The sequence below is a fragment of the Delphinus delphis genome, chromosome 1 (genome assembly GCF_949987515.2).
Source record: "Delphinus delphis chromosome 1, mDelDel1.2, whole genome shotgun sequence".
Lineage (NCBI taxonomy): Eukaryota > Metazoa > Chordata > Mammalia > Artiodactyla > Delphinidae > Delphinus > Delphinus delphis.
Genome location: NC_082683.1, coordinates 28,724,302 through 28,832,860, shown reverse-complemented (window position 1 = coordinate 28,832,860; position 108,559 = coordinate 28,724,302). Strand labels below are relative to the sequence as shown.

The 108,559-nt window shown below is 43.7% G+C and overlaps 3 protein-coding genes across 9 annotated transcripts; 1 reads left to right on the top strand and 2 right to left on the bottom strand.

Annotated features, from left to right (window-relative positions):
- The first annotated feature begins 3,895 nt into the window (after positions 1 to 3,895).
- Positions 3,896 to 5,561, top strand: EVA1B (eva-1 homolog B). Its single transcript, XM_060003758.1, has 3 exons — positions 3,896 to 4,079; positions 4,488 to 4,585; positions 4,868 to 5,561. The coding sequence occupies exons 2-3, from the start codon at positions 4,519 to 4,521 to the stop codon at positions 5,278 to 5,280; spliced, it is 480 nt and encodes a 159-aa protein (XP_059859741.1). The 5' UTR covers positions 3,896 to 4,079; positions 4,488 to 4,518; the 3' UTR covers positions 5,281 to 5,561.
- A 642-nt stretch (positions 5,562 to 6,203) lies between these two features.
- SH3D21 (SH3 domain containing 21) lies at positions 6,204 to 25,349 on the bottom strand. 5 transcript variants are annotated; one of them, XM_060019380.1, is made up of 16 exons: positions 25,112 to 25,349; positions 24,364 to 24,521; positions 24,041 to 24,268; positions 23,835 to 23,952; positions 23,493 to 23,585; positions 23,261 to 23,316; positions 23,114 to 23,159; positions 22,864 to 22,964; positions 22,659 to 22,745; positions 22,452 to 22,494; positions 8,134 to 8,227; positions 7,987 to 8,039; positions 7,774 to 7,868; positions 6,747 to 7,624; positions 6,602 to 6,665; positions 6,204 to 6,517 (listed from the first exon to the last, which is right to left on the bottom strand). In XM_060019380.1, exons 2-16 carry the CDS (start codon positions 24,517 to 24,519, stop codon positions 6,446 to 6,448), a joined length of 2,184 nt encoding a protein of 727 aa, XP_059875363.1. In that variant the 5' UTR covers positions 24,520 to 24,521; positions 25,112 to 25,349; the 3' UTR covers positions 6,204 to 6,445. The 5 variants fall into 5 exon arrangements, with proteins under 5 accessions (XP_059875363.1, XP_059875382.1, XP_059875353.1 ...); XM_060019399.1 differs by having other exon boundaries at positions 24,205 to 24,268; XM_060019370.1 differs by lacking the exon at positions 25,112 to 25,349 and having other exon boundaries at positions 24,364 to 24,679.
- A 633-nt stretch (positions 25,350 to 25,982) lies between these two features.
- THRAP3 (thyroid hormone receptor associated protein 3) lies at positions 25,983 to 102,746 on the bottom strand. Of its 3 annotated transcripts, none has more exons than XM_060019335.1 (12): positions 102,648 to 102,746; positions 71,977 to 72,085; positions 46,012 to 46,179; positions 40,798 to 41,703; positions 38,550 to 39,263; positions 37,436 to 37,608; positions 36,591 to 36,702; positions 34,903 to 34,987; positions 32,581 to 32,768; positions 29,962 to 30,157; positions 29,348 to 29,491; positions 25,983 to 27,559 (listed from the first exon to the last, which is right to left on the bottom strand). In XM_060019335.1, the coding sequence occupies exons 3-12, from the start codon at positions 46,146 to 46,148 to the stop codon at positions 27,338 to 27,340; spliced, it is 2,877 nt and encodes a 958-aa protein (XP_059875318.1). In that variant the 5' UTR covers positions 46,149 to 46,179; positions 71,977 to 72,085; positions 102,648 to 102,746; the 3' UTR covers positions 25,983 to 27,337. The 3 variants fall into 3 exon arrangements, with proteins under 3 accessions (XP_059875318.1, XP_059875339.1, XP_059875329.1); XM_060019356.1 differs by having other exon boundaries at positions 72,026 to 72,085; XM_060019346.1 differs by lacking the exon at positions 102,648 to 102,746 and adding an exon at positions 102,028 to 102,612.
- Positions 102,747 to 108,559: the final 5,813 nt, after the last annotated feature.

Below are 108,559 nucleotides of genomic sequence, written 5' to 3'. Positions count from 1 at the left end.
GCACAGGTTCAATCCCTGGTCAGGGAACTAAGATACCGCATGCCTCACGGCGCAGCCACAAATAAAAAAGGAAAGAAAGAAAATATCGTGAAAAGGCAGCTTTGGGTCTGACAGGATGGAGAACCATGGCCTAGAGCTGCCCAGTGGAAGACTGTTAGGGAACGTGGCTCTGAAGTTCAAATCCAGGCCCTCCCATTTACATCCATGTGACTGCACACAGGCTACTTGACCTCTCTGAGCCTCACTTTCCTCCTCTGTAAAACGGGAGTCATGCCACAAACTACACAGGGTTCGTGGGAGGATCTGAAGTGTTGAGACGAGCACGGCGTTTAGCCAAGTGCCAGGTACCTAGAGGATACTCTGTATCCGTAACCGTCATTTACTCGTTCCGCAGACTTTCACAGCGCCTCTTCCCAGCAGCTGTCCCAGGTGCTGAGGGGGCATTCAGAGGACTTCGCAGGTCTTAGGAGGCCTTGAGTGAGTCCCCTTCCTCCTCCACCCAAGACCTAGGCAGCCCCTGACCTCCAGGTGGGGTGAGGCCCCAGTGTCAGGAGCAGAGCAGCCAGGGCCAGCCCCAACCTGGGCCACTGGGGAAGGGGGCAGAGTGAGGCTTTGCCTTGAGCCCTGAATGTGCCAGGCCTCCCGAGGGCCCTCCCAGAGACTCTGGATCTCTCAGCCTTCTGACCACCCATTAATACCTGTCTTTCCTGTATGTCATCTTAGGAACACTCTGCACCTCCCAAGGTGACAAATCTTTAGTCACACAGGCAGACAGGAAGAGAGAAAGGCAACCAACAAATGGGCAGGTGGGCAGGCAGCAGGTCAGCCACAGGCCGACAGACAAGGAGGAAATCAGCAGGTGGACAGGTGGGACGCAAGCCAGGCAGGCAGGTGACATATATGCAGAGAGATCCCAGCCAGCATGACCAGAAAGCAGGTGGCTGGGCAGACCTACAGACAGGCTGGTGGGCAGGCAGAGGCAGACAGAAAAGCAGATAGGCTGGTGGCCAGGAGGGCATGGGGATGGGGGTTGATGAGGGGGGATGGCCCACATGGACCAAAGGCTTCAGGCCCTCTCCCAGGGCCTCGAGGAGCAGCCCCCAGCTTCTTTGAACCCTCCAGGGCAAGGCTGCCACTTCTCCCACCTGGCCTGGCCTGGCTTGGCCACGTGCATCCCCCTGGAGAAGGCAGCCCTCTGGGTAGCTCTCTCTGAGGGACCAGCAACCATCTCAAGCCCCACCCTGCTCCAACACAGCCATCTGCTTCACCAGGGCTGAGTCACACCTGACCCACTCCAAACACACGAGTCACATGCCAACCCAAACACAGGCACACCCTTGTCCATAAGTAGCGATACCCAGAGATCTGCATAGCACAGATGCGCGGAAACAGCTTAACACAAACACATCCAATATCTTAGAGCCCCTACTCAGAGAGGCATGCACGTGGACCCGCACGGAGACACAGGTATCTGCCATACAAACCGACGCACAGCATCCTCACACTCAGGGTCAGTTATCCACGCGCGGCCGCCGCACACACTATATCCATGTGGACGGGCAGGCATCCAACATGTCAGTGCAACCCATGGAAACCCACAGCCAGTGGTCAGATTCCAGCCTCAGCTTCCCCTTGCAGTCCTGGCCAGGTCTTCCTCTCACCTCCCCGGTCTCTCCCGGCTGACGCCTCCTGCAGGAGACCTGCAGTACAGCATCCAGAACTCTCTTCTCTCCTGTCCCCTGGGTGACCTCAGCCACTCCCCGGTGTTCAGTCCACCTTGTGTTGAGGACTCGCAAACACACTCCCAAGGCCAGACTCCTCCGGACTGCGCCTGCGTGTCTGACGGCTCCACCCAGATACTTATGGACCTCTCAAATCTAACCACCTGAAGTGAAACTTGGATCCCTAAATCCTGCGCCCCACCTGACTTTTCCTCAGGTGCTCAGGCCCAATACCAAGCAGCTGTCCTACATTCCTGCTTCCCTCACATCCTCATGCAATCCAGGGAGTCCTGCTGCCACTCCCTTCAGAATCTCAGCCTGGCTCACCTCCTCCACTGGCCATCCTGGTCTAAGCCCTCGGCCACTGCTGGCCTGGATGGCTGCCAGCCTGCTCACTGTTCTCCCCGCTTCCATTCTTCCCCTGAGGCCCCATCCTACCCTGAGCCCCCAGGGGGACTTCTCCGAAGTGCATCACAGAACCATGACGCTGTCCTGATGGAAACTCTCCAGGGGCCCCAAGCACACTTGCGATAACATCCAAGCTCCTCCGCAGGCGCACCGGCCCCTTCACAGTCACCCCATCACCCGTCCCTGTGCCTCGCTGCCCCTGGGAGAGGTGCCCCCAGACGCTCCTACCTCAGGGCCCTCGGCCTCTTTCCTGCCCTGACGCTCTCCTCCGGATCCTGGCACAGCTGCCCGCTCTTCTGGATTCAAGCCTCTGCCCCGTGTCACCTGTGAGAGCTGCCCCAGGTGTTCCTCATCACCCTTCCCCACTCCATCGCCCTCTGAGCACTTAGGAGCACCCAAGACCATCTTCTTCCCGTACTGTCTCTCCGCCTTAGCGTCAGTTCCAAGAGGGCAAACATTTGTGTCTGTTCTGTTTACAGCTGAACCCCATTACCAGGAAGTGCTAAGCAGACCAGTTAGCATTTGTTGACTAGTGGCCGAATGGATTTATACACAGACATACCCACCCCACAAAAATGCTCAAGCAGATACAACACGAAGATAGACACACAAATATACGAATATGGGTAGAAACACCTCCACACATGCTCACAAAACAGACTAAACAGTCACAGAGACATCAAGAGTCCCTTCCCCTCCCCGTGGGAGTCATCCTAGTTGCTTCCCTAACCAGATCTGCCCTCTGCTTGAACCCAGTCTCAGGACTGGGAGTGGGGGGTCTCCAGCCTGGACAGAGAAGGGGGTCACTGGCCCACAGGCCTCAGGCTGTGCCTTCAGCTATGTCTGCAATTTCCTCTCCCCCTTCCTTCCCTCCTCCTCTCTAAGGCTCCTGCCAAGAAGGCCTCCCCCTCACCCCATCCCAGCGCAGGAAGGGGGGCCCAAAAGCGGGGGCCTGGGAGTCTGGGCAGGAAGAAGACCCGGCTGCATGCTGATCACACACACACTGCAGGCACAAGCCCTGAGCCTGCGTGGAGATGCGTGCACGTGCACCAGCAGGTTTAGCCCAGAACCAAACACACCTCTGCCCCGGTGCAGAAGAGCACAGGGGCCAGCGGAGGCCCCAGGCTCGGTTCTGCAAGGCTGGCCTGGGCCTGGCTTGAAGCCAGAGTCCAACATTCATTAACCCTGCGTGACCAGAGCTGGGCCAGCTGGCCACACTCACTGCCTGGGCCCTGGGAGGAGGGGATGAGAGCCCCGGCCCTAGATTGTGGCTGAGGGTCTGGGGGAGGGTTGGAATCTGAGCTAGGGAAAGGGGCAGTCTTCCCTGGGTGAGGGGGCCTCCTGGGAGGAAGAGCAAGGTTTAGGGAAGGGGTTAAGAGCCCATGGTCAGAGAACAGTGGATTCAAATCCTGACCGTCTGGGTTAAGTTATTCAATCCCTCTGTGACTCAGTTGACTCATCTGTCAAGTGGGGATAATGGTCCCCACGTTATAGGGTTGTTAGGATTAAATGAAAAAATATTGTAAAGGATCTAACACTGCCTGGCACCTAGGGAGAACTCCATCCTCATTATTATTGTTGTTATTAGCAGCCTGGGGGCGGGTTCCTGCAACCGGCCTCCCCAGCGGTTTCCTGTCGGGGAGCAGACGGCCCCTCAGGCCTCGGCCCCACCCCACCCCTCCTCCCTGCAGCCCTCCTCTCCCCTTCCTCTCCCGGCCCTTTTCCTCCCCGCCTCCCCCGCCCCGCCCCGCCCAGTCCCTCCTCTTTCCTCGGAGGAAACTTTCCGCCGGCTGGTCCATCGGCCCTTGTCCGGCCCGCGCTGCCGCGGCCTGGGATCCGAGCCGGGCGGGCAGGTGACCGGGACCGGACGGGGCGGGAGCGGCCGGGCCCCGGGTGTCTGCGGCCGCCGGACGCGCCGGGGCCGGGCAGCGGGGAAGCGGGGCGCTGACGGTGAGTGAGCCCGGGCCTCCGGGCCCGGGGGTCCCCGCCGGGCGGGCGGGATGGGAGCGGGAGGCGGCTTCCCTTCCCGGAGCCCGCCCAGGGAGTAAGGAAGGCGCCCGCGTCTCTCTCCTCCATCCCGATTCCCGGACGGCGAAAGCGGGCCTCGTTTGGGGAACCCACCAGGGGACGGAGCCTCCTGCGGCTCACTCCCCCGACCCTCAGGTGTTGGGGCGTCTGCGCCCAGAGGAAGGGTCCCCCAGCCAGGGCCCAGGTCGGCAACGAAGTTAGGAAGCCGCTCTCTCCAGGGTGGAGCCTGGCTGGGGCTGCCCTTCCAGGGAGCAGAGCTGCCCCGAGGAGAAAGCGGGGTCAGGGTCGGCTCCAGAGGGGGAGAAGGGTCTGACCTTGCTGACCTCGCAGGCTGACAGGGGAGCTGCTCCCCCAGAGAAGCATGGATGCCCCCCGAAGGGACATGGAGTTGCTCAGCAACAGCCTGGCGGCCTACGCACACATCCGCGGTGAGGGCAGACCCCGGGACCTGGACCCCTCCCTGCCTCCTCAGGCCCCACTCCACCCCTTCCCTCCCCTCCTCCACGCCCCTGCCACTGTAACCACCCTCAACCAGTCACTTACTCCCAAACCGCCCCCCACTCCCCCGACTTCCCGATGGCGGCTACCTAAGGTCCCTCAAATAGAGGGTACTGTCCTTGCCCCCCAAACTTAGAACCTGGAGTCTTTTAGAGATGGGATGACTCCCACGCGCCAGGCCCCCTCCGTGACTTCTGCCCTCTGACCCCCAGCTAACCCCGAGAGCTTCGGCCTCTACTTCGTGCTGGGTGTCTGCTTTGGCCTGCTGCTCACCCTGTGCCTACTAGTCATCAGCATCTCCTGTGCACCCCGCCCGCGGCCCCGAGGGCCCACTCCGCGCCGGGACCCCCGCAGCAGCACCCTGGAGGCCGAGGACGACGACGACGACGACGATGAGGATACGGTGACTCGGCCGGGCCCCGAGGTGTCCACGGAGCCCGACGGGCCCCTGAGCGTCAACGTCTTCACTTCGGCGGAGGAGCTGGAGCGGGCGCAGCGGCTAGAGGAGCGGGAACGGATCCTGCGGGAGATCTGGCGCACTGGACAGCCAGACCTGCTGGGCACCGGCACGCTGGGGCCCAGCCCCACGGGCACGGGCACCCTGGGCCGCATGCACTATTACTGACCGGCCCCCAGAGCGTACTGGATATGCACAGGGGCTTCGAGCTGCCCCAGGACCTTTGGACTGCCCCTGCCCACGGTGCTATGGAGGCCCCGCCCCCACGGCTCCCCTGGTGCTGTTGGGCCTGGATTCCCGTCCCCTGGGAGACACCCTTCCCCCGTCCAGCCAGAAGGCCCTGGGGGTAGGGCAGGACGCAGGGTCCCCATCCCCTCTCTGGGGGACGGTTAAGAGGTGACGTGACCAATGAAAGCTGCATTCTCAGTGACTCAGTCTCCCTCTGTTATCCTTCCCCCAATGACTCCCAAGCTCTTGCCATGCAGGGGGCCCCAGGGCTGAGACCCCTTTACCAGGCTGACCACCTCCTTCCACCCACCCGACGCCTCAGCACACATGCTTGCGTTCAGTTCACACATGGCAAAAACACACTCCTGCACCCACACTCCACCGCCTCACCACAGGCGCACACACAAAAATCAACCGCATTCCTTACAACTGCATTCCTTACCGTCAAACGCCCGGGTACACGTTGCCCCTGTCCCTACAAATGCCCTCGTTTTCTGCATCATTGCAATCACACACACACACACGCGCGCGCGCACGCACACAAGGCCTCGGAACCCTAACCTTGACGCTCAGGCGCTATTAGGCCCAATGTAACCTGGGGTGCCTGAGCTGGCCTGTGGAGTTCGTGTGTCACTGCGTTCCAGAGCGGACAGTGAAGGCAACTGGGAGGGTTCCGGGCTGGAGAGCCCTCCCCTGGCGCACAGCTGGATTCTGGAATCCGGCCCCCGGGCAGAGGCCCGACCCCTCCTGGGCCCCTCCTGCCGGCCATTTCTCCAGCGCGGGGACTAGCGTCCGAAGGAGACACCCTCCCCCCTCGCCATCCGGTGGATAAAAATAGCCATGCGCAGGCCTTGGGAACGGTAATGGAAGCCACATGTTGGCCAGATGTGCCCAGGAGCGGCTGCCAGGAAAGCGGAGGGACGGGAGCGCAGAACGCCAGCCCCGCCCCGCCGCGCAGACCCCGCCCCGCAGGGACCAGGGAGGCGTGGCGCGCGTACACGGCAGAGTTTACTTTCTTGCGTTTCCCAAAATCGTGTGCAAGGACGTGGGTGGCCGGAGCCCGACTTCGCTCCAGGTCCCGCCGTAGTCCCTCCCGGGCCCACCCTCAGTGCGTCTGCGTCTGCGCGTGGATGGAGCCCAGGTTCCGGGACTCCTGGGTCCTCCGTGTCATCTGAACCTAGTGGAGAGAGGGCGTCTGGGGAGTGCCAGCCACCCACCCCCACCCCACCCCCGCCCCGCAGGGGACCCGCACCCCGCCCACCTCCAGCAACACGCGCTTCTCTCTCTCGCTCTTCAGCTCCTCCCAGATGTCAGTCAGCTTCTTTCTGCGGACGCGAGACCGAGGGGAAGGGGTGGGCCGGGCAGGCCTAGAGCCCGCACCCCTCTCCTCACCCCTCCCCACTTACTCCAGCTGCACCCCCATCAGCTCCAGCGACCTCCTTAAAGCCTCCACCTCGTCCTTTATCCTCATCATGTCGTCTCTGTCACTTTTGCTATCTGTGAGATTTTGCGGGGCCGAGGGGTGGAGGGTGGGAGTCATTTGGGGCTCTGGAGTCAGCACGATAGGATGTGGATTCTTCTGAGCAGGGGATACCTCTTCGGGGGACACCTCCTCTTTGGGGGTAGCCTCATCCTTCGCTGGTGCCTCCTCCAGGAGAGTGGTAGCCTCTTCCTGGAGATGGGCCTTCTCAAGGGCAGGCGTAGACCCTGACTTGGACTCGGACTCGGACTGGAGAGGGGAGCTGTCCCTCTTATCCAGGGGACGTTTCACCGTGCAGAGGGGATGCTCCTCTGGCATGTGAACCTCCTCTTGGGATTGAGCCCCACTGGCCCCAAGAGACCTGGCGTTTAGCAGGGCTTCCTCCGGAGAGAAGTGATGGAACTGAGTGTTGTCTCGGGTGGAGGCCTCTTCAGAGAGCACCTGTTTGGTGGTCAAGACCTTTCCTAGGGTGTGGGCCTCGTCCCCAGGAGGGGCCATCTTTGGGACTTCTGGGACCGGGACCTCATGCACAGAAAAGACCCTGTCTGGTCTGGGGGCTTTGTCCTCCAGCGTTGAGGTCTCCTCTAGGATAGGGACCTTATCTGAAGTTAGGCATTCCTCTGGAGTGGGGGCCTTATCTGGAGACAAGGTCTTCTCCGGGCTGCGGGCATTGTCCAGAGATGAGGTCTTCTCTGGGCTGCCGGCCTTATCCGGAGATGGGGTCTTCTCTAGGCTGGGGGTCTTGTCCAGAGTTGGGGTTTTATTCACACGAGGGGCCTTTGTAAGGCTGCTCTGCTCTTCGCCCTGTGGGGATGGGGGTGAGGTCGCAGCCGAGGGCTGGGTACCTGGACAGTTTGAGTCTGGTTCCCCTTGGCCTGGGATCCTTCACACCACACCCCTGAGAACCAGACTCTGCCCAAGATCCCCACTCTCCCATGTCTTAGGCCTCTCACCTGACCGGCTGCAGAGTGCTGCTGTGAAGCCTGGGTTTGGGCTCGCTTTCTGCCACTCTGGCCTGGACACCCACTGAGGAAACTGCTGCTGGAGCCTGTGAGAGCAGACCCTCAGGGGCCCGGGCCTACTTGGACCCCAAGCCTCTCCCCATCTCTGTCCCTCAGCACAACACCCCAGGCCTCACCCCACTGCAGGGAGGCATCGACACTTACTGCAGTTTCGGGAAGGGCGCTTCTGACTGTCTCCACTGGGTGTCCAAGATGGCCTGAAACATTTCTCCATCAGAACCGGGGATGGGGGCAGGGAGCAGCATTTCTTCTGTACCCTCCTCTTTCCCCCTCCGCCACCCTGCTCCTTACTTGGCTTCGCTTGGCCCAGTCGGGGCTGTCACCAGCTTCTGGACCGTAGGGAGGGCTGTTCTGGGCATCATCTTCTTGGGTTCCTTAATAGGAGCTGGGAGGGGAGAGGGGAGTGGGGCATTTGTGCACTCATCCATTCACCTAAGAGTCACTGTGCTGTGCACAGGGGACTAGTGACAGGAGATGAATTATATTGGACCCTGCCTCCTGGGAGCTCTGGGGACATTGACCATGGGAGCACCCCAAAGAGTCCTCAGGGAAGGCTTCGTGGGGAGATGGCTCCGAATCCTGCCGGTTTTTAATCCGTGCTTTTCAAAGACCTGTACTCGGCTCAGTGCCCATGGCTGGTTCAGACGCTTCTCCTTCCTGGACCAAGGCAACATCCTTCCCCCTTCCAGTCCACACTCCCTTCTGTCTTCTCTATCACATCTACTCCCTAAGAGATCTCACCCAGTCTTACGGGTTTTATTATCATCAATAAGCCAACAACTCCTAAATTTTCATCTCTAGCCCCTTCCTCTTCTCTGAACTCCAGACTCATACCCGACAGCCCTCTCAATATTTCCACTTAACTTAGCATCACACACTTACCATAGCCAGAACTAAACTCTTGCTTCCCAACCTCCTTGCCCTCAGAATCTGCCCCTCTCCCACTGCTCCCCATCTCGCCCACTCACTCAGACGACAAAGTGAGGAGTCCTCCCTGACGCCTTTATTTCCGTATGCTGCACATGCAAACCATCAGTAAGTCCTGTGTGCTCTAAACACATCCTGAATCCAGCCACTCATCCCCACCTCCACCACTAAGCACTCTAGATTGAGTCACACCGTCTTCACTAGGACTGTCGCAGCAGCCTCCCACCTGGGCTTGGGCTGCACCCACCCTGCTTACGGTGTGCTCTCCCCACAGCAGCCAGAATGAGCTCATGTTCTACTGGGGAAGCAGACGTAAACAAAAGGAGTAAACTGTGTAGTGTGTTAGGGATTTATTAGTAGTACAGAGGACGAATAAGCAGGGGAATGTATGATTTTAAATGAGACGGTCCTGAGAAGGCGACATCAGAGTGAGCATCTGAAGGCAGTCACGCAAGTGCCATTCATATCCACGGACACAGGAACAGCTACTCTGGCACACGCACACATGCTGAAATTGACTTGCACACACACTATCACACACAGATACAAACAAAATCCCCTGACTGTGGGTCGCAGTGGGCGAGAGCATGGATCCTATAGCCAGACAGCAGACTTGGAATTCCTGCTCTATTACTCACCGGTTGTGTGAGAACTTGGTTGGTAATTTAACCTTTCTGTGCCCTCATGTCCTCATCCATTAAACATGGATAACAAGAATACACACAGGGCTGTTGTGAGGTTTGAGTGACTTAATCCACGTGAGGTGCTTAGCGTCTGCCATATAGTCAAAGCTCAGCAAATGTTAACTTTGACTCCTGCTTCTTGTAGTGTGGCTGGTCAGGTGCTCTGTGGGGGCCTCCCGCTAGAGAGCAATTATATCCTGCTTAGAATACAATTTTAAGGCACTGTTGGACATAAAAGAGGTAGGAGAAGCCCACAAAAAAGGGAGGAACTGGGGCCAGAAAGGAAGTGAGAGGGCAGCACGACTTTGCGGCTACAGAGCCTGGGGCCAGTGATGAGGAGCAGGTGCCCCATGTTCTGCTCCTTTGGCTCATCACAGGCCCAGAGCTCGGTAGCCAGACAGCAGCGAGAGCCTTGCACCACCTTCTTCCAGACGGCGGAAGTGGTCTCCGGTGGTTGGTGCCCTCTGGCTACTAGCAGAAGTAAAAGCGAGTCCTCGCCGGAAGAAGTTTTCCCCTACAGAGGTGTACAGAACTCCCCCACACTGAGATCATACACAAAGATCCTAAAACACACGAGAGGGCAGGCCACTGAGAGCAGGAGTCAGCAGACGCAACACACAGCAGATACTGGAAGTGTCAGGAAAAGAACACAGCATAGCTACATAGAGTATATTTGAAGAAATAAAGGATGAGCATGCAACAAAAGGACCGTTAGGAATAAACAGGAAGATTTTGCAGGGAAAAAAAAAAAAGAATTCTGTACTACTAGAGATGATAAATAGCATATATGAAATAAAATGCAATGTGTAGGTTAAACGGCAGATTAAACCTAGATAAAAATCTAGAGAGAGAATTAGTAAACTAGAAGTAGAATGAGACAAGGAGTGAAAATTTGAAAGCAATGTTCAAAGGAAGAGGTAATAGAAGCAGGGTTTGACTATGGCCGAGTGAGGTAGGTGGTGGTTAAATACTCTGTCCACACAGCAACTATAAAGCTGGATAAAAATGGCAGAACAACCATTTCAGTGCTTGGATACTGACCAAAGACATAAAATAATTGGAGAAGCACTTGTGCTTGACAGCGTTCTTGCCTGCTCCCATCCCTCCCCCACCCCCTACTGCCTTGGTCCATGTGGATGTTCTCCAGGGTGGGATAGGTGGAGGATGAACAGCTTTACTGCCATGGTTGAAGAGAACTCAATCAATATGGGGTGCAGGGCTTCCCTGGTGGCGCAGTGGTTGAGAGTCTGCCTGCCAGTGCAGGGGACACGGGTTCAGGCCCTGGTCTGGGAGGATCCCACATGCCGCGGAGCAACTGGGCCCGTGAGCCATGGCCGCTGAGCCTGCGCGTCTGGAGCTTGTGTTCTGCAACACGAGAGGCCGCGACAAGGAGAGGCGAACGCACCGCGATGAAGAGTGGCCCCCACTCGCCACAACTAGAGAAAGCCCCCACACAGAAATGAAGACCCAGCACAGCCTAAATAAATAAATAAATTTATAAAAAAGAAAGGCTTCCTCGTCAGTCCTTTACACGTGTGTATGAATAAGCATCAAATCAACAGTTTAATCTCTCAGGACCATTTGCATTAAAAATATATATATATGGGGTGCAACCTTGGATTTGGCATTGGTTTCATTGATATGACACCAAAAGCACAAGCAACCAAAGAAAAAATAGGGCAGTGGGACTTCATCAAAATTTTAAACTTTTGTGCACAAAGGACAGCATCAAGAAAGTGAAAAGACAACCCAAAGAATGGGGGAAAATATTAGCAAATCATACATATGATAAGGGCCTTTTATCTAGAAAATATAAAGAACTCCAACAACTCAACAGTAAAAAGTCAACCCAATTAAAAAATGGGCAAAGGACTCAGATAGATTTTTTCAACATCATTAGCTATCAAAGAAATGCAAAGCAAAACCACAATGAGGTAGCATTTCATACCCACTAGGATGGTTACAATCAAAAGACAGATAATAACAAGTACTGGTGTGAATGTGGAGAAACTGGAGCCCTCATACACTGTTGGTGGGAATATAAAATGGTGCAACCACTTTGGAAAACAGTCTGCCAGTTCTTCCCAAAGTTAAACCAGAGTTATCATATCACCTAGCAATTCCTTTCATAGGTATATACCCAAGAGAAATGGAAACACGTCCACATAAAATCTTGTACACTAATAAAGTTCATAGCCAAAAAGTAGAAACAATCCAAATATCCATCAACAAATGAATGGAAAAAGTGATACAATAGAATATTACTGGGCAATAAAAAGGAATGAAGTACAACACATACTACAAAATGGTTAAACCCTGAAAACATTATTTGACGTGAAGGAAGCCCATTAAGAAGACCATATATTGTATTATATCATGTATATGAAATGTAGGCAGATCTATCAAGACAAAGTAGATTAGTGGTTGTCTTGGGATGAGGAGGGGAGAATGGGGAGACTGGTGGGGTAATGGCTAAAGAGTACAGTGGGTGATGAAAACATTCTAAAATTGATTGTGGTGGTGTTGCACAACTATGACTCTACTAAACACCACCGGATTGTACATTTAAATGAGTGAATTGTATGGTATGTCAATATATCTCAATAAAGCTGTTCACCCCCATTCCCCAAAAAAGATGGCAGGCCAGATTTGGCCCACAGACCATAATTTGCTAACTCTTAACCTAAACACCCCAATAAAAGGCAGAGATTGTCAAATTGAATTTAAAAAGCAAGATCCAGCTATATACTGTGGACAACGGATTCAAAGACACAAATAGGTTGACAGTAAAAGACTGGAGAAAGATATATCACATAAATAGTAACTATAATAATAACCATCTATTAATATCAGACAAAACAAACTTCAAGATGAGAAAAATTACTGAAGACAAAGAGGGAGAGGTTATAATGATAAACAGGTAAGTACATCAGGAAGGGATAACAATGACAAATATACATGCGCCTAACAACAAAGCCTCAAAATATATAAAGCAAACACTGACAGGATTGAAAGGAGAAATAATTCAAAAATAATAGTTGGAGATTTTGTTCAGGAGAAAGGTTAAGATTTTGAATTTAGACTTGTTAAGTTAAATATACATGGCAAATTTCAAGAGCAACCACTAAAATAATAACAATAAAGTGTACTAATTCTAAATTAATGAAAAAAGTGAAATAAGAAAAAAAGGAGAAAATAAACATTTAAAAATAGTAAAATAATTATGATTAATATAGTCTAAACTCATCAATTTATCACCAAAGAAAAAGACTGACAAACTAGAGTAAAAAAACAAAGGTGAGAGGGCAGACAGCAGAAGCAAGAAGAACTACAATCCTGCAGCCTGTGGAACAAAAACCACATTCACAGAAAGATAGACAAGATGAAAAGGCAGAGGGCTATGTACCAGATGAAGGAACAAGATAAAACCCCAGAAAAACAACTAAATGAAGTGGAGATAGGCAACCTTCCAGAAAAAGAATTCAGAATAGTGATAGTGAAGATGATCCAGGACCTCGGAAAAAGAATGGAGGCAAAGATCGAGAAGATGCAAGAAACGTTTAACAAAGACCTAGAAGAATAAAAGAACAAACAAACAGAGATGAACAATACAATAACTGAAATGAAAACCACACTAGAAGGAATCAATAGCAGAATAACTGAGGCAGAAGAATGGATAAGTGACCTGGAAGAAAGAATGGTGGAATTCACTGCTGTGGAACAGAATAAAGAAAAAAGAATGAAAAGAAATGAAGACAGCCTAAGAGACCTCTAGGACAACATTAAATGCAACAACATTCACATTATAGGGGTCCCAGAAGGAGAAGAGACAGAGAAAGGACCCAAGAAAATATTTGAAGAGATTACAGTTGAAAACTTCCTTAACGTGGGAAAGGAAATAGCCACCCAAGTCAAGGAAGCACAGCGAGTCCCAAACAGGAGAAACCCAAGGAGAAACACGCCAAGACACATAGTAATCAAATTGGCAAAAATTAAAGACAAAGAAAAATTATTGAAAGCAGCAAGGGAAAAATGACAAATAACATACAAGGGAACTCCCATAAGGTTAACAGCTGATTTCTCAGCAGAAACTCTACAAGCCAGAAGGGAGTGGCATGATATACTTAAAGTGATGAAAGGAAAGAACCTACAACCAAGATTACTCTACCCGGCAAGGATTTCATTCAGATTCGATGGAGAAATCAAAAGCTTTACAGACAAGCAAAAGCTAAGAGAATTCAGCACCACCAAACCAGCTCTACAACAAATGCTAAAGGAACTTCTCTAAGTGGGAAACACAAGAGAAGAAAAGGACCTACAAAAACAAACCCAAAATAATTAAGAAAATGGTCATAGAAACATACATATCGATAATTACCTTAAACGTGAATGGATTAAATGCTCCAACCAAAAGACAAAGGCTCACTGAATGGATACAAAAACAAGACCCATATATATGCTGTCTACAAGAGACCCACTTCAGACCTAGGGACACATACAGAATGAAAGTGAGGGGATGTAAGAAGATATTCCATGCAAATGGAAAACAAAAGAAAGCTGGAGTAGCAATACTCATATCAGATAAAATAGACTTTAAAATAAAGAATGTTACAAGAGACAAGGAAGGACACTACATAATGATCAAGGGATCAATCCAAGAAGAAGACATAACAATTATAAATATATATGCACCCAACATAGGAGCACCTCAATACATAAGGCAACTGCTAACAGCTATAAAAGAGGAAATCAATAGTACACAATAATAGTGGGGAACTTTAACACCTCACTTACACCAATGGACAGATCATCCAAAATGAAAATAAATAAGGAAACAGAAGCTTTAAATGACACAATAGACCAGATAGATTTAAGTGATATTTATAGGACATTCCATCCAAAAACAGCAGATTACACTTTCTTCTCAAGTGCACATGGAACATTCTCCAGGATAGATCACATCTTGGGTCACAAAGCAAGCCTCTGTAAATTTAAGAAAATTGAAATCATGTCAAGCATCTTTCCTGACCACAACGCTATGAGATTAGAAATGGATTACAGGAAAAAAAACATAGGGCTTCCCTGGTGGCTCAGTGGTTGAGAATCCACCTGCCAATGCAGGGGACACGGGTTCGAGCCCCGCTCAGGGAAGATCCCACATGCCGCAGAGCAACTAAGCCCAAGCACCACAACTACTCAGCCCGCACACCACAACTAGTGAAGACTGTGCACCTAGAGCCTGTGCTCCACAACAAGAGAAGCCACCACAATGGGAGACCCGTTCGCCGCAACTAGAGAAAGCCTGTGTGCAGCAATAAAGACCCGACGCAGCCATAAATAAAATAAATAAATTTAAAAAAAACACACAAAAGACACAAACACATGGAGGCTAAACAATACATTACTAAATAACCAAGAGATCACTGAAGAAATCAAAGAGGAAATAAAAAAATACCTAGAGACAAATGACAATGAAAACATGACAATCCAAAACCTATGGGATGCAGCAAAAGCAGTTCTAAGAGGCAAGTTTATAGCTATACAAGCCTACCTCAAGAAACAAGAAAAATCTCAAATAAACAATCTAACCTTACACCTAAAGTAACTAGAGGAAGAAGAACAAACAAAATCCAAAGTTAGCAGAGGGAAAGAAATCATAAAGATCAAGCAGAAATAAATGAAATAGAAACAAAGAAAACAATAGCAAAGATGAATAAAACTAAAAGCTGGTTCTCTGAGAAGGTAAACAAAATTGATAAACCATTAGTCAGACTCATCAAGAAAAAGAGGGAGACGACTCAAATCAATAAAATTAGAAATGAAAAAGGAGAAGTTACAACAGACACCGCAGAAATACAAAGCCTCCTAAGAGACTACTACAAGCAACTCTAGGCCAATAAAATGGACAACCTGGAAGAAATGGACAAATACTTAGAAATGTATAACCTTCCAAGACTGAACCAGGAAGAAATAGAAAATATGAACAGACCAATCACAAGTAATGAAATTGAAACTGTGAATAAAAATCTTCCAACAAACAAAAGTCCAGGACTAGATGGCTTCACAGGCGAATTCTATCTAATATTTAGAGAAGAGCTAACACCCAGCCTTCTCAAACTCTTCCAAAAAATTGCAGAGGAAGGAACACTCCCAAACTCATTCTACGAGGCCACCACCACCCTGATACCAAAACCAGACAAAGATACTACAAAAAAAGAAAATTACAGGGCTTCCCTGGTGGCGCAGTGGTTGAGAGTCCGCCTGCCGATGCAGGGGACACGGGTTCGTGTCCCGGTCCGGGAAGATCCCACATGCCGCGGAGCTGCTGGGCCTGTGAGCCATGGCCGCTAAGCCTGCGCGTCCAGAGCCTGTGCTCCGCAATGGGAGAGGCCACAGCAGTGAGAGCCCCGCGTACCACAAAAAAAAAAAAAAAAAAGGAAAAGAAAATTACAGACCAATATCACTGATGAATATAGATTCAAAAATCCTCAACAAAATACTAGCAAACAGAATCCAACAACACATTAAAAGGATCATACACCATGATCAAGTGGGATTTATCCCAGGGATGCAAGAATTCTTCAACGTACACAAATCAATGTGATACACCATATTAACAAATTGAAGAATAAAAACCATATGATCATCTGAATAGATGCAGAAAAAGCTTTTGACAAAATTCAACACCCATTTATGATAAAAACTCTCCAGAAAGTGGGCATAGAGGGAACCTACCTCAACATAATAAAGGCCATATATGACAAACCCACAGCAAACATTTCTCAATGGTGAAAAACTGAAAGCATTTCCTCTAAGACCAGGAAGAAGACAAGGATGTCCATTCTCACCACTATTATTCAACACAGTTTTGGAAGTCCTAGCCACGGCAATCAGAGAAGAAAAAGAAATAAAAGGAATACAAATTGGAAAAGAAGAAAACTGTCACTGTTTGCAGATGACATGATACTATACATAGAGAATTCTAAAAATGCCACCAGAAAACTACTAGAGCTAATCAATGAATTTGGTAAAGTAGCAGGATACAAAATTAATGCACAGAAATCTCTGGCATTCCTATACACTAATGATGAAAAATCTGAACGAGAAATTAAGGAAACACTCCCATTTACCATTGCAACAAAAAGAATAAAATACCTAGGAATAAACCTACCTAGGGAGACAAAAGACCTGTATGCAGAAAACTATAAGACACTGATGAAAGAAATTAAAGATGATACCAACAGATGAAGAAATATACCATGTTCTTGGATTGGAAGAATCAATATTGTGAAAATGCCTATACTACCCAAAGCAATCCACAGATTCAATGCAATCCCTATCAAATTACCAATGGCATTTTTTATGGAACTAGAACAAAAAGTCTTAAAATTTGTATGGAGACACAAAAGACCCCGAATAGCCAAAGCAGTCTTGAGGGGGAAAAATGGAGCTGGAGGAATCAGACTCCCTGACTTCAGACTGTACTACAGAGCTACAGTAATCAAGACAATACGGTACTGGCACAAAAACAGAAATATAGATCAGTGGAACAGGATAGAAAGCCCAGAGATAAACCCACAAACCTATGGTCAAGTAATCTACGACAAAGGAGGCAAGGATATACAATGGAGAAAAGACAGTCTCTTCAATAAGTGGTGCTGGGAAAACTGGACAGCTACATGTAAAAGAAGGAAATTAGAACACTCCCTAACACCGTACACAAAAATAAACTCAAAATGGATTAGAGACCTAAATGTAAGACCGGACACTATAAAACTCTTAGAGGAAAACATAGGAACAACATTCTTTGACAGAAATCGCAGCAAGATCTTTTTTGATCCACTTCCTAGAGTAATGGAAATAAAAACAAAAATAAACAAATGGGGCCTAATGAAACTTCAAAGCTTTGCACAGCAAAGGAAATGAAAAACAAGACGAAAAGACAACCCTCAGAATGGGAGAAAATATTTGCAAATGGATCAATGGACAAAGGATTATCTCCAAAATATATAAACAGCTCATGCAGCTCAATATTAAAGAAACAAACAACCCAATCCAAAAATGGGCAGAAGACCTAAATAGACATTTCTCCAAAGAAGACATACAGATGGCCGAGAAGCACATGAAAAGCTGCTTAACATCACTAATTATTAGAGAAATGCAAATCAAAACTACAATGAGGTAACACCTCACACCAGTTACAAGGGGAATCATCAGAAAATCCACAAACAACAAATGCTAGAGAGGGTGTGGAGTAAAGGGAACCCTCTTGCACTGTTGGTGGGAATGTAAGTTGATACAGCCACTATGGAGAACAGTATGGAGGTTCCTTAAAAAAACTAAAAATAGAATTACCATATGATCCAGCAATCCCACTACTGGGCATATACCCAGAGAAAACCATAATTCAAAAAGACACATGCACCCCAATGTTCACTGCAGCACTATTTACAATAGCCAGGTCATGGAAGCAACCTAAATGCCCATCAACAGATGAATGGATAAAGATGTGACACATATATACAATGGCTTATTACTCAGCCATAAAAAGGAGCGAAATTGGGTCATTTGTAGAGACATGGATGCATCTAGAGACTGTCATACAGAGTGAAGTAAGTCAGAAAGAGAAATACAAATGTATATTAACGCATATTTGTGGAATCTAGAAAAATGGTACAGATGAACCGGTTTGCAAGGCAGAGAAAGAGACACAGATGTAGAAAACAAACGTATGGACACCAAGGGGGGAAAGGAGGGGGTGGGATGAATTGGGAGAATGGGATTAACATATATACACTAATATGTATAAAATAGAGAACTAATGAGAACCTGCTGTATAGCACAGGGAACTCTAGTTCACTTTGCTGTACAGTAGAAACTAACACAACATTGTAAAACAACTATACCCCAATTAAAAATATATATATATATATTAAAAACACTATGCACTTTAAAAAAAAAAGAGAGAAAGAGAGAGAGAGAAAGAGAGAGGAAAAGAGAGAGGGAGAGAGGGAGGGAAGGGAGGGAGGGAGGGAGGGAGGAAGAATTTTAGCCAGAAGCCAGACTTGCTTATAACTATAAAGAAATTGAAGTAGTTTAAAATCTTCCCATAATGGAAGAAAAGAGGACCAGATGAATGTACAAGTAAGTTTTACCAGCTTTCAAGGAAAGATGATCCCCATCTTATGTAAGATCTAAAAGATATTTTAAAAACAAAAAAACATATTCCTTAACTCATTCATGGGGCCAGTATAATACTGATAATCAGATGAGGACAGTAAAAACAAATGCAAAAATCTGAAGGAAAAGAAAAAAAACTGGGAAGGTATCCCAACAGTATATGAAAAAATAATAAACCATGACCAATTTGAATTTATCCCAGGAATACAAGGGTGGCTTAATATTAGAAAATTCTACAAATATCTTTATTACATTGACAGATTAAAGAAGAAAACCTATATAATAATTTCAAAAGATTCATATAAACAATTTGAGAAAATTCGACACCCATTCTTTTTTTTTTGCGGTACGCGGCCCTCTCACTGTTGTGGCCTCTCCCATTGCAGAACACAGGCTCTGGACGCGCAGGCTCAGCGGCCATGGCTCATGGCCCAGCCGCTCCGCAGCATGTGGGATTTTCCCGGACCGGGGCATGAACCTGTGTCCCCTGCATTGACAGGCGGACTCTCAACCACTGCGCCACCAGGGAAGCCCTTGACACCCATTCTTGATAAAATTTCTAAGCAAAAGAAACAGAAAGACCTTCCTTAACCAGACAAAAATATACCTACAAAAGATCTAAGCAAACATCATTGTTAAAGGGAAAAAGTTTGAAGCATTCCATTTAAAATCAGGAGCATGGTAATGATGTTCAGCATCACTATTTCTATTCAATATTGTATTGCGATCCTAGCCACTAGAGTAAAACAAGAAAATGAAATTAAAAGATATAAGATGTGGAAAGGAGAGAGCCAAACTGTCATTACTCACAGATTAAATGACTGTCTTCATAGAAAACCTATTAAGGATTTACAGATAAATTACTGAAATTATCAGCACCATGGGTGGCTATAAAATCAATATACAAAAATCAGTGCATTTCTATAGTCCTGTAAAAATAATAAAAAGGATATCTAATTTTTAAAATGACACAATAAAACTACATGCAGAAATAATAAATGGTGCTAGAACAAGTGACTGTCCATATGGAAAAAAGTATAATTAGATCACTCATTAAAATCAATGCTGCATAGATAAAAGCATTTAAAAATGAAAAGCAACACTTTAAAAGTTTTAAAGAAAATATAAATCGACTGTTTTTCTGAATTTGGGGCAGGAAGGATTACTTAAACAAGAAAAAACCTGCTAACTATTAAAGATAAGATTGATATGTTTGCATTAAAATTAACTCCTAGATAAATATTGTATGTTATCACTTATATGTGCTTATCACTTATATGTAGGATCTAAAAAACAAAACAAACAAATGAATATAACAAAATAGAAACAGACTCAGAGACATAGAGAACAAACTAGTGGTTACCTGTGGGGAGAGGGAAGCGGGTGGGGCAAGATAGGGGTAGGGGATTAAAAGGTGCAAACTACTCTGTGTAAAATAATTAATGGGAATTCCCTGGCAGTCCAGTGGTTAGGACTTGGTGCTTTCACTGCCATGGTCCTGGGTTCAATCCCTGGTCAGGGATCCCACATAAAAATAAATTTTAAAAAATAAACAAACAAATAAATAAGCTACATGGTGGGAATATAAGTTGGTACAACCACTATGGAGGACAGTATGGAGGTTCCTTAAAAAACTAAAAATAGAACTACCATATATTCCACCAATCCCACTCCTGGGCATATATCTGGATAAAACCATAATTCAAAAAGACACCTGCACCCCAATGTTCACTGCAGCACTATTTACAATAGCCAGGACATGGAGACAACCTAAATGTCCATCGACAGAGGAACAGATAGAGAAGATGTGGTACATATATACAATGGAATATTACTCAGCCATAAAAAAGAATGAAATAATGCCATTTGCAGCAACATGGGTGGACCTAGAGATTATCACACTAAATGAAGTAAGTCAAACAGAGAAAGACAAATATCATATGGTATCACTCATATGTGGAATCTAATTTTTTCAAATGATATATAAATAAATAAATAAGCTACAAGGATTTATTGTACAGCACAGAGAATATAGCCAATATTCTGCAATAACTTTAAATGGAGTATAAGCTGTAAAAATTTTGAATCACTATGTTGTACACCTGAAACTAATATAATATTGTAAATCAACTATACTTCAAAAATTTTTTTTTAATTTAGAACTCCTATTCATCAAAAACCTCATTAAAAAAAAGAAGAAAAGCCACAAACTGAAAGTATCTATAACATGTATAACACGTAATTCAGAATATATAAAGAACTTCAACAATTATTACTAACCAGGGAAATACAAATGAAGTCCACAATGAGATGCTATTTTGTGCTAGATTCACGAAAATAATGAAATCTGGTAATACCAAGTGTTGAAGAGGATTTGGATCAGTTTGATCTCTTATATACCAATGGTGTAGTGGTAAAAGTGTACAATCCCTTTGGAAACCAATGTGACTTGACCTCATAAAAGCTGAACATTTACATACCCTACACTCTAGCAGTGCCACTCCTGGGACTATATCCTAGAGAAACATTATAACTGCACACTGGAAGACAGGCACATGATAGTGTCTATGGCAGCACTATTTGTAATAGTAAATACTAGAGCCCTGCTGCTTCTGGTTCCAGCCTTGCAACCTCATCACAGCCCTCCTAGCCCCTCTTGTCTTTACTACTCAGCTCCTGCAACAGGAGTCCTGCTGCCAGAGGCTGGGCAAGTCCCTGAAAACACACACCATATCCAGAGAGCAGCTCCCAGGGGACTGAAGGCTTGAGGCAGACCTGGGGCCAGCAGTGGCTACTGGTTTATATTGGAAAGATAAAGGAGATTTTCTGTTTCCTGTTTTATAAATGTACATTTTTCACTTGGTATCTTATCAAATGTTTGTGTTTAAAACATATTAAACATCTAGTATTGCCGTTTTCTACTTGGCTCTAGCAAACAACAATAAATGAATTAAAAAATAAAATAAAAATAAAAACTAGAAACAACGAAAATGTCCAATATCAGGAATAGACCAGATACATAATTTGCGTTCAGTCTCACAAGGAATAGTATACAGCAGAGAAAAAGAAATGAACTGCATCTACACACAACATGGATGAATCTTAGAAACATAATGTTGATTGGAAACAGCAAGTCCCAGAAGACCATAAACATATGATGCCATTTTTATAGACCTCGAAAACAAACAAAAATAAATTAGGCACATACCAAATTGAGTACCTTTAAAAACTCAAGGGAATTATTCAAAATTCAGGGTAGTGGTTAGGGTTACCTTTGATGTGGGGGAAGTAGCAGAAGGGAAAGAGAGGAGCACACAAACCACTAGCAATTTCTAGTTCTTGGGTTTGGGTGACAGACCATGGGCACTCATTATTAAGTTTGAAAACACATATATTATGTATAGTTTTTGATTACATGAAATATTACATTAAAACATAAATTAAAGACACATCCCACGAATACAGTGATGCATAAACAGAACTATTCACTGACACACTTAATAGATACATGAACACACAGTCTCAAAGACCCAGATACACTGATCCATACATTTCCTTACAAAATGAAACAAACCTAAACACATTCATTCATGAGAATGACAACCACATTCTCTGGAGAGAAGAACAGGAACATACTAACACACACAAAGTGACACATTCCTAACACTGACCACATACACTCCTACCAGTCCCATGGGGAGGTACCTCCTAAGAGGGTGTACTGGACCACTGGGAAACTATGGGTGTTTATGAGCAACTGGACTGGTGGATCGTCTCCCAGAGATCACCCCCCCAATCCCAGGCTTCCCGGGCACCCACCTGATTCCCGGGATACCACTTTCCGTGGGACCAGCTTCTTGATCTATGCAGAAAAGAAGTGTCAGAATCTGAAGAGGAGCCCTCACATTTCTAGGTCCACCCTCATTTGTGGGTGGCCCTCCAGCTGTGTCCCGTGAGAGCCACAACCCCCAACTTTGTCCAGCGTAGCCTGCCCCTTGCCACCTGAGTGCCTGGCTTCATACTCACCGGGGGTGGTGGGAGCACAAAGTTATCTGGGAAAAGTCCTCTTCTGCCTTGAGACTCTCCTTCCCACCAGCCCTTATCCTCTGTGGTCTGGGAGAGCAAGATGCCGTGGGGAGGTGAGCCAGATCCCCACGCTCCTTCCTTCCCCAAGCCCACCCTTCTCAACACCCCCGTCCCTGTGCCCTCCCCTGCCCTGTGCCTTTCACACCTTCCTCAGTACTTTCACCTCGTCCCCCCTCCGCAGCGCCAACTCATCTGGAGCCTCGGGATGGTAGTCAAACAGGACCCTGTAGGTCTCAGGGTGGGAGACTGAAGGGAGGTCAGTTCACTGAAGCCAAACCCCCTCCCCAAACCATTCATCGGCTCCCTCCTCCATCAGTCTAGCTGGGTTCCCCCTCCCCCCAAGTCAGAGTGGCTTGGGGAGGAGGATTTGAAGGACCCTTTGGCTGGGTGCTCACCTGTCCGCAGGTAGTCTGGAGGGCTGTCATAGGTCAGGCTGCTCAGCTAGTGGGGGAAGGGCGAGGAACAAGCTGAGCCCCCCAACACCCCCGCCCCTCCCAGCCAAGAGGAACTCACCACCTCTTTGCCCACTCCACCCAATTTACCTTGGGAGCCCGCTGGGGACCAAGGCTGATTGAAGGCATGTCTGGGTTACCAAGGCCTGGTGGGGGATAGTGAGGTTAGGGGCGGGTGCTAATTCAGTTTAGGTCATGAGAGAGGTCAAAAGGGTGATGGGGCAAGATGTGTGGATCACACGTTCAGGCCACTGGGGAGGGTCACTGAAGATTGTAGAGTCTGGTCACAGGGGTTCACGGGGTCACAGGGTCCAGGTCTCACTTGGGGGCCCACTGTCCAGCAACTCCACAAAGTTGGATGGGAGGGCTCCCAGCTGCCCGTTCTTCTTCCCCAGCCACCAGCCGTCCTCAATCTGGGGAGAGGGGAGGACGAAGGGGCATCTGGTTCTGCCCCAAGGGGCTCCCTAGGCATCTTAAACCCTGGTTCACCCCCCTCTCCCGATTCTGCCCGATGACCCCTCTCCTCCCTTGCTCCCCCACTTTCCCATTTCTGTGCCCCTCATCAGTCCCATCATCCACACCCTCACTGCACCCATGTTCCCTCATCCGGAGACATACTCCATCATCTCCCCCCAAACCCTCTCATCATCTCATCCCCTCATCTCCTTTATCACTTCCACAATCTCCCCAGCTTGCAGCTTCAGCTCGTCAGCCTGCTCCGGGCTGTAGCTGAAGTTCACTTTGCACCATCTTTGGCGGCCCGGAGATTCGACCTGGGTGACCTGGGGTCGGACGAGAGGGAGGTCGCTGGAGCCTCGAGCCCCAGTCCTCTGAGGGGGGCAGGGGCGGGCCGCGAGCGCCCCCTTGTACCTCCAGGCCCCGCCCCAGGGCGGAGCATTGTACTCGAGAACCAATCACGGGACGCACAGAGGCCACGCAGTCCCGCCCAGAGCCGCGCCCGTCTCGGCGAGCTGGAAAGACCTGGTGTGGGGGTGGGGGGGCTGCGCACACTCGCCCACCGCCCTGGCTCTCACCTCGGCGGCGCGCACAACGCGGTTTCGGCGCCTCCCCCGAGCCGCGGAGAGTCTCAGGGATCTCCTACGAATGAGCGCACGGGCAGGGGGGCTCTCAGCTCCCGGGGGCGCGCGCTGAGAGCCACCCCACCCCCCGCCCGACCTCCGGCCCGGCCTCACCTGCACCAGGCACTCGGGGAAGAGGCCACAACGGCCCCCCAGCTCTCCACGCAGCCAGCCCCGTGCGGGCCCATTGCACACCTGCCGGACCACGTCCCCGTGCGCCAGGCTCAGCTCGTCCTTTTTCTGCGCGCTGTATCCGGCCAGGACCAGCATCTCTGCGGGCGGAGGATGGCGCTGGCACGCGGCTCAGAAGACCCCATTCAGGGCCGACTGGCCATGGCGCGAGTCCCAGGCCCCGTGTGGACAGCGGGAGAGCGGGGTGGTGGTGTAGGCTTTTATCGCTATTTCCACGCAGTTGCATAGAAGAGCTACCCCAAACCCTCTGCACATATCATGGCTTCCGGGGCGCCTTCCGGAGCCGAGCAAGAAGGATGGTGCAGTCGCGTTCGCAGCCAATACTGGGTCCAGGTAGGGTGGGACAAGCAGCGAGATTGTGAAGCCAAGGAGGCGGAGACGCGAGCCGATAGGTCGGGCTCCAGGTGCAAGGAGTGCGTATGGGAGAGGGGGCGGCCCAGTTCGGCAGGTTCGGTCCCCAGACCAGGAGTGAGGACTCCGGGATCTCTGGCCAGTGCTGGGGTCACAGCTCCCCGACATGATCTTGTCTGCCTAGCCACCTAAGTTTCAGTCTAGCCACCTTCCCTCTTTCTCCCAGCCTTGGCCCTGAGGCTCCCACCCACCATTACTGGCCTACCCTCTACGGGCTGACAAGCTTTTGGCTGCAGGGGAGGTGGGAAGAGGCACATACCAGCAGGCAGCAAACGCTCTCGGGCGGGTCCTGGGTGGACGGGGTGGTTGCTCTGTGCGCACAAAACTATTGCTGCTTTCCCTGGGAGGCATATTCCTCCCTGGACCCCCTTCAAGGGAAGAGGAAGCGCACAGAAACCCTTTCTTCAGGCCAAGGGGGCCTCATTTGGTTTCAGAAAACATGCCCGGATTTTCCCAGGGAGAAGACAGGAGGAAGGGAACTTCAGGAGCTTGCAAGGCTCCTGCTCTCCTGCAACCAAGGCCAACGCTGGCAAAGGCTGAAGGTTACTGCCAGTCCCACGTGGGCTAGGTTAACTTTCAGGTAATCTTCCTGCTTAGTGGCGAACGTAGAAAGCCGAACCTGAGCCCTGCAACCACTTCATCTGTTGCTACCCCGGGTTAATGGAGACTCTTCACTGCAACATGGAGCCCACTTTTGTGCTGCATTGAACAGCAGCTGGAGTGACTTAAGTAGCTTTATGAAAAGATATTTTTCAAAAAATCTGTGAGCCTCAAGAAAAAAAGAAAGCCAAGCCTGTTATCCACACCCCTTGACCCCTGCCCCACCACTTTGGAAGCCAAAGTCCTTGCTTACGACACCAGAGTGAAAAAATCTCGTTCTCCTAGGGTGTCCAAGGTACAGGATATGAAGCAAAATCACTGGAAAGGGAAAGAGGAGCTATTACCCAACGCAGGATTGGCTGAGGTCCTCCTAGAACAACCAAATGTGGGGCTGGAGAGGATGGAGCTGAGCAACAGTCTGGGCCCAGCCCCCCCAGACACCTGGTTTTTCAGGTTCCCTGAAGCTGCTATGGGAGACACCCCCCCAACACACACACTCAGGGTGACAATGACCAGAGCCCATTTACATCTGCCACTTCATTTATTTTTTTATTTGCAGGAGGAGTTGAAACAAATTTTAAGGGTATTTTCATTTTTTTTTTCCCTAAACATGAATCATTCAAGTAAAACCAACTTAACTATAGAAATGTAGCAAAGTAAGGGGAAAGTAGCATAACAACCCAAGAGGCAAAGGTTGGAGGGGGGGAAGAGGTGGGTGCAGTCCGCATATAACATATGCATAAATGCCATATGATTCACCTGCTCAGGACCGCCTCCCCAGAAGGCAAGCACAAGGACCCATTTTAAGAGGATGTTTTCCCCCCAAATATCTGAGAATGTTTCAACTTAAAGCTTAAGGTTAAAAAAAGAAAAAGGAAAAGAAAAAAACAAAACAAAAAACCCCCACAAACCACCCAGCCATAACCACCTTCCTTAATCGATCATAGGAGTTTCTTTTCATTTTATAAAAAGATTAATAAAAAATATTGAAAAAATTATTTTCTCATCTTATATTTGTAAAGATAATAGAAGTCAGAAGTTTCTTAGAAAACAGACCAGAAACTGCCACATCCAGTTTCCACCCCTGTTGCTGAGAGGATCAGCACGACTAGAAAGTTTGGGATACTGGAGCTGCTGGTGGAGAAGGGGAAGCCCAGCCCAGAAGAAATCAGAAAATATTGGGGGGGAGGGGAGGTGCGCACATGGGGTGTGGTTAGGAACAACACCATGTGATACATGGCTGCGCAGAAAAGGGGAACACAAGGTGGTCAGAAAGGCCTTGAACTCCTCCTCGACATACAAAACCAACTTTTACAAAGATCCAAGCAGTTTGGTCCCAAACTGAGGTGAACACTTCAATGTTTATTCACATGCTTTGTTTTCTCTTTTAAGAATCAAAGTTGCCCAAATTAAATCTTTCCGCTAATGTTACTATATATGCCTAAAAAAAGGGGGGGGGGCTTTTAAAATCAGGATAAGGGAGAAGAGATTGAAAATCATCAAATTAGTCCTCTTAGCTCCAAATGAAATGAAATGAAGAATAAAACTGTTGGTTTCTAATAGGGAACAAACCAAAATCCAAGTATCGCTCTGCCCTCCCTACCCCAGCCCCACCCCACACAGCAACAAATGAGAACCACACAGCTAAAGCCCAACAAGGTGTGTTCTGCTCAAGAGCTGGGCCTGACCCCAGGCCCCACAGCCGGCTGCCTCTGGCGGGACACAGCGCCAGGGATGCTTTCGGCTGTAGTAGGAGTTCTGCATGGCTGGTGGGGGGTAGGGGTGGGATTTTCAGAATCTTCTCGAGGCTCCTCTGTTTAGCTCCTCACCAGCCATCTTCCCAGCGCCTCTCTCCCTTGGGCAGGGGCTCCCATCAACGTGGCCTCTACTCAGCTGTAGGCTGTAAATTGTCCTTCTCTTCTCGGTTCTCTGTCCCACTCTCGTCGTCTTCGATCTCCCCTTCCTCCCCACTGAACTTGTCGTGGGCCCATTTGGGGCTGGTGCTGGATTTCCGGAACATGAACCGGCCCCGACCCCGAGGAAAGGCTCCTCGGCCCCGGCCCCGGCTCACCCACTTCTCACTGCCTTCACCTTCACGGTCATCATGCTGAAAGGAAAGAAGACTGCCATCAATGCCAGAGTGAACAAGAGTAGCCAGAACCCTCTCCTCTGAACCCACCCAAATATGACTTTCTCAAATGAACCTATGCCCTGTTCCCCACTCTAAAAATGCTACTGGTTGAGATCTAAGAGAATATTCAGTTAGGTTCCTTGAATTCTAAGGCAGTAGTTCAGGCATTATAATAATGATGATGGTGATAAAATCTTTACTCAAAGACCTTTTCCTGCATTATCTCATTTAATCCTCACATCTACCCTACCCTATCATTATCACCCTCCACTACACAGATGAGAAAACAGGCAGAGGAACTTTAAGTAACTCCATATTATTTAGAACACTGTCTCTCAAAGAGTGGGTTTGAGAAAGCAAATCACCCCTAAACGTGAAACTATGATCTGAGTTGTCAGGATGGTAAGAGATGCAGAAACACAGCACACACACATAGTTGGGACTCTAGCTCTCCCCAACCTCCCCCTCAGCCAAGAACAGGCCGTGAGACCGAGGGAAAATGATCTGCTCATGGTCTCAGACCAGTTATTGGCAAAGGCAGGACCAGAACCCAGCCTCCCGTCTTGTATCCCTCCCCTCTTTAGTTTTATGCAAGGAGGCAGTGTGGCAGAGTAGAAAAAACAAAACCTACAACTCAAACAATCCCTGGTCTGATGATCACATGAGAAGAGAAGAAGGGATCCAATGAAAAAGAATGAAATGACAAAGCATTTTGAAAAGTCACTGTTACCTATCAGCCCCATGGCTTCAAAGAGTCTAAATCCTCCACCCACACAAGTAGTGCCTTAGGCCCCTGAGGGGTTAGCTCAGCTAAAGGGCCAGCTGCTTATTCACTAGCCTAAATGAATCAGGCTGGCAATGCTCCTTCAGGGGACAGATGGGGCAGGGAAAGGGGCTTTGTGTGGCCTTTGATCCCTCCCTTAAGCAGCCCCACTCCAGTACCTATCCTGGGCCCAGGCAACATTTCCCTAGATATAGGTTCAAGGGTCCTCTAGGAGTCCCAAAGTAGCTACCAGCAGCCCTAGAAAAGTGAAGTTGGCTATACACAGTGATTTACACAGCAACCTGTTTCCTAGCTTCCTGTTTCCATGCCAGTCCTCAGGGGTGATGAAGAGACTCAGCTGCAAGCTGACCTTGGTTACAACACTCCAGAGTCACGGCTGCTTGGATCTGAGCCTGCTGTTGAGCAAAGCCAAAAGAGCTCTCTCACTGGCCAGGTGATTCAGCTTAGAAGAGCCCTAATCTGAGAGGCAGAGAGGCTCAGATGGTGCCTGGTACCTGATAAAGACCAACAGCTTAGAAGAGAGAAGCCCCAGTGGCGTTTCATTTTGGAGGCAGGTCCCCTTCCTCAAAAAGAGATCCTGAGCTGTCTTTCCTGTCAATCTTGTACTGGGGAGCCACAGGGTGGAACTGCAGCCTCAGGGGAAGGTTATGGTTCTATCCCTTGCATAAAGGCTGGAGGGAGGCTTAGGTTAGGGTGGGTGAGCAGTAGAACAATTTCACAGACTAAAAAGGCAAGAGGAACCTTTCCCCGCTTACCCTGGGATCCATAAACGTCTTAGATAGCGCTCTCAAGGTCAGGACTACCTCTCTAGAGAACTCATCTTGCCAGCACTATGCCATCCCACAAGTACGCATGTACCCAGTGCAGCGCCTGCACACATATGTAATCACAGTTCTGGAAAGACCAATTAAGGCCTCTGTATCAGCTACTGTGTGTGCCAAAGGCCCCCTGGCCCTTCCTGGTTGTCCCCAGACACATACCAAGTAATACTTCTTGCTTTTGGGTGTGTACTCGGGGTCCCATTCCTCCTCACGGTTTCTCTTTTGAAAATCGTTGTTGCTGCTGCTGCTGTTGTTACCAGAGTAGTTGCCTCTGCCCCAGCCTCTTCCTCTGGCTCGAAATTGCTGTGGCAATAAGCAGGGGAAAGGAACAGAGGGACCATGTAAGGAATGGAGAAAAACAATTCCTTGCCTTCTATTCAAACACTTTTCTGGCACAAAACAGACAACGGTCCTCCAGTCAATATGCTGGTCAACTGGTTTCTAGTCATTCCCTTTCCATTCATCTCAAGTCTACAGCCTAGACAGAGGACAAAATGGCATAAGGGCCTCCCTACACACAACGGGAGTCAAGACAAGTGAGGAAGTTCGGAAGAGAAGCCCTAAGAGACTTTCTGGCTAAGTGATTATGAACAGGAAAAAAACAAACAAAAACACTAAAAATGGAAAGCCTGGGGATTGGGAAACCACAGATTCTAGGGTCTTTAGACTGAATTACTTGTATCAAGGGCAACAAAATTAGTATTCTGATAAGAACATAATTAGAATTGGTGGGAGTAAGGGCTTAGAGAAAGGGAGAGCGGGCAGGGTCTTACAAAGGTCCCTCGAGCTCTGCCTCCTCTGTCACTTGGACCCACAAAGTCTTTGGTCCCCAGTCTTGATTTGTCAAAGCCCGTGGTACTCTCCTCTCTCTCCTCTGTCTCTTCAGTGTACTCTTCCGCTTTGTAGGAGTGGGATGACTGGGAGGAAGAGGATGATGACCTGGACCGGTCTCGTGCTCTCCGGTGCTTCCTTTGAAAATAGAAGAGGCAGGGAGATCAGTAAGCCTCTAGGGTACAGCCTTTGGCTGGGGGCTCATGGATAAGCAGCACAGGGCAATCAGGAGTGTGTCTGTGATGAAAACACTGAAGGCTAGTAACCTGAAAAACGAACTCACCCCCAACATACACACCCAGGGAACGTGGGGAGCTTCCTCCCAATTCTGTCAGTCATGCTGAGTGACATATCTATGTCCGAGCCTGTGATGAACATGGGACATACACAGAAGGAGCAACAAAACATAGTCTGTGGCCTCTGGCAGCTCAGTCTAATACATGTGCACGAATCAGAAAGGCAGAAGGAAACTAACACTGTGTTGAAAGTCACGGAGTATCTGGTACCAGGACAGGCTTTATATACTACCATCTGTCTCGGCTTTCCACTAGGTCTATTTCTCATAAGAAGAACACTACCTGTCTAGGGACAGTGCTCTAAAGACTGAAAAAAACAATGTGCTTAATTAAAAACTCTACACTGACACAGCAGGCATATAGTAAATGGCAATTATGATCATTCAGTATCATTTCCCTCATTTTATAGACAGGAAGTTCAGGTGACAGAGCTGAGTAGGCCTGGATTCAAACCTGGCTCCGACTAATTATACCACTACTCCACAAACCACCTCCCCACTTTCCAGTGAGCTCAAACAGCTTTTGTCATTAAGCACAGGATTTGTCGAAACTCTTCTCAGAGTTATTTCCCATCCTTCCCTTCATCTGGGGGAAATTACAGACTAGGGTAAATCAGACTCATATGACGAGTCACGGTCTGTGTACTAGAGGTCGGGGCCAGTCCGCCATGTGGTGCTGGAGAAGGGCACCAACCACGTCTAAGGTGGCAGAAAGGCTGGCTCCCAGGAGTAGAGGAGGACTTACAGGGAGAAGCCAGCCTGTGTCAGTAATCGATCACTGCCCTCCTCCACTACGGAGGAAAGTACCTTGCAACCCCCCAGCCCACCCCCAAACATTCGAGAAGATCAAAGACTTACATGTTTGAATCCTACTGGTGCCTTCTAGCATTTACTCTTAAAAAGGAGGAAATCTAAGTTATTGTCACAGGATTCTTATAACTCAAATGTTTGACTCCTAGAAATCAGTGTCATTTCAAGAGGTTTTCAAACCTAAGACTCCAGAAAGCCCCATATTTGAGTCCCAACACTGCCTTTTATTAGCTGTGTGATCTTGGGTGAGCCACTCTTCAGTCATATGAGAAAAAGTTCTTCTAAACTGAAGTGTGATATACAACGAAAAGTGACATAATTATCATTTTTCTTCTTGCCCCAGTCACAAAATACTACGGTTGCAAGAGACTTGGTCAAGGTTACACAACAAGTCAGAGGTAGAGGCATGTGTCCCAGGAAAAGAAATGAGGATCAGTCATCCAAGTCCAACCCTGAAATGCTTGAGGGGTTCTGCTCCCTTTCCACCAGTGACAGTGTTGAAGGCTACTATACCCCCACCTCCATTCCCTGGTGAGGATTATCAGATTTTTATCTGTGGGCAGCCCTGAAAGCTGCTAAGGCTCATAATGTGTAAGTAACTGAGTGGAAGAGCAGACAAAGTGGAACAGAAGATCTGAGTTTTGATGTCAGTTGTTACTGTGTTATCTTAGACAAATCGTTCTGAGCTTACTTCTTTATCTTTCAAATGCGCAAAACAGGTAGCTACTAACTATCCAACTTATCTCAAAGGACTGTTATCAGAAAATGGATATGAAAGTGCTTGTTAGATAAAGTTCAGAAACACAGAAGTGGTGTAGCTTCTTACAGGAAGGTGTGGGGTTTCAATTGTGCTACCTTTAATGAGACATGACTGAAAAGTCATGGAACATTCAAAAATGTAAATAGAGATAAGACCTTGGCATAAATACTGCCTTATGAAATTCAACAATGCTACCTTTGTTTAAAGAATATTTGTAACACCTCTCCTGGAAGTGTCTGTGAAACCAGTTTAAAAGGCGATCAACAATCTGTCCTATCTAGTTCCACCCTGTTTCTCTGACCAAACAGTATTATTACCTGACAACAACTTTGAGCCATTTCTAAAACATAACCTTCCCAAGAAGATTTGTGATGAGAAAGGACATGTCAAAGAACATGGCCAAAACAAATGCAAAAGGAATTCCCCTATGATTTTCCACACTGTCCCTAGAGCCAAATTAACTGCCCATCTCCCAGGAGGCCTCCTTTAGACAAGGATCATGCCTACTTTCATGCTAAAGTTCTATTTTCAATCTAGGGACCTTAATTGACAGTTAAAAAAAAGACACTGTACAAGTGGCCATCTTTCCTAACCCCAAGTTCTCTGGCTTGGAGGGTCTGCCATATGCCTAATGGTGGGCAGTCAAAGAAATCCACTCAGGAGTCTGAATGAGGTGACAGACAGGGGCTTACGTACTTCTGCTTCTTTGATCCTTTATGAGTTTTCTCTGTTTTCTCAGCTGATCTTTCCCTCGAGTGGCTTGAGTCTCGGGAATCCACTGATTCTCTTGATTTACCTCGTTTAAGATCTCTCTCTTTATGTTTTTTACGACGTTCGATATCAAGGCGGAGATCAACAGGATCATCTTTGTATTTTCCCTCAGCCTGCCAAAAGAGAAATCAAAATTTAGGTTTTGGGGATTCAGGGCTACCAACTCAACCACCCCACGAACTGTGGCTTCTACTCCACTGGAGTGGTGCAGAGGAAGCACTGGGAATGTGAGGCACCTCGCCCAAGCTCAGGAGGGATACAGGATGGTCCACAGAAGTCGCTTCATGAGGATCCTACAGAGCCCAAACCAGTTCTCTAAAATAATGATGAAGACCTTCTGCAAATGCTACACACACGTACACGCACCTCACTTTGCCGTTTCTCTCTGTGGCCCCGTAAAGACGGGCTAGCCGACAAGTTGAGAAGGCCAAAATCAACTCTGGAAGGTGTTGGTTAGGCTGGCTCAGGCTTAGTCACCACGAAGAATGGAAATGCTGTTATCTTCCCCTACCTACACTGTGGCAGCTGCCCTGGGCCTATCCTCTACTTGGAATTCTCTCTCAGTATTGAGTCCAATGACAGACAATGGGAGATTCAATCAGCCTTCCAAAATGTTTAATTGTATTAAATTTCTCTAGAAAAGGCATATCAAAAAGCATAACGAATTCATAATGTGGCAATACCAAGTCAAAGTTTATTTAAAAAAAAAAAGGAAGGGAGGGAGGGAGGAAGGAAGGAAGAAAAGAGAAAAAGAAAACCCTTCTTTGCTAACTTTCTAGGAAGTGTAACCTATCAGGGTATGTATGTTGCAGATACAGCATGAGCCCAGCAACAACAGCGGCCTTCTACCCCAAACTATCATGCCAAGGGCTTTCGACAGCTCTTTAGAATCTCAGCGAGCAGAGGTGCAATGTGGTTTCAGGCACATTATACACTAAGATTTGTCTCATGGAAGTAAAACCTCCTTAGGGACTTCCCTGGAGGTCCAGTGGTTAAGACTCCATGCTTTCACTGCTGAGGGCCCAGGTTCAATCCGTGGGTCCAGGAACTAAGATTCCCCCAAGCTGCACAGTGCAGCCAAAAACAAAAAAACACAACAAAAAACTCCCTCAAAAGAGGAAGCGATGAGTAGTTCACCTAGCATTAACGTTTTACTTATACAAACAACTAAGCTTTTTGTTGAAATAATTTAATTAACAGGAGTGGTAGGTAGTAAGTTGGCTTATTTTATCACATGGTTTTCTTTTGACAGAGGGAATGGGGCCTCTGTTCCCTCCAAAGACAAAAAAAGAGAGAAGAAAAACGCAGCTGCAGCTCCCTTAGGCAGTGCCCACAGCACCTCTAATGAGTAGGCTATGTGGGGCAGAGAGGACGGAATCTCTTCTGATGTTTCAAAACCTTGCATTTCACATGGTTAGTCCCAAGCCGGTGGGTACTTGGAGAAAAAGAAAAGGGGGATGGGAGAGAAGAGAGATTGTACAAGAGTGCCTCTCATTACATTCAACCAATAAGACAAATTTACTTGGAAAACTTAAAAATTACTATTTTTAGAAAAGGTTTCAGCAGCATCGGAAGAGCCATCTCTAATTTTAAATTACAACTCTATATGGGAATGGTGGTCAAGAAATACTAAGATTTTTCAGAACCCAAATCTAGTACCTCAGAGTAAAAGACTGCACACAAGCTTTAACCTCTTAAAAACAGTGTTTACGTGCACATCATTACAAATGTAGCTGGGCTATCAAAGCAATGTTTAGCTTTAAAGTAACAGTAATCGACAGATGATAGATATGGTACAATGTTAGAAAAAAATCTGGACTAGCTGCTTAAAACAGTCTACTAAGTTAAGATATGAATATTTCACTCTTCTCTGACATGCATGTCTTTTTGAAATCATGGTTGGAAATAGTGCATGTATATAGTTGATTTGATAATACTTACAAGCAGAAAAATATCACAAAAAGTTTCTTCTCTCATCATGGGCACTTGTTCCAAAACTCCTCTCTTTTTTTTCTCAAGCTCACCTCAATAGACTTTGGGGTCATTTACCATATTCTAACCACTTCACAAAGGTTGTTGATACATTTAATAAAAATTAACCCTTTGTAGTTCATTTTTAGAATTATGCCCATCCTTAAAAGAAAAACACAAACTTAAGTAGAGAGTAATTTAAACAAACACATTTCTGTCAAGTTCATGCCCAACGCACTCATTTTGTTGGAATTACTGATCAAAGCAACAGTTCACCTTGTAGCCAGGTTCCCGGGGACTTTTCATTTCGTCATGAGCCAAACCATGTTTTCTGAATGTACTGGGGGAAATGTCTATCCTCCTAAAATTGAAAACACAAAAATTGTTTAACATTCCATAGTGTGAATATAGCACCTCAGTTCATAAGTAGAGTGATGCAAATCACAGGCATTCCTTTTTATTACACTTATGTTGTTTGCTTATATACTTACAGTCTCCCATAGATGTCCATGCGCGTGTATGCATGCACAACACATATACACACACTCTCTCTCTCTCTCCCAACTTTCCAAACTCAAACAGAAAAAACATCTTATTCCACCCAGTACCATTACAGCCAGGAAAACAGACTCACCTACAGCCGTGCCTATAATTTCAAATTCACATCAAGATTATCTATGCCCTGCTAACTTCAAAAAGCAGTTTTCATCTTGGAAATTAAAATATAATGGTCCTTGGGATTTCCCTGGTGGTGCAGTGGATAAGAATCAACCTGCCAACGCAGGGGACACGGGTTCAATCCCTGGTCCGGGAAGATCCCACATGCCATGAAGCAACTAAGCCCATGCACCACAACTACTGAGCCTGCACTCTAGAGGCCATGAACCACAACGACTGAAGCCCGCGTGCTTAGAGCCCATGAGCTACAACTACTGAAGCCCGCGTGCTTAGAGCCCGTGTTCCGCAACAAGAGAAACCACTGCTCAAGGAGAAGCCTGTGCACTGAAGAGTAGCCCCTGCTCGCCACAAGTAGAGAAAGCCCGCCACATAGCAATGAAGACCCAACGCAGCCAAAAAAATAAAATTTAATATTTTTAAAAATACAATAAAAATAAAATAAAATATAATGGCCCATTATTCACCAATAAGATGAGGTCGAAGTGAGAAACAACTGCCTGGCATGACATAAATCCCCAAAGACCCTAATTCCAAGACTGTTGTGCAAACATGGTCCTCCTACCTCCTGCAAAGGTTCAAGAGCTGACTATTATATAATTAAAGACCAACTTTGTTTCTAGACAAAGTCCCTATTTGCTGAATGAATAGTCTCCAACAACCGAATGTTTAAACCTCTGGGCTTTTAAACCCTTTGACATAATCCTATAAGCACTCCCACCTCCAGCCCCCACCTGCTGCAAATTCTTCCAAAGGAAGGACTAATATATGAAATACATGGGTTGCTTAAAGAAACAACATCTAGGGCTTCCCTGGTGGCGCAGTGGTTGAGAGTCCGCCTGCCAATGCAGGGGACACACGTTCGTGCCCCAGTCTGGGAGGATCCCACACGCCGCGGAGTAGCTGGGCCCATGAGCCATGGCCACTGAGCCTGTGCTCCGCAACAGGAGAGGCCACAGCAGTGAGAGGCCTGCGTACCGCAAAAAAAAAAGAAACATCTACTCTATATAAAGAAAGCTCACAGTGATCTTGGGTTACTGTCTGCCAGCTCCCAAGAATACAAGGGTTCACTTATACCAAAAGGGCTGTTTTCCTCCAGCCCAAAGTGAGAAAGTTATAGTCATCAAAGCATACCCTTTCCACTACAAACAACCACTATCCTAGAGCCTGGAGGGCACTACCTTAAATTCTGCTGATAATGTAACTAACAAATTGCAAAAACAAGACGAGTTTATTATCTGATGAGCAGACTTTTATGACCACCTCTACTGTAAGGCTGAGGTCCTCACCTGTGAATCTCTGGGCTTTTCTTGTTTTTAGCTGCCTCCTGCTCGGTTCCTCTCTTTAGGTATTTAGTAAAGCGTTCATGTAATGTCATTCCCGAGGACCCGAAGTGATGCTCTGTGGGGAGTCAAAGAAAAACATATCAGGCTATCAAAGGCACACCCAACATTCAACTCGTGTGCATGGACCTACAACCACAGAGATGTGACTAAAGTAGTCAAGTCCATATAAAAAACATTAGGAAGAAGAAGGAAAAATGGCTGGTTCAGACAAAATCCAATGTCTGATTTCCACTGTAGGACATGGATACAAAGAGAGAAACGAGAGCTTACTATCCTTTGATTCAGAGCACCAGCTCCTGCTTGAGTTCCAATTTCAGATGGAACCTATAACTGGCCCAAACCCAGATTCTACATGACACTCCCCAGCCTGTCCACCTCCATTTGCCCAGGAGATGGCAAAATAATGTGGGGAAGATTATCCATACCCCAAGATCTTCAAGGAGCCTCTAGAGGATTCTAGCTACTAGACAGGAAAAGACAGAGGGGCTGAGAAAGCCACCTTCATACCTCCTTTTCAAGCAATTTAAACCTTCACATGAAGGATTTTACTTATTCTCATGATCACAGGTTACCACTAGCATTTCATAATGTTCATCTCTGTAATTAAAAAATGGAAACTTCTCCCTGGAAGAAATTTCCTTCAAGCTAGCCCGTAGCTTCAAAGGCCCCTATCAATGAGATAAAGATCCCTGATAGACTCCCTCATTCCCCCACTCATCCTTCTGCTTGTTAGAGAGGAAGCTAAGCACGTGGAAAGGGACCCTGAGCAGGCTGGGGTCTGGACTCACCTTTAACATGGTGAACGATAGTCACTATATGCTGGGCAAACAGTTCTGAAGGGCTCCGCTGAGACTGAGCTGACTGTATGTGCTGGAAAATGGATCGAAATTCCTGTTCCTTTTTGTTGCTATGAACTAGATCCCGACAAAGCTTTCGTTCCTGAGCCAATAAGCCACTGGGTCTGAAAAAGAAACACAGGGAGGCCCAATGTAACAAGATACACAGAAAGTCAGAACGTTTAAATCCTAAAAATGAAGAGCGTGCTTTAAAAGAGTTAAATTTATCTGTAAAGTTCCTTTTTTAATTCCTACCAAAGTAAAAAGTAACTTCAATGCACCATAACTATGGGAAAAGGCATCTAAGACCTCTCTCTCCCCTTTTCCCCGTTGGAATTTAATAGGAACAAATGGGTAGGATGAAGCATTAAACCTCAGTGATTCTGTTCTGGGGGTCTCTGCTGGTTTTAACAGATGACAAACAGGAAGGTGTTTTAAAAGACCAACTAGTTTGGCCATCCAGGGCCACTCAGTGAAGTGACACAATGCAGCAAGAGTGGGATGTGGCTACAATGCTGTTCAGGAGACTTCCAACTGGCTTTGCAGTTTTTACACCAGGTAAAAAGCAGCCTGGGCTTCATCACTCTTTCCTTAAGTTCTCCTGCCCCCAGCCCCAACTTTAAAACTGTTATATTATTTCATGAAGACCTGTAAAAATAGATATTGTGACTTAGCTAAGAATGGAAAAATGGACCCTGCATGGCTCCACAGGCAAAAGACATCTCAAGCACATTTAGGAAGGCAACAGGACGGGGGTGGAATGGGGCCGGCAGGGGAGCTTACAATGTGATGAATAGAGTGCAAGAGAGCAGCAGAGGGGACCCAGCATCAAAAAAGCCAGTCACTATAGTGTAAAAAGACGCTTCACCACTGCTATGATACTGCCCCCAACATATAACTGCTCAGTGATGCACACTTCTCCACTGAAAACAGAGACACGAGGGTATACACACTGAAAATGAGACAGCGGGGAAATACATGAGGGGCCTGTCCTCGTTCCAGAATGACCTCAGGGAGAGAGGTTAGGCTACTAAAACCCTGTGGGTCAAGATGGACTACAGCTCACCTGGCAAGGTCCTCATCAAAAGAGTCCATCCGGACATTGACCTGGGCCTCTCGAGTAATGGAAAAGGAAGACTTCCCCGTGGAAAAGTCTCCTTTGGCTCCTAGCTTCTCTCGGCTCTCAGAGGTCTTTCTCGGGGGAGGTGATGAGCTTTTCTCCTGGACTGCTTTGTAAGCAGTCACTCGGAAATTTTTTTCAGGCACAAATCCCCTGTGCCCACTTTCGGTTCTCTTGGGTCCTCCCCGATCCTCCTTTTTGGATCTCTCTGAGAAAGACTCTTCCTCCAACTCCTCCGTTTTTCTTTGCTTTTCCTTCCCTGGCGGTGCGTACATCAGGCCCTCCCATTTGCCTGACTTTTCCTCCTCCTGGTTTTTGTTTGCACCTGCTACAACTTTCGACATGAATTTGGGTTCATCATCAAACTCAGATTCCTTCCTTCCTTTACCCTTGTCTTTATCTTGATCATCCATCTCCTCCTTGTGGAAGTCAGCCATCTTCTTCTCAAAGTCATCTCGGAGCTTATACCTTTTAGGAGACTGGCTACCCCGGAAAGGCTTCTCAGTATCAGTTTTGGGAGCAAATGGATCAGATTTCATTTTTGTATCACCCAAGCCCGCATCAGAGAAGCTCCCTTTCTCTTTCATTTTCTCTTTATCAGTATTTGTTTGTTTCTGTTCCTTATCCTTTCCATTCTCTGTCTTCTGCTCATCTAGATACCTAGTTATGAAAACACAAGGGAGACACACACAAGAAGCTTCTTAAGCAACTTGATCTAAAATAAACTAGCACCATGTGCGTACGGTCTTAGGATTCTGCTTCTCTAATAAGCATGTCTTGTGGATTCCAGTGTTACGAAAGGAGTCTTGGTTACCTTCTATTAATTTCTAAAAAACTGCTCTTCACAGATCTATGGACTTGGCATTTAAGAGAAAACTATATGGTCTATGGAGTTGTGTATTAGAAAAACAAACAAAAAGAAAATAGCAAAGGCAATTTTTAGGATACTGAAAAACAAAAACCTACTTACCTGTAAGTGGTCTAGGAAAAAAAAAACTTAAGGTCTTATCCAACCTTCACTCAGTCACTTAAAATCTGCTTTCAGCAAAGTTAACATAGAATGTTCAACCTTGGACTGTTTTGCTTTTATACAACTCACATTTGGAAATACAAGTCTCAAAAGAGACTTCAAATTTGCTTCAAGTCACCTAGAAGATCTAAGTATGAAATATACTGCAAACACAAATAAAAACAGAATACATGTTAATTGGGGGAGGGGGCAAAAATCATCCTACTCATTCTTATGGAAAAGCAGAGCTCATGCCCAAGTGTTCTAATGAGATTCATAGTCCTGGCAAGGAACAAAACTTGTATTTCAAAGCAGACTTACTGAAAGCTGCAAAGTACAGATTCTGAACGTCTCATTTGTACCATGAATGGAAAAAGTCTGATCATGTTATAGTTGCATTAATATGACAAAAAAGAACCAAAGGACAGCAGGGCAGCAAAGAATATGCTAATAAAAGGAAAAGGTGGGGGCAGGAGGGGAACCACCTGCTCTGTAAAGCCCTCTTAACAACCTGGTCCCAGTACAAATTCCCTGTTATGTCTCTGCCACCCCAATCCATCCAACCACGTAAAAAAGATTCAAGTTCCAACTCAGTGTGTCCCCCAGGTAGAAAGACAGAGACACTGTTATGTCCTCTCCTAAGACACAGCCTGGTTGGCTTCTACTGGGACATACACCCACTTTGTGATTTTAAAACAAGGTCTTCCTGGACTAAGCCTTGGACTTTCCCATTCTGCCCAGTCTCCTCAACTGGAGGGTGTGAGGGTGCAGCTCTTCACCATGATGGACTGATGCAGATCGATCACAGGAGATGGTACGTCCTAGAGGGTCTAACAGCTCCAACAGCCATTCATTTTGGTAAAGACCACATTTTTTGATGGCTGACCCACAAATCTCTACTGTTCTCTGGCTTATACTGGTAGAATCCAAGGTAAACTTTAAATGTGAAAACATCATTGCAGAGTAGTCTAAAGAAACTTTATGCTGCAATACAAATTCAGGAAGGTAGGAAAACTAGAGTTAAGCTAAAGGTTTCCTGGGGTGATGCTTTAAAGTTTGCTAAATGAAAAGTTGAGGAAACGGGATTACCTTATTACCATTAATCAGAGCTCTACAGATCACATTACAACTAAACTGCCGGCTGGTGAGATAAAAACAACCAGACAGGGGAAACAAGATACTTGCCTCTTTGTATAGGCTGCTCCGCCTGGAGCAGCAGCCTCCTCTTTCTGAGATGAGCCATATGTGGAGCCAGTGGCTGGTGGACTCTTACCCATGGGGCTCTTTTTGGATGGACTCAATGACCCCGAGCCATGGTCAAACTGACCTTGGTGTGCCCCAGCCTGGTACCCAGCACCACTCTGCAGAGCTGAGCCCATCTGGGATGTGCTGGAAAGCGGAGGGCTAGGTTTGGGCACAGGGCTAGGACGAGGTGACCGCCTCCTCACCACCACAGACTGGAGGGGGCTTTTGAGAGCCGGGCTTCGCTCCCGAGGACTCAGCTCAGACACGGCTGAGGCCCGTGATGCAGAACCAGCACTGTATGTGGTGGCATCTGGCCATGGCTTTGAGCTCTCAGACGCTTTTGTGTCTTGAGAGGTGCCTCCAGAGAACGGCTGCTCCTTGGCCTCATCTCCCTGGTTATCCCCGGCAGCCTGAGACGGCCGGCTATCCTTGGAAGAAGACTTTTTCTCCTTTGCAGACTTGCGCTTAGAAGATTCAACTCGGCTGTGGTTGGAGGAAGAACGAGAGGATGAGGAACGCCTTGACCTGTCAGAGGAAGACTTATCGGAGTTTCTAGAATGGCTCCTGGACCTTGGTGAAGGGGACCTTCTCTTTGGGGACCGGGATCGGGAACGGCCCCGACGAGGACTGTATGCCTGCCGGTAATTCTGCCAGTTTGAGCGGTAGTTTCCATAGCCTCCTCGGTTATACTGGCCCCATGGATAAAAGCCTCTGTTGCGCCCACGGAAATAATAGGGCCTTCTATAGCCTCTGTTGTGACCTCGGAAATCCCGATTCTGATATACTCTTGGGTGATTTCTCTCTCTGTTATGAGCTGGAGAATATGATCTGGAACGAGACCTAGAACTGAAAGAGGGGCAGGGGAGGGAAGGAATGTTTGAATTTTTGACACAAGCATTTTTACTCAAGAAAAACCTGCCAACAAAGAGGTAAATCCCTCTTCTTATGCATCATTTAACTTCAGTGTTTTCAAACGAAAGGTACAAACTTAAATAATTAATTCTACTCTTATGGCCACATTAAGTACAAAAATAAAGAAGCACTTTAACAAATGAGACACTGAGATGCTTCATTAATACTGTAGCACATTCTAAATGGAGATGTATTTCTATAGTGACTGAGAGAATATAAAAATGTTTCTAATGTGGTAAACTAAACAAACACCATTTTAATATAGTATACTACTTGCTAAGAGTTTCACAGGCACAGAGGATTGTACAGGTAGGTCCCTGGGTCATTGGAAGTGATCCCTGCATGCTGTGGTACCCAGACAGGTAACTATTCAGATCCTCTGGCCCCACACTGCTTACTCCCCATCCTATCCACCTCTCTCTGTCTGTGCAGGGCTAATTTCTTAGCTTCCACTAAGACTTGGGGTTGTATAAAAAAAAGTTACAACAGTTCTAAACCAAAGAATGCTTAAATAGGGACTCAGAGAACTCATCTGTTCAAAGCTTAAAAGAATTTTAACTGAAATCAGATCAGCAGCAAAGCATACAAATATTGTTGTTTTTTTTTAAACTGGGAATCTGGAAATGGTCTCATTATCTAGAAGGTCAAGTTTCTGTGGCTGAACTACAAGGTCTTACCCAGGTGCCACAAGAGGGCACCATCTGACCATAAGACATCAAAACACACAAGAGGGTAGCAAAGAGGAACTACAAAAACAGCCCCACACTTGCACATCTTTAAGGTCAACCTAAAGCCTAGTGGTGTTCTTCTTCATTTAACAATACAGAACTCTAATTTAGCAAAGGTACATTTCCAGACCGGTGGGGATTCAACAGTAACCTAACTCTGTAAAAATTACATGTTCACAAATGCCAGGCTTGTCAATGACAGGGAGCTGTTTCCATCAAAAAGCCAAAAACTGTATTTGTTGGTATGGAAAATCCAGTGGCGTTCTTTGATACCACTTGTCATGTCAACTATGATATAGAGCGTTAATTAGTCACTACTCCTAAGTAGTTAACTAGAAATATGTAAAATTACTAGAAAACTCCAAAAATATTTTCTTTACATATAGAATAAAAACCTTTCAATTCATAAGCAGGACTTCTCATATCAGACCTAACTGGAAACAGATGCAAATGTGACAGGTTTTAACAACTAAACAGAATGTTATTTTTAGAAAGAAACTTACACTTAGAAGATAAAGTGGGATTGGCTTCCCACTACTTACTACCCAGGTTCTTTATCTACTCCAAGAACAAAAGGAACTAGTGAAGATGAAGCATAGTGATGGTTGTTAATGGTTGCTATTTAAGTACAATTTAAAAAAACAAACTTACCTTTCACACTTTTCATTCGAAAATAGAACAATGTAAGAAAGAAGGGAGAGGCAGATGCAGCTATGAAACTGAATATGACCCAATTTAATGGCTGTACTTGAGGGAGGTGATGCACCACCAGCACTAAGGAGGGTTTTATTCATGTTCCCATCCTCAGAGGCTACTGCTGCTTCTGTCACCAATTACTAGTGAGGGCCCTGCGGCATACTGCATCCAAACCCCGCAGTCACTGCACGGATGCAGGAATTTGAGTCTCTGCAGATTGCAAATTTATTTATGAGAAGTCATTTAAAAGGATACAACAGTCTGTGAAATACAAGGAAACAACCAATTTTCTCCAATTCTGTAGAACTCAGCAGTTAAGTTAATTTAAAGGTATGGTTTCTCAAACTCTCTGGACAGTATACTTTCCTTGTAGGAGAGGGAAAACAAAAGAAAAAATCATGAAACAGGTAAGCCAGAATTAAAAATTGAACATCCAGTGGCAAATTTATCTGTTTCTAAAAAGCAGAGAAGTCAGACTAGAATCAAATATAAAAACTTGTTTTCTAGTGGAGATATTCCTCCAAAATAATCTTACAGGTATTAGGACAGCACATGGAGTGGCTCTAGACCTACCCCGGCACATATTGCCTGCATAAGGTATCTTTCCCTCATTTGCCAAGTTGATGACCATGCCAAATGATCTGTAGAATAAGGAGAAGCAATCTGTCCAGAGAGATCCGCCCAGAACTCTAGCTATCACAATACTTCAGAGCTGGTAAACATTTTTCAATTTGGGTTATGTCAGTTCAATTTTCTCTCTCAGTTTTGGTTGTACAGCCTCTTCTTTTTGAACCAATTATTTAGTTTCCATTTACTAGATTAAGTTTTAAAGAACCAAATGAGCTGAAACTGAGATTTAAGCAAACCAGATCAAAAGACTCTGGGCGCAAGGTAGGAGTTTACTAAGAGTCTCTGCTCGGTCCTATGGCCTTGATAGCAAATTCCTGGGGTAGATCTATTTAGTGGGCTTTCCCTCATTTTTGGGGGGTGGGGGTGGGGATGGGGGTGGGGTTTGAGAAGATAAAAGAGAATTTTACTTACATACAGACTCTGACACAATTGGGCAACAGAGAGACTCTATCTAGCACAGGCCTCAAACAAAGCTTGGTATAAAAATGTGTGCCCAAGAAACATGGGAGAGAAAAATAAGGTTAGGATTGGTTACCCTCGAGGTGTAATGTTATCTTAAAAAAAAAAAAAGGGTTTTTGAGTGAGAGACTCAAAGTTTATAACTTCCTGTTCTACACTATATGGAAGTCATTAACATTTATGCACACCTATTTTTTGTTCAATCTCTGCTCTGAAATTAATTTTCAGACAGGCTTCTCACAGATTCCATTTAAGAATTAACTTATTCTTGGGCTTCCCTGGTGGTGCAGTGGTTAAGAATCCACCTGCCAATGCAGGCGACACGGGTTCCAGCCCTGGTCCAGGAAGATCCCACATGTCGTGGAGCAACGAAGCCTGTGCGCCACAACTACTGAGCCTGTGCTCTAGAGCCCGCGAACCACAACTACTGAACCCCGCATGCCTAGAGCCTGGGGTCCGCAACAGGAGAAGCCACCACGATGAGAAGCCCACACACCGAAACGAAGAGTAGCCCCTGCTCCCTGCAACTAGAGAAAGCCCGCACACAGCAACGAAGACCCAACACAGCCAAAAATAATAAATAAATAGAAATAAATAAATGTATTTAAAAAAAAGAATTAACTTATTCTTGTTGGGAGGGTGGGGGGGGGGAGCCTACCAACTATTTGTTTATAGACTCTTTTAGGAGTAGGACTATGGAAACCATCAATAAAGATTAATAACAACTATTCCTGAGTTTATTTTAAACTGCATAATTCATTTAAGAGAAGGGCTCTAGATACTCATCTAAAATAATGAGCAGGGGCGCCAAGTGGTAAAACTGAGAAATTGTCTCCTTGCCTACTGCAGCTCTGACAAGAAGAATGAAATTGTACAAAGATCCCCTTTTGGTATTTAAACATTTAGATACATCAATATTTCTCTAACACACATATAGAAACTTATATTTACTAACAGGTTCTTATCTACTCACAAAAGAAAGTTTTAAAGAATGAAAAACCGAACTCATAACACAACAAAAGACGAAAGATGCTGGAAGTTTGGCATTATATTCCAAGACAGCTGAAATAGGAAATAATCCAACTAAAGGTGTAGAAACTGACTAAATTAAAGAATACTGGCAATAAATTCAAAAGAATTATTTGCATATTTACTAAGGCAAAGTGATGTCTACAATAGTGATTTTTTTAGGCAGTTGCAAGATGTGTTTTACTAAATAGCTGCAGCTTGTTAGTAGTTGGCGTATCAGGTATATATATACAAAGGACTCCTGATTAAGTTCTTTAAGGTTTAATTATTTTAGTGAGTTAAGGTTTCCTTTCCTTGCAATGTTGATCATACTATTAATCCTCTTAGCTATCCTGTCTTTGCTGATGATGCAAATAAACCTTGGTCCAAGCCTCCAAAAATACTTCAGTGAAAAATAATCAGGTGTAGAGATTTGAAGCAAGTAGCTTAAATAAAAATAAAATGCTCTTTCTTCCACAGTGGATGAAAAACAGTATGTGCTGACAGGAAAGAAAAGGAATTAGGCCAACAGCATGGCAATCAAAGATGATTTGGATTTGTAACATTTGAAGAGACCTGGAATATCTTACCGCCCAACACGCCACCTCAAGCCAACCCCGCACCTCCATTTGACACTCACAGAAAGGGTCTAACAAAAGATCTTCAGAGACCTATACTGACTGATCAATGATCATCTCATTATACAATCACATCCCCTTACCTCAGCCTGCGTTTCCTTGAACGAGAGACAGACCGACTTCTGGACCGAGACTTCGAAAACGAACGAGAACGAGATCTTGATGCAGATCTTGATCGAGAAGAGCGAGATCCAGACTTAGATTTGTTTGTTTTTGACATCTCTAAAGAGAGGGTCGCTTTTCAATTACACCTAATGTAAAAAAACAGAATCAAACAAATGAGTGAGCCCCTTTGCAAATGAGTGAGTCCCTTGAACTTCTATGGACACTTAGAAACAAACAAAAAAGATGAAATGACTGCTAAAACCAAACCAAACCAAACATTCTTTGCCCTTTTACCAAGGGGGATTTCTAAGCGGTACAATTCCCAACGTACCAACCCACAGCAGCAAATGGAAAACCTGACCTGTAACTCTAACTGGGGGACACCATGAAACACAGACAAAAATGAGGAGAGCTATTGATAACCTGGGGCACATAGTCTTTTCTCAATAAGCAGACAAGTTTTGCAAACTAAGTTAACTGTTAATAAAAGTACTGAGATGACCTGAGACAGGCTTCCCAGTCCTCACAGAAGAAACTCTATGCAATGACATCTTGGTTATAGAGTTTGTGGCACATCTTACCATTTCCCTACTTCCTGGACCCTGAATCCATGAGGCATACCCTTAATATTTACTTCAAAGGAAAAGGTTTAAAGTGTGAGAGATTCTGTAATCTCCTTTACACCTAAAATTATGTATTACACCTATAATTATAACCATACATCTGCTCATTACATCTATAGTTATATCTTTCCATTTTGTATTTTTCTAACTTTTATCTTCTTTTTTATCAGTATTACCAAGTACCTATGTATATTATTTATCTTATCAAAGAATTAAAATCTGTTTATTTGTGCTCAAAAAAAAAAAGTGTGACAGAATATTCTCAAATATTGTAATACCACAACAGGATGTACTACATCCTGTAAAATATAGGATTTTTTTTTTGGCTGCGTTGGGTCTTCGTTGCTGCGCACTGGCTTTCTCTAGTTGTGGCGAGCAGGGGCTACTCTTTGTTGCAGTGCGCGGGCTTCTCATTGCGGTGGCTTCTGTTGTTGCGGAGCACGGGCTCTAGGCGTGCGTGCTTCAGTACTTGTGGCTCGCGGGCTCTAGAGCGCAGGCTCAGTAGTTGTGGCGCACAGGCTTAGCAGCTCTACGGCACGTGGTATCTTCCTGGACCAGGGCTCGAACCCACGTCCCCTTATTGGCAGGCAGATTGTTAACCACTGAGCCACCAGAGAAGTCCCAAAATACAGGATATTAATCCATAAACATAGGACTAAAGTAATGTATAAGGAGAAGAACCTCTACTTTCTTCTAGCCCATCACTAGCTTCAAGAGTCAACCTTCTTTCAGGGTCATTTTCCCATGAAAAAAACAAAATTGTTTTTTCCTTTTTTTTCCAAAGATCAGAAAGCTAGTTAATACCTAAACCAGACCAGAACTCCAGGACTTATCCTATCACACCTCGCTGCCTCACTGCTTAACAAAAGATTCTTTTATGTAATGTTGTGCCTGGCTTGTGAAGGGAAAACAATAATCAATGAACATTTCACCCTCCCCTACCTCTCAGATTTTCTTGTTATTCAGATCCCAACTCAAAAGCCATCTCCCCAGAGGTTTGCCCTGGCCACCCAATCAAAAGCAGCCACGCAGTCATTCTCTAAGGTCTAGTCCAGTACCTTGTTTTCTTCTTCCCAGCACTAAATCCAGTACTTGAAACTTGTTTACTTTGTACTTGTTTACTTTGTTTTTCCTCCTCTACCCAAGTAGGATGTAAGCTCCCACCAGCAGAAATCTCATCTTTCTTATTTACTGTTGTATCCTCAATGCCCAGAACAGCAAACACTTAAACAGTATTTTTATTAACTTATCCTCAAGGAGGGTATTATTACATCCCTTTTTACAGATGCGGATACTGAGACATAAAGAAGGTAAACTAACTTGCCCAAGGGCACGCTGCTTTAAGTGGCAGGGCTGGGATTTGAACCCAGGTGACCTGGCTCTAAACCAGTGCTCTTAACTACCATTATACAGCCTCGCCAGAGCAGTGTCTGGCACACAGAAGGCATGCAGAGACTTGTGGGATGAATAAATGAATTCAAGTCTCCACTCCTATTGAGTTTAGGATCTGGTAAAGAGGGCAAGACAGAGACAAACTGAAAGGTGGTATCTGTTTATAATTACTATATTCAAGTTTTAGACTTGAATTTTAAGAACTTTTGGAAAGGCAAAGAAATCCAAGAAGCTGCTATAGCTCCAGCTCGTAAGGAAATAACCATAATCTCAGAGACATAAATTTAGAAGAAGACTGAGAAACTGCTAGGAAGCCAGAGACAAACAGTGATGAGTAAGAGATTGCTAAATGAGGATACCAAAGACCTACAGTCTAGATCCTGCCAAAAGGATCAAACTGTTACATGCTTTAGCAAGGTCAAAGATGTTTCAGTTTGGAACCGATTTTTGGAAGTAGTGTCATTATACAAAGCCAGGGTAGAGGAATAAGTTATTTGGAGATATGAGGTGGAGGTGTAAATAAGCAATTTACAGAAACTGAATATTGAAAATACATTGTTTTTCTCGTTGGCCTTCAGCATATTTGGGGATTCTCTAGGTTCATTCTTGCTAAATGGCTTTTTTCTGTTACAAGTCTAGGGGTATCTTTGCCTAGCAACTTCTCTGTCCAGTCTTCAATTTAGCTTAGGCTAGAAATAAATACCCTTTTAGATCAGTTACACAATGGGTGGACAATATCAGACTTTAAAAGAAAAGGGGAGGGAATTCCCTGGCGGTCCCGTGGTTAGGAGTCCTCACTTTCACTCCTGGGGGCACAAGTTCAATCTCTGGTCGGGAAACTAAGATCCTGCAAGCCTGCGCTGCCCGGCAGAAAAAAGGGAAAAAAAAAAAAGGAGAAGGGGGAACAAGTCAGTAGAAAAGGAAATACTCATTTCAACTCCAAGTCACTGGAAAATTAAGAACCTAATTTTCACGAAAAGGAAGAAAAGGTCGTCATCTAAATACAGATAGAGAGACTTCCCTGGTGGTCCAGTGGCTAAGACTCCGCACTCCCAATGCAGGAGGCCCGGGTTCAATCCCTGGTCAGGGAACTAGATCCCACATGCATGCCGCAACTAAGAGTTCGCATGCCACAACTAAGGAGTCTGCAAGCCACAACTAAGGAGCACATGTGCCACAACTAAGGAGCCCACTGGTAGCAACTAAGACCCGACACAACCAAATGAACAAATAGAAAGAAGGCAAAGTATTTTTTAAAAATACAGATAGTGGGCTTCCCTGGTGGTGCAGTGGTTGAGAGTCCGCCTGCCAATGCAGGGGACACGGGTTCGTGCCCTGGTCCGGGAAGATCCCACATGCCGCGAAGCGGCTAGGCCCGTGAGCCATGGCCGCTGAGCCTGAGCGTCCGGAGCCTGTGCTCCACAACGGGAGAGGCCCGCATACCGAAAAAAAAAAAAAAAATACAGCCAAATGTAACACTTCTACCTATATTACATTTACTAGAATTGACAAATGTACTCAAGAGTCACAATACTGTGACACACCCTCACTCCTAGAATTTCTTTAATGTGAACTGAAACTAATTTTAAAACATCACTATTCCCTGAGAGTTAAGAGGAATAACTTTGGATGATACAAAACCAGAGCTGGAAATAAATCAATGAATATCTTAACTCATTCAAGAGAACTCTAGAGAGTGGACAAACAATGGTAAATTAAAGTAGACTTGGTCTTTGCCTCCATGGAGCTTACAATCTAGAATTACAGATAGATCATAACCAAGCAAGCAAGCAAAAATGTAATTTCAAATTCTGGTAAGTACGAGGAAGAAGGCAAATAGCGCATAATGTTGGCAAATTTATGAAGTGTGGTAGTGAGTTATTTAGATAGGATGGTCCAGAGGTGGCATTTAAGCTGTCACCTGAAGACTATGAAACAGCAAGTCACACAAGAAAGGAAAAGGTCCAAAAGACCAAGAAGTGTCTTCTCCTGATATACATAGATTTCATGTATATAAACATTTTATACAAACATTTTAGTGTAAGGTAGGGACAACCATAACTAAAGCTATCTGATTAAATTACCAAAATTCATTCAAAACAATTCACAGTTCTACTTTGAAGACCTTTAAAACTTCATTGTGTTTACACATAGCTTTTCCCATTTCTAACATTTCTTCCATGTCCATGCTCTAAAAATAGTATGGAAAGTACGACAAATATCACCTTGAAAATCAACTTAGCACGTTTTACATGTTACAAGTATTGGGTTGGCCAAAAAGTTCGTTCTGGTTTTTCTTTAAGAAGTTTGGTTTCTGTTCAGATTAAAATTTCCCCCAAAGGAAGTTTTGTTTCTTCAGCAGTACTTCAGCCTACTCTTCCTGGACATGCTGTTTCATTCAGAATAAAACAGCGATGTTCCTACACCAGCAATATAAAAGAATCCACCTATTGAACAAGTAGTACTCAGCATGTTAGCAGGCAGAAATATAGGATCCAGTTCCTAAACTTCTAGTTAAGGGCTGGTATGATCCAAATACCCTCAACTTTCCAACATCCTTCAGATGACATGGTTTCATATCCACATTATCACCCTGTTTGCCACTGAATCAATTCCAGTTTGTCCTCCTTCACTGGGATACTCAGAACTAAATGTAATTCACCAAATTTGGCCTATTATAAAACTATTTAGACACTACTAATGCATCCTAAGATTTCTCTTTCTGGCAGCCACACCACATGTTGATTCAGAGTGAGATGAGTTACTAAGCCCTCAAATCCTTTCTCATAAACCCTTCTTCAGCTGCAAGATATCCTCCTCCTCCATCTTGTATTTATACTACTGTTGTTCTACCCTCCCCCCTTTTTATTTAAAACCCAAGTGTAGAATTTCAAACAGCCTTCTGAAATGGTTTCAGATATAATTCTGTCACTTGGAGGAAGGGTTCATTTTTAAACTCTTCTGCAGAGCCACGTGAGAGGGTAATTTCCAGACCCACCACCCTTTTTAAAGCCCAAGCCTTCTCCACCAAGCCACTCGTCCTTGCAAGAGCAGATACATTTTAACGTAAAACAAAACAAAGGCCTTAAGGTATATAATTACATGGCTTTTATGTCATTAAAAATACAGATCTTATTTTTCAACTCCAAGCAACAAGAATAATATTGGCAGCGAGGGCCAAAGCAAGCTTCTCTAAATCAAAGACTCTCAAAGATAAGAAAGAATTCAATTACTCCTCTCCCCTTCTCACTCCAGATTGTTAAGTTTCTTCTTAGTGTCCCTAGTGACTATGCCAGCATTGTGCTTGGCACATGGTAGGTGTCTTGCTGAATTCACCAGAAGAAACACTTCGGTAGTTAAATTTAATACTGTTTGCCCCATGTTTGGAACGCTGTGGATAGGTTACATTTGGCAGGAGACTGAGCTCCTAAAACTAAGTAGTGCCAAATACAGCTTCTCAATGGGCTGCCCTGGGGCTCCAACCTTGGCAGCCCTAAATGGTCAAGCTACTGGGTTGGCCAAAAAGTTCGTTCGGATCTTCCGTTAAGATGTGACTGTTGGGTCATATGGTAGTTTTATTTGTAGTTTTTTAAGGAACCTCCATACTGTTCTCCATAGTGGCTGAACCAATTCACATTCCCACCAGCAGTGCAAGAGTGTTCCCTTTTCTCCAGAGTGAAGTAAGTCAGAAAGAAAAAGACAAATACCGTATGCTAACACATATATATGGAATTTAAGAAGAAAAAAAAATGTCATGAAGAACCGAGGGGTAAGACAGGAATAAAGACACAGACCTACTGGAGAATGGACTTGAGGATATGGGGAGGGGGAAGGGTGAGCTGTGACAGGGCGAGAGAGAGTCATGGACATATACACACTAACAAACGTAAGGTAGATAGCTAGTGGGAAGCAGCCGCATGGCACAGGGATATCGGCTCTGTGCTCTGTGACCGCCTGGAGGGGTGGGATGGGGAGGGTGGGAGGGAGGGAGACGCAAGAGGGAAGAGATATGGGAACATATGTATTTGTATAACTGATTCACTTTGTTATAAAGCAGAAACTAACACACCATTGTAAAGCAATTATACCCCAATAAAGATGTTTAAAAAAAAAGTTAATAAAGAGAGAAATAAAAAAAAGATGTTACTGTTTATTTTCTTTCATAGAAAGAGGACTTACTACTAATCAAGCAAATAAAACTTTAAGGCAAACATACTATAACCTGAAAACAAAACAACATAAAACACACCCACAAAACACACACACACACACACACACACGCAAAAAACACACCCACAGCCTTCCTAATACATAAAACCAATTCAAAACTAAGTCCTTTAAAGCTCTCTGAACCCATGAAAGGACACAGGAATTGAGTTGGGCCAGGGAACTATTGCATATGGTGAACAGTCTGATCTCTGGATATCTACACCTAACTGTTTTGAATGACTCCACTGCTGTAACTTAATATCTGTACAGGGTTTTGCTGAGTAAACCATTTTTTTTTCCTTTTCTCATTTCCATTAATATCAAACTTACTATCTCACAGGATATTCAAATTTCTCAAGAATCTTATGCACCTTAAAGAGCATAATCACAGCATTTCTCATGGTTTTAACTCTCACTTCAATATCCACATCATAGCCAATTTAAAAACCAAACAAAGTACTAGGCATTCTTTTAAGCACCAACCTCTTTCTCTAGCACCACCTGTTTCCCTGCAGCAATGAAGCATACAGAGTTGCCTTTTTTAAAAAAAAAAAAAGATCTTTATTGGAGTATAATTCCTTCACGATACTGTGTTAGTTTCTGTTGTACACCAAAATGAATCAGCCACATGCATACATATATCCCCATATCCCCTCTCCCCTGAGCCTCCCTCTGACCCTCCCTATCCCACCCCACTAGGTCATCACAAAGCACTGAGCTGATCTCCCTGTGCTATGCTGCTGCTTCCCACTAGCTAACTATTTTACATTCAGTAGTGTATATAAGAGTTGCCTCTATCTTATTTTCTTACATTATTAGAATATATTAACATCATGAAACTTTCATCACTAATTCTTACTCCAAGGACTCATGACTAATTCAAGGAAGAAGGAGTGTTACAAAGGAACAACAGTTATTTTAATCTGTTTAATTTGGGTTACAGGACCCAAATAAGATCTAAGCCTAGAGAATTTCAGGACAGGATCACTAAACACCACCCTCTAAAGGTTAACTAAATGGTGACCTAAATGGGAAGGAAATCTAAAAGAGTGTATATATGTATACGTGTAACTGATTCAGTATGCTGCACAGCAGAAACTAACACAACAGTGTAAAGCACCTATACTCCAATAAAATTTAATTTAAAAGAATGAAAAATAAAAAAAAAAACACTAATAGTCAAAACAATGGATAAGAACAATCAACTATGGAAATCTTCCCAAGAAATAGCCTTCCAAAAAAAAATGCAAAAATCTCACCATAAGACTTAGAATCCTTTTAGGCAAGTCCCTAATTTAAGATGTAAAATTCCATAAGATACACTGACATACTGAAATGTATAACATCTATGACATGATTTTATAAACACACAAATTTTAGTAATGAATGAAAACTGACGGGGAAAATGAAGCATGGGAATTTGCGTCTTCTTGTAGTTCAGAGGAAAAAAAGGCTATGATTTAATGACTATAACATACATACATACATACATATATTTATTTATTTAGGCCATACCTCGCAGCTCGTGGGACCTTAGTTCCCTGACCAGGGACTGAATCCGGGCCCTCGGCAGTGAAAGCATGGAGTCCTAACCACTGGACCACCAAAGAATTCCCTGAAACAATTACTTAAAGAAAAAATATCCACCTAGAAGTAGGGGGACCACAGAGTTCAAATCTAAAAGTTAACATAGGGCTTCCCTGGTGGCGCAGTGGTGGAGAGTCCGCCTGACGATGCAGGGGACACGGGTTCGTGCCCCGGTCTGGGAGGATCCCACATGCCGCGGAGTGGCCGGGCCCGTGAGCCATGGCCGCTGAGCCTGCGCGTCCGGAGCCTGTGCTCCGCAACAGAGAGGCCACAACAGTGAGAGGCCCGCGTACCCCCCCCCCAAAAAAAAGGAAAAAAAAGAATGTCTAGCTTCTCTTGCTCTGTATTTTAGAATACGTTCATCAAAGATCCTTCTATTGGGTTAGCCAAAAAGTTCGTTCTTTTTTTCCGAAAGATGGCTCTAGTAGCACGTAGTTGTCTTTTTTTTTTTTTTTTTTTTTTTTTTGCGTTACGCGGGCCTCTCACTATTGCGGCCTCTCCTGTTGCGGAGCACAGGCTCCGGACGCGCAGGCCCAGTGGCCATGGCCCACGGGGCCCAGCCGCTCCGCGGCATGTGGGATCCTCCCAGACCGGGGCACGAACCCGTGTCCCCTGCATTGGCAGGCAGACTCTCAACCACCGCGCCACCAGGAAAGCCCCACGTAGTTGTCTTTAACTTCATTCAGGACAATCCTGTTAGACTGCATGTGACAGCTGTCATATCAGTGTGCATTAAAAAAAAAAAATTATCAAAATTGGTGAACTTTTGTGTAGCCATTTTAATATTGAAGATGGAAGAAAAAAAGCAATATTTTCAGCATCTTATGCTTTATTATTTCAAGAAAGGTAAAAACATAACTGAAACGCAAAAAAGATTTGCACAGTGTATGGAAAGGGTGCTGTGACTAATCGAACATGTCAAAAGTGGTTTGCGAAGTTTTGTGCTGGAGATTTCCTGCTGGACGATGCTCCAGTTGGGTAGACCAGTTGAAGTGGAAAGCAATCAAATCGAGACATTAACTGAGAACAATCAACGTTATACCACGAGGGAGATAGCCGACATACTCAAAATATCCAAATCAAGTGCTGAAAATCATCTGCACCGGCTTGGTTACGTTAATCGCTTTGATGTTTGGGTTCCACGTAAGTTAAGCAAAAAAAACCTTCTTAACCATATTTCCTCATGCAATTCTCTACATGCAATTCTCTATTCGATCCCTGGTCAGTGATCTAAGATCCCACATGCCGTGGGGCAAGTGAGCCCACATGCCACAACTACTTGAGCCCGCACCAGAACCAGAGAGAAGCCCGTGCACCACAACAAAAGACCCGATGCAGCCAAAAATTTAAAAATAAAATAAATACTTTTTTTGGCTGCACCTCATGGCACGTGGGATCTTAGTTCCCCGACCAGGAACTGAACCCGTGCCCCTTGCATTGGAAGGGTGGAGTCTTAACCACTGGACCGCCAGGGAAGTCCCAGAAAACTAAATGATTAATTCCAACAAGTACTGCTCCCAATTAGACCAACTGAAAGCAGCACTCAACAAAAAACATCCAGAATTAGTCAAAAGAAAACGCGTAATCTTCCACCAGGACAACGCAAGGCTGAATGTTTCTTTGAAAACTGTTACAGCTTGGCTGGCAAGTTCTTTTGTTTTCTTTTAAATAATAACAGTAGATCACCTTCTTCTTTTTAAAATAATATTTATTTACTTTATTTATTCTTATTTCTCTTGGGTACATACCTAGGAGTGGTATTGCTCAGTCACATGGTAATTCTATGCTTAACTTTGTAGGGTACTGCCAGACTATATTCCAAAGCAGCTACACCATTTTACTTTCCCACCAGCAGTGTAAGAGGGTTCCAATTTCTCTACATCTCCAACACTTTATTATTGTCTTTTTTATTATAGCCATCCTAGTGTGTGTGAAGTGGTATCTCATTATGGTGTTTTTTTTGTTTTTTTGTGGTACGCGGGCCTCTCACTGTTGTGGCCTCTCCGGTTGCGGAGCACAGGCTCCTGACGCGCAGGCTCAGCGGCCATGGCTCACGGGCCCAGCCGCTCCGCGGCATGTGGGATCTTCCCGGACCGGGACACGGACGTGTCCCCTGCATCGGCAGGCGGACTCTCCACCACTGCGCCACCAGGGAAGCCCTATGGTTTTTTGTTTAATATTTATTTGGCTGCGCCAGGTCTTAGTTGCGGCACAAGGGCTGTTAGTTGCAGCATGCAGGATCTAGCTCCCTGACCAGGGATGGAACCTGGGCCCCCTGCACTGGGAGCGCAGGGTCTTAACCACTGGACCACCAAGGAAGTCCCTCATTATGGTTTTGATTTGTAATTCCCTAATGACTAACCGTGTTGACAATCTTTTCATATGTTTATTGGCTATTTGTGTATCTTAGAGAAATATCAATTCAGATCCTTTGTCCATTTTTAAGTTGAATTATTTGTCTTTTTGAGTCGTAAGGCTTTCTAAATTATGGATATAGATCCCTTATTAGACATATACTTTGCAAGAAGTTTCTCCCAATTTGTAGGTTGTTCTTCCATTTTCTTGACTCTGACCTTTAAAGAAAAGGGATTTTGTTAGTTTTTTTAATAAAGTCTGATTTATCTTATTCTTTTGTTCCTTGTGCTTTTGCTGTCATATCTAAGAAGGGTTTGCCCACGGTCACGAAGATTTATTCCTAGGTTTTCTTCTAAGAATTTTATAGTTTTAGTTCTTGCATTTAGGTCCATGATCCATTTTGATTTAAATTTTATGTTATAGTGCGAGGTAAGGGTCCAACTCCATTCTTTTGCATGTGGATATCCAGATGTCCTAGTACCATCTGTTGAAAAGACTAGTCTTATCCTACTGAAATGTCTTGGCATCTTGGTCAAAAAAAAAAAATCAACTGACCATAAACGTGAGGGTTTATTTCTGTATTCTCAATTTTATTCCATTGATCTGTATGTCTATGCTTATGCCAAAACCACAGTTTGATTACTGTAGCCTTGTAGTACATTCTGAAATCAGAAAGTGTAGGTTTTTCAACTTCCTCCTGCTCAAAGACAATTTTGGCTATTCTGAGTCCCCTACATTTTCATATGAATTTTATTTTTTTTAATTAATTATTTAATTAATTATTTATTTATGGTTGCACTGGGTCTTCGTTGCTGCACGCGGGCCTTCTCTAGTGGCGGTGAGCAGGGGCTACTCTTTGTTGCGGTGCGCGGGCTTCTCATTGCGGTGGCTTCTCTTGTTGCGCAGCACGGGCTCTAGGCGCACGGGCTTCAGTAGCTGTGGCACAAGGGCTCAGTAGTTGTGGCTTGCAGGCTCTAGAGCGCAGGCTCAGTAGTTGTGGCACACAGGCTTAGTTGCTCCGCGGCATGTGGGATCCTCCTGGACCAGGGCTCGAACCCATGTCCCCTGCATTGGCAGGAGGACTCGTATTAACCACTGCGCCACCAGGGAAGTCCCTCATATGAATTTTAGATTCAGCACATCAATTTCTGCAAAAAGCCAGCTGGGATTTTGACAAAAATTGTGTTGAATCTGTAGATCAATTTGGAGAAAACTGCCATCTTAACATTAAGTCTTCCAACCCATGAACATGGGACGTCTTTCCACAGTGTTTTGTAGTTTTCAGAGTACAAATTTTGTGCTCATTTTGTTAAATTCATTCCTAAGTATTTTGCTCTTTTTGATGCTACTGGAAATGAACTGTTTTTCTATGTCATTTTGATTGCTCACTGCTGGTGTATAGAAATACAGTTCATTCTTTCTTTAAAATAATTTTATTTATTTTTGGCTGCGTCGGGTCTCTGTTGCTGCACGCAGGCTTTCTCTAGTTGCGGCAAGCAGGAGCTTCTCTTGTTGCAGAGCATGGGCCCTAGGCGCACAGGCTTCAGTAGGTGTAGCACTCGGGTTCAGTAGTTGTGGCACACAGGCTCCAGGGCACACAAGCTTCAGTAGTTGTGGCACATGGGCTCAGTAGTTGTGGTGCACGGGCTTAGTTGCTCCACAGCATGTGGGAATCTTCCCGGACCAGGGATTGAGCCCGTGTCCCCTGCATTGGCACGCGATTCTTAACCACTGCACCACGAGGAAGTCCCAGAGAAATACAATTCATTCTTGTATATTCATCTTGTATCCTGTAACATTACTGAATTCATTTAATAGTTCTAATAGTTTTCAGTGGATTCCTTAAGATTTTCTACATAAGATCATATCACCTGCCAAAAAGATAGTTTTACTTCTTCCTTGCCAAGTTAGATGGCTTTTATTTCATTTTCTTGCCTAACTGCCCTGGCTAGAACATCTGGTACAATGCTGAATAGAAATGACAGAAGTGGACATTCTTCTCTTGTCCCTGAACTTAGGGTGAAAACATTCAGTCTTCCTTCCACCTTTAAGTACAATGATACCTGTAGGTTTTTCACAGATGTTTAATATCAGACTGAAGAAGTTCCCTTCTATTCCTAGTTGGTTTAATATTTTTATTATGAAAATATGTTGGATTTTTTTTTACTGTATTTATTGAGATGATCAAGTAGCTTTGGTCCTTTATTCTACTGTATTACATTATTTGATTTTCAACAGCTACCATTTAACACCTGTTTTTTTTTTTTTTTTTTGCGGTACGCGGGCCTTTCACGGTTGCGGTCTCTCCTGTTGCAGAGCGTAGGCCCCGGACACGCAGGCTCAGCAGCCATGGCTCACGGGCCCAGCCGCTCTGCAGCATGTGGGATCTTCCCAGACCGGGGCACGAACCTGCATCCCCTGTATCAGCAGGCGGACTCTCAACCACTGCACCACCAGGGAAGCCCAACACCTGTTTTTAAAATAGGTCTTAAAATTGGTCTTTTCCCTGTTTATGGATCCCTAACATAACCTTAATAGAAGAGGAAGAGTCTCTGAGGACTGACCCCATGTAGGCCTGCACTCCCTGTCCCTTGCCCAGGCCCCAGGACTGTTGTCTCTGCTCTGCCAAGAGGACAGCATACTTTTCCAGATCAGATGGCACTATATTTGGTAACTGTTGGGTAACACAAGAGTGCTAACCAAATAAATTTAACAATTCAGGATACCAAACCCAGGAAGCGACAAAATTGCCTGGTAAGAGATCACGTCTGATTTTTCTCCATTTTATGCACAGTGCTTAGCCACAGAATGGACACTTGGTATGTGCTAATGAACAGGCTCTTTCACACTTTCTCTTCATCACACAAGCAGAAATAATAAAAGATTAGTTCACCAGATATTAACAATACAATCCAAGAATAAAATTAAGTACGTATCGCAGTCCTAATCACTACAGCTAAACTAAAAGTTGAGCTCATTCGTATTCCTTGTACATTTTCCTCAAAGGCAGAGAAGGCCAAACTCATCTCAATGTTAGGGAGACACACTTCATTTAGCAGTGCCAGGTTAGAGTGAAACTCCACCGCCAGCAAGTCCAGTCAAGACAGCCCTGCTCTCAAGAGTCACTGAAGGCAAGAAGCAGAAAATTCTTGGTGAACAAAATGACTGAAATAAAGAAGAGACAGGGCTTCCCTGGTGGCGCAGTGGTTGAGAGTGGTTGAGAGTCCGCCTGCCGATGCAGGGGACATGGGTTCGTGCCCCGGTCCGGGAAGATCCCATATGCCGCAGAGCGGCTGGGCCTGTGAGCCATGGCCGCTGGGCCTGCATGTCCGGAGCCTGTGCTCCACAATGGGAGAGGCCACAGCAGTGACAGGCCCGTGTACTGCAAAAAAAAAAAAAAAAAAAGAAGAAGAGACAGATCCAAAAATCAGCCAAGAAAGAAATTCACCATTCATAAAGGGCTGTAGGCAAAGGAGGGGCCTGACTGTGTGCTCTGTGTGCCTCTAGATAGTTAGGGGCAGGAAAGCAGAACTCAGGTGAAATATTAAACACGTTTACTATTTTATGCTTTCCTCTGGAGATTATCCTCTCCTGAGCGAAAGAGGGAGGAAAAGGGAAACAGAATCAAGAGCAGCTGTAGGTATCTCTAGGGAAACACTTTTCGAAGACTTCACCCCCGCCCCTCAACATCCCTGAAGAAATCAAATCAGAGACCCCTTCCTGACAGTTACTCTATTAAGCAGCTCTCTTAAACTATTAAGTAAATCCATAAATATAACACTAATTGCTGAGGTCTTAAAATTCACAGAGGCAAATACCCACATGTGCGCTGAGCACCCTCCTTAAAGGAGAGGAAGGTCCTTTGGGGAGAATGGCAATTTTATTGCTTAAACAACTTAAGGATATAATAAAAGTTTTGCCCTTGCCTATGTTATAAAACCACAGCTATTCTGGAGTTTAGCACTAAAATTCTTAAACTTTGAACACTGTATTCTATGTAATTTGGTAGAACGTGTTTTTAAAATGAGTAATATGTAGGTACAGATGTACATATAAAACATATCTGGGCTTCCCTGGTGGCACAATGGTTGAGAGTCCGCCTGCCGTTGCAGGGGACACGGGTTCGTGCCCCAGTCCGGGAAGATCCCACATGCCATGGAGTGGCTGGGCCCGTGAGCCATGGCCGCTGAGCCTGCGCGTCCGGAGCTTGTGCTCCGCAACGGGAGAGGCCACATCAGTGAGAGGTCCACATACCGCAAAAAAAAAAAAAAAAAAAAGACATCTACATAAGCACATGCAGCAAACTATTAATAGTGGTTACCTCTGTGGAGCAGAAAGGAAGACATGAAGAGGAAGGGGGAAGGAGAAGGGAAAGACATGAATGGGGCAGACAGGATAAGAGCATGTGCTTCTTACTTTACATATAAATATTTTCAGCTAGTGAGTTTACAGGTGACTTCCCCCTAACAGTCTTTTACAAAGTTGTTGACATTCATAGCATTAATGGTGTTAATTCTTTTAATGGGGAATCAAACATCTACCTACTTTCTTCTAAGATATTTTAAAAATCTAGCCTAGTAATTTCCACAAGACCCTAAATAAATAAAACTGTACTTTATTCAAAGTCCATTTCAGGAAAACTTTATTACAATGGAATTTTTCCCCTCTTTTATGACTTTAAAGAAGGTTAAGAAAGGCCAGCCTTATAGCCAGCTGGGCTCTATTTTTTTTTTTAGTGTTTTTATTATGGAGGCATTGATTCAAACATAGACAAAAGTAGAAAAGAACAGTGTAAGGAACCCAAGTACATCCGTCTTCCAGCTTAAAAAATTATCAGCTCTTTGCAGGTGGGCTCAATTCATGGTCAAAATCCTAATAAGTCTGGGTGGATATAGCCAGTCTCTGCAGCAATTTCCCCATACCTTTTCCATAAAAAAAAATTAGAGAATCCTTCCATTAAAAAATCCAGACGTGCAGGAGTTCCCTGGTGGTCTAGCAGTGAGGATTTGGCACTTTCACTGCGGAGGACTGGGTTCAATCCCTGGTCAGGGAACTGAGATGCCGCAAGCTGAGCGGTGGGAAAAAAAAAAAAAAAAAATCCAGACATGCAATGAGGGGACCCAAAAGGCTCACCTCTACATGCTTCTCCATGTGTGCTCTGCAAATAAGTCTAAAAGGAGAATCATTTATCAGCAAATAACAATGACTGATTTCAGTTCAAACACATTTAAAGTAAATTCCAAAGTGCAATCTTAAACTACCTCCTAATTACAGGACATGAGTAGTCCAAAATACCATTCCCACTGTGTGTTGTTTCAGCAACTTGTTTTTAGAAGTGTGACTACTTCATAACAACTGAGAAATTATTAAGAGAGGGAAGAAAATACACATTCATAAACTATATTCTGGGGTTAGCAAGCAAAAAAAGCTAAAGCTTCTACCTCTGTGGAGTCCGGAAGCCACTGTGAAAATTCAGAGCTCACTTCAACCGTTTACTTGGCATTTGGGGGATTATCTGACACTGGAATTTGTTTACCAGTGTGCTTTTATCCTAGCCTTACTATCAACTTCCCTGAAAATAACCTTTTTATTAATGACAGCATATATTTTAGTTAACTTATGCTAATAATGGACGTGTTTACAAAACAAATTCTCAATTGTTCTTCCTATTGGTTGTTGTCAGGCTGGAAAGAATTCAGAGGAACCAGCTCCAAAAACTTCACAGAAACAATTCAGCACAGGGACCCCTGTGTTCAAAAACTGGAGAGTGAAGGGAAGCCAATAAAGCCCACACCCTCAGAGAAACAGTATTTGGCCTCGGTTCTTGTGTCAAGTAACTACAGCAACAAAAGGCCCAACTCTTGTGTACTGTTTTCACTACGTAAAAAAAACTAACTCATGTTAGTTATCTACTGACACAGATAATTTTTCTAAGTGTTTTCTAAGTGAGTATTAAGAAGCTTCCCTGAGGGTAACCTCTGAAGCATTTATTGGGCTGGCCAAAAAATTCGTTCAGTTAATGAATAAACTTCGATAAAGTTGGTGGTGAAAATGAAAAGTGTACTTAAAACCGAACGAACTTTTTGGCCAACCCAATAGTTTAAAAGTACATCAATTAAGGAATGGCAAGCCTCACATAAAAATACACATGGATAATTTATAATAATAAAAGAGCTTTTTCCCCCTAAGTCAAGAATACTGCCAGTGTGGGAAGTACTGGCCAGATGGATAAGCCAGCTCTTATCCACAAAGGTTCAATTCCAAGTCCTCCAAAAGTCAATCTCTGTCCTTCCTTTGCCAGCCCTGATTTCTCTGGACAGCAAACAGGAGCACTGTGTTATTTGTCTCTTAGAAAATTCGTAATAAACTGCACAGCAAAAACAGGAAAAAATGAGGACTCTTTGCCATCACTTCAAACTTGAGGAAAATAAGTAATTCCTTTCTAACAGTATTGCTACTTATGTTGGATGCTTTGGGCTCCCAAATGCGAAACAGACCTGTTCTGACAGAGTTCTTTTCCAAAAGCCACCAGATACCTGTATTCTGTGGGTGGGCGTGGGAACTGTGGGCTCCTGTCTAACCAGCAGGGTGCCCATCCTACCTCAGAGAGAGTCTTCTTGACTTCCCTCCTTTAGAGCCCAAGCACCAGTCATCAACTAATAAATAACAGATGTCATTCTAGCCTCCTGTTTGGCTGTTGCAAACTGCTTTCTTCCCTCTCCTATCAGGACCTCTGATCAGGGCAGAAGTGATCTTCTTCATTGCCACTGGTGAGCAATGAAAAGCTAAAAATAAGTAAATAAATAATGGGCACCTTAAATGAGAGAAATTTACCAAAACTAAACTTATGCTCCTAATAAACGCAAAACCCCTTATTTGAAGGTGTTTTTAACCTCTCTGTGCCTATTTTTCGTCAATAAAATGAGGATTTGGAACAGCTCTACCAATGGCAAAAAAAACTTAAAGCGTTTACACAAACAGAAGGAGATTCCTCATCCTTACTTCAGCCATGTCCTAAAAATGGAATTAAGTGGTGAGGGTTAAACTTTTTTTTTTTTTTTTTTTGCGGTACGTGGGCCTCTCCCATTACGGAGCACAGGCTCCGGACGCGCAGACTCAGCAGCCATGGCTCACGGGCCTAGCCGCTCCGTGGCATGTGGGATCTTCCCAGACCGGGGCACGAACCCATGTCCCCTGCATCGGCAGGCAGACTCTCAACCACTGCGCCACCAGGGAAGCCCGAGGGTTAAACTTTTTGCTTTTAGGGCTTCCCTGGTGGCGCAGTGGTTAACAATCTGCCTGCCAATGCAGGGGACACGGGTTCAAGCCCTGGTCTGGGGAAGATCCCACATGCCGGAGCAACTAAGTGCACCACAACTACTAAGCCTGCGCTCTAGAGCCCGCAAACCACAACTACTGAGCCTGTGTGCCACAACTGCCGAAGCCCGCGTGCCTAGAGCCCGTGCTCCACAACAAGAGAAGCCACAGCAATGAGAAGCCTGCGCACAATGAAGAGTAGCCTCTGCTCGCCACAACTAAAGAAAGCCCGTGCACAGCAATGAAGACCTGACACAGCCAAAAATAAATTTATTTTTAAAAAAAATTTTTTTGCTTTTAAAAAAGAATCATCCCTCCACTTCCATCCTATCAATTCTGAAATTTACTGTAGAAGAAATCATTTAAGATTCATAACATATTCTACCGCTTTATAAAAACCAGTGCATCTGCCTGAAAATAGCTGACCAGGGACTTGATTACTTACCTGCTGACTGTACTTAAACTATCACTTGCATGGGGGCAGTTCACCTACACCAAATTCAGGCAGCACCAACCTCACTTGGGAAAAAAGAGTTTCCAGAGCAAGTCAGGGCTCTGCAACAGACTCCGTCAGGCTGAGGGACACTGCCGCTAGCTTCTTTCCATCACACAGCCAGCAAGAGGTCACATTTCCTTCCGGCTCTTCAGAGACTGAATAGTTTCTCTGTCCCAAAGACATGGCAAACTCCACCCCTTCCATCTTTCATTTTTTAAAGGAACAGGACCACTACTTCTCAGTAACTTGGAAAGGCAGGAAAAATTCAGTGAGATAGCTATTTTCCATATGGCACAGAATACAGCATGCCACTAATTATTTCAGGCCTGATTTCCACAAAGGAACAAGAGTTTCATAAATGTTTCTCTTTGTGTTTTGTTTTTTGTAAAAAACACCAGAGAAAAGATTGAATAATTTAAGATCAAAATGACAAACCTTTGCTGGGAAACCCCTCTATTCATTCTTTCCATCAAACTGCTGTTTCTCCCCCAATCAGAAATAAAAACATATGAAAATCTTAAGATAGCTGGGATATTATGTAATAGTCACAGAAAGCAACATAATTTAATCAATCAATGCTGGAAAATTCTGAAAAATACACACAAGTAATAAACTTAGGTCTCAAGCCACCAGTCTGAAAAAAGCTAGTAAAAGAAAATATATGCAAGCAAATTTACACACCTATCTCTTCTATTATAAGTATACCTCCTAGAAGGTGGTAAACTCAACTTCATCTGCCTGCACCGTGTTTTAAATATATGGTTTATCTAATAGCAAAAGGAAGTGACTTGGAATAAGAAAGGCATTCTGGGGGACTTTAAGGAAGTAACAGTCTTTGTAGATTTCAGTTTATTCATTTGTTAAAGGTGGTTAATACCGAACATACAACTTAACTTCTAAAGTTTCAGGGGACTTCCCTGGTTGTCCAGTGGCTAAGACTCCACACTCCCAACGCAGGGGGCCTGGGTTCAATCCCTAGTTAGGGAACTAGATCCCACATGCCGCAACTAAAAGTTCACATGCCACAACTAAAAAAAGAAAGATCCCGTGTGCCGCAACGAAGACCTGGCACAGCCAAACAAACAAACAAACAAAGTTTCAGCTTAGTAGACTGGGCTTCATAAACATAAATAGGACTTCGCACCAAGCGCTGGTTACTGGAAAGGTAAATACACAATCATTTCACAATTTTTTAAATAGTTTTGCTTTCTCATTAAAGCAGGTTTCACAATCTCTGTACTTTACTTTGGTAAGATTATTGTTGAGTATACTCTCGCAAAAAATATCATGGCCGGGCTTCCCTGGTGGCGCAGTGGTTGAGAGTCCGCCTGCCGATACAGGGGACATGGGTTCGTGCCCCGGTCCGGGAAGATCCCACATGCCGCAGAGCAGCTGGGCCTGTGGGCCATGGCCGCTGAGCCTGCGTGTCCGGAGCCTGTGCTCCGCAACGGGAGAGGCCACAACAGTGAGAGGCCCGCGTAAAGCAAAAAAAAAAAAAAAAAAAAAAAAAAAATATCATGGCCCAACAAGTACCGAGAGCATGTTTCTGTTCATTCTATCAGATTTTAATGAATACTTACTCCATGCTAAGTACTCTGCTGGATGCAGAAAACAAGAAAATCCTGTTGTAATTATAGGTAGAAAATATCTTTTCAGGCTCATAATGTGACTTGGGAAGTTTTCTTTTGCTTGTACTAAAGTCAGAAAGGAGGTCACTAATTTTGAAATCTTTTCCAAGTCATATTCCCCCCCTGAATTGAAGTTTTATGTGTTAAAAATAGGGCTTACAAAAAAAAAAATAGGGCTTACACTTTAGTTAATAATAGTGTATCAATACTGGTTCATTAATTGTGGCAAATGTACCATTCTAATGTAAGATGTTAATAATAGAAGAAATTGGGCATAGGGAATATAGGGACTGTTACAGGTTAAACTGTGTCTCCCTAACCCTAAAATGTATATACTGATGTCCTAACACCAAGCACCTCAGAAAGTGACCTCATTTGGAGACAGGGGCTTTACAGATATGACTGGTATCCTTATAAAAGGGGAAATCTGGACACAGAGATATGTGGCGAGAAGACGATATGAAGAGAAATAGAAGACAGCCATCTAATACAAGCCGACGAGCGAGACCTTGGAAGAGACCCTTCCCTCACAGGTCTCAGAAGGAACCAATCCTGCCAACCTCTTTTTTTTTATATATATAAATTTTTTTTTTTTGGTTGCATTGGGTCTTCGTTGCTGTGCGCGCGCTTCCTCTAGTTGTGGCGAGCGGGGGCTACTCTTAGTTGCAATGCACGGGTTTCTCACTGCAGTGGCTTCTCTTGTTGTAGAGCACGGGCTCTAGGCGCACGGGCTTCAGTAGTTGTGGCACATGGGCTCAGTAGTTGTGGCTCGCAAGCTCTACAGCACAGGCTTGGCAGTTGTGGCGCACGGACTTAGTTGCTCCGCGACATGTGGGATCTTCCCAGACCAGGGCTCGAACCCGTGTCCCCTGCATTGGCAGGCAGATTCTTAACCACTGTGCCACCAGGGAAGCCCCTGCCAACCTCTTGATTTTTGTACTTTTAGCCTTCAGATCTGTGGGGTGATAAGCTGCTGTTGCTTAAGCCGCCCAGTTTGTCATACTTTGTTATGGCAGCCCTAGCAAACTAATACAGGAATTCTGTACAATCCTTGCAATTTTCTGTAAATCTTATTCTCAAACAAAAAGTTTATTAAACAAAAAAAAAAGACAAGGTAATGGTGCCCACATCTCACAATTATGAGAAGACCAAAGTAGATAGATAATTGGGAAATCCCTGCTCAGCAGAAAGAGGATCCATAATCCCAATACACAGTAAGCAAACAGCTAGGACTAGAATCCAGGTTTCATTTAGTGTTTTCCATAATATAATGTTATTTCAAGATGGGCATATAAAAGTGGGTGTGTAAGTGAGGGAATATGCTGAAGCAAATTATCATTCTGAAATGCCCTGTCCCAAAGGAAGAGAACCTTAGAGAGTCACTTTATAATACTGGGCTAGGTTCTGCAGTGAGTAGTGGCTTGGCACCAAAAAAATAACTGGGTTCAAATCTTGGCTCCTCCACCCATTAGCTGGACAAGATACTTACTCTCTCAATCTTCCAAACATGACCTACACCTCATAAGACCGCCACAGGAATTAAAAAGTGTACGTAAACTGCCTGCCATTCAACATGTGACTTCACACCTTAAGCTATGTTTAGCTACAACCCTAGAGTGGTGAGAGGGAGATATTTAGGAACTTCTCTGAGAGCAAACAGATTTCACCACTGATTCTATTTTCCTGCTATTAGTAAGCAATCAGATAGCTTCCTACACAGAACAATAATGTGTTTTATAACTTTATTAGCTAAACTGGCATGTGTTGCACTGAAGAGGTGCAGAAAAGCAAAAAAAGGTCAAATTCTAGGGTCCTGACCTTTGTAGAATAAATCCCTTTGCTGCTGGATGGTAGCAGGGAAAAATCAACAGCAAACTGAGGGGCCTTTCATTTAGAACTTACTCATCTAATATTCCCAATGTAGGCAACTTGTGGCATCTTCTCCTGAGAATTTGCTCAATGGGTGTCTATTAGGCTCAGGATCATCTATGCAATTAACCTTTCATCATTAGAGAAATAGAATGAACAGCACAGACAGCAACTTAAATAATCTTCGATTCACCCCAGAGGCTCCTCTCCTATATCCCTAGGGTAGGCTGACAGCAATTTTAGTTACTGTTTTAAATGTGTTACCATTGGGGAATATATCCTTCCCATTTTTTAGAGGAACTCTCAGCTTTCCTGACTTAATAAAGATACTACAGGCTATGTTAACTAATCACCTATGGCTTCCTTCCAGCTCTCATTATGATAAACCTTTTTAAAAACTAAGTTTAACAGCCAATCATCACACAACTATTTTAATTAAGTTATTATTACTAAGACCTTGGGCTGAACCAGTGGTATATATTGCAATCACCTACAGAGCTTTTTAAAAAGTCCATCTATCAAGATTCTTATTCAGGAAACCAGAACAGGAATTCCGATCCACTGGTTTACGGACATTCTTTACAGATTCCAAGGACTAGGACTGTGTTCTCTCTTCATCCCACCATCGATACACAGAAAGCCACTGCTTACACGGAGTTGTACATAAAGCTTGTTCTACATAAAGTCTGTTTACAACTCTCTTAGGAGATAAGTTGTTTGACATCTTTTATAGACGTTAGCCTTTTGGGGATAAAATGAGCTTCCCCAAACAAGTCTATCACACAGAGGTTTAGAAGAGGGAAAAATATATGTTTTTAAATTTATTTCCTTATTTGTTAAACTATCACTGCTTTGAATGATGTTCACAACATGGCAGGGTTTTCAATAACTTTCAATAACTAGATCATATCTATTTATCCATTCCTTCAGAAGTATGAACCCTAAGAGCTGCAGTGTCCCATACACATGTAGCTACCATGCACCTGAAATGTGGCTGGCCTGAACTGGGATGAGCTGTAGGTATAAAATACAGGATTTCAAAGACTTAGTACAAAACTCAGAATGTAAAATACTTCATTAAGGACTTTTAATATTAATTACATGTTGAAATAAGAATGTGTTGGATATATTAAATTACATTAAAATAAATTTCATCTGCTTCTTTTTATTTCTTAATGTGGATGCTAGGAAATTTGAAATTACATGTGACTCACACTGGACTTCTCTTGGATAGCACTGTCCTAAAAGACAACAATGATTATGTCTTTTCAAATGCTCAAGTTCTGAACCTTATCCAATATTAGTCACTTTTAAATTCATCATTTATTTTTGCAGTTTCTAGTCTTCATCCACTAAGACTTTCCTGTTGAGATAACCACCTGATGTCTTTCCATTTATATCTACACTTTACCAGATAAGGGGAAAAAAAAGAGATGTCTTAAATATGCACACAACTCTACATAAGAAACCAAAAATAATTTTAGGATCTGCTATCATTCTGGACCTTACCAGTCACCTGAGTCTACAAAAGAAATCAAGAACCCAACCTTTTGCTTCTAAATCTAAAACGAATTCATTAAGGCACTATTCAAAGCTATCTAAATTTAGAGACCACTCAACTACCCCAAGCGCAGATAGATCCAGACACTGAACCAGAACTCAGTTCAGATACATATGATCAGTGCAACTCCCCTCTCTGGCTCATAAGGAACAGCAATATTAACTACATAGACAAATAGGTCTGATTCTTTTCTGTAACATCTTGTATTTGTTTGTTTGTTTGTTTTTAAAGGAACAAAACTGAATTCATCAGATTTATATATGAAAGCTCCAGCTTGCCATAACTTCAACATTCTAAATGATCTGAATCCTGCCTACTCTTCCAACATCATCTCAAACCACTCTCTCCCGAATCAATCACTCTACCGGAGTCACAAAGGCCTTCTTTCTGTTCCTTGAACACTTACAAGCATTTATAGTCTCAGCACCTTTATACCTGCAGTTCTCACTACATGAACAAACACCCTTCTGCAGTCTAAAGCATGGTTGGCTCCTTTCTCATCCTTCAGATCTCAGCTTGTCACCTAACTCGAAAAGGTATTATTCCTTGGCATTCTACCTAATGACACCTCACTGTTATCTTGTAGTCAAACTTCTTTCCTACACTTAGGAAATATGAAACTATCGTATTTGCCTTCCCAAACTAGAATGTAAGCTCCTCAAGAATGGGGGTCCTGGGGCTTCCCTGGTGGCGCAGTCGTTGAGAGTCCGCCTGCCGATGCAGGGGACACGGGTTCGTGCCCCGGTCCGGGAGGATCCCACATGCCGCGGAGCGGCTGGGCCTGTGAGCCATGGCCGCTGGGCCTGTGCGTCCAGAGCCTGTGCTCCGCAACGGGAGAGGCCACAACAGCGTACAGCAAAAAAAAAAAAAAAAAAAAAAAAAAAAGAATGGGGGTCCTGTTTGTCTTGCTCATTGCCGGTTATCCCTAGCAACAGAGAACAGGCACAGTAACAAGCACTCAAGCGTCTACTGACTGAATTAATCAAAAAAATCAAAAGCAGCTTTAAAAGACAAAGGATCTTAGAGGGGAAAATCCAGTATACTTATTTTTTAAATTATGCAACTGGCTTCCTATGTACATGTCCTTCTAGTCTTTGTTTTCTAGTTTCCAATACTTAAGTCTCTTGAAGAACTGTCATAGTTCCACATGGTGAAAAATAAGAAGTATGGAAATATCAATTATATTTTGCTTGCTGAGTCTGGAGAGAGAAGAAACGCTTGTTATCACTAAGTATTTAAAGATGAAATAAGGCAACAATAATAAAAACATTATTAGTGAATAGTTGGGACAACTGATTAATGACTTAATACAAAATGTTAGATTCCTTCTTCTTACCATTAACAAAACCAAAAAAATGTAGGAAAAATCTTCAGGATGATGATGCTGTGATAACAACATCCCAGCTGCCTAGAGCACATGTTCAGAATGAAGCAGATTAGAAAATATCTCTAAGGGGACTTCCCTGGTGGTGCAGTGGTTAGGACCCTGCGCTCCCAATGCAAGGGGCCTGGGTTCAATCCCTAGTCGGGGAACTAGATCCCACATGCATGCCGCTACTAAGTGTTCGCATGCCACAACTAAGGAGCTGGTGAGCCACAACTAAAAGGAGCCCTCAAGCCGCAACTATGGAGCCCGCCTGCCACAAGACGAGGTGCAAATAAATAAATATTTAAAAATATATATATATATCTCTAAGATAAAATTTATAATATAACCAAAATGCTTAAAGTATTGAGGAAGAATTTACACTTCTGGGTAGAGTTTAGAAAGAAATTACTGATAAGAACATAGAAACTAAACAAAACAGACCAGAAAAAGATAATTATTAACAACAGAGAAAACAAAAAGTTGTACAGAAAAAAAAAAATTAACCATACCATACGACATTTGTCTGTGAACAAGCTATACATAACCTTAATACTGTTAACAGTGAATACTGCTCTAACCAAAATTCAATTACAAGCAGAGTGACAATAAATATGGACATGTGAGGTGGTCAGAGAATTCTACCACTATCCAAAGTAGAAAGTTAATAGATAATACCCAAAACTGAAAAATCTATAAGTAGCAAAATAAGCTTATTATTTTAGAGGTAATACCAAAAGAAACAGTAAAGAGTTGGAAATGATTGCTTCTAGGGACTGAAAAAGGGGCGGGAGGGACTGTTTTTCATAAAAAGCCCTGTGGAGCTGATGGTCTGACATGACTACGTATAGGGTTTTTGTACATGTATTAATAAAAAGTAAAACAAAAAAGGTTTAAATAAATATATAGAATGTTTTTTAAAATTTGAGAAGAAACTGTACTATGGGGGGAAATCAACTGTATGCATAAATTTATTCATGTCCATCACACAGTTACCTAACACATGGAAAAATGAGAGAAAAGCCTAAATGTTTACCAAAAAGGAACTAGTTAGATAAATTATATGGTACATCCAATGATGAAATGCCATGAGTCATTTAAAAATGCAAACAGAGAAAACTTTTCTTGTTAACAAGAACCAAGTGACAAAAAACACAACTCCAATTTTGATTATATACACACATATCAGAGTAACATATGCATGACAAGGGACTGTTCACTGAACTATTAACAGTGACTGTATATGTGTCAAGTTTATGGCTGATCTTTTTCAGTATGTCCAAGTGAATAAACATGTGTTATTTAAAAACTCAAAAGTTAGTTAAAGTAAGAAAGTAACTGCTGATTCTACAACTTGGGATGGAATCAGAGAGGAGAGCGGCTACTTTATCAGCCTATTTCAGTTTTTTAAACTGAAAGATAAATATTGCTTAATAAGAACCCAGAACTTCTATTAAGGAATTTTCTGGATAAACAACATAAGACTGGCTCTGTAAGCCAATGAAGTTATTATTAGTTCCTTTTACCACCATGCATTTACCTTATTTGAACAATGATTCGACTTGCACCAGACCCCAAACAGACACTACCTCAAAGAATACTGGCAGTGCCGCGCTGGCTTCTCCAATTTACAAAGTCAGGATACAACTCTGGAATGAGAAGAAATAAGCAATGATAAAATAGCTACCCAAACCTTGCAGACTGCATCTTGAAATACAGATGCTTGGAATCTATAAGCAGAAACTCTCCTCTAGCCCTCAAATTAACTCCAAGTGGACACAGGATTCTCTCCCAAAGTATACTGGCCTGAGGGTCTCTCATACCCATTTTCATCCACCCAACCTCCTATAGTAAGGTTGGAAAGTATGGAAAGCTAAAACCTTCCTCTTGTAACCTGATACTTTCACTGGCAATATTTCAGGTGCTATGGTTTGCATTATACAAGTTTAGTTTGCAAACTCCATAATTCAACCTGGAGAATAACTTCAGAAGAATTAGATGCTTGAAACAAAAAACTTTCAAGTATGCTGAACTAAATTTAACAAATACATTTCAAGTTAAAGTAACTCCCCACACTCATCCCTCAAAGCACAAAAAAACCCTTCAGATCCAGTTGTTTAAATATTCCCAGATCCAAATACTACTAACATGGCCATATAGCAAAGCAATGTAGTATTATCCCAAACAAACAGGAAAACAAAGTTCCAAGATCAGCAAGCTCAGTATGTAATTAACGTCCTCACTCCTAGATTAAAGTTTTTTCGTTCATTCATAATACTATAAAGTAGGAAGGCACCTAAAAATTACATAATCTGAAGACGCGGTCTTGACATTAATCTTCTCTTTTTTCACTTATTCATTGACTCAGTCAAGGATACCCACCTTAGCTTTCTCTGAACCTGTGGTTTGCACATAGCTGAATCCTTGCCTATTTAGCCAGGAGAGAAGAGAATGCATTTCCTTAAGCTATAGTCTCTCAGTAGTGGGGAGCCCTCAACTCCCCTCTCAGCAAACTCCTACTCATTCTTACGAGGGTCTCCTTCCCCAGCAAGCTGTCCCTGGCTCACCCAGGCTGGGTTAGGTATTGCTTCTCTGTTACCCTAGACATGGTTCTCCTGACACACATATCATTATGTCTGTTAATACGTCAACTTACCTCACAAGGCTGCAAACTCTATATACACTGATATGTGTCCACTGAATAAACTGAATACACAAGCAATAAACTCTTGACCTATACCAAAGGTTATCAGGTAATTAACATTACAAAGAGGCAACAAAAACCTACTGTTAAAACTAAGACTTATCCAGATGAAATTACTATTCAGTCAGACCATTTGGCAAATTAATGACAATGTTGGTATGTATTCGCTTAGTTGATAAATAGCAAAAATACAGCACTTACAAAAACTCATTCTTTCACAATACTTTTGCATATATTCTTGCAAGTCATTCTGGGAATTCATCAACCAAAACTTTCCCTGTTTCTAACTGCAGAGGCACAGGGGCTCATGACATCGGTCAGCTTGAGGGAACCCCCGATGACTGCTACAAAACTGGGAACCGCTTACTCTACAATGCACTGATTAAAGAACTATTCCAATACATCCACCTTTAAAATTCTAGCCAGTTAACACACACACACACACACACACAATCTTCCTTTTTCTACCCCATCATGTTTCTTCCCTATTAATTAACCTCTTCGACACTGGCAAGAATTTTCTCATCACAACAAATCTTCAATTTTCCATTGTTGCAATGGGTGGAGAAGCAAATCTGAGGCTCTGGCCCTTCTATGACAGCAAGGAGACACCTGAAGCCCTAAGTCGCCTGCCACCAATTTTTATGCACCCCCAAACTTGTCCTGCTTGAGTCATCGGGACAGTGATAGGCGTGCTTTTCAGCCTCATTCTCCCGACCTGCCTTTCGTCAGAGTATATTAGCAAGGACACCACAGCACTGCCGACAATATATCTTTTTCCCTTCTACACAATTTCCATTTTAACTGTCCACTTACTTCAACAAAAAATTTATTAAGTACCTACTACATTGCCAGGCACTATTTTAGGCAACAGAGATTCAGCAATTAAAAATCTCCTCAGGGACTTCCCTGGTGGCCCAGTGGTTAAGAATCTGCCTGCCAATGCAGGAGATACGGGTTTCATCCCTGGTCCGGGAAGATCCCACATGCCTTGGAACAACTAAGCCCGCAAGCCACACCTACTGAGCATGCGTGCCACAACTACTGAAGCCCACACGCCCAGAGACTGTGCTCTACAACGAGAGAAGAGAAGCCACCTCAATGAGAAGCCAGCGCACCACAACGAAGAGCAGCCCCCGCTCACCGCAACTAGAGAAAGCTGGCGCACAGCAACGAAGACCCAACGCAGGCAAAAATAAATAAATTTTTAAAATATCTCTTCATTCCTGGAGCTTACATTCTAAGGGGCAGATGGGAGCACATGAGGAATAAGAGTTACTCTTTTATGTACTGTGGTCAGAGAAGGCAAAGATTAACAGAAACAGTATGCTGTACTTTATCTGAAGACAAAAGGGACCAAATAGAGGAAAGAGCAAGTGCAAAGACCCTGCAGAGGGAACATGCCTGGTGTATCTAAGGAAGACAGAAAAACAGAGTGGCTGCAATGCCAACAGTTTCCAGGGAACAGCTGGAAGATCAGGTCAGAGACATGGGTGAATGGAAAGGGCCTTGCAAGCCATCGTAAGGGCTTTGGCTTTCCTACAGGTTATGTAGGCAGCCACAGCACTGTTTTGAGCAGAGGAGTAAGGACCAGAATCACGTTCTAAAAGGATCTTGGCTGCTGAGTGTAGAACAGACCTTAACAGGGCAAGAGCAGAAGAAATTGTTAGATATTGCCTACAACTATCCAGGAAAAGGACGGCAGTGGCTTAGACTAGAGTGCAGCTCAGAATGCCCCCACGTTCCATACACTATACCTTATGTAACAACATAGTTCCTAAATCCAAAGAGTGAGCACTAACATTCTAAGTTTTTACTTCCTACAGTTAAAGCATTTTTACTTTCTACAGTTAAAGATTTGAAATGTTTTTTATCTCACCTCAAGCACCCCTGATAATCTTGTATTGAGAAATACATAAGATAAGGAAGCACAAAGATGACCTTGTCTGCTCCTATGAACCTGAGGTTAAAGCTAATCCTTTAAACCACCATGCAGGGACTTCCCTGGAGGTCCAGCTGTTAAGAATCCGCCTTTCAATGCAGGGGACGCAGGTTCAATCCCTGGTCGGGGAACTAAGATCCCGCATGCCGCACTGCACAGCCAAAAAAAGAAAAAGACCACAAGGCACATGATGCTTCTACAATACTTAAGGACTAATGTGTCTACTTTCAAAATCAAGTTGAATAAAAGTGAACAAAAGGGCTTCCCTGGTGGCACAGTGGTTAGGAATCCGCCTTCCAATGCAGGGTACATGGGTTCGAGCCCTGGTCTGGAAGATCCCACATGCTGCGGAGCAACAAAGCCCACACGCCCCAACTACTGAGCCTGTGCTCTAGAGCCCGTGAGCCACAACTACTGAAGCCCGCATGCCTAGAGCCCATGCTCCGCAACAAGAGAAGCCACCGCAATGAGAAGTCCTCGCACTGCAACAAGCCCCACAACTAGAGAAAAGCCCGCAGGCAGCAACAAAGACCCAACGCAGCCAAAAATGAATGAATAAATAAATAGGAACAAAAGAGGACTGTGTCTTCTATTCAAGTTAACCCAAAGTAGCCAATGACAAAATTTAATCTTATCCACTCCCCATTGAAAAAAATACTAGGAATTGATAAGATTATTACAGCTAGGCAAATAAACCTTTAGTGTTTTACCACAGAAAACTGTGCAATGTCTTGCTCCAAGCAGCTTCCCTGGTATGAACCAGGGACCAATACTGAATCTAAGACTGGTGAAATTACTATGAATGGTTTTGGAGAGAAAGACAGATACTTCCAAACGTGTCCAGTATACAGGGCCTTCTTCGCTTGGGGGGGTGAGCAAATGATGTCACACAGCCCAACCTGTTTTTGTACCACCTATGAGTTAAGAATAGTTTCTACTGTTCCTATCTTCTTTTTTTTTTTTTTTTGGCTGCCCGCTCAGTTTGCAGGATCTCAGTTCCCCGACCAGGGATCAAACCCAGGCGCCCCTGCAGTGGAAGTGCGGAGTCCTAACCACTGGACCATCAGGGAATTCCCAAATTTCTACATTTTTTTTTTAATGGTAGAAAAATATCAAAAGTATTTCATGGGCTTCCCTGGTGGCGCAGTGGTTGAGAGTCCGCCTGCCGATGCAGGGGACACGGGTTCGTGCCCCGGTCCGGGAGGATTCCACATGCCACGGAACGGCTGGGCCGGTGAGCCATGGCCACTGAGCCTACGCGTCCGGAGCCTGTGCTCCGCAACAGGAGAGGCCACAGTAGTGAGAGGCCCACGTACCGCAAAAAAATAAAAAAAAAAAAAAGTATTTCATGACGTGTGAAAATTCTATGAAATTCCAATTTCAGTATCCATGAAGTTTTACTGGAACACAGCCAGGTTCATTTGTTTATAGATAACTGCTTTCACACTACAACAGCAGAGTAGTTGCAAAAGTGACTAAAAGCAGTGGTCTCACCACTTTGCGCTGCTACAAATTGTGGTGAAGCAATTGTAACTAAAAAGCATTTCAGGGACTTCCCTGGTGGCACAGTGGTTAAGAATCCGCCTGCCAATGCGGGGGAAACGGGTTTGAGCCCTGGTCCACGAAGATCTCACATGCCGCAGAGCAACTAAGCCTGTGTGCCACAACTACTGAGTCTGCGCTCTAGAGCCCGTGAGCCACAACTACTGAGCCCGTGAGCCACAACTACTGAAGCCCGTGCTCCACAACGAGAAGCCACTGCAATGAGAAGCCCACGCGCCGCAACAGAGTAGCCCCCGCCTGCTGCAACTAGAGAAAGCCCACGTGCAGCAACTAAGACCCAAAACAGCCATAAATAAATAAATAAATAAATTTAAAAAATAAATAAATAAATATAAATAAAAAGCATTTCAAGTACCATGTATTCTGTCATATCACACATGGAGCGTGGGTGCTTTTTTTTAATCCAATTAGATGGCAACACATTGTGTTTACTATGAAATGACACCATAGCTGTGCCAAGAACACAGTATGTGTCGACATTACCAAACTAAGCACTCACACAATATTCCCAACTCACAGGAAACCAACTGCTGGAAATTTTTTAAAAATTTAAAACAGAGTATCTTATCACAACAGAAAACCTTCATAAAAACAAAATAAACAAAAATAAGGCTACAACCAAAGTAAGTTTGTGAGTGTTGTATCTGTTAGCATAAGGAGAAAAGTCGTTTATCTATAGTGAGTTAATTAAATTATGTTTGACTGCAAGAGCCTAAAAAATGTGTCTCGAGAAAATGAACTTGTTTAAGACTATTAGCCTTTTGATTTGAAGGGTTGAGGACAATGGGAGCAATATAAGTAGTCAATTAAAAAATAGGGCAGGTGGAGAGGAAGGGTGCTAACCTAAGTTAACTATGGAAATAAGTGAAATGAGAAGATAAAAAGCAAAAGGAACTGCATATAACCACTGTGTTCTACTTGTTAAAGTTTTCTAGTTGTAAAGTTGTTAAAGGGTACAGGTTAACAATCCTGAAACCACTACACTACACGTATACTGGAACTAATGAGTAAATGGATGGCAAATGGTGAGAGCCAAGTTTCTCACTGTTGGGAGAGGGAGATTATAGATAAAAAAGGAAGAGACTAGAATGATCAATGAGGTACTGGATTAGAGTTGGAGATATCAGTAATTCATGTCCAGCTTAATACAGATACAAATGAAGATATGTAGAAATAAGAAATACTTAGATATTTCTGTAAGTATATGGAATATATGTTAGTATACAGATGTATTTCCTTGCTTTGTCAGCTGAGAAGATGTGGAAGGAATAACCCTCCAGTAGCAATGTGCACACCTAGCACCCAGATCTTGATTTCTAATACCATTCTCCAATAAAAGAAACCAGGGCCCCTTGGAGAAATGGCTGAATCTAGGGCTGGGGGAGGGGACTCACAGTATGAGCTTGGGAGTATCTTACAGTGCCAGAAAGCGAGGAAGTGCTAAACAACGACAAAAAACACCACCACACACAATAAAGGGGGTATGTCAGAAGGACACTCCCGTCCAACTGAAAGAGCTCTCAATAGTAAAAATCAAAAACTTAGAACAGGGCTTCCCTGGTGGCGCAGTGGTTGAGAGTCCGCCTGCCGATGCAGGGGACACGGGTTTGTGCCCCGGTCCGGGAATATCCCACATGCCGCGGAGCGGCTGGGCCCGTGAGCCATGGCCGCTGAGCCTGCGCGTCCGGAGCCTGTGCTCCGCAACGGGAGAGGCCACAACAGAGAGAGGCCCGTGTACCGCAAAAAAAAAAAAAAAAAAAAATTAGAACAAAATAAAGTACTGGATTATAACAAAAATACCCATGAGTCCATATTGATATAAATGACTGAATAAATAAATAAATGGATGAGAAAAGACCAAACTCCCAGGCAGAAGAATTACAAATAATTTATGTATATACGCCACCCTCAAGGAGGTGGACTATAACTCTCCACTCCTTAAGTGGACGTCGGTATGCCCAGCGATTTTCTTCCAAAGAGTACACACTGTGGCAGGGAGGGGAGGGAGTAATTTTTTGGAGAAACCTAGCCAGATAATCACAGCTAAACAAGAAGTCACACTGATAGCATGTATTCCTTGATACGACATGGCACTCTACCTCTGTGTTCTTTCTCCCCCAAATCCATAACACTAGTATAAATCATTAGAAAAATATTAGACAAATCCCAATTGAGGGACATTCTACATACAGCTAACCAGTACTCCTCAAAACTGTCAAGGTCCCCAAAAATAAGTGTGAGAAATTGTCACAGCCAAGAGAAGCCTAAGGAGACACAACAACTTAATGTATATCCTAGATGAGATCCTGGAACAGAAAAAGGACATTAGGTAAAAACTAAGGAAATCTGGGGACTTCCCCTGGTGGTCCAGTGGTTAAGACTCTGTGCTTCCACTGCAGGGAGCGTGGGTTGGATCCCTAGTCAGGGAACTAAAGATCCCACATGCCTCGCTGTACAGCCAAAAAATTTTAAAAAATTAAAAATTAAAAAAAAAAAAAAAGGGGCTTCCCTGGTGGCACAGTGATTGAGAGTCCACCTGCCGATGCAGGGGACACCGGTTCATGCCCCGGTCCGGGGAATCCCACATGCAGCGGAGCGGCTGGGCCCATGAGCCATGGCCGCTGAGCCTGCGCGTCCGGAGCCTGTGCTCCGCAACGGGAGAGGCCACGACAGTGAGAGGCCTGCGTACCTCAAAAAAAAAAAAAAAAAACCCTAAGGAAATCTGAATAAAGTATGAATTTTAGTTAGTAAGAATATACCAAATAAAAGGAATCCAAATCGGAAAAGAAGAAGTAAAGCTGTCACTGTTTGCAGATGACATGATAGTATACATAGAGAATCCTAAAGATGCTACCAGAAAACTACTAGAGCTAATCAATGAATTTGGTAAAGTAGCAGGATACAAAATTAATGCACAGAAATCTCTTGCATTCCTATACACTAATGATGAAAAATCTGAAAGTGAAATCAAGAAAACACTCCCATTTACCACTGCAACAAAAAGAATAAAATATCTAGGAATAAACCTACCTAAGGAGACAAAAGACCTGTATGCAGAAAATTATAAGACACTGATGAAAGAAATTAAGGATGATACAAATAGATGGAGAGATATACCATGTTCTTGGACTGGAAGAATCAACATTGTGAAAATGACTCTACTACCCAAAGCAATCTACAGATTCAATGCAATCCCTATCAAACTACCACTGGCATTTTTCACAGAACTAGAACAAAAAATTTCACAATTTGTATGGAAACACAAAAGACCCCGAATAGCCAAAGCAATCTTGAGAACGAAAAACGGAGCTGGAGGAATCAGGCTCCCTGACTTCAGACTATACTACAAAGCTACAGTAATCAAGACAGTATGGTACTGGCACAAAAACAGAAAGATAGATCAATGGAACAGGATAGAAAGCCCAGAGATAAACCCACGCACATATGGTCACCTTATCTTTGATAAAGGAGGCAGGAATGTACAGTGGAGAAAGGACAGCCTCTTCAATAAGTGGTGCTGGGAAAACTGGACAGGTACCTGTAAAAGTATGAGATTAGATCACTCCCTAACACCATACACAAAAATAAGCTCAAAATGGATTAAAGACCTAAATGTAAGGCCAGAAACTATCAAACTCTTAGAGGAAAACATAGGCAGAACACTCTATGACATAAATCACAGCAAGATCCTTTTTGACCCACCTCCTAGAGAAATGGAAATAAAAACAAAAATAAACAAATGGGACCTAATGAAACTTCAAAGCTTTTGCACAGCAAAGGAAACCATAAACAAGACCAAAAGACAACCCTCAGAATGTGAGAAAATATTTGCAAATGAAGCAACTGACAAAGGATTAATTTCCAAAATTTACAAGCAGCTCATGCAGCTCAATAACAAAAAAACAAACAACCCAATCCAAAAATGGGCAGAAGACCTAAATAGACGTTTCTCCAAAGAAGATATACAGACTGCCAACAAACACATGAAAGAATGCTCAACATCATTAATCATTAGAGAAATGCAAATCAAAACTACAATGAGATATCATCTCACACCAGTCAGAATGGCCATCATCAAAAAATCTAGAAACAATAAATGCTGGAGAGGGTGTGGAGAAAAGGGAACCCTCTTGCACTGCTGGTGGGAATGTGAATTGGTTCAGCCACTATGGAGAACAGTATGGAGGTTCCTTAAAAAACTACAAATAGAACTACCATATGACCCAGCAATCCCACTACTGGGCATATACCCTGAGAAAACCAAAATTCAACAAGAGTCATGTACCAAAATGTTCATTGCAGCTCTATTTACAATAGCCCGGAGATGGAAACAACCTAAGAGCCCATCATCGGATGAATGGATAAAGAAGATGTGGCACATATATACAATGGAATATTACTCAGCCATAAAAAGAAATGAAATTGAGCTATTTGTAATGAGGTGGATAGACCTAAAGTCTGTCATACAGTGTGAAGTAAGTCAGAAAGAGAAAGACAAATACCGTATGCTAACACATATATATGGAATTTAAGGGAAAAAAATGTCATGAAGAACCGAGGGGTAAGACAGGAATAAAGACACAGACCTACTGGAGAACGGACTTGAGGATATGGGGAGGGGGAAGGGTGAGCTGTGACAAAGCGAGAGAGAGAGAGGCGTGGGCATATATACACTAACAAACGTAAGGTAGATAGCCAGTGGGAAGCAGCCGCATAGCACAGGGATATCAGCTCGATGTTTTGTGACCGCCTGGAGGGGTGGGATAGAGAGGGTGGGAGGGAGGGAGACGCAAGAGGGAAGAGATATGGGAACATATGTATATGTATATGTATAACTGATTCACTTTGGTATAAAGCAGAAACTAACACACCACTGTAAAGCAATTATACCCCAACAAAGATGTTAAATATATATATATATATATATATATATATATATATATACACACACACCAAAAAAAAAGAATATACCAATGTACCAATATTGGTACATTAGTTGTGACCAATGTACTATACTAAGGCAAGGTGTTAACAGGTGAAATGGATATGGGGGTATATATAGGAACACCCTGTACTATTTTCTGAGACTGTCTGTAAATCAAACTGTTCAAAATAAATTTACTTTGAAAAAAAGGCAAATGATTGTGAGTGGTGTTCCATGGCTCTAGATGATTCAACAGATATTACTGAAACTGCTCAGTTGTTTAGTGACGTCAACGCTGAGTCTGAAGTGACTGAACACTATGAACAAAACAGTCTGTGTGGAACAACCACTGGCAAGAATCTTTTCACAAAGGTTGAGAGAACATTAATTCAATACAATCTGAACCTGAATCTGCTAAGATGTGCACAAATAATGGTGGTAAAAACGTGTGGAGAAAAAAGGGCTTAGTTGGGCAAATTTACAAAGCCTGTGAAAATGTAAAGTATTTCAAGCAAATGGTTTATTCACTGTACTGTTCATCAGCAAGTATTCTGCAAAAAAAATGTATCACATGCTTATTGATCCAGTATTGTCAAGAGTGACCTTCATTTGCTCTCAATCCACTGCTGTAATGGATTCATCAGTTCTATGAATTTCTGTCAGAAACAGAAGGTGAATCCTGACTTGCCTACTAAACAGCAGTTAAATGGCTTAGCAGACATAAAATTTTATTGTGATTTTTTTTTTTTTTTTTTTAAGCTCAAGGCTGAATTTGAGGGACTTCCCTGGTGGTCCAGTGGTTAAGACTCCATTTTCCCAATGCAGGGGATCCGGGTTCAATCCCTGGTCGGGGAACTAGATCCCACATGCATGCTGCAACTAAGAGTATGCATGCCACAACTAAGAGTCCACATGCCACAACTAAAGATCCCACATGCCACAACAAAGACCCGGTGCAGCCTAAATAAATAAATACTCTAAAAAAAACCCAAAAGACTGAATTTGAAATTTTTCTGAAGACGAATCACCCTTAAACACTATTACTGAATACTTTATGGCTTTGGAAATTAGCTTTTGCTGCACACTTAATAACGTCTCTTAATAAATCCATTTGAAAATTAACAAGACAAAACAGCACTTCTATGGGAAACATACTACAGCAAATTAAAATGAACATACATTGTTTGAATCACAAGTAATGTTGGTTACTTTTTTCATTTCCTGTACTGTCGAACGTTAAAACAAGCAATGAGATCTCCAGTCCCACACAAATTTGAAGCAGACGTATTTTCTTAGCTCAAAGTACAGTTTTACTATATTTCCTCAATGCAAGTGCAAAGGAAATCTCCATATTTCAAAATCCATCTAAACACAACTAAGGAACTTCCATCTAATCATCAATTGGAAATGATTAATGTGCAGTGTTAAGGGCAGGCTAAAAAGCAAATATCGAGAAAAGAATCTAACAGAATTCTATAAAGCCTTCCAAGTGATAAATATGCTCAATTAAAATCATATGCTCCGAAAAAAAATCATATGCTCATGGATTAAGATTAGTATTTGGCAGGACCTGTGTGAAAAAACGTTTTCAAAGATGACATATGGGGACTTCCCTGGTGGCACAGTGGTTAAGAATCCGCCTGCCAATGCCAGGGACAAGGGTTTGAGCCCTAGTCCGGAATAGATCCCACATGCCTCAGAGCAACTAAGCCCATCTGCCACAACTACTGAGCTCACACACCTCAACTACTGAAGCCCGCAAGCCTAGAGCCCATGTTCTGCAACAAGAGAAGCCACCGCAATGAGAAGAAGCCCGCGCACCACAACGAAGAGTAGCCCCCACTTGCCACAACTAGAGGAAGTCTGCGCACAGCAACGAAGACCCAGCGCAGACAAAAATAAATTAATATTTTTAAAAAGATGACATTTGTAAAATCTCACTACAAATTTCATCATTAACAGATGACATTTGCCATCAATTGCTATGGACCCCAATTAAAAGAAGTGTTATCCCCCCCCAAAAGAATCCCATTCTTCTCACTAATACACCTGTATTATAAAAACTGTATTCAATTTACATAACTTGCCTAACAAAGTCATGTAGTGCAAATGGCCAAACAAGAGTAAACCCTTAATGAACAGTAATTCTCAAAACTGTAGGGTCTCAAATAGTAGAAAATGTCATTTTTAAATACTTATGCCCAGCAATTTACAGTAAAGCAAATAAAATTAGTAATCCATCATCCCAAAGCAATCTGCAAAGCACTAACCAATAAATAATAAAAAAGAACACATGCTCTAAAACTAGACTGCCTAGATTTGATTGATTCCCACTCCACCAACTGACTTAGACCTGTGATAAATTTCTTAATTAAATCTCACTATCTCTGTTTCTTTACCTGTAAAACTGGTTCTTACTACAAAGGGTTATGAAAATTGAATAAATTAATATGCATAAAGTTACTGAAAGTGCTTAGCACACCATTAGTACTCAATAATAATAATTATGAATCAGGCCAATGTCAAAATGACAGAGTTAAAAGACAACAAGACTTCAACTAGCTGGTGTGGATAGTCACAAGTTCATTAAACAATTATGTTCTCTCTCTTGATAATTCAGAGCCTGGATTTATGGCAGACTTAGAATATAAGACACTACATCTTCCAAATCTCTTAAAGAAGCAGAACACTCTGGCAACAAACCCAAACCTATACTTCATTCCAGGCTGAATGAGCTTGACCCCTAAATGACACCATTATTCTGTGCCCCAGGTTCTCAATTTACAAGAGAGACAGACGGATCAACATGCCATCTGTGTACCTGACAGTTCCTACCTAGACAGGTGATTTTTTAAATCTTGCTCTCAGGCTATGCAGAGGGGCCTCAGGGCAAAATTATAACCTTCTCATCTGAATCCTCTGGCCTATTCAGCATGTAAGACTGTCAGGAAATCCTAACAGCTACTTTTCCAGAATTTATTTTATCACATTACAACTTTTTATAAGCTATCACCATTTCCTTACAACTTAAGCATCTATTCCTTGAAAAATACTAATCATGCAATATTACTAGACTATTTTGCTCCTTGAGGGCAAGTACCAGATCAAACTCCTTTTTTTGGATTCCCCGGTGTTGAATAACAAAATGAGTAAATACTAGCTAAATAATATATATATATTTTACTATGGTAAAATATACATAACACAAGATATACCATTTTAACCATTTTTAGGCGTACAGTGCAGATCAGTGGCATTCAGCCCACTCCCACTGGTATGCAACCATCACCACCATCCATCTCCAGAACTCTTCCATCTCCCCAAGACAAACCAAGCACCTGTTAAACAGTAACACCCCCACCACTGCAACCACCACTCTACTTTGTCTCCATGAAGTTGACTAATCTAGGTATCTCACGCAAGTGGAATCATACAGTGTTGTCCTTTTACATCTAACTTACGTCACCTAGCATGTCTTCAAGGTTCAGCCATATTGTGGCACATGTACACAGTTTTTAAAATGGTAAAAACATGTACAGAATCATAGAACTTGAGATATTAACTTAAACTGTTTCATTTGCCTTAGCAAACTTAAAATGTTTAATTCTTTTTACCTAGTTTTTTCATTTTAGTAATACAAGCACAGTAAAAATTTCAAACTGTATAAGACTACATAATGAAAAGAGGTCTCCTTCCTAATTTCTACCCTCCCTATCCTCAACTTCCAGTCCCCCTCTCAGGTTTAATTTTTTACCTTGGAACACAACTGCCAACCACATGTTACCTTGCCTTAAGGATGTCCTATTAGTAAGATATTTAGTTGGGGGACTTCCCTGGTGGTCCAGTGGTTAAGAATCCATCTTGCAATGCAGGGGATCCCTGGTCAGGGAACTGAGATCCCACATGCTGCAGGACAACTAAGCCCGCCCACTGCAACTACTGAGCCCGCAAGCCACAACTAGAGAGAAGCCCGCACGCCACAACAAAAGATCCGCATGCTGCAACTAAGACCCAACGCAGCCCTAAATAAATAAATAAATACTTTAAAAAAAAAAAGACCCAAAACAATGAACATAAAACATTTCACAAGTATTTCACTGAGTTAACATTCATTGAGTGCACCCAATGGATAATGTCTTTGCTAGGCAGCATACTGAGACAATAAAGAGAACAGACTCTGGCGTCACATAAAAACTAGTTTAGGGCTTCCCTGGTAGCGCAGTGGCTGAGAGTCCACCTGACGATGCAGGGGACACGGGTTCGTGCCCCGGTCCAGGAAGATCCCACGTGCCGCGGAGCGGCTGGGCCCATGAGCCATGGCCGCTGAGCCTGCATTGCTCCGCAACGGGAGAGGCCACAACAGTGAGAGGCCCACATACTGCAAAAAAAAAAAAAAACTACTTTAAAGCATTTTGACTCCTTTAAGTCTCAGTTTCCTGACCTATAAAATAAGGGCAACACTATCTCATAAGCTACTGAAACGATTAAATGAGGAAAACACCTAAATCATAGTACAGTGCACAGTAATATAGCAAGGATTCAAGTAATAATATAAATGTTAATTTCCTTCACTGGGCACTATGGAATGCACAAAGATGAATCAGAAAATCTGTGCCCTTTTAAGGTGCTTATAATACAACAGAGCAGTTTATCTCTGCTCAGTATTATCATTATCTGCCAAGACCCTGGTATTAATACAACTTCCAACCTACGTTTATAACTTTTATGCCTCTGTTTCTAAACCTCACTGAAATAGTTATTTGTAAATAGTTATTTGTTATTTCTCCTAGCACTAGGAGAATAAACAGAAAGTTCATTATCATCAGACCATGTACAGGGTGTGCAGCCCTGAGTCAGTCTACAGCTAGCTTTAATCAAAGAGCAGAGAGTCGTGTGATTAAGAGACCATGATCCACTCCAATCTGACCCAGAAGCATATGAGAGTTATGGACAAATCTCACTAGAATTAGAATCACAAAGCATTAAGAACTGGAAGCACTCTTAGAGATCATTATCTAAACTACAACTACTTTTCACAGAAGGAAACCTGAACCCAGATAAAGGAAGAGATTTGCCCAAGAAGATGAGGCAAAACTAGAGCTAAAGGCCCTTAGCTCTCAGTGTGTCCCGGTTCTTTCCACATCATCATGCTACCTTTCACCTGTTAAAGAACCTTAAACCACAAACTTCATCCACTCTGCTCTAATTTCTCACTTTTCTTCCTAATTAATTATCTAACAGGAAAAAAATGTTTAAATGTGCTTTATGAAATGTCTTCCCTAAATTATCTATTATTTGCCTTAAATTTACACTACTGGAAGCTACAGGGAGATGCTAACTAAAAGTAAATCTAAATAAATAAATAAATAAATCTAATTCACTAAAGGCCTATTTGAAACGAAATTTCAATCCACAAAAAAACTCTTAATTTTATTTATTTTTCGGCTGTGCTGTGTATTTTACGGATCTTAGTTCCCTGACCAGGGATTGAACCTAGGCCACAGCAGTGAAAGCACCAAGTCCTAACTACTGGACCACCAGGGAATTCCCAAAAAACTTAATTTCAGAGTTGGAAAAGTGGATGGTACATTCAGAGTATTATCTTCCATAACTGCTTACTTTCACTAAAAAAATTTATCCAAAATAGTAATTTGATTAACCCATTTAACCCAGAGCATCAGACCAGGATAACCAACTTCTAAATGAGTCACATTTCATCTCATCTGTAAACAAGCAACAGGAAAGAGACTAAATTTGATGCCGGAATAATCTGTTACAAATATTTGTGACATTATTCCAGCAACCAATTTGGATATGATCATGTCATGCTGGAGAACCTACTAAAGTACATTCACCTTCAGAGATTTTTTTTCTTTCGTATTTTTCCTTTTTAAATTACAAATTGGAAGAAGCTACTAGGTTTGACACAAAGATCAAAACTACTTCCCAGAGTACTGCCAAATAACTTATTTTCAAACAAATTAAGAAATTTAGTCTTATCAGCAATTTTGGAACTCTACCCAAAATGTCCACATATATTCTGGTTCTGCTAATTCTAGAAATAAATTTGCAACTGCTTTGTAAATTTGCTGATGTTAACCCAACATCAATTTACAAACACCTTTAGGGATGCAAACCTCTTCTTTCCACAAAATGCCAAAATCCCAAGGCCACCTAGCCACTCCTAAATACAGGGTTTCTCACAAAATGCATCTTATTTCCAAAACATTTATAAGCAATGTAACTGCTCACCAATGACCTCACATCACACAAAATAAACTCCAAGTGGACTTAAAAAAAAAAAAAAAGCATATAAACAAACATTAAATGTGAAAAGCTTTAAAACATTTAGAAGGAAATATAGGAGAATATTTGTACAAATTCCGGGTAGAGGATTTGAAATAAGTTATAAGTATAAACCATAGACATAAAGATTGATAAATATGTCTATATGCTTTAGAAAATCAAAACAAAACCACATACTAGGAGAGTATATTTGCAATACACATAAACAAAGGATTAAAATCCAGACTCTATATAAAGAACTTCTACAAATCAATAAAAAAGGCAAAAAACTCAATTATTCAGATAAAAAAAGATTAACTTATTAAATACTTATTGAACACTTACGTATGCCAGGCACTGTCCTTGGCACTAGAGGTACAACACTGACAAAAGGAGAAAGTCTCTCATCTTGTGGTTGGTGGAGCAAGACATACACTCAAGTAACTATATACTGTATGCCAAGTGATGATAAACACTAAAAATAAAGTGGGCTAAGGGGATGATCAATTAAAAAAAGAAAAAACCTATATGGCTAATACACACATGCAAAGATTCATTTTCACTACTAATCAGAGAAATACAACTTAAAACTATAATAAAATATTTCATACTCACAAGAATGGCAAAAAATTTTAAAGTCTAACGACATCATGTGCCATGAAGATGTACAGCAACAGAAATGCATATATCGGGAGTATAAACTGGTATAATTCCTCTGGAGAATAATGTGACAGTTAAAGATGTGCACATCCCGTGAACCAGAAATTCCAGTTTTAGGTATAAACCCTAGAGAAATTATCTCAAGTCAGTAGAAAATATATACAAGAATATTCTTGGCAGCGCTCTCTGAGTACAAACAGGATACAGTACAAAATGGATAAAAACTGGCACTTTCATACAATGAATACTATAAAACAGTGAAAATGAAGAACACACATACCATGAATGAATCCCACAAACAGAAGCCTGAGCAGAAAAAGAAGTTACAAAAAACAACTTCTTGGTTTCAAGAATCAAGAGCTAGGGACTTCCCTAGTAGTCCGGTGGTTAAGAATCTGCCTTCCAATGCAGGGGACAAGGGTTCAATCCCTGGTCAGGGAACTAGGATCCCACATGCTGTGGGAAACTAAGCCCCCGTGCCGCAGCTACAGAGCCCACACACTCAGGAGCCTGCACACCACAACTAAAGGGAAGCCCACAAGCCGCAATGAAAATCCGACGCAGCCAAAAATAAATAAATAAACATTAAAAAAAAAAAAAGCTACAAAAAAGCAACAACAAAAAAAGGAGAAAAACGCTAAAAAAAAAAAAAGAAACAAGAACTTCTTGGTATCAGCTGGTATAGAACAATTTACATGAAGTTTTAAAAACACAAAAATAGTGTATTTTGTTTACAAAAGCATATATTTTTAATAGAAGTCTAGAAAAATGCATAAACACCAAGTTAGAAGAGAGGTTGGGGGAGAAGGGAAGAACAATTCTAGAAGACTTAGCTATGGTGGTAAAGCTTTATTTCTTAAATTTATTAAACCGATCTCTTAAATAGTCAATACATGGGCACCAGTTATACAGTATTATTCTTTGTACTTTCTACATGTCTTCAGATTGCATACTTTAAAACCATGAAAAAAATGCTGTACAATGCTGAACCTGTTGTTGTGCTCACTTTAGACTTCATTTCTCAGTCCCTCTCTAGAGGAAAAAAGGATTAATAGAATCCTCTATAATAGTGAAAGAAAAGTACAAGCATTCCCACGTACCTCATAAGCTTCTTGGCCACACACATTCAAACTTTTGCAAACAACTTCCAAAGATTGAAATAGAACTCATAAAGCAATGCTCTTAAGGTTAAATCAAAGAAACAACTCCACATTGAAGGACAAGCATATGAAAGTGTATGTGGAGGGGAATTCCCTGGCAGTCCGCTGGTTAGGACTCTGCGCTTCCACTGCAGGGGGCACGGGTTCCATCCCTGGCTGGGGAACTAAGATTCCGCAAGTTGTGCAGCACAGCCAAAAATAAAATAATTCTTTCTTTAAAAAAAAGAAAGAAAAAAAAAGTGTATGTTGAATATAGGCAGAGTGATTAAGAGCAAGAATTTTGCAAATGTGACCGACATGGATTAGAATCCTGACTCCACTACTGTGCAGGCTTGAACAAGGTGTGTAATCTTACTACTAAGTTTCTCATATCAAAAAACAGATACAGGGCTTCCCTGGTGGCGCAGTGGTTGAGAGTCCGCCTGCCAATGCAGGGGACACGGGTTCGTGCCCCGGTCCGGGAAGATCCCACATGCCGCGGAGTGGCTGGGCCCGTGAGCCATGGTCGCTGAGCGTGCGCGTCCGGAGCCTGTGCTCCGCAACGGGAGAGGCCAAAACAGTGAGAGGCCCGCGTACCACACACACACAAAAAAAACCAGATACAGGGCTTCCCTGGTGGCGCAGGGGTTGAGAGTCCGCCTGCCGATGCAGGGGATACGGGTTCGTACCCCGGTCTGGGAAGATCCCACATGCCGCGGAGCGGCTGGGCCCGTGAGCCATGGCCGCTGAGCCTGCACGGCAGGAGCCTGTGCTCCGCAACCGGAGAGGCCACAACAGTGAGAGGCCCGCATACAGCAAAAAAAAAAAAAGATACACTGATCTTATAAAATTACCATAGGATTAAACGAATTAATGTATGTAAAGCACATAGCACACTGTATTCTAAAAGGGCAGTTTGAAAAATACGAAGTTGGAAGGGAAAGGATAACAGTGGATAGGCTCAACAAGGAGAATTTTAGTTTCCCAAATTGTTTCAGTAGTGAATCAAGATTTTATACTTATATTAAGGCTTTTTTCCCCACTAACATGCTTACATAACCACCAAACAACAAATTAAATCCTTAAAGATACTTCCATTTCCAGAATCACCTTTTAAAAAACTGAGCTGATACTAAAATATCTGTCCAATGCAAAGCAGAGATCCGGCTAAATCCCTAGCATTTTGTTTAATTCCACATTGGGTCCAATTCAGGTGCTGCTACTCAGGGAGAAAAAAAAAATTACACCAAATGCTATATAACTTGTATCAAGAAATACAGTCAAGGGACTTCCCTGGCGGTCCAGTGCTTAAGACTACGCGCTCTCAATGCCAAGGGCACGGGTTTGATCCCTGATCAAGGAACTAAGATCCCACATGCCGCAAAAAACATAGTCAAGAAAAAGTTGTGAATATTTTCTACAGAAAACTAGATTATTCATGAGTTACTATATGAAAGGCTGAGTTTTGTACACATAATGCATCCAAAAAGTGTATCCAGGACTTAAAATTTTGATTTGAACAATGTTTTCCTACACAGTAAAAGGAGTAAAGGCAGGAGGATGAACAATACAGAAGACAAAGCCTGTATCCCTACAGCTCTGCAATGATATTTAATACAGAACAAGGAAACCAAAGATCCTCTCCTCAGAAAGCACCTCCTATTTCTTGTTCACAGCTCTAGGATAAGTTACCAGAATAAGATCAGGTGAGAAGGGAAAGGTTAAGATTCCAGATGGAATAACACATTGTTATAATATTATATATACATATTATATCTGGAACTTAAGTTACAGCTTATGTATACTTTTGACCAGCACATAAAATCTTTTTTTTTTTTTTGCAGTACGCAGGCCTTTCATTGCTGTGGGCTCGCCTGCTGTGGAGCACAGGCTCCAGACGCGCAGGCTCAGCGGCCATGGCTCACGGGCCCAGCCGCTCCGCGCCATGTGGGTTCTTCCCGGACCGGGGCACTAACCCATGTCCCCTGCATCGGCAGGCGGACTCTCGACCACTGCGCCACCAGGGAAGCCCTCAGCACATAAAATCCTAGTTTCCTAAAAATCCCAGCAATGCTAGGTGACAATTTCAAAATTAAACAGTTAACCTTTGATTTACATTCATGGCTCATGTATGAAAATAGCTCAACACGTTAATGGTCAGGGCAGGTATCAGATTTTATCAGGAAGCTGCTCTTTGGGCTAACCATGTTAAAATTTTTTTCATTAAGCTGCCTTCTCTCAAAGAGAAGATGTTTCAAAAATATTAAAAAATGATAATAAATGATATGAGAAAGCATTTGCAATAGTTAAATGACACTCTACGTATCATTCTTTCAATGAATTTTGGATCCACTGCTTCTAAACCAAGAGTCCAACAATTTGTTGAAGAGATGGTTCACTGTAGTGGGTAAACTCAAATGACATTCAAAACAATTACATTTGAGAATTTCTAGTGCTCAACTAACACTGTTCATTCAACTGTCAAAACAGCACAAGGGGGCTTCCCTGGTGGCGCAGTGGTTGAGAGTCCGCCTGCCGATGCAGGGGACATGGGTTCGTGCCCCGGTCCGGGAAGATCCCACATGCCGCGGAGCGGCTGGGCCCGTGAGCCATGGCCGCTGAGCCTGCGCGTCTGGAGCCTGTGCTCCGCAATGGGAGAGGCCACAACAGTGAGAGGCCCGCGTACCGCAAAAAAAAAAAAAAAAAAAAGCTAGGCAGTGGAATTCCCTGGGGGGGTCCAGTGGTTAGGACTCTGCACTCTCACTGCTGAGGGCCCAGGTTCAATCCTTGGTCAGGGAACTAAAATCCCACAAGCCGTGCTGAGCGGCCAAAAAAAAAAAAAGAAAAGCTAGGCAAATATTATTGATTCTGAAATACATCTTCCTGTCATTCTACTTGCAGCAAGGCGAATCAAAAAGCCTCTGCAGTCGGCTGGTAGATTCAAGTCCATTTATTCTTGAAGCGAAATTTAAATAATTTAACTCTGGATCTAATAAGCATGACAATAACAAAATGGGATGTTCTGTTATGTGAGGACTCTCCTCATTTACTGGTCAATCCACTCCCTGGACCCTTACTCTGAGCAATATAGCAGTTGCTAAGAGTGGAAGTTTAGAGTCAGACCTAGGTTCAAATCTTATCTCTTCCTAAACTGATCTCTTATGCCTCAACTTTATCATTTGTAAAACAAGAAACTCTTCACTTACCCTGTAATATACAGGATTAAATGAGATAATGCATGTAAAGTGCTTAAATAAGCATTTACTTTGAAAAGAATCTCAATCTATAAAAGTTCCTTAATATTTAGTTCTTTAGTTCTTATTTAATATTTATTTAATATTTAACCTTATATCCAGGTTTGCTCAAGATAGTCAGTTTACACTTGCTGTCCCAGTGTATTAATAGCATCCCCTCTCTCAATAGTGTCCTGGTTCAAAAAGATAAATTATATGGTCACAATATTAATTTGATAAAAGTAAATCTAACTTGAGACAAACATCATTAAATCAGAGGAAAGGGAACTATTCCAGCTAAGAACTGGCACTCAAAATCTTTCTATCCAAGCACATATAAATTAAAGAAATGATGGTAACATTTAAGTGTGTAAATTTTACCTCCCTGTCCTCCCCCAAAAAGGGACTCATAGGGCTTCCCTGGTGGCGCAGTGGTTGAGAGTCCGCCTGCTGATGCAGGAGACACGGGTTCGTGTCCCGGTCCGGGAGGATCCCACATGCCGCGGAGCGGCGGCGCCCGTGAGCCATGCCCGTGAGCCATGGCCGCTGACCCTGCGCGTGCGGAGCCTGTGCTCCGCAACGGGAGAGGCCACAACAGTGAGAGGCCAGCGTAACAAAAAAAAAAAAGGGACTCATAAGAGTTCAATCATAAATATTGAACTCTAGCTAATGATATGCATGTTGAAGCATTTAAATATAAAATGTACTGATTTCTGCAACTTACTTTAAAATGCTTCAAAAAAAATAAGGAAATGGGCAAAGGACTTGAACAAATATTTCTCAAAAGAAGATATACAAATGGTCCGCAGCATATGAAAAGAGGACATCACTAATCAATAGGGAAATGCTAACCAAAGCTACCCCACACCCATTAGAATGGTTACTATTTAAAAAAAAAAAAAAGAGGAAGGAAGGAGGGAGGAAGGAAGGAGGGAAGGAGGGAGGGAGGGAGGGAGGGAGGAAATGCTGGTGAGGACGTGGAAGAATTGGCGCTGTAGTTGGGAATGTAAACGGTGTAACCACTGTGGAAAACAGCAGAGAATGGCAGTTCCTCAAAAAACTAAACATAGAATTACCATATGATCCAGCAATTCAACTTCTGGGTATATACTCAAAAGGACTGAAAGCGAGGTCTTGAAGAGATATTTGTACACCTAGGTTCACAGCAGCATTATTCACAATAGCTAAAACATGGAAACAACCCAAGTGTCTGACTGATGGATAAATGGATAAGCAAAATGTGGTATATACCTACATACAATGGAATATTATGAAGGGAAATTCTGACATATTACAACATGGATAAACCTTGAGGACATTATGCTAACTGAAGTGAGCTAGTCACAAAAAGACAAATACTCTTTGAGTCCCCTTATATGAGGTACTTAGAGCAGTCTAAACCTTAGAGACAAAGTAGAATGATGGTTGTCAGAGGCTGGGGATGGAAGCGAGAATGGGGACTGACTATTTAATGGGGTATAGAGTACCGATTTTGCAAGATGAAACATTCTGCAGATGAACAGTGATGATGGCTGCACAACAGTGAATGTACTTAATACCACTGAACTGCACACTTAAAAATTATCATGGTAAATTTTATGTTCTGTATATTAAGCCACAACAAAAAAACCTGGAAAAAAAATACGGTGGAGTGATGAGTATAAAGATATGTGATTAAAAAAAAAAAGATATGTGATAAAGTAAACATAGCAAAATGCTAACAAATGTAGAATCTCAGTGGCGGGCGTATGGGTACTCACTGTACAATTCTTTCAACTTTTCTGCATGCTTGAAATCTTTCATAATAAAACACTGGACGAAAAAAAAAAATCAAAGAAATTTTCATCCCTACGAAAAACACTTGATGCAGAGCAACTAACCTACCCAGTATAAGAGAAACATGAGCCTAAAGGGATGAGAGAATGTAAAAGCCAACTTACACTAAATCTTCTAAAAGTTCATTTCAGCCACATTCAATGGGATCATCACAACTGTAATAACACTAACACAGTGGGAATATATTTGCCTACCCTAGCCCCAAAGTAACAAATTAAGATTTAGCTCATCCAACATAAATAACCAATATTCTGAAGGCAATATTTGAAGCCCCCATTTAAGCAATAAATCCATCCACTTCTAAAAAATAACTAACCTGGACAGAAATTAAATCCTAAAAGAATATCAAATCAGTAAAGATCTGTATACCACGTTATTTTCATTTTAGTAAATGCCTAGCACTTAGCAGACATTTAGTAAGTATTTAATGCCCTCTTTCCCCCAAAAAAGAAAAGCCATACAACATCAAAAACAATCCATGCATGAATCTCAATTCCAGTTCCTGCTCAGTTGTTTTTAAAGTGAAGAACAGAAACTCTAATAGGTTAAAAAAAATTCTAATCCAGAACTAGGAGGTTTAGCAAAATTGTCCCCATGTTTTCCCCTTTGGCCACAGAGGTAGCATTCTCTCTGCACTCTGAACAAACCCATTGTGGGCTAAGAGCTAAACAGAGTTTAAATATTATGAAAATGGTGATGCATAAATGATAGCCAAAGCAAAGTCCAAAATTCTTTTGTAAACTCTAAGGGGAGAAAACTGCAACTACTCTGAGGCCCCACCTATCATATGCAGAAGCAATGCTGACAAAAACATGAAAAGACAATCTAGATCCACGCTAACAGAACTTTCTGAGATGAGGAAAATGTTCCATATCTATGCTCCTCAAAATGGCAGCCACCATTCACATGTTGCTGCTATTGCCCACCTGAAATATGGCTAGTGTGAAAACTATACTAAGTATACTAAATAAGTATACTAAGTATTTAATTTTAATTAACTCAAAGTAAGCTAGCCACATTTGGCTAGTGGCTACCAAAATGAACTGTGCAGATCTAGACCACAGACCATATATTTAAGGTAATTTTTCTCCAACAGAATCTAAAGCTCAGTACACGCTTAATAAACACTGACTAAGGAGGAAATGGAGAGTCAGAAAGGTTTTTGAACAGAACAAAAGCATCAGTTCTGGGCATTTTTCTACACATTGTATTATGTCAACAAATATGGTGCTTCCATCTACTTCTGTTTTCTACCTAGCATTCCACTGTACACACATGCTATAACATAAGCAGTTCCCTAGTGTTGTACATTTACGTTGTCTTTAATTTTTCACTTAATGTAACACTGTAATGATTATCCTTATCTTTAAGGACCTGTGCAATTATTTCCTTATGGTATATTCCTAAAAGCACAGGTACATTGTGTTGTTCTCTGGAACAGCTACAGCACCTTATATTGCTACCAGGAGTACTTGAGAATGTCCATTTCCCCACACCCTCACCAACAATAACCGTTATATTGTTTTTTTTTTTATCATGATGGAGATCTGAGGGAAAAAATGGTATTTCATTTTTGACTTAATCTGTATCTCTCGTTTTCACGTGATTTATTTTGTCAAGTTAACGTAATTTTCAAAAAGGTTAGCCAACTGTTCCAGAGCTGTTTATTGAATAATTAAGTCATCCTTCCCTCACAATCTCGAACACCAACTTAATCATGTACTCAGCACTTTCCATATGCTATCAGTTGAGGGCTCTGGGTGTTTCTCACTGTCCTTTCAGATTTAATGCCATATAACTACTTCCCTTTCCCAAGTAGCTAACAAGCAATCCATCTTCCATATATAATAAAATTAATTCGTTGAATCCCTACTATTGACCCTGGCACTGGGCTAACCATCTAGCCATCACAATAACCCTTGTTGGAGGTAGATAAGAGATTTCCAGCTCCATCTGAAATTGAACAGATACACTGAAGGGTTAAGCAACTTGCCCCAAGGTCCCAGTTTAATTAAAAACAACAACAAAAAACTTCTGATAAGAAACGACTTCCATTTCTCATCTCATTCCAAGGTCTCTAGGTACCACAGATCATATAACTCCATGACCATGCCCTATTAAATGAACACTACAGCTGAAAATATTCTGCTAAAAGTGGAACAGAAAATATCCCCTACCAAACCCCAAAGTATAAAATATCAATGCAGCACCTCAGACTGAAATGGGGATGGGCTATTCAGAGCCTGGCCAGCTTAGCCTCCTTCCCTCATAACGCCTGAGGCAGCACCTCCTCACTCCAGAGTATTTTAAAACCTCCTGTCCCACCTACACTTGGCTAAACTTACCAAAAATTCAAGGAAAACAATCACTACCACAGCCTACCTACAGAGTTACCTCAGTTTTTTTGTTTTTGTTTTTTTTTTTTGGTAGGAGGGCCTCTCACTGTTGTAGCCTCTCCCGTTGTGGAGAACAGGCTCCGGACGTGCAGGCTCAGCGGCCATGGCTCACGGGCCCAGCCGCTCCGCGGCATGTGGGATCTTCCCGGACCGGGGCACGAACCCATGTCCCCTGCATCGGCAGGCGGACTCTCAACCACTGCGCCACCAGGGAAGCCCGCATTACCTCAGTTTTACAGAACAGCCTTTAGAGAATGAGTTCTGAATACAAATTTTTATAAATTATTATAACTCATATATAATAGATATATACATTTTAAAGATACAGTTCAGTGAGTTTTGACAAAATATACTATGTAAACACCACCCAACCCAACAATAGAATACTTTTATCGCTCCAGCAAGTACCCTCTTGCCCCTTGCCCCTTGGCAATCTCCTCACCAACCGCCATACAAATTATTTTCAACAGAATCTGAGTAAGCTAGAACTCGATAGTGGGAGCACTTCCAGAGACTGTCACCCAGTCAGCCATCTATTTATTCCCATATTAATTCATCCTTTCTCTCAATATTTACTAAGCCTCTTCTTTTTAACAGAGAATGTCCTAGGTGTGGGGATTCAGCAGTGAATCAAACAAATCCCTGCTTCACTCTCTAAAAAGGTGAAGACACAACAGATGAAAAATAAATAATGTAATATCCCATAGTAATAACACGGGGTTGGGGAGGGGTATCGGTTAATGATCAGAGTACCATTATAGATAAGGTCATCAAGAAAAGCCTCTCTCAGAACACTTTCCAATGTGATACATGCAAAGGGACATCAAAACTGTCAGAGTGAGACTTCCCTGGAGGTCCAGTGCTTAGGACTCCGTGCTTCCACTGCAGGGGGTGCGGGGTTTGATCCCTCGTCTCCCTGGTCGGGAAACTAAGATCCCACATCCCGCATGCTGTGCGGCCAAAAAAAAGGCTTTGTAAAGGATAACTTTATAACACCTGAAACAAGAATTTTTTTACATTAAAAAATTTACCCAATTCTTTTTCTTTATTGGGCAACCCCACTCTGGCGCCTGACCAACTTCCTCAATCTCCTTCATTTTTAAAGTTTTTTCTGATAGCCCATAATCTGGTAGCCAAAGGTTTTAGTCAAGACTCTAGGACACATAGGACACATCCTTTAGATACAATGGGATCATTTTCCGGGAAGCCCTGATACAATGGAGAGTCCTGGAGTGAAGAAATCTCTACAGTAACTTCAGAAAGCAGTCTCACCTCTATGACTCCTCTATCAATCCTTTCTGTAGGGACTTCCCCGGTGGTCCAGTGGCTAAGACTCAGACTCCATGCTCCCAATGCAGGGGGTCCGGGTTCAATCCCTAGTCAGGGAACTAGATCCCACATACCTCTACTAAGAGTTCGCATGCCGCAATGAAGATCCTGCACGCCGCAACTAAGACCCAGCACAGCCAAATACTTTTTTTTTTAAATCCTTTATGTATCCTGACCTTTTAATTAAAATAGACAAAAATAAAATTGAGTTATGAACCTCTCCAAAACACACACAGGATTTCTGAAAGCAAAGCGATGGACTTCACAAATGCATACATTAAACACACACAACACACACACTTTTGCCTCAGGACAGGCGCCAAAAGTCTTCTAATTAGACATTCAGCAACTTCTCTTTGCTTGGCCTTCTATCTTCTGAAACAAGCCAAGCTGTGCAGTTACTGCATTCCAGATGCTGAAAAGCAAATCAGGCAGAACAAAAATGAGGACACTGCACACGTGCCAGCTAAAAAGGCATGGTCAGGGGTCAGATCAATGCCTTTTGCTTTCTAAAAGCCCTTGGGTTTCTTCAGTTTGGAAAGAAAATAATTCAATGTTTTGGGGCCCCCTCCCCACTGCACTGCTCCATCTCCCTCTTCTGAAGTTATCTAAAATTTCCTTTTTTTTTTAAAGAAGAAACAAAGGAAACAAATAAAGCACCAAAGCAGAAAAAATATTTTTTAGTGGCGATATAAGGACATGCCCAACTATAAAAGACTGCTGCTGCAAGCAGAAACACAGGTCCATGGCTGCCAGATCTGATTTTTCAAAGCAGCCTGAATCCACATTTTTACATGAAATCTCCCTGTTTTTCAATGTTGACAACTAATTCAAATTTACAACACTGTGTGAGCCAAACAAAACACATCTGTCGACTGGATTTAGTCCATGAGCCTTCAGTCTTCAACATCTGCCATAAAAAGAAAAATACATGGTTCTTTCAGTGGTAGAGCTCTAACTGTGTGGAAAAAAGCACACCCTATGCTTCCAGTAACACACTATCATCTGAAAAACACACTACAAAATATATAAACATACATATGAAACCCCTGTTAGAAGGAAAGCAAGAAGAAAACAATCTCACTCTTCACACACTAAGGGGCTCCATTTCTACCACTAAAATAGAAACTATAAACAAAACCCAATGGAAGAAAACAGTAGGAATGAATATGGATTTTCGTGAAACTGAGCTCACTAATGTTCAGCTTCCTCAGTATGTGCATCGGCCCATAACTCCTAGAGAAAAAGAAACTAAAAGGTGACTTTTCTATGGCACAGCATTTAACTCTGATTTAAAACAAACAAAAAACGAGTTCCCTAAAGAAAGGCAACCTTGGGCTTCCTTGGTGGCGCAGCGGTTGAGAATCCGCCTGCCAATGCAGGGGACACGGGTTCGAGCCCTGGTCCGGGAAGATCCCACATGCAGTGGAGCAACTAAGCCTGTGTGCCACAACTAATGAGCCTGTGCTCTAGAGCCCATGAGCCACAACTACCAAGCCCGCTTGCCACAACTACTGAAGCCTTTGCGCCTAGAGCCCACGCTCCACAACAGAAGGCACTGCAATGAGAAACCCACACGCTGCAACACAAAGTAGCCCCCACTCGCCACAACTAGAGAAAGCCTGCACACAGCAATGAAGACCCAATGCAGCCAAAACTAAATAAATACAATAAATTTTATTTTTTAAAAAAAAGGCAATCTTTTAGAAAGGGTACCCATGACTCTTAACTCTCCTGGTAAGCCATGGGCAATTACTTTTTTATGGGTTATAAACCTGCCCAAAGAGCCCACGTGCAGCAACTAAGACCTGGTGCAGCCAAAAAAAAAAAAAAAAAAACAAAACCTGAATTACAAACTCTATAGAGCACTGGTTCTTAAATTTTGAGACTCTAATGAATGATGGAAGGTAATGACTCCTTGAGAAAATGCACTTCCCTCACAAAACGTTTAGAGTTCATGAGCTCCCTGTAGTCCATGGACCGTACTAAGAACGTCTTGCTCTAGAGAATATTGAAACTACCTAATCTCAAAACCCTCTGCTTCTTCCCACCAACGCATCTCCACTCCATCTCTCTACTTCAGGCAACTATCATCTCCAGGCTATAACAGTACAACAGCCTCTTAACTGGTAGCCCCACAATCCATTTTCTACACCCCTGGCAAAAACGATTTTAAAATGTATATCTGGGGACTTCCCCGGTGGCGTAGTCGCAGTGGTTAAGAACCCACCTGCCAACGCAGGGGACACGGGTTCGAGCCCTGGTCTGGGAAGATCCCACATGCCACAGATCAACTAAGCCCATGCGCCACAACTACTGAGGCTGCGCTCTAGAGCCCGCAAGCCACACCTACTGAGCCGGTGTGCCACAACTACTGAAGCCCGCATGCCTAGAGCCAGTGCTCCACAACAAGAGAAGCCACTGCAATGAGAAGCCCGCGCACCACAACGAAGAGTAGCCCCCGCTTGCCGCAACTAGAGAAAGCCTGCACGCAGCAATAAAGACCCAAAGCAGCTAAAAATAAAAAATAAATTAATAAAAAAAAAACCTGTACTAATTATGCTATTAAACTAATATGCTAAAGAACTACTACTACTACTGCTGCTATGACTACTATTAACACCACCACCGCTACAATTGGACTGTACCTAATCTGCAGGCTAAAAACACCAGTCTCCAAAACCGGACATCTTTCACTAGTGCTAAGAGATGTAAAAAGCAGAGATGGAACTGTATTGAACGTAAAGGCTTTTAGTTAGACAGTTCCTAACAGAAACTTCAATCAACTCTTCTACAAAATACAATCAAGCTTAAATAGCTGCAGAAAAAAACTGCTTTTGATATTGCTAAAGCATGTATACTAATTCACAAAACTAATTTCCCAGTAGGGAACAAACTAAGCCCAGTTTGTTCCACAAGTTCTTCATGGCAGCAGCCAGCTTTGGCTGTTTAACAGGCTGGATACACACATCGGTCTGTCTAGATAACAGAAAAAACTACAACAAACCGTATTGCCACAAACAAGAAAAGGGAGGGCCATCCGAAAGGGAAAGAAAAAGATGGTGTGATACGTGCCTTTCCAGTCTGGGCCTACAACCTATAAATTCTAAAAGTGACGATGATGATACTAGTGCTTAATACCTGGCAGGTAATGAGCTAAGTGGTTTTCAATTTACCTCATTTAACCTTCATAGTTACGCTATAAAATAACCAGTGTTGCCGCTATTTTGCAGATAAGGAAACTGAAGGACCTGGAAGTGAAGCTCCTCGACCTGAAACCAAAAGCTAGCAGAGCCAAAACTTGAACCCAGGCAGCTGGCTCCAGGATCCTTCCGTTACGCTGCCACCAGAAGCTTCATCGGCTCTCTCCCGCCAGGCCCTACCACGCTCTCAGAGGCTTTTCCTTCAATCCAATGAACAACCTCCTCGTAAATACTCAACTACCACTGATGGCTCCAACTGCTGGGCAGCAGCGCTACTCGCCAGTTTCTGCCGCCATACTCCATCCCTATGACTTAGAAAGGCAAAGAGGATAACTGATAAAAGTTGCTTGGGTGCTAAGGGAGATGAAGGAAATTACCTTATTCAGGCAGAACACACGCCAATTACCACTGGAACACAAGTCGGCCTCACCTCCAGCGCAAGAGAAATGAAAGTGGGCGCACCAATGTTCCCGTGGGTGATAAATTTGGACTATGCCTCCTCTGGCCACAAGGCAGAAAAGAACGGAAGAGGCACCAACATTTACTGAGTGTCAGCCACATGCGCCCTAGAAGAAGACAGATCCAGGCCAATGGAGATTAGGCTGGGGGGAAGGGCACTCAAGAGTTCCGGGAAAAAGAGAAATCCAAATAATAGGATTCAGGATTCACCCGACTAAGGGGGGGAGATAGAGGAGGTGGAGGCCCCTCCCTGGCAGCTTGCAAGCAAGAAAAAGAAGCATAGGGGGTGCTCCGGAGGAAACGCGGCCCTGAGAGTCGGGAGCTAGGCCGGAGCGAGGGGAAGCCCTGAAGGGCGGGGAGGGGGAGGAGCCGGAGCGAGCAGGGCCCGCTCAGAAGAAGCCGAGGAGCAGGCGAGGGGGAGCAGCTCCGCGCCAGGCCTGCCGGGCACCGTGAGCCAGCGGCCGCGGAGAAAAGATAAAAGACGAAACGACTGGAGCAGACTGAGCTGCCCTAATTCCCATCAAGGGCCCTCACTCACCTGGGCCCACCTCAGCGACGGCAGCAGCAACCTCGCAACGGCACAACCGGCCCGAACCTACCCCCCGCCCGACAGCGCGCCCCGCGTCCCAGCTCTCCGACGACGTCTGCTGCGGCGTCGCCCCGCGGCCTCCTGGGAAATGTAGTCCTAGGTCCCGCCTTCCTGGCAAGCTTGACTGTCTATAGAACTACGTTTCCCACAAGGCAAGGCGAGTGCCGGGCCCGCCGCTTTGCGTCACGCGCCAGGTTGTCGGCAGTCACGTGGGCTGCTCCGTTCCATCCCCTCCCCCCGCCTGGGTGGCCTGGGGAAGAAGGAGGGAGGTGGACGGAAGGGGCGGGGGCGTTGCTGACGCCAAGGCCCCCACCATTTTGGAAGCAGCCTGGAGCAAGGGCCTGAGCCCCACCCGCTCGCGGCCTCCCTTCGTAGTCGGAAACTCTCTGAGCTGGGAATCTGCTAGCCTGGCTTTCGGGTTCTGCCCTGCCACTTCTCGCTTCGTGACCTTGAGCAAATCTCCCCTCTCTGAGCCGCAGCTTCCTCCCCTATGAAATGAGACTCTTAATTTCTACCCCACAGAGTTGTTGCGGGACTCCGACAAAGTATGGCATACAAAAGCAGCTACTACCCTGAAAGCGCGACTCAAAATGAATTTGTTTTTATTGTGACAGTGTGCTCCTATGGAGACCCAGAAGCCCGGGTGTGCAAAGCTCTCCACTCTCATCTCCCGCCACCGCTGCCCCCCACTTCCAACGACAATGGGAGCACATAAAGAGGTTTTAAAGAGTGTGGTCCTGTAAAGCTTATTAAAGTGGATGCCCTCACCTATAGAATGAGAAATTTCCCGGAAGGTATAGCCTTGGAATCTGCATTATAAACAGACTTCTCCAGCGATTCTTAACGCACATAGAAGTTTGACAACCACGGCATTTATCAAGTTTTTTGCACAGGCTGGTTTGCGCTAGAATTCCTACCCTACTGAACGCCAACCTTTAAGACTGAGCTCCACTGTCACCTCTTCTGTGAAGCCTTCCAAGTTTACGAGCTCCTCCTCATCTCTGTCCTCCCACAGTACCTTTCCATCTTATAATTATCAAGAACTGTGTTTGTCTTCTCCACCAGACTGTGAGCTCTTTAGAACAAAGATCAGTTTTGATGGATTTCTGCATCTCCAGGGCAATGTAAACAAAGTAAAAGTGAAAAAAATATTGAATATTCTTCCTGCGAGAAAAACTCACTAGGCTCAACTCAAATGTCACATGGTGCCACATCAGCTCTCACCCTTACTGGCCTCAGCAGCATTCCTTCCACACTGTTTTCTTTCTTTGAGCATTTCCTGTAGGCTGCATGCTGTGTAGTGCTTCTTGAAAGGTTCTGTTTCAATTTCATTTTCAATTCACAGATTTTCTGAGTGTCTACTATAGGCTATGCCTAGTGCAAGGTACTAGGGACACGGTGGTAAACTAGGTAGATACAAAAATACATAGTCATTACTCTTTATTTCCAAAACACCTCTGTGTTCGATCTCTTACCTTTCTCCTACCTCTGCCCCTTCCCTAGCCCATAAACTTACCCCATAGTTCCAGCCTCCTCTCTCTCTTCTCATTCAACCTCTCTCCCTGAGTGACCTCTCTCCTTAAGTGATTGGCACACTCAGGTAGCTTTTACAGCTCTTCTGTGAATTTTACTCCCTTATCTATGTCTTAGCATCAACTCAGTTCCAGATGTTTGTCACCATACCCTGATTTCCCACTGGTATCTCAAACCGAACCTGCGGAAAACTGAACTCTTTTCTCCAATAAGTATTACCTAGTTAATTGTTCATACGTCTGTATTCTCCACTAAGCTTGGAGTGCCTCTCAAGGAAAAGAACACCTTATCACTCCATTCATTTATTGAGCACCTACTATGGTCCAGGCCCTGTGTTAGAAGCTCAGGAGGAAAATAGTAAACAAAATAAATGTGGTCCCTGTCTTCCACAGAGCTTAATTCTAACTGGAGAGACAACATTAAGGAGTCTATCACATGCATAATTAATTACTACTGTGATAAGGGCAACACAGGAGATTATATGAGACATATATATATAAAACAACACAGAATAAGGGTTGGCAAACTGTGGTCTACGGGCCAATTCTAGCCCGCCTCCAGTTTTTTTATGGCCAGAAGCTAAGAATTGTTTTTTCTTTTTTCTATTTTTTTTTCTTTTTTTTGCTGTACGCAGGCCTCTCACTGCTGTGGCCTCTCCCGTTGCAGAGCACAGGCCCCGGACGTGCAGGCTCAGCGGCCATGGCTCACGGGCCCAGCCACTCTGTGGCATGTGGGATCTTCCCGGATCGGGGCACAAACCCGTGTCCCCTGCATCAGCAGGCGGACTTTCAACCACTGCGCCACCAGGAAAGCCCTGTTTTTTCATTTTTAAATGGTTGACAAAAATCAAAAGAATACTAATATTTCATGACACATGAGAAGTATATATGAAATTCAAAATTCAGCATCCATAAATTTGTTTATGTATTTTCGATGGCTGCTATGACCCTGAGTTGAATAGTTGCGATGCTCTATGACCTGCAAAACCTGAAGTATTTATTATGTGCCCCTTATAGAAAACGTTTGCTGATTCTTGACAGAGAATCCTGAGGTCCTGACCTAGACTTCAAGGTCAGAGGAGGCTTCCCTGAGGAACTGACTGATAAACTTACAGTTAACTAGGTTGAGAATTGGGGAAGAGCATTCATTCCAGACAGAAGAAACAACACACGGGTAAGCCCTGTGGCCTGAAGGAATTTGGCACATCCTAAATATTGTTAGGCCTACTATTGACTCTGGAGTGTAACAGGAACTAAAGCACGGTGAGCTTAGTGAGGTCAGATCCTGCTGGGTTGAGTAGCCCAGGTTGAGGATATTGGATTTTACTCTCAGAGCAATGGGAAGCCATTGAAAGGTGTATAAGCAGGGGAGGGATTCAGATTTCCTTTTTTAAAGGATTAAATAGGGGAACTTCCCTGGCGATCCAGTGGTTAAGACTCCGTGCTTCCACTGCAGGGGGCACGGGTTCAATCCCTGGTCAGGGAACTACAATACTGCATGCTGCACAGCATGGCCAAAAAAAAAAAAAAAAAAAAAAAAAGGATTAAATAAATTCCCTAAACAATTAAATGAAATTCCTATTTTAAAGGATTATTCAGTGTGAGAATGGATTAGGGCAAACTAGAATGAAAGTGGGAGACCAATTTAGGAGGTATATCACAATAGTTCAAATGAGAAGACACAGTGGTTTGATCTAGTGTGTTTTCAGTGGGGATGAAAAAAAGTAAGCAGTTTCAAAAGATACTTAGGGGGACTTCCCTGGTGGTGCAGTGGTTAAGAATCCACCTGCCAATGCAGGGGACATGGATTCGAGCCCTGGTCCGGGAGGATCCCACACGCCGCAGAGCAACTATGCCCGTGCACCACAACTACTGAGCCTGTGCTCTAGAGGCCGCGAGCCACAACTACTGCAGCCCCTGCACCACAACAAGAGAAGCCACCGCAATGAGAAGCCCACACACCGCAACAAAGAGTAGCCCCCACTTGCCCCAACTAGAGAAAGCCCGCACGCAGCAACAAAGACCCAAAAAACACAGCCAAAAAAAAATATTTTTTTAAAAAAAGAAAGAAAGATACTTAGGAGATCAAATCTACTGGTCTTGGTGATTGGATGAAAGAGGGAGAGAAGGAGTCAGGGTTGACCCCTAGGTTTCTGGCATGAGCAGCTGTGTGGATGGATGTGCTGTTACTGTCTCCCTACCCCACTCTTCTTGTACAAGTCTCCCCACACTCATCACGATGTATTGAAATCATCCGTTACATGCCTGTGTCTCCCACAGACAGCCATCTCCTGGAAGGCAACAATGAGCTTGTTCTTTGTCTTCCTAGGGCCTGGCAGTGAGCTAGGCATAGAGTTGGCAGCAGTAAATGTGTATGAACTTTTCTTCAGTTCTTACTTCTGTTTCTTACAAGAGCTCTCTATCCTTCTGACTGCTCAGGTTCAAAATCTCAGAGGAATCCTGGCTTCCTCTTTCTACCTCATCTACCATATGGCATCAGTCACAAGGTCCCATGTATTCTGTCCCCAGAACATCTGGTGAATCTCCTAGTACCCTGTTTCAGGCCTTCACATGTCTTAACACGGGCAAAGTGATTAGAACAGGGCCTGGGCCAGAGTCAAGGGTATGTAAGTGTTGGCAATGATTAAGGACTCTTCCTCAGTCTCCCTGCCTCCTGCTTCTTTCCATTCAGGCCATCTTTCAGAAGGTAGTCCGAGTGCTATCTCTCAAGTACAACTCTGATCTGAAGCCCTGGCTCCAGTGCTCTCAAGACCAAATCCTAAATCCTAAGTGTGGCCGACAAGGTCCCATGTGGCCTAACCTCTGATTATCTTCCCAGCTTCACCTTCACCTTCAAAGGCATTCCATTGCCACTCGGATGAAGGGCAAGCTCAAGGCCTTCCAGCATCTAGACTCAATGTCCTCACCAGCCTCAGCTCTTTCATACACAGCGCTCCAGTTGTGTGTACTTGTCTTGACCATACTCTGGGTTTCCTGCCTCCTCATGCCAGCTCATGCCCTTCCTCCTCAATGGCCCCATCCATCAAAGGCTTATCTTGTCAGTTCAGGGTCCCCCTCCATCAGGAGTACCCCAACATCTACTCTGTATTTGTCAGATCCTACCTTATATTGTGGTTTCTGCACATCTCATGCCTCCACCACCTGGGAGCAGATGGATCGGCCATCTGTTGCTGTGCCTACACAGCATCTTTCCAATCCTCCTCCTCTGGTAACAACACTCTGATAATCCTTTGAGATGACTTCATTCCCCCACTCTGGCTGATGAGCACATTTCATTCCTTTGGCCACAGTCATTGGTACGTGGCTCAAACCAGGCTACAAGAGAGAGTGAACATCAGCCTGAGACCTATGCTGGAACACTGAGAAAAGAGCCCTCTCTTTCTTCTAGGCTTGCTAAACTAGAAGACTAGCAACCTGGACTTTTTTTTTTTTTTTGGCTGTGTTGGGTCTTCATTGCTGCACGCAGGCTTTCTCTAGTTGCAGAGAACGGGGGCTAGTCTTCGTTGCGGTGCGCAGACTTCTCGTTGCTGTGGCTTCTCTTGTTGTTGAGCACGGGCTCTAGGCGCACGGGCTTCAGTAGTTGTGGCACGTGGGCTCAGTAGTTGTGGCTCGCGGGCTCTAGAGCGCGGGCTTAGTAGTTGTGGCACATGGGCTTAGTTGCTCCACAGCATGTGGGATCTTCCTGGACCAGGGATCGAACCTGTGTCCCCTGCACTGGCAGGCGGATTCTTAACCACTGCACCACCAGGGAAGTCCCCAACCTGGACTTGTTAATGGTCATCTTTGCCATTATTTGGAGAGAGCCTTCTTGAGAACAAAGCCAACAGAGTTGGAAAGCAGAGCCATGAGTTGAGAAAGACAAATTCTCAGCTATACCAATTTGAGTCCTTGGATTCGTCCATGCCTGAAATTAGTAGCACCTTGACTTTTCCATGCATGAGCCAATAAATGTGTTCATTTGAAATGAGTATCTGTCACTTCTGTGCTGGAGTCATGAGTAGCAGACTGGAGCTGCTGGGGCTATCTGTTGTGTACAAGAGACTTTCAGAGAAGGAAGTTGGGAGGGGAAATCAGAAGAGACTGGGACTAGCACCAGTGTGTGACCCTCTAAGCTTGAAGGTCCACCTGTGGAAAAGAGGAGCAGTTACCTTTGCTGTTGCTCAGACCAACCAAAGTGCCTTCACCTCCATCTCTGCTTTGCAGGAGAACCAAACCAAACATTCTGGTCAAGGTAACAGTTGCTTGTTTTGCTGATGATCATTGGGAAGAGGAGGCTTTTAATGGCTGAACTTAAGCAGGAGGTGGTTA

Excerpts from the sequence above, each read along its gene's own strand:
- EVA1B (XM_060003758.1), top strand. The coding sequence starts at position 4,519 with ATGGATGCCCCCCGAAGGGACATGGAGTTGCTCAGCAACAGCCTGGCG. Across the intron at positions 4,586-4,867 it reads GGCCTACGCACACATCCGCG|CTAACCCCGAGAGCTTCGGC; the intron begins GTGAGGGCAGAC and ends TCTGACCCCCAG.
- SH3D21 (XM_060019380.1), bottom strand. The coding sequence starts at position 24,519 with ATGCTGGTCCTGGCCGGATACAGCGCGCAGAAAAAGGACGAGCTGAGC. Across the intron at positions 22,746-22,863 it reads AGGTGAAAGTACTGAGGAAG|ACCACAGAGGATAAGGGCTG; the intron begins GTGTGAAAGGCA and ends TTGCTCTCCCAG. Across the intron at positions 6,518-6,601 it reads AGAAGCGCGTGTTGCTGGAG|GTTCAGATGACACGGAGGAC; the intron begins GTGGGCGGGGTG and ends TCTCTCCACTAG.
- THRAP3 (XM_060019335.1), bottom strand. The coding sequence starts at position 46,148 with ATGTCAAAAACAAACAAATCTAAGTCTGGATCTCGCTCTTCTCGATCA. Across the intron at positions 39,264-40,797 it reads GGAGCAGCCTATACAAAGAG|GTATCTAGATGAGCAGAAGA; the intron begins GCAAGTATCTTG and ends TTTCATAACTAG. Across the intron at positions 30,158-32,580 it reads AAAGGATCAAAGAAGCAGAA|GAAGCACCGGAGAGCACGAG; the intron begins GTACGTAAGCCC and ends CTATTTTCAAAG.